The following is a 108617-nucleotide window of genomic DNA, read 5'->3' as shown; positions in this document are numbered from 1 at the left end:
TCCACTTCAGAGACGTCACCTTTTCCAAAATCGAAGGAGAACTTGTCCTTTCGGTCCCGGCTGGAGTCAAACTTGGAGCCATCCAGAAGCCATCCGGTGTAGTGGACGGTCACTTTGTCCCCTATCATGGGACATTCGGTGCCTATCCCTTCTTTCTTGACCACCTGCCAAGGGAGAGAAGGAAGCTTGAGGGCCCGTCCGAAAGCCCCACTCTACCGGTGGCCAAAACCAAAGCCAAGCCAGGCAGCAGCTCCCTTTTTATGGTGTCAGGAGAGAATCTGGCGCTCCCTGCTTAGTGGCCTTAGGTCGCAAAGCGAAAACTGGCTGGTCCGGGGGCCACTTTCCTTCTGCCCAGGAAAAGAGAAAAGGACAAGGTGAGGACTGAGAGGCCTGGCCCCCCCTCACTGCCATAAAGCCCCCCCACAATTGCCCCCCCACCCCCATATTCCTCCCATTGTCCCTAATAGCACTCCCACCCCTAATAGCCCCCTAATTGCACCCCAATAGTCTTCCCATTCTCCCTAATAGCCCCCCACCCCTAATAGCCCCCTCATTGCACCCCAATACCCCTCCAAGCATCCCTAATAGCCCCCCACCCCAATAGCCCCTCATTGCACCCCAATACCCATCAACCCTAATAGTCCCCTCATTGCACCCCAATATCCAACGCAACCGGCCCAATTCGGCCTTGGCGTTTAAAGTGGGAGGGCGGGGTGAGGCCTGAAGGCTCCCGGCCGCCCCGGAATTCAGATCGGCCGCTTCCAACGCTGTCGCCCGCCAGGCGTGCAAGGGAGTGGCCCCCTCGGGCGAGAATCCCGGGGCAGACGCGCCTTCTCGGGGCTTCGTGAGGAAGGCAGCGGGCGAGCCCGGCCTTCGGCGGGAGCGGGGGGAAGAGGCTTGGGCCAGGCGGGCCCCGCAGGCGCCTCCGCCCACCTTGAGGACGCCGCCGTCGCCCTTGGCGGTGATGTCGAGGCCCTCCGCGGCCACTGCGGCCGCCGCCTCCGCCGCGCTCATCTCCTCAGCTCCGCGCTCCTCCGCCGTCATGGCGCCGCCGCCGCCGCTCTGAGGGAAGCTCGTCCGCGCGCGCGGGACCAGCAGGCGGCGCGTCAAGGGGGCGGGGACGGGGCGAAAGCTGCGCACGCAGCAGGGAGAGTGAAAAAGAGGAGAGCGAGAGAGAGAGAGCGGCCCCCGGGAAACCAGGCGCCTCCCGAGTAGGCGGGGGCGGGGGGGGAGGGAAAAGGGGAAGCAAAAGCTGCGCGCGCAGCAAGGAGAGTGAGTGAGAGGAGAGCGTCCCCCCCCCAGCCTGTCACGGATGGCCCAGGCGGGCGGGCGGCCGATCCGGCGGACTTCGCGAAGCTTCTAGGCTCGAGCGCCGCACAGCGGTCAGGCCGAAAAGGAAGGCGGATGGGCGCACGCGCTGCCTGGTTGGCGAGCCGGCGCTTGCTGGCCACGCCGGAAGCAGCCGGCGGTTGGGCGAGTGGGACGGCGGTGGGGGAGAGAAGCCGCGCGATGGCGCCGCCCTGCGTTCGGATTCAGCAAAAAAAAGGGGGGCGTGGTTGCATCTCTTGGGAGGAAGGCTCAGGGCCGGCGCTGAGGAAAGAGACTCACAACGTTGTTTGGAGAGAAAGGGATCTCGAGAGTGGGCGCAATAGCCCCCCCCCCTTTTTTTTTTTTTGCATTTGAGAACAAACATGACAACGATTTCATATCGATACTATTAACATTCTTATATGGCTTCATATAAATAGAAATTATAAGGTGACCAACTTTTTTACAGTTAAAAGGACACAAATAAGTGGAAGGAAAAAAAACAAAGCCTCTTGTTCGCGGCACACTCAAAACAATCCTATGGAGCGCATATGTCTCATAATCATCGTTATGTCAAAAACAAATACGTCACGTCACACACATCGGATCGGCATCGATCAAATACGAAGATTTACAGATTAGTCTTCAAATATCAAAAAGGGGGACATTTAGGAGGACACTTTTTGAGGGAGAACAGAACTTACAAAAGGAGGACTGTCCTCCCTAAAGGAGGACGGTTGGTCACCTTACAAATTATCAATCTTTTAAATTATTTTTAATTATATCAATACAAATTATCAATCTTTTGAATTATTCAACATTCATGTGCTGCGCATTTCCCACAGCTTTGGTGTTTTGTTTTTATTCTCTTGTGATCCCTTCCTCTCCAAACTCACTGCCCTTTGGGCAAGGGAGGGGATGGGTCAGATCCATTGCTGAGCAGCTCTATGACAGAAAGAGGAGCTATCCAGGATGGTGCATACATGCATTGGTTATGATGCACGCAATGCTCATAAGCTACATCTTCATCATTGTTGTAAGACCAGAGCTGTGGCGACAGCAGTCTTCCACTCAGTGGTAGGATTCAAATATTGTTGCCACTGGTTCCATGGCCATGGCTTGCAGGGCGTGATAAATGCGCACTTTGCGTAGGCACAGAGGCATTGTAACTCCCTCCTGCAAGCCTGCGCATGATTTCGGTCACTTCAACAGCTGCCGCACGGCACTCTTCTGTGCTGCGCAAAGCAGCTGGGCTCAAATTCAGCAGATAAAAGCGAGTATGGGAGCCCGGGCAGGTGGGTGGGCCCAACAGCAGAGCAGCGGAGAAAACCAGTTTGGTCGCTGCTCATCGCTTTTACCAGCTCACCAGAACCGGGCCAAACCAGTCAAATACCACCACTGTTTCCACTATTTGAAGGCATTCTAACTCGCCTCCTGCAAGCCTGCATGATCCCGCTCGCTTCAGCAGCTGCCACAAAGAAGAGGGAGTCAAATCTATTCTCCAAAGCACCAGAAGGCATGACAAGCAGCAATGGATGGAAACTAAGCATGGAAAGAAGCAACCTAGAATTACAGTAGAACCACAAGTTGCGATCGTAATCTGTTCCAGGACTACGGTCACAACCCGATTTGGTCATGGCCGGAAGCACAACCATCTGTGCATGTACCTACAGTTCTGCGCATGCACGGAAGGGGAAATCATTGCAGCAAGGAAAATCGCCACGGTTGTACTGATCGCCACCCAAGGATCTGTTTGCCGCCAGAAGCAACAATTTTCCCAAATCTTTGGTCGTCACCAGATTTGGTCACGAACAGGAGCATTCATAACCCAAGTTCTACTGTAAAAAGAAATTTCCTGATATTAATCAGTAGAATGACTTGCCTCCCAAAGCTGTGGATGCGCCAACACTGGAAGTGTTTAAGAAGAGATCGGACAATCATTTGTCTGACGTCGTATAGGGTCTCCCTGCTTGTACAGGGGTTGGACTAGAAGACTTCCCAGGTCCCTTCCAAATCTATTACTTTATTATTTTGTTAAACTATAAATCTGTAAACAAAGACTACTGCAGTGTAATGGGTTCTGGCCTATAGTCCCCAGCCAGTTATTCAGTTGCTGTTTAATTCCTGTTAGGTTGGAGTTTTCTCAAGGATATATAAGAAACCAAAGGGCAATTGTTTTGATAATGTACTAAAATAAAAAAGAGTCAAAACTACTTCATGTTCTTTTATTTCACAAATGTTTAAAAAATGAGCCACGACTACTAAATCTGACACATTCTAATAAATGACCACAATCTATAAGGAGGAAAAACAAAACCCTCTCCATACAAAAAACGTTAAAAACCCAACAAACCTTGGAAATGTTTACAAGTACCAAAATTGGTCTGTAAAGATGGACCGTCTGTAGAAATCCTCTATGGTCACCACATGAATTAATAATAATAATGGCTTTTCCTAAAGTCGGACGAGAGTTTGACTCGACTGAGAAGATCACAGCCTATTGGCCCCCCTCATTGGGTCGGTAATGAATAACAATGGACACCAACAAAAATTCTTCTGCATATTTGTAAGAGTCCATAGGTGTCTTCCTTTAACGGAACATCGCGCCTTGACCTTGTGTCTAATCCAAAGTGGCCAGCGGCCTTGCTCTAAAATAGACGCACAAACCGCAACTTGCTTCAGTAACATGCATTGCCTAATCTAGCACAGCTAAGAAGGGGATGGAGAGCGGGAAGGTGCAAAAAGAGACCCTCTATTGCAAGCAAAGGTCCGAGCAGCGCTGCTGCTCACCGAGCATGGGGAGGATCATGCTTTCAAGATGGCGAACACAACCAAGGTGATTCATTCCAAGCAAACACATCACACTATGACACTTATTTCCTTAAGACAAACAATTTTGTTCTTGCATCGCAATGAATGAAACGTGAGCTAAGGAACACAGGATGTAGAGGAGGACTAAGAGCGTTCATTCTTCGTTGCCGACTTCCGTCTACGCTTATCCAAGACTAGTGATGTTGGAACGGCCGCCTGGTGGTGCCACGATACGGTGTCCGGTACGGCGAGGATTGTGGTCATCTACTTGAGCCCCTGTAAGAGAGCATTTCAGAAGCATTAGATTTAATCCTCACAATACATGAGAATCCTTCCTTTCTGAGCAAAAAGCACCCCAAACCTTAGTGTGGCGTTGGGCCTGCCAACAGGAGCTTCTGTGTGGCTTAGAACTGAGCTGCTCAAAAGTGAAGAGAGATGGCGGGGTGCCCACCATAATTTTTAAACTAATCAGGCTTCTGCAGGCAGACAGCACTGTCCAAACTATGTCAGATTATTTGCTCCTCGTTTTTGCTGCTGCAGGCAGTTGCTATACCACCAAGGTGAAGAACCATTAATACAAATTAAACATCAATTATTTTAAAATGTAGGGACGCGGTGGCTCAGTAGCTAAGATGCTGAGCTTGTCAATCAGAAAGGTCAGCAGTTCGGCGGTTTGAAACCTTAGCGCCACATAATGGAGTGAGCTCCCATTACTTGTCCCCAAGGGGGAATCCAGCAAAAATGAGAATCTCAGGCCACTGTTTGGGGTGGAAACTTCAAATGGGCTTTGCAAGTCTGAACTACCACGCACCCCAAGGCCACCCTGGCTGTCTAAATAGCAGCATCCTAGCTCCCCTTCCTGCCAAACTGGCACTCACAAAGAGGGCCAGCCAGGCATCCTCATTCCTAGAACCTCTGTCAAAAGACACTCCTCCCCCGCTCCAAAGAACACTTCCTCGCTCCAAACGGGGTGACAACTCCATCCTAAATATCTCATGCCGGGGGGGGGGCAATCTTTTCCGCCAGCATTCTGTTTCGAAAAGATTTCAGAATCACCTGATAAACTGAAATTAGACTGGTGGAGGTTTCTGATTGGTGGAGGCTGGTTTTTGGCAGGCGACGTTTTAGTTGAGGGGGCAGGAGTTGCATATTTTGCAGGAGTTGCTAAAACTTCGTAGACCGGCCCATCGTACATTCCTCGAGAAACACCCTGTAATTCTGTTACCTGCGGGGTGCAGAAAGAAACACACGTCCATGCAGTGCAAGGCAGTGAGCCGCGTGCAGATCTGTACTAAAACAACCCCTTCACAAACGCATGAACCAACATAAGGAGAACAAACCCATCAGGATTAGATTCGGCAGTCCACCTGCATTTAAAAGACCCAGGTCACTTTTTTGAAGACAGCAAAGTCCACGTTTTGCATAGAGAGGACCACTGGTTTGAAAGTGGGGTCAAAGCGGTCATCTACATCAAAATCGAACAGCCCTCTCTCAACTAGAAGGGGAAGGTATATGACATTATCTATCTCCATGCTACAACACAGTTCCTATCAGCAGTTGCAAGAAGGCTCCACCCCCATTTGCACCACTCAGGTGACCCTGCTGACACAGATAAACCTCCAAGTGGCCTCGATGACTCTCCAAAAGGATGCAAATGACCAGCTGTCTGCAAGGAATATAAATCCTTCCCTTCCTCACCATCCAGTCAGAGTTGAAGTAGCTTCTTGGGTGAGAAATAAAATGTCTTCAAAGAAAAACAAGAAAGTCCATTTGCCTCTTGGAAAAGCACCATGACCTGGAGGACTGAGAATCTCCATAGACAAGACAAACATGTATTCATTCTCAGTGAACGGGTGTTTACTTCTGTCTCTCCAACTACACAGCTGTTTTGACTTCTTGCTCACCTGTAGGTGATCCTAAGTAAGTGAGCCGCAGTGTTCTGGACCTAATGCCACTTCAAAAGCAAGACCATTGCTGACTTGTTGTTACCCGGATTGTGTCCAAGGATAATCTCTTAAGAAGGGAGTATTGTATTCCCTCCTGTAATCAATCAGCTGGCGTCACTGCCTGCTGCTTTCCCAGGAAGGCTTAACCAACCCCAAGGGGCATGGATCCAGGGCACAGGTGGCAGAACTCACAGCCCCCAGGGGGCTTCCTCAGGAGTAACCAGCTCCAACTCTTTCCAGGTAACAGAGCCTAGATGTCCCTCCATGATTTCCATAGACCTGCCCAGCCAGCGTCCAACAACTTTCTCCAACAAAGGCCAAGAAAATTTCTCACGCTAGCCCACCAAGGATTCCCTCCCTGCCCAGAAGGAATCTGGCCACCCGGCCCACCCTCAAAAGCAATAACAGCAGAGAACTAAGCCCTCTTAGCCACTCTTCTCATCGCAAGGTAAATCTTAACAAAGGCTCTCACCTGTGCTCAGTAAACTTAACTCTTTATATGTCTTTGGGGTATACCAGTGATTGGCATGAGTGGTGTAGTGGCCTAGAGGTGGAATTCTCACCTCACAATCAGAAGGCTGTGAGTTCGATCCTAGATAGAGGCAGATTTTTTCTCTCTTTGGGTACATTGAGATTATATCTGCTGAAGTTATAACTCTGCATTGGCGATAGGAAGGGCATCCGGCAAGTAAATACTCAGCTCTATTCAGTTGCCCAGACTCCACCTCACAAGAGATTATGGGGTCATTAAAAGATGATGATGATGATGATATGCCAGTGGTTTACATTCGGATGCTCAACTACTGACTCACATTTACAACAGTTGCGGTGTTCCGGGGTCATGTGAGCCCCTTTTGTGACCAGTGGGTGGAAAGCAGATTCACTTAACAACCGACTCCCTAACTTAACAACTGCAGTGATTCACTTAACAAACGTGGCAAGAAAAGTCATGGGGCAAAACTCTCTTTACAAATTTCTCCCTTAGCAAGATAAATTTTACATTCAATTGAGGTCGCATGTTGAGGACTACTTATAATTAATGAAAGCAAGCTGTGTACCGAAGGGTAGTATTGAAAGATTACGAGGAAGTGAGTAAACATACCTTATTCCTAGTTTTGATCCGTTGATAAAGATACTCTGGAAAGGCGTTTCGCGGGATGAAAGACCCCGATCCTTTCCTCATCGACAAATTCCCATCCTCAAACACAATCTTCCCTCGGCTAATAACTATGTAGGGAGCCCCACGGCATTCCATGCCTTCAAAAATGTTATATTCCACAGCCTGAAACAATGACCACAATATATTGCTACTAATGTACATATAGGCATGCTTTTGATTGCATTAATTCAATTGCAGAAATATGCCTGCATGGGGTTTTAATAACCACTGGGTCAAACTGCCAAATGTTTTGATTTCTGTTTCTGATTCCATTGAACGCTTCTAGATGCTGCCTTGATTTATGCTTCTCTTTATTTGGTTGGCTGTCTGTATTCTTCAGGAGGGCTTAATTCCCTTCATTAATTAATTCTACCTGATTTCATTCGGACTGGTTATTTTAATCAACAAAAAAAACTCTCTCTTGTCTGTCTATTTTCCATAGATTGTTTATCTCATCAAGAATGGCAGACAATGTCTAATAAAATACAGTAAAAATGCTACTACAGGAAAAATGCTACCAACAGTTTGGTGTTAACAGCTAGGCACTGTATATTTTAAAAAGCAATAATTCTTTTACTTGCTTTTTATTCTATCCAGCCAGTCTTGGGTGACTCCCTTGTGCATTTTTCTTCCATCATAGACTCAAATCTGCTTCTGACATGATATAAAAAGCCATCACATTTTCCCACCTCACTTTTTGAATGGATTTTCAATCAACTTGCATCACAAAATCTAACTCTTGCATTCAGGGGTGGGATTCAGCCAGTATGGACCAGTTCGGGCGAACTGATAGTTCACCGGGCTGCAGTAAATGGTCAGTTTTCTTGCTATTTTCAAATGTAACACATGCGCGCGCTGCGTACACTCACCAAACCAGTTGTTGCACCAGTTGAATCCCACCACTGTTTATATTCTTGCAAACAGTTAAAGTCACACTTATTACTTTCCAGGTTTATTTCAGTTTAAGTCCAATAAAGGCTTTATTGTTTCATATTCTTCACAGCATAGAAAACAGGAGATTTGAGACTTAATGTTGTGGATAAGTGTGTATTTCACTCCTTTCTAATCATGTAACACATTTGTTTAAACAAAAATCACAGACTGGGAAGGAACAAAACAATCTGTGATGACCCAAAGGGGCCTGGCACAAAGGCAACACAGTCAGATAAGCAATAAGTCCCTTTATTATCTCCAACTTTGCCCCCAATGTCCAGATTAACTTTGGGCTGGAGAAAAACTCTCCCAGGAACAGTCTTTGACTGTAGAAAATTAAATACAAAACAACGTACACACAAACTGTAACTTAAACTCCAAACAAACCAAACTGAAGTAATTAGCTTGGCAGGAGCAGGAGAAGGACTTTCAGACTTGAAAGCATGGCAAAACTCACACAGTTGGGAAGACACCAGGAACACAGATAAGCCACAATGATATAAGATAAAGTCATGTTTGTTCCCAACAGCTTGCTGCACGCAGCTTGCCTTTTTTATACACTATGTTCCCAGATGCAGCTAATGAAGGGAATCAGAGCCCTTTCCTCCCCTGTAAGCCACACAACTCACGTTGCTCCCTTCTCTGTGCCTCCCTGCATGCCCTAGGATGAAGAGGGGGTGAGCCTGGCTCTTCCTCTGAACTCCATCTCCCTTGTTCTACCTCTTCCCTGCTCTGCCCAGATGGACTTTGCTCTTCCCCAGTTTCTTCCACAGCCAACGGAGCCACACTCTCTCTCCCTGTCAGCGGTTCGGCTTCCTCCTCCTAGTCAGATTCCAACAGGGGCATGACATAATCCTTTGTAAATTAAATAAAGCTGTCTTAATATTCCACTTCCATAACTCTTGTTGAACATTTTACTGGGGGTGGTGGTGGTGGGGGGATATAAGATTTCATCAAAAATCAAAATTTTAAAAGCTAAAGCTTTTTACTTTTTCCTCCAGAAATTGTAATTGTGCCAACACTGGGAGTTTTTAAGAAGAGGTTACAACAACCATTTGTCTGGAAGGGTACAAGGCTTCCTGCCTGAGCAGGGGGTTGGACTAGAAGACCTCCAAGGTCCCTTCCAACCTCCATTATTCTGTTAATTCTGTTAATTGAAATGTTCTGCCTTACCGATTTATGGCTTTTTGCTGTGATTGTCTTCTCCTTGTCGGGATCCCATATAACAAGGTCAGCATCGGAACCAATTTCAATCCTGCCTTTTCGCGGATACAGATTGAAGATTTTGGCAGCGTTACTGCTGGTAATGGCCACAAACTGGTTTTCATCCATTTTACCTGTAGACTAATCAGAAATCAAAGCTATAGTAACAGAGGTGTATTTTTCTACAGATTAGACGGAGCATATTAATAAGGGGGAAATGCTACACCGTGACATTTGAAAATGTATGGGATTCCTCAGTAGATATGAGATGACATCTTATTAAACAAAATTTAATATTTTGGGGGGATCTAAAGCAGGGGGGGCTTAATTTGGGGGCCCTCAGGCATTCGGAAGAGCCCCTTGCTGAGATTCTGTGCAGTTCAAACAACCCCCAAATCCTACTCCTGGCTGGCCCTGCCCACACCGCTCCACCCCTCACAGGAGTCCCTATGTGACCCGTTTTGGATGCACGGTGCACACAGCAGTTTGAAGAGGGCAAAAAATAGGCCTCCAAGAAGTTCGAGAAGACCGGAAATGGGCTCATTTCCAGCTTCCAGAGAGCCTCTGGAGCCCGAGGAGGCCATTTTTGCCCTCCCAGAGGTGTGAAAAACAGGCTTGCTGGAAGTTCTGGAAGGCTGGAAATGGGCCCATTTCCGTCTTCCAGATGAGCCTCCAGAGTCCAGGGAATCCATTTTCGCCCTCTTGGAGACTCAAGGAAAGCCTCTGGAGCCCAGGTACAGCAAAACCGCCCCCCGCCCCCGCCATGGTGCAGGAGGCCGACTAGGCCCACCCAGCAACCGGGCAGGGAACTCTTTGCTAAAATTTTTGAAGCCCGCCCCGGTCTAAAGGCCCCCACTCTATTTGTAGAGAAGGAAAGGAATGATATTGTTGGAGACACAATTAGAATAACCCTTCATTAACACGTTTCCTTTTACAATATCCTAAAGTTATGGTGTTTTGGAAAAAGAAATCCAAATAGTCCTCGACTTACAACAACGTGTTTAGAGGCTGTTCAAACTTACAGGGGAAAGGAGGATACAGGGAAGGGGGGATGACAGGAACTAGAAGTGCCAACAAGAGACAACAGCTGAATGATCCCAAGGACACCGGCGTGGGAACGGAATGTGAATGCCCATCAAAGAAGTGCCAAATTTTAGAACTGTTACAAAAAGAACTAATTTGAACTTTATTGGACACTAGCAAGAAGGCCTGGGAGAAGGGGAAAAATACCAACTTTATGCGGGAATTTTCATATCTACGCTGTAACTGCTTGGCTTTAGTAAAAGTATACCTTTCACCGCAAATGGAATCCAGGGTCTTCCTTTCCTCAATGTCCCAAGCTGGGACAGGACTGACATTGCACCTTTCTTTTGTTCCACTTTTAGTTTCTCCCCTCCCCTTCCATTTTTCCTTTATATATTCCACTCACAACACATTTATTCCAGACCACCGTCATTCTTTCTTCAATTCCATTAACCCCTTCAGGGATGAGAGTGAAGTTTTCCTTGCCAAGAGCTTTTTGGGCTGTGCTGTAAGTACAGTGGCCGCTTCCAGTGACCTGTAGGTCTCCACTGAAAGAAAGGACACAGACACAACAACAGTGAATAAGACATTCAGGCTCAATGGAGGGATTGCTTTCAATGGGAGAGGCAGAAGACCCTCTACCATTCCAGACAAGTGGCTATCCAGTCGCTTCTTAAAAGCTTCCAGCGATGGAGCCCCTAACTGTTCTAACAGAAGTTTCTCCTTACTTCTCGGATGCGTCTCTCCTGGATTAAATTACATCCATTGTTTCTTGTCCAGCCTTCTTTTGGAAAATAGGTTGGCTTCCTCTTCTTTAGTATGCCATAAGCACACACACACACACACAAAGGTTGCCTGGGACTTCCGTCTCTTCCTGCTTAACTGTTCTGACCTAGGCTTCCCCCCAAAGCACTAAGCAGACTCTTTGTCCCGGCAAAACCCCTTTTATTAAACGAAGGTGAATTTCTTGCATTCACTTTCAGCCAAAGGCCTGGCCAACAGTCTTTCAAGGGTGTCATTAGGAGCACAGACCTTATCTAGCTTGGAGAGCTGCCAAGTAATATTTCCAAACACAGTGCTGACAAGGAAGGACTCAGCTCATAGAGTCTCTGAGATGCACAGACAGAGCTTCACACTACAAACGAATAATTTCTTCCAAAATCCCCCTCCCCTTTTGCTCTTTTAATCCCTTTGGGAGGCGCCATTCACCATCCACCTGTGGCTTTACTCCCACATCGACCCTTAGTCATAATTGTTCTTTTCTTTTGGCAGCTTGCGCATGTGCAGGCTGGGAACAGTCTCCAGCTACTCCTCTGCCTCACTGCTGTCCAACTCTGAAGTCAGCTCATGACTGCCAGGCTACCCTGGCCCTATCTCTCCCTCTGATGCAGAGCCCTCATCCAAGCCTTCCTCAACCTCCAGGACTGGCCCAGGTTCCTCCCCAACATCGTCGCTGTCTGACTCTGCTGCCAGCTCCACTAGCCACCAGCGGGCCAGAACAGTACCCATGACACCCAGAGTACCCAGAGTCACGACAGCTACCGTACTGCCTCTCAAAGTGAGTTACACATCACTTTGCAACAGTAAACCTAGTTCCCAACTGCTCTTTTAATATTTCCATAACATCTCCAGCATGATGGTTGATACCTGTAGTTTGCCAGCATCTGGATTTTTCTTACCAGGCTAAAAGTGAGGTCAGATGATCAGGCGTGGTAGGATCCAGACTCAAGGGTGGTGAGGTCACAAATGCTGCAGCCTTCGCCCAATTCTTGTTCCAGTAATGAGTGCCATCGGTCCCCAGGCTGGCTGTGATCGGTTCCCCCAGTACTAGAGCACCTTGAGTAGAGAAAACACAGACCCCAGTTATGTCCTCAAGCAAGGCATCCCAACTGCCTTCTGCATACCTACAGAGCTATAATTCCCGACTACAAAATTAGGAGACAAGGAAGGCTAGTCAAATTGTTCCATTTGAATTTTGCATCCCTCATCAATATATGTAACTGCATGCATACATACATACATACATACATACATACATACATACATATTAACTATAACTATATATCTATAACTGTCTGGTTTGGTTCTGCAACCCAACAAGACAGTCATAGACTTCAGAGAGTAATCAGGATTGTAGAAAAAACAATGGCTACCAACCTGCCATCCATGGAGTAACCTGGCTTACTGGACTGCTGGCCCTGGTTACTGTTTGGCATAACCTGGCTTATTGGACTGGTGTTGTTCTTCTTTGGTTAAATCTGGCTTATTGGACTGCTGGCATTGGTTACTGTGTGGCTAACCTGGCTTATTGTATGTTGACCCTGGTTACTGTTTGGCTAAACCTTGCTTACTGGACTGCTGGCCCTGGTTCCTGTTTGGCTAAACCTGGCTTACTGAATTGCTGGCCCTGGTTAATGTGTGGCTAACCTGGCTTATTGGACTGCTAGCCTTGGTTACTGTGTGGCTAACCTGGCTTATTGTATGTTGACCCTGGTTACTGTTTGGCTAAACCTTGCTTACTGGACTGCTGGCCCTGGTTCCTGTTTGGCTAAACCTGGCTGATTGGACTGCTGGCCCTGGTTCCTGTTTGGCTAAACCTGGCTTACTGAATTGCTGGCCCTGGTTAATGTGTGGCTAACCTGGCTTATTGGACTGCTGGCCTTGGTTACTGTGTGGCTAACCTGACTTATCGGACTGCTGGCCCTGGTTCCAGTTTGGCTAAACCTGGCTTATGGGACTGCTGGCCCTGGTTCCTGTTTGGCTAAACCTGGCTTACTGGTTCCTATTTGGCTAAACCTGGCTTATGGGACTGCTGGCCCTGGTTCCTGTTTGGCTAAACCTGGCTTACTGGTTCCTATTTGGCTAAACCTGGCTTACTGGACTACCAGAGGCTGTTGAAAGTGCATGTGAGAGCTTCACTCCAGGATTTGTAGTAAACGTGGGGACGCTTGCGGGCAAAGTTGGAGCAATAAAGGGGGGAGTTAGACCTGCTCTCTGGCTGTGTTCCTTTCGTGCCACACCCCTTTGGGTCATCACCCCCATATGCATTCGTCCAGAAGGGCTGAACCCCGTACCTTTTTTCCTAGCCAACGATATTACATCAGCCGCACTCTTACTCATCACTTTAGTGATATAGACAGGGCAGTTGATCCGACTAGCTATAGTGATAGCCCGGAATACGGCTTCTGCTTCCAGCTGAACAGTGAAAACAAAAGAAGACCAAGTATTAACACCTTTCACATTTATTCATTATCATTGTTTATTGTTAACATCTCTGTAGTGACCTATCTCAGATAACGACTCGGGAGTTTAACGGAGTCTTTCTCTCCAGCTCTATTAACAAGCCCAAAACTTTTATTTTCAGTGCTGGACTCTTTTACCTTCACTGTAGTTTTTCATAGAAATAACCGACTCGGAAGGGACCTTGGAGGTCATCTAGTCCAACCCTCCTGCTCAAGCAGGAGATCCTATGGTACCTTTTCAGACAACTGGGTGCCCAGTCTCTTCTTAAAAGCCTCCAGGGTTGAAAGCATTTTAACCTTGTACCCCCTTTTTTCTCTTTTTCCCTTTTTCTTTTTCTTTTTTTCTTTATCTTTCTTTCAAAATTCTTCCCTTTTCTTCTTCTCCTCTTCCCTTTCCTTTCCTTTGCTTATTTGTATTGTTGTATGTATGTATTGTTGGTTGGTTATAATTGTAAAAATAAATAAACTTTATTTTTAAAAAAGCCTCCAGGGTTGAAGCACCCACAACTTATGGAGGCAACTTCTGTTCCACCAATTAATTGTTCTCACTCTCCAGAAATTTCTGATAGTTCTAGGTTGGTTCTCTCCTTGATTAGTTTCCATCCATGATGGTGCAACCTAGGAGAAGAAATTCATCAGGACAAGATTCAGCAGCCCATCTGTATTTAAAAGACAAAGGCCCCCCTTTTTGAAGACAGCAAAGTCCACATTTTGGACATAGGGGACGTCTGGTTTGAAAAAGGGGGTCAAAGAGGCCCTCTGTGTCAAAATTAGGTTAGGGTTAGGGTCAGCCCTCTCTCGACAGAGTGGGAGCGATATATCATCCAGTCTCCTACACAGCGTCCTTTCAGCAGTTCCAAGAAGGCTCCACACCCATTTGCACTACTCAGACGATGCTTAGGACACAGACAAACCTCCAAGTGGCCTCAACAACTCTCTAAAAGGATGCAAATGACCAGCTGTCTGCAAGGAACATAAATTCTTCCCTTTCCCCTCCATCCAATCAGAACTGAAGAAGCTTCTGGGAGGAGAAGGGAAATGTCTTCAAAGAAAAAAAACCCAGAAATTCCAATTGCCTCTTTAAAGAAAGAAAGAAAGAAAGCACCTTTGGGTTCCTTTTATGTTTCAGCTATTTCTGGAAGAAATCCTTTGGAAAACAACGCAAGAATCCTCACCTCTTCAGGTCGGCTCAAAGCATGGCCTTCTGGTCCTGTTATTCCCATTGCCAGCACCCGTTTTTGCTCCTGAAACAAAAGGGGCCAAGGTCATTCCTTGGGGAGCAAGGGGGAGGAGCTTGAGATCCCCAAATCACAGGAAGTAGGTGGAGGCTTCCTGGGCAAATCAGAACATACCGTTTCCACTTGTGAATGGAAGTTTCTCACCTGAGCTATCAAATCCCCGTTTTCTGCATGCACCATGATAACAGCTCCGAGACTTTTCAGGAAGGTAAATGCTTCATAGAGCTGTGTGTAATTGACAAAGAGAAGGAGAGGAGGAGGAGAGGAGGAGGAGGAGAGGAGGAGGAGGAGAAGAACAAGAAGAGGAGAAGGAGAAGAAGGTGGAGGAGAAGAGGAGGAAGAAGAGGAAGAAGTGGAAAAGGAGGAGGAGGAAGAGAGAAGAAGAGGAGGAGGAGAATAAGAGGTGGAGAGGAGAGGAGGAGGAGGAGAGAAGAAGAGGAGAAGAAGAAAAGAAAGAGGAAGAAAAGAAGGAGAAGAGGAGAGGAGGAGGTGGAGGAGAAGACCAGTTGGTAGAGGGAGGAGGAGGAGGAGGAGGAGGAGGGAGAAGAGGAGAAGGAAGAGGAAGAAGAAGAGAAGGAGAAAAGAGAGAGGAGATGAAGAGGTGGAGGAGAGGAGAAGAGAAGAGCAGAAGAGGAGGAGGAGGAGGAGGAAGAAGAGGAGAAAGAGAAGGAGAAGAAGAGGAGAGAAGGAGAAGGAGGAGGAGAGGAGGAGGAGGAGAGGAGGAGGAGGAGGAGAAGAGGAGAGAGAAGGGAAGAAGAAGAGGAGGTGGAGGAGAAGAGCAAGGAGGAGGAGGATGAGGAGGAGAAGAAGGAGAAGAAGGAGAAGAAGAGGAGGAGGAGGAGAAAGGAGAGAGAGGAGAGAAGGAGGAGAAGGAGAGGAGGAAAGAGAAGGAGAAGCAGAAGAGGAGGTCGAGAAGAAGAGGAGGAGGAGGAGGAGGAGGAGGAGGAGGAGAAGGAGAAGAAGAGTGATTTTACATGCTTATTGTTCTCTCAGCTTAAAATAACATGAGATTTCCCCCACCCCCACAAAAAAGGCAAACTTCATCATGCACAGTATATCCGTTATATCCTTACTGGCAAAATGGATCACATTCCTTCAATAACACAAACCATTTAGAAAGGGGTTTTTCCCAGGGGTGGGATTCAACCGGTGTTGAACCGGTGTTCAGTGAGAGTGCGTCTTAGCTTTAAAAAATTAGCTTAATCCATCTTAGCTTAAAAAAAAAATCAGACGGATATGAGATTTCAAATCTTGTAAGAGGGGAAAAAATGGCACATACCTGGGAATCAGTCATTTGGTAGAGATCTTTGTAGCCCATGTAGACTTGGAAAGAATTGATACCTATTGAGATTTTTAAAAAGTGAATGTCAACTCAAAACATTTTGTATACATGTTTTATAGTTGACAACAGAAAGAAGGAGGGGGAGTTTCAAAGAGCAGGTGGCAGTGTGGAATCGAAAGTACATCCCACTCATATTTTCTTCAAAGACTGAATAGATGACTGAAGCTTCTGCCATGCAAAAATCTAACTGAAGAGCATGATTGATGACTCTTGACTATGGACGTGTTTCGTTGGATGATACACCCAGAGAGGTGGGGGGGGGAACAGGATCAAGGGTGACTGTGAATTACGTATCTTAAGAGTTGGCTACACCTAGGTAAATGCCGGACGTAGAATGTTACCTTCAAATCTTTGTTAGTTTTGGGAGTGTGGCTCGAGGCTCATGATTTAATTGGAGTAACTGCTAGAATCCTGACAATGAATTTATTCACACACAATTCAGACCGTTCTCAACTTACGACCACCGTAGAGCCCCCAAATCTCGGTTGCTAAGTGAAACATTTCTAAAAGAGAGTTTGGTCCCCTTCTGACTACCTTTCTTGCCAATAATTGTTAAATGAATCGCTGCAGTTGTTCAGTTAGTGACACGGTCATTAAGTGGCTTCCCTGTGGACTTTGCTGTATAAATGAGAACCGATCGCCAAGAGTTCTGAATTTTGATCACGTGGCTAACGGGGAGGCTGCCATGTTGTAAATGTGAAAAATGGCCATAAGTCCTTTTTTGCAGCGCTGTTGTAACTTTGAACAGTCACTAAACAAACTGTTATAAGTCAAGGACCAGCTACACAAGGGGATTAGAACTAACTGGTGCCATAAACACAGATTTCAACCAACAATACACGGAGAGCCTGTTTTATTTTGGGATTTATAAACTATGAATTCTCTTCCTACCTACGTAACAGGGATAAGCTAATCTTCTGTTTTGGCCTAGAGGTAGAGCTGTCGCCTCACAATCAGGAGACTGTGAGTTCAATCCTACGTAGAGGCAGATATTTCTCTCTCTGGGCAGAATGAGAATATATCTACCAAACAAAACTTCCTACTGGTGACAGGAAGGGCATCCGGCCAGTAAACACTTAGCTCCATTCAGCTGCCCAAGACTCCACCCCACAAGGGATTATGGTATTGTTAAAAGATGATAATGATGATTCTCCAGGTATTTGAGTTCGATCCTAGGTAGAGGCAGATATTTCTTTCTCTGGGCACACACTGAGAATATATCTGCCGAACAAAACTCCATACTGGTGACAGGAAGGGCATCTGGCCAGTAAACACTCAGCTCCGTTCAGTTGTCCAGACTCCACACCGCAAGGGATTATGGGGTCGTTAAAAGAGGACGGATGATATGTCCAAACGCTGAAGGGTGTAGTGAGCACACTCACAAAATGCTCTCCCCCAAAAGCTCTTACTACAAACCTTTGCTTTGCACCAGATTTTCGAGATCTTCCTGGATCCCATCATACCAGTCGGTGATGTCCACATGCAGAGAATAATCACAACAGGATTTGCTCTCCGCTGACTCTTTCCACTTTCCAAACGCCGTTAATAAATTGGAGCCGGGCTCTGGAAGGATGTGATCAACTGTGAGAGAAAGAGAAAGAGAGAGGGAGAGAGAAGGAGGGAGAGAGGCAGAGAAAGAGAGGGGGAGAGAGAAAGGGGGAGGGAGAAAGAGAAAGAGAAAGAGAGAGAAAGAGAGAGGGAGAGAGAGAGAGGCATGAGCTAGTCGGCCTCCTGCACCACAGCAGGGGGGAGCATTTTTCACTGTCCCTGGGCTCTGGGGGCTTTCCTTGAGCCTCTAGGAGGGTGAAAGCAGCCTCCCCTGGGCTCCAGAGGCCCTCCGGATGCTGGAAACAGGCCCATTTCTGGCCTTCCAGAACCTCCAGGAGGCCCATTTTTGGCCCTCCGTCAGCTTCTGCGCAGGCCCCGTACTTTACCTGGCATCCAAAACAGGCCACATGGGGACCCCTGGGAGGGGCAGGACAGGGTGGGCAGGGCCAGCCAGGAGTGGGATTTACCAGTTCACCAAACTGTGCAGAATCCTGGACTCTTAAGGCTTTTTTCGAACCTCCGAGAGGGCAAAAATGGCCTCCCCCAAGCTCCGGAGACCCTCTGGAGGCCGGAAACGGTCCCGTTTCCAACTTTCTGGGCCTCCGGGATGCCTGTTTTTTGCCCCCCCGAAGCCTCCGCATGGCCCTGCACTTACCTGCATCCAAAACGGGCCACGTGGGGACTCCTGGGAGGGGCATGGCAGGACGGGTGGGGCCAGCCAGGGATCAGATTTACCAGTTCGCCAAATTACTCAGAAGCTTAGTTAGAGGATCGCCCGAACCTGTATAAACCCATAGCAGCTCAGCCCTGCCCAGGACCTCAAACCCATGTATTTCCTGTTCATCAGTAAACCATCTTTCCAATCAGCCTCCGTGTTTCCAGTGTATTTCTCCCCGCTTGGAACTGAACCCAGACGGATATTTCTTCCAACAAATGGAGGGAAAACCAACAACAACGACAACCAGAAAGTCTTTTGGAAAAGCACCAGGGGTGGGATTCAATTTTTTTAACAACCGGTTCTGTGGGCGTGGCTTAGGTGGTGGGCGTGGCTTGGTGGTCATGTGACTGGGTGGACATGGCTTGGTGGTATGTGATTGGCTGGGTGTGGCCAATTCAATATCACTCACATCGAGGCACGCATCTCCTCGCCTGGCCTCTCATGACTGTGGGGATGCTGCAACAGTCGTAAGTGTGAAAAATGGTCATAAGTCACTTTTTCAGGGCCATTGTAACTTTGAATGGTCCCTCCACGCAAGCAAAGTACCAGCAAAGGAAGGGAAAAAAAACTCCAGAGAAGTTCCAGAGACAGGAAGTCTAGTCCTGCCAAGAGTATAATAAGAATTAATGGAGAGGCAGTTTCTATAAGCAACACCAGAATGTTTCCTTCCTTCCTTCCTTACAGGATTAGGCCAGTAATTTCTTCTAACAACCGGTTCCCCTGTGTAGAATGTTAACAACTGGTTCTACCGAATAGGTGCAAACTGGTAGAATCCCACCCCTGAAAAGCACTTTTGGGACAACCATGAGCTGGAGGACAGAGAATCTCCACAAACATCCCTGGGAGAGGTTGAATCTCAGCTGCTTCAACACTTACTGACGGTGGTCGTGCCTCCGGCCAATGCAGCCTTTGTTCCTTGGTAAAAGTCATCAGCTACCACTAAGCCTTGAACAGATTTCTGGAGGTAAGTGTTGCTGTCGATGCCGCCTGGAAGGATCATGTAGTCGGTTGCGTCGATGGTCTTCGGGCTTCCAGGAACAATCAGGTTCTCCCCAATTTGTCTAGCAGGAAGAAAGCATGACTGCTTACTCTTTTATGGATGGAGGCCCTGAAACATCTCAAATATACATTTTTTTCCTTTAAAGCAGAGGTCTCCAAACTTGGCAACTTTAAGACTTGTGGGCTTCAATTCCCAGAATTCCTCCTCCAGTCATGTTAGCTCAGGAATTCTGGGAGTTGAAGTCCACAAGTCTTAAACTGACCAAGTTTGAAGGCAAGTGGATTGAAGTTTGAAGGCAAGTTTGAAGGCAAGTGGGTCAGCCCTAAAAATCACCAAATACTTAAAAGCCAGGAAACACCAACAGAAAAACTGAGGAAATCCCTACAGAAGAAGATATAATTTAAAAAAAAAAAAATTGGACTGTGCAGAGGTGGATAGATTAACAATGAAGATAAAAGAACAAAAAAGACACAGAAGATTTTCGAACTTGCAACTTATTTTCTTAATGGTTAGACAACAGAGGTAGAAATTAGCAACTTACGATGTTTGCGAATAGACCCAGACAGTACTTTAAGCACTTATTTTATGTCAAGAGAAAACCAATTAAAAATATTTTTTTTTTAAATCACCAAGGGACAGATTTCCCAAAACAGCTCGCTATGTTTTTTAGAGTGAAAATTTTGCTAGGAAGCACTGAAACCCTCTGTCAGCTGTTCGTCCAATATTGAGGGGGTGAACGATAAGATACCAACTCACTTGTGGAGCTTCAGTGAAGTTTTTTATTCGTCTCCCACACCACAACAACAGGTAACAGCGATCAAATTATGTTTAAAGTCAGCTCTGTGTTTCATTACAACCCAGAGCTGTATTTATACATGTTATACCTTGGATAATAACATAATTACTATAACCACCTTCCGGCCACCTTCACTGCCTAACATCCGACATCCTTAAATTAAAGAAACACGGTAACTGCACCTTTCCCCTGCTCGATGAGTCCATGCACCCCCATTTGCCCCGCGCCATTATTACAACATCACCCCCTTGACATCCAGCCATGAATCACCATTATTGCACCACTCCTTGTCAGGAAGTCAGTGTCAGTCATTGGAGGAATTTTCATCGTAATGCCAACATGGTAAGACAATCAATGTAAGGTAAGTAAAAGACGATGGTCGTATCGCATCTTGGCTGTCTTGGCTCCAGTCTGTTCTTTATTGGAGTCGTGACACCCTCCTCACCCCACAGCAGCCTCAAGAAGCCACCTGAGCACTGTTTCAATTAAATAAATGAACCACAGGTAGTCCTGAACTTACAACAGTTCATTTCGTGAGCATTCAAACTGATGGTGGGCACTGAAACAAAGCGACGTATGATCAGTGTCAGGGTTCCGATGGACACCCTCATTCATTCATGAGCCTCGAGCCAAGTTTGAAAGAAATCCAATTATTCATGAGGAGCAACATGTTGGCGCTTTCCCCAAGTGCAGTCGGCTGTGCCCAACGTCAGAGGTGGTATTCAAATAAAGTTTGCCACCGGTTCGGTGGCCGTGATTTGGTGGCCGCGCTTTGCGTGCATGTACACACTTTGCGTGCACGCATGCACCAAACACGCACTTTGCGCAGGCACAGAGGTATTCTAACTTGCCTCCTGCAAGCCTGCACGATGGTGGATACTGCAGCAGCTGCCGCGCGACGCTATTCTGTGCCACACAAAGCAGCTGCACTTTGAATTCTGGCCATAAAAGTGAGTACAGGAGCCTGGGTGGGCAGGTGGGCCAACCACAGAGCAGCGAAGAGAACTGGTTCGGTCTCCGCTGCTCATCGTTGCTATCAGCTCTCCAGAACTGGGCAGAACCAGTCGAATACCACCACTGCCCTATGTCATTTACTACCCACCTATGACCCTGTTTCCCCCCCTCCTCCCAGGGTGCATCATAAATCACATTCTCCAACAGAGCACTTTCCCGGGCTGTAGAAAACATGCCTCTCCGGCTGGCTCTGGTAACCTGGGACACAATCTGGAGAAAGGCATGCGTGGAATGTGCTTCTGGTCATAGCAACCGAACTGCTCCATCAGATCTCTCCCCCCACTCCTTCTTATGGCAACTCGAGAGCAAGCCAGGAATGCTTTACGAGTTGACAATCAGTTTATCACACGTCCTACTGTTGCACCAACTTCATGGCCACGTGAACACAATTCAGACGCTAGGCAACTGATTCATATTTATGATGGTTGCAGCATCCTGAGGTCAGGGGATCTTGTTTTGTGACCTTTGGACAAGCAAAGTCAATGGGGGAAGCCAGATTCACTTAACAATGCCTGAAGTTACTAACTTAACAACTGCAGCAAGGAAGGTTGTAACATGAGGAACCTAGAGATGATGGACAGGTCCTTGGGCATACTCCAAGGCTCGTACGTTTGAAAAATGGTCTTTAGTTACTTTTTTCAGTGCCTGTGATGACTCAGGACATGACACAAAGGCAACGCAGTCAGATAAGCAATAATAAGAGTCCCTTTATTATCTCCAACTTTGCCCCCAATGTCCAGGTGCCTTTGGCTGGAGAAAAACTCTCCCAGAAACAGCTTTTAACTGTAGACAATTCAGTCCAAAACAAGGTACACACAAACTGTAACTAAAAATCCAAACAAACCAAGCGGAAGTAATTAACTTGACAGAGCAGGAGAAGGAATTTCAGACTTGAAAGCATGGCAAAACTCACACAGTTGAGAAGACGCCAGGAACACAGATTAGCCACGATGCTACAAGATAAATTCACGATGCGCTCCCAACAACTTGCTGCACTCAGCTTCCCTTTTTAAACACTGTGTTCCCAGCTGCAGCTAATGAAGGGAATCAGGGCCCTTTCCTCCCCTGTAAGCCACGCAACTCACATTGCTCCCTTCATTCCTCTCTGCGTGCCCTAGGATGAAGAGAGGGTGGGCCTGGGTCTTCCTCTGAATTCCGTCTCCCTTGCTCTACCCCTTTCCTGCTCTGCCCAGCTGGACTTTGCCCTTCCCCAGTTTCTTCCACAGCCAACAGAGCCACTCTCCCACTCCCTGTCAGCTGTTTGGCTTCCCCCTCCAAGTCAGATTCTGGCAGGGGCATGACAGTGCCGTTGTAACTTTGAACTGTCACTAAATTAACTGTTGTAAGTCGAGGATAATCGTTTAACCTTATCACTGTCTGCTTTTTACCTCCCTGTGTGTCATGTTTTAAATTTGAGTTGATTAGCAAACCAAGTTAGTCAAATCATCCTAAAAGAAGGTGCATCTTGTGTACCAATTAAATGTGCAAATAAATTTCAGGGTTTCAACACTAACTTGATAACTCCATCCTCCACATACATGTCGGCGTAGAAGGAGTGGTCATCGTTGATGATTCGCCCGTTCTTAATGAATAAACCATCACCCTGAGTGGACACAAAACAGAAACAGTGAGGACAACATTCAAATAATTCGATCGTACTGTCTTGTGACATGACTTCAGTATTTAAAAGAAGGGGTGACTTCTTGCCTCATCTTTTGAGAGGTCTTCTCCCTGGACAAACCACCATTCAGGGCTTACAGGATTGTGGGTTTACAGAATTGTGGCTTTTTTCAGTATTGTGGAGCAGAATTCCACCTTCCAAGCATATCACACACCTATTAGATACGGCTCCTATAGTGAAACACCTCCGTTTCTGAATTGCAAGAAGACACGAGATATATAATAACTTCAGAGCTTGACACTCTGGGTCAGTTGGCAACTCGTGGACTTCAATTTCCAGAATTCCCCAGCCAGCCATTCTGGGAGTTGAAGTCCACAGGTCTGGGAGTTGAAGTCCACAGATCTGGTGGGAGGATTCTGGCAGTTACCCCCAATTAAATCATGAGTCTCAAGCCAAACTTCCAATTCTTTAAAAGGATTTATTGACAGTTAATATGCCAGCAATGCCTGGGTGTAGCTGACTCTGAGGCACATAATTCATTGTCACCCTTGACCCTGGTTTTCCCCCACCCCCTGGGTGTATCATAATTCATATTCTCCAATGGGACACATACATAGCCAAGAGTCATCAATCATGCTCTCCGGTTAGAATTTTGCATGGCAGAAACTTCAGTCAGCTAGTTACTATCTTTGAAAACTATTTGTGGAATGCAAGCTGCCAACTGCTCCCCCCACCTCTCTTTCTGTTGGCAACACTAAAAAGACCTTAGAAATATTTTATGAGTTGACATCTGGGAGTTGAAGTCCATAATTCTGGGAGTTGAAGTCCACGGTCAGTTATTCAAATCTGATAAATTCAGAATTTCCAAATAGTGAGGTAGCCCTTTAGGTATTGCTCCACGGGCTCCAATTACAATGGGGATAACAGACGATTTCATTTTCCAAAGTCGCTCAACTTCAATTTGTAAGTCCCAATACTTTGTGATTTATCTTGCTGTGTGTCTTCAATTCATGCATCACCAGGTATTGCAATGTCAATGAACCAAACTATTGTTATGTCAGGTGTGTTATGGGCCAAGTGCCTATTATTATTATTATTATTATTATTATTATTATTATTATTATTATTATTATTATTATTATTAACAACTTTTATTCATTAAACATGAATCAGTCAACTGAACATTTATTTGTATCACAAATATCATTGACTGACTCTGATGGTTGATTTTGTTGTTATTATTGTTATTATTAATATGCTCATCTCACCATTTCATGTGACTCTTCAGGGTTTCAACGCTAACTTTATAAGTCCATCCTCCACATACATGTCGGTGTACAAGGAGTGGTCAGATCTGGTGGCAGATCTCTTCCAAGTCTCAACAATTATTTTGCTTTATGATCTGAACAATGAATAATGAAAAGAAGCCATGGCTTGTTCTGATCTCGTTTTGGGAATGTAATCTTGGACTGTGGTTGCTTTTTTTTTTCCAAATTGGGTCTAGTGATGGATCCCATAATGGTTGAAACTAGCCATTCTCCCTTTCTCTCTCTCTCTCTCTCTCTCTCACACACACACACACACACACCACCACCACCACCACCACCACCACACACCATTGTAAAAGATCCTGGCAAGGGTTTTGCCCCTTGCTCCATCTTGTCGAGACCTCCTCCTCCTCCTCCTCCTCCTCCTCCTCCTCCTCCTCCTCCTCCTCCTCCTCCTCCTCCTCCCTTCCATCCAGGCTTCTATAAGCTCTTCGTTCAGCAAATTGTGGTAGTTTGCAAAAACAGCAAAATTCTCTTTTTTTACCAGCCCTCCAATCAAGGCGGGTTAGAAACACGCTTAAAAGCAAAAAAAAAAAAAAAACTATTTAAAAAGATCAACATCAAAAGGCCCGCAGCCTTTTCTCAGTTTCTCATCCGGCGCGCTGGGCAGCTTTTCTACATTTTGAGAAATAGGAATCAATTGATCTGGTTCAATTCCTTGGTGGGTTTCAAAATAAAGGAGAATAGATGGATAGATAGGTAGGTAGGTAGGTAGAGATAGAGAGAGAGAGAGAGAGGGATGGATGGGTAGGTAGGTAGGTAGATAGGTAGATAGGTAGAGATAGAGGTAGAGATGGATGGATGGGTAGATAGGAAGAGCTAGAGATGGATGGGTAGATAGAGATAGAAATAGAGATAAGAGGTAGAGATAGAGATGATGGATGGGTAGGTAGATAGAGATAGAGATGGATGGATGGGTAGGTAGGTAGAGAGATGGATGGATGGATAGGTAGGTAGGTAGGTAGAGATAGAGGTAGTGATGGATGGATGGATGGGTGGGTAGGTTGAGATAGAGATAGAGATGGATAGGTAGGTAGAGATAGAAATAGAAATGAAAGTAGAGGTAGAGATAAAGGTAGAGGTAGAGATAAAGGTAGAGGTAGAGATAAAGATAGATGGATGGATAGATAGAGGTAGAGATGGATGGATGGGTAGGTAGGTAGAGAGAGATGGAAACGGATGGATAGATAGGTAGATAGAGGGATAGGTAGATAGAGACAGATATGGATGGGTCGATAGGTAGGTAGATAGAGATGGATAGATAGAGATGGATGGATGGATAGGTAGGTAGAGATAGACACAAAGGTAGAGGTAGAGATATTTGCCGCTCAGGGTTGACACGCGGGGTCCTTGATGCTCTCTGAGCTTTTGGGGGGTTTTCATGGAAGCCTGGTCCTCTATTCCGCGTCTGACCCGGGAAGAAGGCGAGGAGCTCGGACCCAGCCTTCCTTCCTTTCCAGGCTTCCCATCCCTGCCGTGCGGACCCGAGACCTTCCCTTCCCACCGCTTCTCCCGGCCGCGCCCGCCCGTCCCTCTTTCCCCCGGCGGCGGAGCGAAGCAGCCAGGCAGGCAGACAAAGCCTCCGCCAGAGACCTCCCCCCCTCCACCTTTCCCCCTCTCCCTCCCAGCCCACCCGACTCCACCCCACATCGCTTACCTGCCGGGGATGCCCCTCGGGGTCCGGGACGCGAGCCATGCCGCGGGGTCTGGGCGGCGGGCTCCCCTTCCCAACGACGGCGGGAGGGGCTGGCTGGGTGGGGGGGGGGGAGACTGGCGACCCCGCCCTGCGCAGCCCAGGAAGCGGAAAAGGCCCCCCTCCCCTTTCCTCCGCCATCCGCAGGTTCTCCGTTATAGGTCTGCAACCCACCCACCCACCCCCGCACCAGGGGGTCTCTCTCTCTCTCCCTCCCCTTCCCGCCCTCCCCCACGACCCCTCCCCGGGGCGGTGCACCTGCGAAGGAAGAGCCCCCACCCTGCAAGGGGCTTGCCCGGCGACCCCCTTAGCCCCCATGCCCAAATAACACTTCGGTGGGACCCGACGGGTTGGGGCTGACCCCCCCACACACACACACATTCCGAGCCCCCCTCGAAATGCAACCAGCCTCTCCGCCTCGTTTCTTAGCATTCCCGCAAAGGGCTGGTTTGGGAGGGGGGGCGAAGTGTTAGAGGGGACCCTGATTTCTTGATCTGTTCTGGTTGGGGAGGCCACCTTAATCTGAACCGCCTTTCGTGGGGCGAACGAACACATTTGTATTTCTACCTAGATATGAGAGGGTCCCTGCTGCTCGCTGAGCTGGGTGGTTTTTCTTGCAGACGTTTCATGGCCCAGCTAGGTAACAGCATCAGTGCTAGAAGGGGAGGGGGTTTGCAGAGAGGAGGAGGAGGAGGAGGAGGAGGAGGAGGAGGAGGAGGAGGAGGAGGAGGAGGAGGAGGAGGAGGAGGAGGAGGAAGGAGAGGAAGGAGGAGGAGGAGGAGGACGGAGGGAGGGAGGGAGGAAGGAAGGAGGGAAGGAAGGAGGAGGGAGGGAGGAGGAGGGAGGGAAGAAAGAAGGAAGGAAGGAAGGAAGGAAGGAAGGAGAAAGGAGGAGGGAGGGAGGGGGAGGGAAGGAAGGAAGGAAGGAAGGAAAGAAGGAAGGAAGGAGGAGGAGGGAGGAAGGAGGAGAGAGAGAGGAAGGAGGAGGGAGGGAGGGAAGAAGGAAGGAATGAAGGAGGAGGGAGGAAGGAGGAGGGAGGGAGGGAAGAAGGAAGGAAGGAAGGAAGGAGGAGGAGGGAGGAGGGAGGAAGGAGGAGGGAGGGAGGGAGGGAAGAAGGAAGGAAGGAAGGAAGGAAGGAAGGAAGGAAGGAAGGAAGGAAGGAAGGAAGAAGGAGGGAGGAAGGAGGAGGGAGGGAGGGAAGAAGGAAGGAAGGAAGGAAGGAAGGAAGGAAGGAAGGAAGGAAGGAAGGAAGGAAGGAAAGAAAGAAGGAAGGAAGGAGGAGGAGGGAGGAAGGAGGAGGGAGGAAGGAGGAGGGAGGGAGGGAAGAAGGAAGGAAGGAGGAGGGAGGAAGGAGGAGGAGGGAGGGAGGGAAGAAGGAAGGAAGGAAGGAAGGAGGAGGAGGGAGGAGGAGGAGGGAGGGAGGGAGGAAGGAAGGAAGGAAGGAAGGAAGGAAGGAAGGAAGGAAGGAAGGAAGGAAGGAAGGAAGACAACTGTGAGGTACTTGGTGCTTTCTGAGCTTGGTAGTTTTCTTGCAGACATTTCATGACCCAACTAGGCAACATCATCAGTGCTAGGAGGAAGTGGATTTGCAGGGGAGGGGGAGGAGGAGGAGTGTAGGATGCATGGTGCTTTCTGAGCTTGCTTGTTTTCTTGCAGACCTTTCAGCTAGGTAACAGCATCGGTGCTCCTAAGGAGTGAGGTCTGCTGTCAGTGTATATTCTGGTCTCTTGCCTGGGGGTAGGTGGGGGTGCTCTTAGAGATTTTTTTTGCTTGGGATGAATCTCTAAGAAGACCACCTACCCAGACAGGCAAATCCCCAGAATTTAAGCTGACAGCAAACATCACTCCTTACTACCAGCAGCACTGATGATGTTACCTAGAGAGCACCACGGACCTCACAGTCTTTCTCCTCCTCCTCCTCCTCCTCCTCCTCCTCCTCCTCCTCCTCCCCCTCCTCCTCCCCCTCCTCCCCCTCCTTAATCCCCATTCCCCTCTAGCACTGATGATGTTCCCTAGTTGGGTCATGAAATGTCTGCAAAAACTTACCAAGTTCAGAGAGCACCAAGGATCCCTTGTATCAACCGTTAGCTACAAATATTCTCCTTTATTGCTGCCTAGGTATGTATACAATCACTTATTTATTTATTTGGAAAGTGTATACTGCCTCCTAGTCACCCGTAGTGACTCAAGGCGGCCTACATGGATATAAAAACGCCATATAAAAGCAAGAAAAATAATAAAAAGAAAAATAATAAAATAATAACGTCCCATCCCAGAGTTCCTCCTCCTGGGGTAAGTAAGATTGTGCAAAGCACAGGAAAACGTAGAAAGAAGCAAAGACCCAAAGGAATTACAAGCGGAAAATAAGTGGCTTTTTAACGCAGAGCTTTCCTAACCGAAACAGCTGCAGATCAAACTCATTCCCAAGATGAAAATAGTTTTCGCAGTCAGATGGGAGAACAACAACAACAACAAAAGCTCACATCCACGGGTCAAAAAGAGTACTGGACAATCTTGTCTCAAGCCTGCACAAAGGACAAGCACCACGGCCTTCTGGAATCAGTTTTGTAAAGACTCAGCAAATCACCACACCCTGCTAAAATTTCTTGCACGTGTTGCTTCTGTGACTTGCACGCAAAACTTGCAGGTATATGATTGACTATTAAGCAGGGTTTTAAACGGTTTTAAAGCATTAGTGCTTTCAGTTGGAGAGTAACACAATTGTGCTTGAACCAGTGCCTTCAATAAAGGAGAATATTTGTAGCTCAGGGTTGAATTGTGGAGTCCTGGGGGCTCTCTGAGCTTGGTGGGGGGTTTTTTACAGATGTTTCATGACCCAATTAGGGAACATCATCAGTGCTAGGAGGAAGTGTGCTTGGCAGAGAGGAGGAGGAGGAAGAAGAGGAGGAGGAAGAAGAGGAGGAGGAAGAAGAGGAGAATTGTGGGGTCCTTGGTGCTCTCTGAGCTGGGTGGTTTTCTTGCAGACCTCTCATGACCCAATTAGGGAACATCATCAGTGCTAGAAGGAAGTGTGCTTGGCAGAGAGGAAGAGGAGGAGGAAGAAGAGGAGGAGGAAGAAGAGGAGGAGGAAGAAGAGGAGAATTGTGGGGTCCTTGGTGCTCTCTGAGCTGGGTGGTTTTCTTGCAGACCTCTCATGACCCAATTAGGGAACATCATCAGTGCTAGAAGGAAGTGTGCTTGGCAGAGAGGAGGAGGAGGAAGAAGAGGAGGAGGAAGAAGAGGAGGAGGAAGAAGAGGAGAATTGTGGGGTCCTTGGTGCTCTCTGAGCTGGGTGGTTTTCTTGCAGACCTCTCATGACCCAATTAGGGAACATCATCAGTGCTAGAAGGAAGTGTGGTTGGCAGAGAGGAAGAGGAGGAGGAAGAAGAGGAGGAGGAGAAGGAAGAGGAGGAAGAGGAAGGAAGGATCACTGGGTGGTTTTCTTGCAGACTTCTCATGACCCAACTAGGGAACCTCATCAGTGCTAGAAGAGAATGGTATTTGTGGAGTAGAAGAGGAAGAGAAGCAGGAAGAGGAGGAAAGGGGAGGATAATGACAGAAGGTTCCTTGGAGCTCTCTGAGTTTGCTCATCTTCTTGAAGACCTTTCATGACCCAACTAGGGAACATCATCAGTGCTAGAAGGAAGTGAGGTTGGCAGAGGGGAGGAGGAGGAAGAAGAGGAGGAGGAGGAGGAAAGGGGGGAGGGGCATGTCAGAAGAAGCGAAGCCTCCCTCCCCACAGTGGGCACGCGATAAAGCACCAAAAAATATTGGAGTAGGATCCCTATTTTAAATGCAGAAAATTTTGAAAATGGAGATAAAGATGAAATTGGATGAAGTTTTTTCTTTCCTTTTGGGCCTAATGGAAAAAGATCTGGTGAAAAAAAAATGGAACTTTGTTATTATATATGTTGATGAAAGCAAGACTGTTTGCATACACAAAAATGGAAGGACCCTTCAATTCCTACCATGGAAGAATGGTTGCAGAAGGTGATGGAATTGGCTGAAAAGGGCAAAACTGACTACTTTGATTAAAGAAAAGAATATCTGTGCTTTTATTTATTGAACCTTGTGATTGAAGCAGACAAGAATGAAACTTGGATTTTGGGTTTTACCAATTAGATTGACAGATCTTTATAGAAATGGCTTTTTTCATATCTCCTCCCACTTGTGACTGTATGACTGTAACTTTGTTGCTTGCATCCTTACGATTTTTATTGATTGGTTCCTAGTATGATTTGATTGTTTATTGTACCCTATGACTATTTTCTATTTACTATATACCCGATGACTATATAACCCTATGACTCTTATTAAGTGTTGTACCTGATGATTCTGGACTCTTGATGAATGTCTCTTTTCTTTTATGAACCCTGAGAGCATTTGCACCAAAGACAAATTCCTTGTGTGTCCAATCACACTTGGCCAAGAAAGAATTCTATTCTGTTCTGTTCTATTCCTTATTCCCTATTTCTATTTCTATTTCTACCGTGTTTCTCCAACAATACGACCTCCCCCAATAGGAAGACCCAGCATGTTTTCTAGGCATAAAATGAAATTAAGCCCTTCCCCCAAATTTAGGCCTATTTTAAAACATGGAAAATGGGGGGAAGGACGGGGGGACTTGCCGTTAGGAGCGCCCCACGGGCAGCAATTCCTCGCTACCAGCTGCTCCTAATGGGCGATCATGGCAGAGCGTGGAGAGCTCCCTTCTCCTGCCAAGCACCTTTGCGGCAGATTCAAGACCTTCAGCGCCCGCCACTGTTCATTTCCCTTCTGCCCATGCCGCCACCGCGTTTGGAGCTGCCGCTTCCGCGTTTGGAACCCCACCGCTGTTTGGAACACTGTCGCTGTTTGGAGTTGCCATGTCCGCATTTGGAGCTGCCGCCATGTTTGGAGCTGCCGCTTCCGCGTTTGGAGCACTGCCGCTGTTTGGAGCGCCACCGCCATTTGGAGCGCCACCACCACTCCAAACATGGCGGCAGCTCCAAATGCAGAAGTGGCAGCTCCAAACATGATGGTGGTGCTCCAAATGGCGGCGGCACTCCAAACACCGAAGCGGCAGCTCCAAATGTGGCGGCGGAATGGGCAGAAGGGAAAGCAACAGCGGCGGGTGCCAAAGGTCTTGGGTCTGCAGCAATGGTGTTTGGTGGGAGTAGAGAGCTCTCTGCACTTCGCCATGATCACCCATTAGGAGCGGCTGGTGGTGAGGCTGCCCGCGGGGCGCTTTAGATGAGGATGCAAGGGAGGGAATTAAGTCACCCCCAAAAAGACGGCCTAGCCATTTTTTGGGGGCTCAAAAAAAATATAAGACCCGGCCTTATTTTATGAGAAACACGGTATTTCTATTATTTCTATTTCTATTCTTATAGTACCCTATGACTATTATTAAGAGTTGTACCCGATTATTCTTGACTCTTGACGAATGTATCTTTTCATTTATGTACAATGGGACCATTTGCATCAAGACAAATTCCTTGTGTGTCCAATCACACTTGGCCAATAAAAAAGAATTCTATTCTATTCTATTCTATTCTATTCTATTCTATTCTATTCTATTCCATTCCATTCCATTCTAGTTTTATTCCTATTCCTATTCCTATTTCTATTCCATTCTTGTTTTTTTCCTATTCTATTCTATATCATTATGACACAACAGAAAGTTGTGATTTGATGTTAATGCCCCATTTTACTGCAACAGAGAGAGTCGGAAGTCCATTTTTCTCTTGCTTTCCCTACCCTTCCTGGCTTCTCTTCCTCCTTTTCCCTCCCCCCCCACCCCCCCATTTACTTTCATTGTATTTCATCTTATAACCTCAATAAAAACGTTAAACCCAAAGAAGAGGCCGGGAGAGTTTCTGCCCAGCCTCACCTCAAAACCAGGGCGGATTTATTTGCCTATCCCCCTGCCATCTGGCCAGCTCCGAATCCCCTCCCCACCCCCACCCCCACCCCGCACCCCTCCAGGATTACACGGGCTGCGTTTGAGACCCTCGCGGGAGCTGGGGGGAGGTGGAGGGTGGAAGGTGCGGTGGGGGGAGGGAAGAACTGGGAGGGGCGTGGAGAGAGGGAGATCCCCGGCTAAGGTGGGGGGGGGAATGGCCACCCAGGTCTGCCCGGGACCTTCCTCTCCCGCCCCCCCAAACCCCAGGCCCAGAGACCCACACACACACACACGCCCCCCACCCCAGACTTTTACCTTGCCTTCCTCGGGGCCCCGCCAGGGCTCGTGGGCCAGCGGGGGCCGGAGCTCGAGGCAAAGGAGCCGCCGGCCGTCGGTCTCCCCACCGGGCGAGCCGAAGCCGGAGCCGGAGCCGCACACCTCGCTACCGCCGCCGTCGTCGTCGCCGCCGGCTCGGTCCAGCTGCTCGGAGCGGCTGCCGCTGCGCGGGGTGCGGCCTCCCCCCTTCTGGCCCACGCTGTAGGCCTCGAAGTCGATGGTCTTGTTCTCGAAGGCGCCCTCCACGGCCGCGAACATCCCGCCGTACTTCTGCCGAGGCGTCTGGGCCGCCGTGCCGGGCCGGGCCAGGTAGACCGGCAGGTCCTCGTCGGCCTCCCCCTCGCCGCTCCGGACGCCCTGCCGACGCCGCCCGGCCATCCTCGCCCTCCGCCCCCGCCCGGCCGCTCCGGGGACCGGGACCATGCAAATGCGCCCGCGGGGTGGGGGGGGAGGGCGGGAGGAGGGGACGAGCGCAGCCGCGGCGGGGGCTGCTAGCTGGCTGTGGTGGGGGGCGCTCGGGGGCTGGCTGGAGGCTGGCTGGGGGGCGGGTAGCTGACTGGGGGCTGGGCTGTGCGGGGAGGCTAGCTGACTGGGGGCGACCTGGGGGGCTATGGGGCTGGCTGCCTGGGTATTGGGGGCTGGGGGCTCGGCGGCTGGCTGAGGGGGCTAGATAGCTGACGGCTGGGGGTGAGGGCTGGGGTGCTGAGGGCTGGCTGCCTGGGTATTGGGGGTGCGGCTCGGAAGCTGGATGGGGGCTAGATAGTCGAGGGCTGGGGGCGGCCTGGAAGGGCTGAGAGGCTGGCTGGGGGCTGCCTGAGAGGGGCTAGAGAGCTGGGGGCTGGGGGTGGGGATCTGGATGCCTGGGTATTGGGAGGCTGGGGCCTCGGGGGCTGGCTGGAGACTGGCTGGCTGGGAGGCTAGATGGCTGGGGGCGGGCTGGGGGTCTGGGGAGCTGGCTGCCTGAGTGCCTGGGTATTAAGGGCCTGGGGGCTGGCTCGGTGGGTGGGAGGACTGGCTGGGGCCCGGATTTGGGGGGCAGCCGGCTGGCTGGCTGGGGCACTGGGAGGCAGGTGGGCTGGCTAGCTTGGGCGGGGGGAGGTTCGGGGGCTGCGGGCTACGAGGTTAGCTGGCTGCCTTCGGGGCCTTTCCAGCCGCCTCCTTCGGAGGATGGAGGCGCGCTCCGGGCCGAGTCAGGAACCAGCGAGGCCGAAAGAAAGGAAGCCGCGCTCGGGTGCAGGGAGGCGGCCGGCCTGTCTTCAGGAAGCGGCGACTGCCGGCCTCGGCAGCCGAGCGGAGGCCGGTCCTTTCTCGGGCCAAGCGGAACGGGCGAGTCCCGGCTCTGGAGCTCCGGGCGCTGGCGAGCGGGAGGCCTCTCTCCGGCTGAAACGACCGCAGGGAAGCCCATCCGAGGCGGCTGGGGGGCAACGGGGCGGCGAGGGCCGGGGGCGACCCCCACCCTATCCAGTCCTTCCCGCCTCTCGACCTTTAACTCTTGGAGCGGGGGGCTGGGGGTCCAGATGTTACTGCGAGGAGGTGGGGCTGGCCAGGAAGGTGGCCGCTGGGAGGGGGCGGCCCGGGAAGACCCTCGCGTGGGACAATCGAAGTTCCGGAGCCGCCCGCGGCGGAGGGGCTCAGCCCGTCTGGGTGGCCCTGTCTGATCTCCTGCTACCCCCACCCCCACCCGGCCAAGTAAAAGCAGCGGGAGGTGGGCAGCTCCGGTAACTTCTTCCCGTGGAAAAGCCTCCCCCGGCCAAGGAGAGGCGGCTCGGTCCCGGCAGCCGCTGGGCTGGACTAGGCTGGGCTGCTCGCGGGGGTGGGGAGGGGGAGACAGTCGTGGAAGTCCGGGGTGCCCTGCTTGCTGTCCCCCCTCCCCAGATCCGCGCAAGGGCGCCCAAAGGAGAGAGAGCCGGCGAGGCGTTGCTCCTTCTGCCTTTGGTTTCCCGGCCACGCCGGCTGCTTTCTTCTTAATGCAGTTGCTGCTGCTGCTGCTGCTGCCGCCGCCGCTGTAGGCGTGGAAAAAGGACGCGTGGCTCCTATTGTTTAATCCGGCACGCACACACACACATACACACGAGCGCGCGCGCGCGCACACACACACACACACGGAGCGCCCTTTGGAGCTGGGTTCAAATCCAGCCGAGACACCGAGCGCCAAGGAAGCGGTACCCAGAGCCGTTCTCCGGCCAAGGGAGCTGTCCTTCAGCACCAACGGGGCTCTCCGGAGCTGCCGGCGCTCAGCTCCGCAAGAGACCCTGCCTTGGCTCAGGGTAGGGGCGGCGGGAGACTTCCCCCTGCCCTGGGCTCGGACCACCACGTACGGGTGGTCCTCGACTTACAACAGTTCGCTGAGTGACCGAAGTTGCGATGGCACTGAAGAAAAAAAGAGTTTAGGAGGACCGTGTTTCCCAGTTACAAACTTGGTGGCAACTGCACACTCCTGTGATCCTAATTCAGACATTTGGCAACTGGTTTCACATTTATGACGGTTGCAGTGTTCACTTATGACCGTTGGGTTATCCCTGTGGTCCCGTGATTCCTCCACCATCAAAACTGAAGCCTGTATTTTATCCCCTGCCAATCTCCTAAGCTGTATTTTATCCCCTGCCAATCTCCTAATCTGTATTTTGATATGAATGAACGGATATGAATCTATGGCATACAAAACGTATTTGTCAGTCATTCATCAATTGAAGACAAATTATAACTATTTCCCTTTTTTCTTTCTCTTTCTTTCTTTCTTTCTTTCTTTCTTTCTTTCTTTCTTTTTCCTTCTTCCTTCCTTCCTTCTTTTTTTGACCACTCTATGCAAAGGACACTTCTTAACCATGAAGAAAAGTATACCATTTATCTAAACAATTTCCAATAATATTATAAAACACAAAGAATGACTTGAATTTAAAAATGGCTAGTTACTTTCCCACAGCCTCCTTCCATCTCAACCTTTCTGTCTTTGGAAATATATTGTTCTTTGGTGCTTGCATACTAACAAAAGTGCCTTTTGTTTCTTGAAGAAGCACGGTCTTGCAACCATGTTTACAAATAAAAGTATCAGCTGCAACACAAAAAACACCCAGAAGGCAATTTTTGGAACACGCTATTACTATTTCCGAAAATTACTATTCTTCCCTGTGTAGAATTCTTTTGTCTGTGAATCAAAATATTCAAGCAAACAGAATTTGTGTGCCAAGATGGCTGAGATCTGACAGATAATATTTATCTTTTAACACCAGAGTGTGTTAAAAATAATATCATCTACATCACCCATATGTTGATTCAATGCTCCTATATTTTCAGGGAGTATCTTAACTTGTATATCAAGACTGTTAGTGGAGCTCAAAAAATAATATTTTAGAGTTTATTAGATTCCAGTACACTTATATAGAAAAAGACAGTCAAAGACAGCGTTTTATTGAAAATGTGGTAAGGATAATGCTTGTTTAAGTACATGGTATGTTTCTACATTCTCCTATTCAGAAGGGGTCCCCAACTTTTTGGGCTGCAGACCAAAACTGGGCTGTGGCCTGCCAGGAACTGGACTGCACAAGTGAGCAAAGCCCTATTCATGCACACATAGTATTCAGGCAGTATGTGCTACCACACACACACACACACACACACACACACAGAGAGAGAGAGAGAGAGAGAGAGAGAGAGAGAGAGTCCACAGAAAAACTGCCCTCCAGAGAACCAGTCCCCAGCCCCCAAATGTTGGGAAGGTTGCTGCCATACAGCCAATATTCAACTTATGTCCATAATGGAACCTACCCATTATGATCCATAAGCACTGGTGGGATTCGGGTGAACCGGTAGTATAAAAAATGCTACCGTTCGGCCAAACCAGTAGTAAAAAAACAGCGACTGGTTCAGTTGAACCAGTATTTCTTTTTTCTCTTTTCTTTCCTCCCAACGATCAGCTGTTCCAACAATCAGCTATGCTGGGATCCCCCTCATTGTCTTACTGGTTTGCCCAGGAGGCTGAACCTGTAGTAAAATACTAGCTATCAGTTCAGCCAAACCAGTATTTCTTTTTTCTCTTTTCTTTCCTCCCAACAATCAGCTGTTCTGATGATCAGCTGTGCTGGGATCCCCCTCACTATCGTACTGCTTCACCCAGGAGGCTGAACCAGTAGTAAAAAAAACTAGCTACTGGTTTGGCTGAACCAGTATTTTTTTTCTCCTCCCGATGATCAGCTGTTCTGATAATCAGCTATGCCGGGATCCCCTTCGGTGTCTTAGTGCTTTACTCAGGAGGCTTCGCTGAGGCCCAGGAGGCAAAAGGGGGCATATGGATATGTCTGTGTGCTGCACGGCCTCCCCCCCACCCCTGTGCTCTGTTTTTTGCCTCCTGGGCCACAGCGAAGCCTCATGGGAGCAAAAACTGGCTCCCGGGAGGCTTCCCTGAAGCCCAGGAGGCCAAAAAATGGAGTGTGGGGGGAGGGGCTGGTGCCAGAAAGAAGCCATGCCCACCCAGTCACATGGCCATGGCCATCCAGCCATGCCTACCTATCCATGCCTACAGAACCGGTAGTAATAATATTTGTATCCCACCCCCGGTCATAAGTCATGACAGTCGTAACGCAGCTCAGGCAGGATGGTGGGGAACGTAAAGATTGATACTCCCTGCAGACAGCTGGTCATTTGTATCCTTTTTAGAGAGAGAAACAAAACAACCACTGCATCAACAGATGGCAAAACCTAGGAGAAGAAATTCATCAGGACAAGATTCAGCAGCCCATCTGTATTTAAAAGACAAAGGCCCCCCTTTTTGAAGACAGCAAAGTCCACATTTTGGACATAGAGGACGTCTGGTTTGAAAAAGGGGGTCAAAAAGTCCCTCTGTGTCAAAATTAGGTTAGGGTTAGGGTCAGGCCTCTCTCAACAGAGTGGGAGGGATATATCATCCCGTCTCCTACACACCGTCCTTTCAGCAGTTCCAAGAAGGCTCCACACCCATTTGCACTACTCAGACGATGCTTAGGACACAGACAGACAAACCTCCAAGTGGCCTCAACAACTCTCTGAAAGGATGCAAATGACCAGCTGTCTGCAAGGAATATAAATCCTTCCCTTTCCCCTCCATCCAATCAGAACTGAAGAAGCTTCTTGGAGGAGAAGCGAAATGTCTTCAAAGAACAACCAGGAAGTCCAGTTGCTTCTTGGAAAAAGCATCCTGAGGACATAGACAAAGCTCCAAGGGGCCTTAATGACTCTAAAAGGATGCAAATGACCAGCTGTCTGCAAGGAATATAAATTCTTCCCTTTCCCCTCCATCCAATCAGAACTGAAGAAGCTTCTGGGAGGAGAAGGGAAATGTCTTCAAAGAAAACCAAGAAAGTCCAGTGGCCTCTTGGGAAAAAAAGCACCTTTGGGACAACTATAACTTGGATGACTGAGAATCTCCATAGACATGTTCAGATAATCCTTTAAATCCAGTTCTAAGAGTTGGAATTCCAGCATCTTCCATTTTTATCACTCTGCACTTTGTTTTTCAGCTGGTTTTCTTCTCTCCTTAGTCTACAAATTGAAATTAGATAAAATAAATGCCACTCAATTGCCAACAGATTAAAAGCATAAGTATTTAATGCATAAAGACAAATAATGAAAAATGAAAAACCTCAGGAAATGGGGTATACAATGAAGCTCCAACCCTGAGAATTGGAGTGATGAAATTATCTGATATGAAACTGAAGAGAAGAAATGCTGGAAGAAATATTTTAGAGACCACTAGTGGGAAAGGTACTATTGTGCCTACAGCTTCCATGTGCTAGACAGGTAGAAGACAGGTGTCCTAAGTTAGAAACCAGAGATGTCCAATTTTGGCAACTATAAGACCTGTAGACTTCAACTCCCAACATGGCTGGCTGGGGAATTCTGTGAATTGAAGTCCACAAGTTGCCAAGATTGGGCACCCCATTACTGAAAGTCAACTCTTCATCTGTTGAAAAATAGAACAAAAAGATAGATAACAGGTAACAGATATTCAGCGTTTGAAGGGACCTTGTAGGTCATCTAGTCCAACCCCTCACCCAAGCAGGAGACCCTACACCATTTCTGACAGATGGAAGTCCAAACTCTTCTTGAAAGTCTCAAGTGAAGATGCTCCAACTACTTCCAAAGGCAACTTCTGTTCCATGGGTTGATTGTTCTCACTGTCAGAAAGTTTCTCCTTATTTCCAGGCTGAATCTCTCCTTTTTCAGTTTCCATCCATTATTGCTTGTCTGGCCTTCAGGTGCCTTGGAAAATAGCTTGATCCCTTCCTCCTCTCTGGGGCAGCCCCTCAAATATTGGAAGACTGCTATCCTGTCTCCCCTGGTCCTTCTCTTCACTAGACTAGCCAGGCCTAGTTCCTGCAACCGTTCTTTGTATGTTTTAGTCTCCAGTCCCCTCATCATCCTGGTTGCTGTTAGATCTTTTTAAAAGAAGAAGAAGCAAACTTAAAGGAAGCTGCAAAAGAAGGTTCTGGAAGGCCCAGGGCCTAATGTTGTCCCCAGCCAACCACTGACTATATTTCCAGAGAAAAGGGAAGTCCAAATAACAGTAAGCAGAGGGTCTTTGAGTCAAGGAAAATAGCTACACTATTTCTGTTGAATTAAATGCATATTCCAGCCAGAAGGAATATTCAATTGATTCTTTCCTCCCCCGTATTACGCTAAGCTAGGTCAGTAGTTTTAAATTTTCCTGAGTTGGTGAATTGTTTATAATTTCATTTGCATGTTTTAAGACTTTACTCCTATTTTTTTTTTCATTATTATTATTTTAAAATCTTTAGAATTGGAAGTTTTCTATGGAATATTCTGAAGAGCTGCAATATTCTGGGGGAGGAAAGCTTGTGTCAGACCAGCACCATCTTGTGGTGGGCTCAGAGTATTACATTGATCTCTCCATTTTCTTTTTTTCAAGTTAAGTAGCATTTTTTATCGTCGGCATTTTTACATATTTTGTAAAATGGTGTAATATTTTGCAAGGAGGCAAATTCTGCTATATAATATGAGGGCAGGAATGAAAATAAAGCAAGATACACCCATTTGAAGATTCAGGAATAAAAGTAAATCACGTCTATTTGTTGAGCATAACTGGATAAGACCTGCATAACTGGATAGAAGCATTCCTGTCAAACAGACAACTAATGGTCAAAATTGGGAGCGTCCTATCAAATTCTGTACCTGTCAACAGTGGTGGGATCCAAGGCGGTGTTCTAGGACCAACTCTCTTCATACTCTACATAACTGACCTCTGTGATCATATTAAGAGCAACTGCATTCTCTTCGCTGATGATGTAAAGCTATTCAACACAACAGACAATACTGCTACCCTTCAAAAAGACCTCGACTATGTATCAGAATGGTCAAACAAATGGCAACTTCAAATCTCAACAAATAAATGCTCTGTCCTACATATTGGTTAAAAAAAATCAGAAAATAAAATACAGGCTGAATAGTCAAGACCTTGTTGATGATCCAAACTCTGTCAAGGACCTTGGAGTTCTCATCTCTAATGATCTAAGTGCTAGAGCCCACTGTAACTACATAGCCAAAAAGGTGTTAAGAGTTGTTAAAATAATCCTACGTAGCTTTTTCTCTGGTAATATCACACTACTAACTAGAGCATACAAAACATTTGCTAGACCAATACTCGAATACAACTCATCAGTCTGGAACCCACATTACGTATCTGATATTAACACAGTTGAGAAAGTCGAGAACTATTTCACAAGAAGAGTTCTCCACTCCTCCACTTGTTGCAGAATACCTTATGCCACCAGACTTGAAATTCTAGAGTCTAGGCCTAGAAAACCTTGAATTATGCAAACCGCAAAAACTTTAACCTTAGACTGTCTACTATTGACTTCATCCCTTTTCTAAGAGGTCTGTAGGGGGCATGCATAAGCTCACCAACGTGCCTACTGTCCCTGTCCTATTGTTTCTTTTATTTTTCCTATATGTATCCATGTCATAACTATGTTTTTCCTTATACCTATTATCTTGTAAGCAATTGACAAACCAAATAAAATAAAAATAAAATAAAAAATTAGAACAGTGGTCGCCAACCAGTGGGCTGGGAACCACTGGTGGTGTGCGATAAAATTTTGGTGGTCCACAGAGAAATGGCAATTAATCCAGGCTGTGTGGAAACACAAGGCTGCGCCGCCCATATGCCCCACGGGAACACAAGGCTTGCGTCGCTTGCATTGTGAACAACACGAGGTAGTGAGGAGAGGGGGGGAAGGACGGAGGGGGGGAATTTGCCCCACTCACCCCACGCTCCTAGCCTGGCCACTGGGATGCTTCTTTCTGCTTCTTTCTTCTTCTGCTTTTGGCTGCATGCAAGGAAAGCAGCAAAAGTCTTTCTTTCTCTCCCCCAAACTCCGCCAGAAATTAGTCTTTGGGACCCTGCAAGGCCTCCCGCTCCAAGAGGCTGCACCGACACGACAAGTCTCATGAAGACTCAGTTCTGGTGGAGTTTGGGAGAGAGAAAGAAAGACTTCTGCTGCTTATGCTGCTTTCCTTGCCTGAAGCCAAAAGTCTCTCTCTCTCCCTCTGAGAACAGAGCTGGAGACGGTATCCTGCTATCCCAAATAAAGAAGGATCGATCGATAAGAAAACAGGGTGGGGAATTTTCCTGCAGACTTTTTTTCCTACAGCCACCATCAGTCGAAATTCATATTAGTGGTCCACGGGATTTAAAATTATGAGTTTAGTGGTCCCTGAGGTCCAAAAGGTTGGTGACCCCGGCTTACAAAAATGTTCGCATGTTTCAGATACATGGTTTAAACCAGGGGTGTTCAACCTTGGCAACTTTAAGACTTGTGGACTTCAACTCCCAGAATTCCTCAGCCAGCAAAGTCCACAAGTCTTAAAGTTGCCAAGGTTGGACACACCTGGTTTAAACCTAAGTCCATTTTTTAAAATTCAACTAGCAGAGGAATTAATCAAAAGGCTGGGCTGAGACCATTGTTATGCATAATTAACTTATCAGCATAATTCTGAAATGAATAAATCAATAATTAAAAGCCCCTAAAACTCTGTATATAATACAGGCAGTCTTTGATTTACAACAGTTCATTTAGAGACCATTCAATGTGGTAGCCTAGAGGTGGAGCTCTTGCCTCACAATCAGGAGGCTGTGAGTTCAATCCTAGGTAGAAGCAGATACTTCTCTCTCCGGACACGATGAGAAAAAAAATCTGATGGAAAAAACTCCGCACTGGCAACAGGAAAGGCATCCGGCCATTAAAACTCTCTGCTAACTACATTCAGTTGCCCAGACTCCACCCTGCCTGGGATTATGGGGTCGATAAAAGAAGATGATGATAATGATTGGATTTAAAATGGCAGATATTTCTCTCTCCAAGCATAATGAGAATATATCTGCCAAACAAAACTCCGCACTGGCAACAGGAAAGGCATCCGGCCATTAAAACTCTCTGCTAACTACATTCAGTTGCCCAGACTCCACCCTGCCTGGGATTATGGGGTCGATAAAAGAAGATGATGATAATGATTGGATTTAAAACGGCAGATATTTCTCTCTCCAAGCATAATGAGAATATATCTGCCAAACAAAACTCCGCACTGGCAACAGGAAGGGCATCCGGTCAGTAAAACACTCAGCTCCAGGCCTTGACTCCACCCCACAAAGGATAACGGGGTCGTTAAAAGAGGATGATTTAGTTGACCGTTCAAAGTTGCCCAGCCCTGAAAAGAACGACTTACGATGGTTTTTCACCCTTATGACCTTTGTAGCATCCCTCTTATCACGTGATCAAAATTTGGGTACTTGGCCACCGAACTCCTACTTATAACCATCGCCGTTCCTTTCAAGGTCACGGGGTCCCCTTTTGCAAACTTTTGACGAGCAAAAAATCAAGAGGGGAGCCAGATTCGCTTAAGAACTATGTCACTAACTTGTCCACCCGGGGTGATTCACTTCACAAGAAGGGTCGTAAAATGGGGCCAAACTGGCTGAACCAATGTCTTGCTTTACAACAGAAATTTGGGGCGCAGTTGGGGCTGTTAAGTTTTGAGGATTTCCCTGTAATGTAGTAGCACTGACCTCTGCAAGCTTTCTCCAGGAGTTGCTGGAATTTTGTCCTTCTTCTTCTTCTTCTTCTTCTTCTTCTTCTTCTTCTTCTTCTTCTTCTTCTTCTTCTTCTTCTTCTTCTTCTTCTTCTTCTTCTTCTTCTTCTTCTTCTTCTTCTTCTTCTTCTTCCTCCTCCTCCTCCTCCTCCTCCTCCTCCTCCTCCTCCTCCCCCCCTTCCTCTTCTTCCTCTTCTTCTTCTATATATGTTTTTATGGTTAGTAAGCTTTCTGAGCTGAGAAAGTTAGCATCAGATCCAAAATATATCCCCACAACAGGCATCTGAAATAAGAACAAATTCGCTGGTTAGAAAGATCTGGACAGCTCTTCTTCCCACCACGAAACCACTTCCGTTCAAAGCAAGATGGAGGTAGACACACACACACACCCAAGAATCGCCCCTAACAAAAACATGGTCTCCATATAAAATTTAATAAATAAATTAGAAGAGTTAGAACAATTCACCAGTGGAACAACTGGCCTCCAGAAGTTGTGAATGCTCCAACACTGGAAGTTTTTAAAAAGATGTTGGATAACCATTTGTTTGAAATGGGGTAGGGTTTCCTGCCGAGGAAGGGGTTAGACTAGAAGATCTCCACGGTCCCTTCCAACTCTGTTATTCTATTCTATTCTATTCTATTCTATTCTGTTCTGTTCTGTTCTGTTCTGTTCTATTCCATTCCATTCCATATTCTATTCTGTTCATTCCGTATTCTATTCTATTCTATTCTATTCTATTCTATTCTATTCTATTCTATTCCATTCCATTCCATATTCTATTCCATAGTCTATTCTATTCTATTCTATTCTATTCTATTCTATTCTATTCTATTCCATTCCATTCCATTCCATTCCATATTCTATTCTATTCTATTCTATTCTATTCTATTCTATTCTATTCTATTCTATTCCATTCCATTCCATTCCATATTCTATTCCATATTCTATTCCATATTCTATTCCATAGTGTATTCTATTCTATTCTATTTATTCTGATAGTCTATTCTATTATTTTCTATTCTATTCTATTCTATTCCATTCCATATTCTATTCCATAGTGTATTCTATTCTATTCTATTCTCTTCCATATTCTCTTCTCTTCTCTTCATTCCAATAGCACTTAGATAATATTTGAAACAGACAACTCCTTAATACCCTCAACTATAAGACAGAGGAGGGCATACAGCATAATCAAATTTTCAAGATTCTGTTATGATTGAGTGTTTGATTATGTGTATCAAGTTGATTTCAATTCCTAGCTAACATATATATGTTTGGTAGGGGGCCAGACTAGAAGACCTCCAAGGTCCCTTCCAGCTCTGATTTGATTGGTTGATTTTTCTCCTTGGCAATCTGTCCCCGTTTCTTTAGGTTTACAGTCATTGCCACTGTAACTGAGTCTATCCATTTTCCCATTGGACGTTTCTGTGTTGTGTCCAAATTCTGTCTTTGTACTTTGAGATTTTTTTCCTCCTGTATGGCAATGAGGACGTCCTGAAAGGTTTCATCTGGAGATAAAATGTACTCAGAAATAGTCTTTAAAAAAAGCAATAAAGTCCGAACATAATGAGCAGATAGAGGTGAAATAAAAACCCAAAACAAACTACAGTGAAGGAATTTCCACAATGGACCAGGATAAGTAATTACCAACTTCAAGGAGATAACAAGGCAGAGTCTGTCGGAAGGACACCAACCAAGATACCTTCAGCCCAGAATAAAACACGCTTTCCTTCTGGCAATGCTATGTTTTAACCGTCTCTCTTGTATACTATTCTCCCCAGCTGCGACCAATGAGGGAATCATGGCTGCTACCTCTCTCGTAAGCCAAGTTGTTTCCTTTTCCGTTCCTCCCTGCGTGTCCTAGGTTGAAGAGGGGGTGGGCCTGGTTCTTCCTCTGACTACCCAGCTGGCCTCTGCTCTTCTCCAGCCTCCTCCACAACCTCTGGAGCCACAACTCCACTCCCTGTCAGCTGTTCCTCCTCTCCCTTAGAGTCTGACTCTAACAAGGGCATGACACTAACATTATCAGTAGCATATAAAGAAAACTTATACAAAATGTCCTACAGATGGCATCTACCCCAGGCCAGATTGGCAAAGATGTTCCCAACTAGGAGTCCAAACTGTTGTGTAAATGTAAAAAAATAAACAGGGCACCTTTTTCCACATGTGGTGGACATGTTCGGAAGCCAAAAGTTATTGGAGTAGAATTCATAAGTGGATAGAGGAAATAACGAAACAAAAAATTGAATTCAGGCTGGAACTGTTTCTATTAGGAATATTAAGGGGAGATCATACTAAGACAGATGTATATATTATTTTACAGATAATAACAGCGGCCAGGATTGTGTATGCACAGTACTGGAAACGGGAAAATATACCATCTGAGGGGACAGTGATAAGAAAGATTCTGGATTGCATGGAGACAGGCTGACCTTAAAGTTAGAAATGAAATGGAGTATTATTTAGTCTGGGACGCCTGGTATATCTGGTTAGACAATAGACATAAAAATAACATAATAATTGATATATGAATTTGAATGTTGACGATGCTGTAACATTGTTGGAAATGTAAATATGTTTTTAAATTGTTGGAAAATGCTTAATAAAATTTATTTTAAAAAAGGAAAAAAAGCATCTCAAGATTATATTACGCTGGTTTTTAAGGCATAAATCAGCAGGTGACAGACAATACCTGTTTAGATTTTCAAGTTCCTTCCTCAGATTTTTCCCTCGTTGCTTTTCTCCTATTTCATGACTGGGAATTGGGAGCAATATTGATAATATGACACACACACCCCTATATTTCACTGTCTTGTCGCTTCTAAGATGGTTATTAACCATCTTCTAAAGATGGTTATTCTAGGAACTGTTATTTGACTCGTTTAATGCATAAGGGCACGGAATCACCCTATGATGACCCTGGGTGAGATACAAAATAAACACAATCACAAAAACAGATGAAGCCCCTTTTGTTCCTTCACTTTGCTTCAAAGCTCCAAATATCTTTGACGGGAGAAAAAAAAACTCCCCCACAAGCAGTTACGAAAAGAAGGAAATGCCGTTTAAACTAAAAATGCTTATAAATTATAAAGAGTAAAAACAACACAAATCACACTGAAGCAATTAAGGGAACCAGGCAAGATAAGGGCTTGAAGACGTCCACAAATATCGGAACACCCACTGGGAAGGACTCCAAACTCAGAGAGGAACAACAGACTAGAGACATTTCCACGCTTTGTTTCCAGCACTGGCCCATACGCATGTCCGTCCTTTTAACCAGTTCTCACAGTGGCAGCCCATGAAGAGGCCCTTTCCATCCCCATAGACCATGCCATTCCTGTCTTTCCCTTATCCTCTCCTCCCTGTATGCCCTAGGTTGAAAAAGGGATGGGCCTGGGTCTTCCTCTGACTGCCCAGCCGGCCTCTGCCCTTCCCCAGCCTCCTTCACAACCTCCGGAGCCACACTTCCACTCCCTGTCGGCTGTTCCTCCTCTCCCTCAGAGTCAGTCTCCAACAGGGGCATGACACACCCATTGCTTCTCATTAATAAGCCAAAGGGAGACCAAGAAGGGCAAATCTTGCATTAAAAGAATAGGAACTGACAGCAAACTTAAAAACGTAAGCTTACCTTCATGTTTATAAGTCATTTCTTGGCATCCAGAAAAATAAAGGCACACCAGGGCGCACAGAGAGACAAACAAAGAAAAATATAAGGTGAGAATTAAGAATTCCATCTCGATGGAGCAGTTGTTGATCACGCCCTGTTTATTATCACTGTAATTTTTTTTCCTAAACGACAAACCCCACAAGGTCATCGGATGCAACCATTTCCACAGTCAAACACATTGCCAGGGGGGTTATTATTCCTGTTTAAATTGAACCTCGTTAAGGTTTCAAAGTTCTGCAAAGTACTGTTCTTAAGCTGAAGGACGTCAAAATCGTATAAGGTACTTCGTGCAATGAAGTTGTGGGAGCTGCATCACCGGAAGCTTTCAATGAGAGAGAATGGTGTAGGGTCTCCTGGCTTGCGTGCAGGTTGGACAAGATGACCTACAGGATCCCTTCCAGCTCTGTGATTCTGTTCTCTGTTAGGTTCTATGTCACATAAGAAAAACTCAATGCTTCTTCACAGCTCCTTCGTGCCCCAGAGCACGGCTTTTGAGCTAAGGAAGAAGAGAATGTCCCACGAGAACTAACTTAGCAACAGTTACTTAGTGCTTTTGCAGAGGAAGCAATCGTAGCTTCTTCTCTTTTCCCCTCTGGCACAGACCCATGGTTTGGTTTCAGGAGTGTGAGCCACCACCTGCACACAGCCGAAGCACTAGAAAGGGTGACAGCAATTCTCAAAATATCTGTGGTGTCCCAGAAGTGTGATGACCCAAAGAGGTATGGCACAAAGGCAACACAGATAATCAATAGAAGTCCCTTTATTAGCTCCAATTTTGGCCCCAATGACCTGGTTACCTTTTGGGCTGGAGGAAAACTCTCCCAGGAACAGCCTTTGGCTGCAGAGAATCAAGTCCAAAATGTGGTCAACAAAAACTGTAACTATAAGTCCAATCAAGGCAAAATGAGGTCATTGGTCCAGCAGGGCAGGAGAAGGAATTCCAGACATAAAGGAACGGCAGTAATTCAACACAGTTGGAAAGATTCCAGGAACACAGATAACCAGTCAACACAAGATAAATTCACATTTGTTCCCAGAAGATGCTGCACTCAGCTTGCATCTCTTTTAAACTCTCATTCCCAGCTGTGGCCAATGAAGGGAATCAGGACCCTTTCCTTCCCCATAAGCCATGCAACCCATGTTGCTCCCTTCTCTGTACCTCCCTGCGTGCCCTAGGATGAAGAGGGGTTGGGCCTGGATCTTTCTCTGAACTCCCTCTCCCTTGTTCTACCTCACCCTGCTCTGCCTAGCCGGACTTTGCCCTTCCCCAGTTTCCTCCACAGGCAACAGAACCACACTCCCACTCCCTGTAAGCTGTTTGTTTATCCTCCTCGGATTCGGACTCTGACAGGGACATGACAAAAAGGATGTGGGAGAGAGGGAGCCTCTCAGCAGGTGACAGTCGATTGCATCCTTTCCCACTGTCTTCCCCATTGATATTTGGGGAAGCCAGCAGACAAGATGGCAAATGGCGATTCTGCGATCCAGGGAACTTGGAAACTTGGAAACCAGATGTAAGTGGGAACAAGCACCCAGATTGCAATCATGTGAAGGCAAGGGAGATGGTGCAACTTTTTGGGACACCTGTACATACTTTAGGGTCGGTAAAGCACTCTTTCTGAAGTGGTTAAAATTTAAACTGTCATTAAATGAATGGTTGTAAGACAAGTACTCCCTTATTTGGGTGAAATGCTGTAAACGTAAACGATTTCGGAAAATCATTTACATCCGAATTAAACAATTTCTAAAAGATGAATTTCCATCCCAACCTGTATTTTTAATTAAATATTTGTGATATGTAGAATTATACCTGTGAAAATATAAAAGCAATGGTAACGCCATTTTGAACCTCTGTGTTAACCTAAGATAATTTACTGGAATATTATGTAAGAATTCTCTATTGTTTTATATAAAGTTTACATATTTGGCAGGTTAAGCTGTCCAGTGACATGTTAATGATGGAGATTCCTGGAAATGGAAATGGGTAAACAGGACGAGGAAACAGACGGTATGCTACAGCTTGAGACTTTCAAGAAGAGATTGGACTGCCATTTGTCAGAAATGGTGTAGGGTCTCCTGTTTGGGCGGGGGGTTGGACTAGATGACCTACAAGGTCCCTTCCAACTCTATCTGTTATCGGTTAACAGGGGTGTTGCGTAGCTGGATACGTAGCTTGGATAGATTGTGAACCCGGAAAGGGGCAGAGTCTGTATATTTGAGCCTGTATATAAACCCCAGCTTTCCAGGGAAACAAGTCTTCTGCCCATGAGCAGAATTCCCTTTTGCAAAAGCTTCATAATAAAGCTCTTACATATTGTTCATGTGTCTCCAGTGTCTACCTGAATGGTTGATTTTTATCACAATATTACTATTTAATATTACTAATATTATTGTGATGACCCAGGGTGTACCACAAACATAACAAAATCCAAAATGTAAATAAATGTCCTTTAATGCCTCCAACTTGGCCCCACTGTTCAATAATTCTCAGTTGGAGATAAAACGTATTCAAATATAGTCTTCAAAAGAAAGCAATACTGTCCAAACTTAATGAGCAGATAGAGGTGAAATAAAAAACTACAACAAACTACAATGAAGGAATTTCCACAACAGACCAGGATACCAACTGCAAGGAGATAACAAGGCACAGTCTGTTGGAAGGACGCCAACCAAGATAACTTCAGCCCAAAATAAAACACGCTTTGCTTCTGGCAATGCCGTGTCTTAACTGTCTCTCTTATATACTATTCTCCTCAGCTGCAACCAATGAGGGGGATCATGGCCGCTTCCTCTCTCATAAGCCATGTTGTTCCCTTCTCCGTTCCTCCCTGCGTGTCCTAGGATGAAGAGGGAATGGGCCTGGTTCTTCCTCTGACTGCCCAACCACTCTCTGCCCTTCCCCAGCTTCCTCCACAACCTCCAGAGCCACACCTCCATGCCCTGTCGGCTGTTCCTCCTCTCCCTCAGTCTGACTCTACCAAGCTCATGACAATTATAATAAACTCTTATATTACCCCAAAATATATCAACTATGGCTATATTTTTTTACACTACCTACTGGGAAGTCTGCACAATTCCCTCCACAGAGGAACAGCTACTCCCAGTTGTGGGAGTACAATCCAGTGTCGAGAGTAACGCTAACTCGGGCCATAAAACCGATACAAATGTGAACAAAAATTGTATTGCATGGGCTTGTACTAGATTTAAAATGTGTTTCTTTTGACACAGAAGCATAATAATCTCGCTCTAAAGGATCAGTTTGTGAGAAGGCTCCCGGTTTGCTGCCCGGTTGCTGGGTGGGCATGGCCTATCAGAACTTCCGACAGAGCCATTTTTCACCTTCCTCAGGCTCCAGAGGCTTCCCTTGGGCCTCTGGGAGGGCAAAAATGGCCTCCCCCAGGGTACAGGGGCCCTCCAGAAGCCAGAAACAGGCCCATTTACGGACTTCCGGAAGGCCCATTTTCCCCCACCCTTCCAGAGCCTCCGCATCGAGCCTGCACTTACCTGCATCCAAAACAGGCCGCGCAGAGACTCCTGGAAGCGGAGGGGCAAGGGTGGGCAGGGCCAGCCAGTTGGTTCAACTACCGTTTCGGCGAACCAGATGTAAATTGAATCCCACCCCGTTCCCCCCTTCCCCCCAACTAGAGAATGAAATATTTTGGGGACTATTGAGAGGCAGAATTATATTTCCCCTAAAGAGAAGAGGAGAAACGTGTTCTTAAAAGGCAGGAAGCAGCCCCAGTCTTCCTGCTACAGGAAAACAGTCTCGAGCAGAAACATGACATCTTTAGGAATGGAGCTGCCCCAAATCTCTGGCAGACAGTGGGGCAAAGGGATGTGATTCCCATGGCCTCAAGCATCCCCAGCTGCAATGGTGCACTTGATTCAGTGGGATGCTCCTATTATTACGAGGCACTCAACAGGAATCCCATCTTCCCCTCTTTTTTTTTTTTAGGCAGGCATAAAGAGTGGCGCGGTGGCCTAGAGGTGGTGCTCTGGCCTCACAATCCAGAGGCTGTGAGTTCGATCCTCGGTAGAGGCAGATATTTCTCTCTCTGGGCACACTGAGAATATATCTGCTGGGGAAAAACTCCACATTGGTGACAGGAAGGGCATCTGGCCAGTAGCTCCATTCAGTTGCCCAGATTCCACCCTGCAAGGGAGAATGGGGTTCTTAAAAGAAGATGATACATGCATACACGCACGCACAATAACACACCCTCCATTAAATTTGCTCTTAGTGCGTTATGGCTGAAGAAAAGTACTACTGGTATCTGGAGCGTCTGGCATAAAGTATGCCCATCTATCTATATAGATAAAAGGGAACTACCGCTCATGCATCATCACAAAATCTCCAGAACTGTAAAGCCTACAACTTGAAATTTGGCACGTAGATTCCTCTTGGCTTCTAGGGGCTCATTAAGAAAGGATTTTTCCAAATGACCCTCAGAGCATTATTAGTATTTCCTGTTCTGTCTCACCTTTCTTCTTTCCCAAAAGATGAAAGAGTACAAACTCACACAAACACAGGCAGGCAGGCAGGCTGGCTCGGATTTCACAGAGTTAATTCTTTGGAACTGATAACGTCCTTGGCATTCCAACACGCTCTGCCTGCCAAGTCCAAACTGATAACAAGTAAAAGGCTACTTACAGAAAATTACAAGGCAGACCACAAAAACCATTCCCAAAGAAAACCTGAAGTAAAATCAAACTTTGTCCCGTACAAAGTTCCAGCCGACAACACACCCACTTTTATCCCCTGTGGGGTGTGGCTCAATAACTCAGCTCACTCTCTGACCCTCCCACGCCTCCTACGTCGCTGCTCACGTTTCTCCCTACGACGCTGCCTAGGACCAAGCCAACATTCTTCCTCTTGACTCCCTGTCAGGGGCTGCTCCGATATGCCTTCCTCCTGATTAATCTCAGGTTGTTCCTCTCGGTTGTCTGATGAAACCTGAGGCATTATCAGGGAGGAAGGCATTGCCAGAGAGGAAGGTCCTGGGGAGGAAGGCATTCCCTGTTCCTCCTCCTCATCTTCCAAGTCCTCTTCCTCTAGCAGCACAGGCTCGGGAATCGGAGCCACAACAATTTCCTATATTATTCTTATTATTAACACGCTCTGATGCTAAGGAGTTCCACTCCCCCTCCCACCTGAAAAGAAATCTCTTTGAAATGCAGAACACAAGCAGAGGAGAGGAGTTTCAGTTTTACAGCACCAAGCAGCTTTAGTATCGAACAGTTGAGCTAAGTCACTAACAGCATCCATCGGTATTCATCTAGCTAGCGTCCTGTCAGTGTGTGAGAGAGTTGAGGGCTGTTTGGAAACTGAAATGGTATTTGAGCAAGGAGGAGACAGCAAGGAGCCTGGGCGTGGCTTAGCTCAACTGTTCTGTCCTAAAGCTGCTTGGTGCTGTGGAACTGAAACTGAAACTCCTCTCCTCTGCTTGTGTTTTGCCTTTAGAACAGATTTCTTTTTAGGTTGGGAGGGGAGTAGCATGGGAGTGTGTTAATTGCTGTATAATAAATACTAATCAAATAAAAATGCTCTGATGGTAATTTCGAAAAACCCTTTCTAAGTGAGCACCTAGAAGTTTGTAGGCTTTATGGTTCTAGAGATTTTGTGATGATACGCAAGTGGTATTTCGCTTTGAGAGAGAGACAGAGACAGAAACAGAGAGAAAGAGAGAGAGAAAGAGATAAATATAGATAGAGAGAAAGAGAGAGAGAGAGAGAGAGAAACAGAGAAAGAGAGAGAGAAAGAGAGAGAGAAATATAGATATATAGTTAGAGAGAGAGAGAGACAGAAACAGAGAGAAAGAGAGAGAGAAAGCGATAAATATAGAGATAGAGAGAGTGTTAAGTTTGAGCAATGAGAGGCTGAACCAGAGCATGAGTGCAACAGTTCTTTATTTTACAAATAAAGGGCTGACCGTGCTTGCCAAGCCTGGAACTGGCTCGCAGCAATCAGCAGCCAGTTGGACCCCGCAGCCTGCTTTTATAGCTGGCTGCTGGGGAGAACTGACCAATGGGAATGGGGGAATAACGCCCACACAAAGTGAGTGGACCTGAGTGAGAACTCCTTGAGTCCTCAGGACATAACACCCCTTCCCCCAGATGCGAACACGCATAGTCCTTGAGGTAGATGGGGGTTTGTGTTGGCGCCCGGAGCGGCGCAACTCGGGAACATTGTCTGACTGTTCGGTATCAGTCTGTGACGGTTGAGCTGGCATAGTGTCGCCAACACTCTCTCTGGACTGGCATCCTCGGAAACCACCGGGTTGGTTTCTGGAGTCAAACTCTCGTGGGTTGGATCCGGTTGATCAACTCTCTGGGCGCTGTTGTCCGAGTTTGGGCTGACCGGAACGACGCTGGCGCAGACTGGTCACTGGGTGCGGTGTGGCTGGGTGGCGGATGGGACGGTTCCCCTCGACTGGAGACTCTGGATTCTTGTTTGCGAGGTTGCTGAGGCGCCTTCTGAGTTGGTCTATGTGTCTCCTCCAGACGCGACCATCCTCCAGCCTGACTCTATATGATCTCGGCCCGGTGACGGCGATGACCTCGCCGGAATCCAAAGTGGGTCCCCAGCGAAATTCCTTGCGAATATCGGCTCCTGTAACATAAAATGTCTAACCCCAAAGTGGAAGCGAGGGGAGAGTCAGGGCAGTATTGTGGGTGCAGTCTATCTAATACAGTCCTCAGGCGCCGCCCATCAGAAGTTCCGCTGGGGACTTATTGGTGACTGCACAGGGGTTGAGTGCTGGCTCATCAGGAACCGTGAGAGTTTGTGGTGCCAGTCATCTCTGCCAAACCTAGCGAGGGCCTCTTTGGTGGTCCTGACGGCCCTTTCAGCCAACCCATTACTCGCAGGGTGAAATGGGGCTGTGAAAATGTGGCGAATGCCTAGGTTGGCTGCAAAACGGCTGAATTCTACTGATGCGAACTGTGGGCCATTATCGGAGACCAAGGAGTCGGGTAGTCCATGGGTAACGAACAGGCGCGTTAACACGTTGGTGATTGCTAGTGTGGTGGTCGTGGATAGCTGCGCCACGTCTATCCACTTGGAATAAGCGTCCACGACCACTAGGAACATCTTTCCATGCACGGGCCGGCCAGATCGATATGGATTCTAGACCAAGGGGCGCTGGCGCTCTCCCATCTGGTAGGGGTGGCGATGGGGGAGCAGGACGGGATTCCTGGCAAATGCTGCAGGAACTTACCCAATTGACAATGTCCTCGTCTAGACCCGGCCACCACACGTAGCTGCGTGCCAACGCCTTCATTCTCACAATGCCGGGTGTCCCTCGTGCAACGCTTCCAGGACTCGGGCACGCAGCGAGGTCGGGATGACCACCGAGTGCCCCACAGTAGACAACCCTGCAAACTGGACAGCTCCTGCATGCGAGTCTTAAAGGGTGCGAATTTGTTATCAACATTGCCTCCCGGCCACCCCCTCCTCACCCAGTCGAGCACCTGGGCGAGCGTTTGGTCTGCCTTGGTTTTGGCGGCGATGTCAAGGGCGGTGATGGGCAGGTCCAACTGGGTGATTTCAAAATGGCATTGACAGGAGCTGGGTCACAGCCGGAGCGGGTAAGGGGCAGCGACTGAGTGCGCCAGCGTGGGATAGAGTTTTGCCCGGGCGGTGGATAAGTTTGTATGAGTAGGCCGCTAGGAAAAGCGTCCACCTTGTCATCCGAGGGGAGAGGACTTGAGGTGTCTGTTTGTCGCCGGCCAGTAGGCCCAGGAGGGGCTTATGGTCGGTGACCAGTTCAAGAAGTGGCCAAAAAGGAATTCGTGAAACTTTTTCACGGCTGCAACAGCTGCTAGGGCTTCCTTGTCTATTTGGCTGTAATTTCGCTCCGTGGCCGAGAGCGTCCTGGAGAAAAAGGCGATGGGGGCCTCGGCGCCATTGGCGAGTCGGTGACTAAGGACCGCCCCAATTCCAAAAGGGGATGCGTCTGCTGCCAGTACTAAAGGAAGGTTGGGGTCGAATTGGATGAGCACTGCCTCTGACGTAAGTAGTGATTTGACGGCGTTAAACGCCTGGTCTTCTTTGTGCCCCCAGTGCCACGGTGACTTTTTGTCTAGTAATCTGTGTAGGGGTTCGGCTACTGAGGCTTTATGGGGCAAAAAGGATGCATAAAAGTTTAGGAGTCCCAAGAAAGCTTGTAGCTCCGTTTTGGAGGTCGGTGTGGGAGCTTCGTGGATCGCCCTGACCTTGGACTCCAGGGGGTGAATGCCAGAGGCGTCAATTTTATAACCCAGAAAGTCCACCTGTCTAGTGGCAATGGCGCATTTTTCTTTTTTTAACTTGAGGCCATGCTGTCTGAACCTCTCTAACACTGCTCGCACTCTCTGGAAGAGTTGGGGTCTGTCCCTGGCCGAGACCAAGATGTCGTCGAAGTAGGGTACTACACCAGGAGGCCCTGTAAAATCCGCTCCATGAGGGATTGAAAAATACCCGGGGCAACACTTACGCCAAATTGGAGACGCTTGCATCGGAAGGCACCCCTGTGAGTGACGATGGTCTGAAGTTCCGCTTGTTTGGTTATCAACAGGGAACTGTTGATATGCTTGAGACATGTCCAATTTAGCAAAAATACTGCCCGGTTCGAATGTGTGCAATAAGTGCTGAATGACGGGCACGGGTAGGCGCTAACTTGTAAATATTTATTGATTGTTGTCTTGTAGTCCGAGCAAATTCTCAGGCTACCATCTTTTTGAGGGTGTGACAATGGGCGTCTCCCACTTGGCGAAATCTGTTGGCTCAATGACCCCTTGTTTTAGTAGCTTATCCAATTCAGCGTCTAGTTTTGGTCGAATAGCAAATGGAACTCTACGTGGTTTTAATCTGATTGGGACTGCCTGGGGGTCAACGGTGAACGAGATGGGGTTCCATTATAACACCCCAGCTCCTCGCTGAACACATCTGCGTAGTCAGCGAATAAGGAGTCAGTGTCTGAGGTTGAGACAGCATGGACTCCTGTTAACCCTAGGCCGAGGTGGGGAAACCAATCGAGCCCCAATAAGGTGGGTAGATTGCCGTTAACTACCACTAGAGGTAGGTGGCCTTTAAAAGCTCTAAAACTGACAAAGAACTTGCCTCTGCCGATCACGGGAATGGCCTTCCCCTGGTAGTCCTTCAGACCGAACTGGCATCTCTGAAGCCGGGTAGTAGATAGGCTGGGGTGGAGTCTCTTGAGGGTGTTCCACGAGATTATTGAGAGCGCTGACCCTGTGTCAACCTCCATGTGGCACGGTTTACCTTCTAGGGAAACGGAGAGAGAAATTTTACTAACAGAGTGGCAAGTACGCCTGGCAAGGCGGTGCGTGCGACAGTTTAATACTTGCCTCTGTGGTCCCGAGTGCGAGGACGGGGTCTTTGTGCAGCGCTTTGGGGGCTTGGCAGACTCTCGCAATGTGCCCCTCTTATGGCAGTTGTTGCAAACGGCTCCTTTAAACTTGCAGGTGGCCCTTTGATGTGATCCCCACAGGCTAGGCACAGGGTGATGTGCTTGGGTGGACCGGTGTATTCTTGTTTGGCCCCCTACCTGCGACCGTCTGTCATTGGTGAGGCGATGGACATCGTTCTCATCGTTGTGGCCTTCCTCCGCTTCCACCTCTTCGGAATGGACTGGGAACGCTGCTAGTTTGGCGCTTGGGCCCTGAATTTCGGTGGCTGAGTTCGTTGCTAGCTCGGCTGCTAGGGCCTCCTCTACGCTTGCGCGAGGTTGAGGTCTTTTTAGCTAGCAGTCGCTCTGTAGGTTGAGATCCTTGACCCCACAAACCAATTGATCGAGGAGCATGTCCTCCAGGTATGTTCCAAACCCGCAGTGCAGGGCTGCTGTTCTGAGGGCGGCCATATATTGGTTGATGGTCTCCTTACTTGATTGCTTCCTCATTCGAACGTGAACCTCCTGGCGATTTGTGAAGGCCTGGGAGCGTAGTGGTTTGTGAGGATCTCAAGCAACTCGGACCACGGAACGTTTTTAATTCTCTCGGCGCCACGAGTGCTGCAGCGGTATCGTAAACGGTGGCTCCGCAGTAGATTAGGAAATAGGATTTTTCCGATGCTCTCCGCATCCGACAGGCCGACCGCATCGATGTAATGATTGAAACGATTCTTATACGATTCCCACTTCTCTTCGTCTGGTTTAAACGCCGGAAATACTGGATTGGAACTCATGGTGCTGGAACGGCTGGGCTACCTGCGGAGAAATCTCTGGGACTACGAACGCTCGTGAGTTACTAGTGATATCAGCTCTGGAGAGGTTTTTTGCTACCCTCTCTTTCTCTCTCTCTGGGTTACCACGTTGGCTGCTAGCCGTTGGAGGTGTCTTGATTCGCGCCAAAAAAGTGGGCGTTAGTGACTCTCTACAGCGCTGTGCTGTGATTCCTACTGGCTCGAAATTCAAATGACACCCGTTTGAATTTCGCGCCAAATGCAGAGCGGCTGCGGCTTGCAGCGCTTCACTTTCCCCGTAGCGAGGCTAACAAGCGGCTACAGACGCTTCTAACTATTTGACTCAGACCGCTTTCTCTGGCTGCGGATCTGCGTTTGCTCTTTTGATCGCTCGTTTCGCTAGCTGACCGCTCTCTCTGGCTGCGGATCAGCGTTTCCTTGTTGCCAGCCGATCGCTCTCTCTGGGCTGTAGATCGGTGGCTAGTGACTCAGCGGTTGCAAGGTGCTTCTGGTAGCCATCCCATCCTCGTCGCCAGTGTTAAGTTTGAGCAATGAGAGGCTGAACCAGAGCATGAGTGCAACAGTTCTTTATTTTACAAATAAAGGGCTGACCGTGCTTGCAAGCCTGGAACTGGCTCGCAGCAATCAGCAGCCAGTTGGACCCCGCAGCCTGCTTTTATAGCTGGCTGCTGGGGAGAACTGACCAATGGGAATGGGGGAATAACGCCCACACAAAGTGAGTGGACCTGAGTGAGAACTCCTTGAGTCCTCAGGACATAACAGAGAGAGAGAGAGAAACAGAGAGAAAGAGATAAATATATATATAGAGAGAGAGATAGTTAGAGAGAGAGAGAAAGAGAGAGATAAATATAGATATATAGTTAGAGAGAGAGAGACAGAAACAGAGAGAAAGAGAGAGAGAAAGCGATAAATATAGAGATAGAGAGAGAGAGAGAGAAACAGAGAGAAAGAGATAAATATATATATAGAGAGAGAGAGAGAGTTAGAGAGAGAGAGAGAAACAGAGAGAAAGAGAGAGAGAAAACGATAAATAGATAGATATAGATAGTTAGAGAGAGAGAGAGAGAGATCACATTTTTATTTAAAGACACACACACACACCAGTGTTGGAGAATTTCACCGCTCTGTAAAAAAAGAAAAGAAAAAAGGAATAAATGTCCCAGGAAGGATGAGAAGATGAAGAGAAGAAGATGAGAGGCGGCTTCGGACCCGGCAGCCCTCCATCCTCCCCTCCACCCTCCTCTCCCCTCTCTAATTGGGCTTCGAGGCTCCGCCGTCTCTCCGCCCCCCAGTCCCGCCCGGGCGAGGGCAGAGCTACCCAAGCGCCGGCTCCTCCTCCCCGGGGATCCCGCTCGCCCGCCCGCCCGCCTTCCCGTCGGCGCAGGGCAGGCGAGAAGGGCCCAGGATCGCGGCCAAGGGCGAGCCGGGAAGCCGCAGCAGCCGCAGCAGCAAGCAAGCCAGGCAGGGAAGGTAGGTGGGTGGGCTGGCGGGCGGGGGTTTCTCTCCGGCTCCCTCTTCCTGGAATGCGCGTCCCCGCCGAGCTAGGGCGCGCGCCGCGGGTTCCCGAGTCTTGGCTTGCCTGCCGGCCGGGAACTGGGAAAGGTGGGTCGCGGGGTGGGTTTTTTTGGGGGTGGGGGTGGCCAGGGACACTCGCGAGGCTTTGATTCCCCCCCCCTTGCAGGGGAAGGTCTAAGCGGGGGTTGGCCAGGTGGAGAGAGGGCTGGGCTCTGGGTTCTCCGGGGCGTCTTAGCTACATATAGATTAATCGAGTTGGAAGGGACCTTGGAGGTCATCTAGTCCAACCCCCCACCCCACACCATTCCTGACTCATGGCAGTCAAGTCTTTTCTTGAGAAGCCTCCAGGGATGGTAAATTAATTGACAGATTAACAGAGCTGGAAAGGGACCTTGGAGGTCATCTAGTCCAACCCCCCCGCCCAAACAGGAGACCCTACACCATTTCTGACAAATGGCCAGGTGGGGTGAGGCATTACAAGCTGCAGGTGCTCTAATTTCTCCCTCCCCCCACCCCCAATGCCCACCCTGGAAAGGCAGAGAAAGCCCCCTCCTCCCCCACAACCCCCTCCCCTCCCTGTCCAGCTCTCCGGTAGCATCGCTCAGCTGGCAAAACGGTTGCAGACGCCATTGCAATGGGGGGGGAGAGAATATAGTGGGGTGGGGGAAACAAGGTGTTTTTTAAAAAAAAGATGACCAGGAAATTGAGCCAATCCCTCCGGCCTCATGACTGGACAGGACTGGACTCAGCAGCTGCCATTGATGATGCCTCTGGGGAGGGAGGGAGGGAGGGAGGGAGGGAGGGAGGGAGGATGGCGCTCAGCTCCACTTAGGAAGAAGGAGCGGAGGGTGGAGGGGGCAGGGAGGGGGCGGAAGGAGCGGGGGGGCAGCCAGTCCCAGCACATCCTTAAAAGGGGCCAGCGACTGAGGGAGTTAGGCCCTCCCAAGTAAACCTCCTGGAGAGGTTTGGCCAAGCCAGGATCAAGAGTGGGGGGGGGCGGTAGGGAGAGAGAGAGAGAAAGAGAGACAGAGAGGGAGGGAGAATAGATTGATGGAGATGGAGATATAGATAGATAAATAGATAATAGATCGATGGAGATGTAGGTAGGTAGAGAGAGAGAGAGAGAATAGGTAGGTAGGTAGATATAGATACATAGAATAGATAGACAGAAAAGGTAGAATAGATAGGTAAGTAGGTAGATAGATACAGAGACAAGATAGAAAGATAGATAGATAGATAGATAGATAGATAGATAGATAGATAGATAGATAGATAGATATAAAAGATATAGATAGATAGGTAGATAGATAGATAGATAGATAGATAGATAGATAGATAGATAGATAGATAGATAGATAGATAGATAGATAGATAGATAGATAGATAGATAGATAGATAGATAGATAGATAGAAAGAAAGAAAAATAGATAGGTAGGTAGATAGATAGATAGATAGATAGATAGATAGATAGATAGATAGGTTCTCCTCAACCCCCATGAACACCCAGCAGCCCACACCTGGTTGTAACCCCTCGTTTAATTTCATCTCCGTCAACATGTTGTTTTGGAGATGATTTGTAAGTGATAGAACTGAGAGGTGGAGATAAACACTTCAGATAAAAGTTTACTGCTGGTCAAATATTTAAACTCTTGACCTTGTTGCCAAAGAAATATAGATTGTTTAATGTTGTGAAATGACAACAGCATATGACATTAAAATAGTTTTAGAGTTCACAAGTTGGTCTAAGAGGCGAGCAGGCGGCAGCTAAGCTCCCTCATTATTGTCTATATTGGGATTTCTCTCCTGGAAAGTTTTCAAGGACGACAAATGGCTGCGCATTCTGGTCTCCCTTTTTAAGTGTGTGAGACGTATCTTAGGATCACAAATCAAGTCTCTTCTTCGGTAGGTGTTCACGTTGCCTCGCTACTCGATGCCATCCAAGGGAAATGGTTTTTTCTTAAAAGACTCCTTTTCCAAGGAGGGTGTCACCGGAAGGCCTTTGGCACTGCAGGATGAGCAAATTGATACTTGGGCCCAGCTGTCTGCTTTGCCCTCTTGGTGACCCACCGGATTCTAGAACTTGCGGTGGGGGGGGGGAGATCGCAGGACTGTGAGTAAAACTGGGATATCTCTCTCTCTCTCTCTCTCCCTCCCTCCCCCTCTCTCGTCTCAGTCTCTCTCTCTCTCCCTCTCTCTGTGTCTTTTTCTCTCTGTCTCACTGCCCCTCTCTATCTCTCTCTGTTTCTCTTTCTCTCTCTCTCCCTCTCTCTCCTCTGTCTCTCCCCACCTCTCTCTTTCTCTCTCTCATCTCTCTGTCTCCCTCTGTGTGTGTGTGTGTCTGTCTGTCTGTCTGTCTCTGTGTGTCTCCCCTCTGTCTCTGCCTCTCTCTCTTTCTTCCCCCCTTCTCTGTCTCTGTCTCTCCTCTGTCTTTCCCCACCTCTCTCTTTCTCTCTCTCATCTCTCTGTCTCCCTCTCTCTGTGTGTGTGTGTGTCTCTGTCTTTGTGTGTCTCCCCTCTGTCTCTCTGTCTCTCTCTCTCCTGGCTTTTGTAGAAACCCACGATGGATGCCGCCGGTTTTGAGGAACTGTTGGCCAGAGCAAAAGCTGGAGAACCGAAGTCGCAGACAGAGGTTATATCGCGCATGCTTTCTTGCTGTCTTTACCTTTTCTTCGTTAAACATTTTAAGGAAATAATAGAGACGAGGAGGAGGCATCGCAAAGGAACACAAGAGTTAAATAATAAGTAAACAGGGGCTCTAGATACAGAAGTTTTCCTAGACATTGCAGGTACTTCCTCAACTTACCACCACAATTGAGCCCCACATGTCTGTCGTTAAGCAAGACATTTATTAAGGGAGTTTTGCCCCCTTTTTATGACCTTTCTTGCCCAAGCCGTTAAGTGAATCGCCACAATCATTAGATTAGTAACACGGTTGTTAAGTGAATCTGGCTTCCCCTATTGATTTTGCTTGTCGGAAGGTCTCATCAGGGGTTCATGTGACCTTGGGACACTGCGACCGTCGTAAGTATGAACCAGTGGCCAAGCGTCTGGATTATGATCAGGTGATCATGCGGATGCTGCAACGGTCGTAAGAGTGAAAAACGATCATAAATCACTTTTCTTCAGTGCTGCTGTACTTTTGAAAAGTTGCTAAGTGAAGAGTAAAATAATATATATATAATGTATTATATTATACAGTATATGATATAATAAGTAATATATAATATATGTCATCTAAATATTATATATATATTTATTTATATTATATAATATAAATATACTATATATACTATATATTATATATTATGCATTACACATTACATATTATATATTACATGTTACACATTACATACTATGATAGATATATATTATATAATGTGTGATATATAATAGGTATAATGTAAATATATATTATATATTTATAATATATAATACATGAATATTGTATAATATAATATACAGTATATTGTATATATAATATATAATATTCATATACTGTATATAATATATTATGTACACATTACATATTATATATTATACATTATATGTTACGCATTACATACTACAGTAGATATACATTATTTAATATGTCTTATATAATATATCATATAATATGTATAATATAATATAATATATATATTTATACTATATATGATACGTTATGCATTACACCTTATATATTATACACTATACGTTGCACGTTACATATTATGGTAGATGTTATATATAATATGATATATATAATATATTCATATAGATTTATACTATATATTATATATTTTGCATTAAACCTTATATATTATACATTATGCATTACACATTACATATTACATACTATAAATTATATATTATAACAAGCGCTCTAGAAGGCCATGAAGATTACCGTCTTCCTAGATATTACAGGTTGCCCTCAGCTTATGACCACAGTTGAGCCCAAAATATCCGTTGCTGAGCAAGACATTTGTTGAGTGAGTTTAGCCCCGTTTTATGACCTGGATGTTAAGTGAATCCCTGCAGTTCATTAAGTAAGGAACGCATTTTCCCGACTGAAATGAGGGTTAAAAATCTCCCGTTTTTCGCAGGTGGGGAAGCATTACCTGACGCTGGCCGGAGAGCAGGATGAGGAGCTGAACAGCTGCAGCGCCGTGGAGTGGCTGATCCTGGCGGCCAAACAGGGGCAGAAGGAAGCCCTCCAGATCCTGCGAACCTGTTTGGCAGAAGGAAAAGGTAGGAGCACGTTTTCACGCTCACCGGCAGTCCTCGACTTACAGCTGTTTGTTCGCCGACCGTTCAGAGTTGAAAACGAGGACTCGTATCTGTTTTCCAACCTTTGACTCTTTCCCGTGATCGTGCGACCAAAATTCAGACGCTCAGCAATTGGTTCCTATTAATGACCGTTGAGGCGCCCTTTAGGCCACAGGGATCACTTCCAACGGTCAACGTTAACGAGGAGCCACCTCCACTTCACAGCCGTGGTACTGTCTTAGCGACTGCAGCATTTCACTTAATAGCTGCGGCAGGAAAGGTTGTAAAATGGGGCAAAATCCACTTAAAAAGCGCCTCACTTAGTAAGAAGAAAATCTGGGGCTCAGTTTTGGTCCTAAGTCGAGGATTGCCTGTACTTCCAGCCAGTGATCAAAACTACCGGTTTGCATGAAACGGTCCGAACAGGCAGGAGCCCATCACTGCCCTTAGATTTTGAAGCCACGATGTTGTTCTTCTGCCTGGACCTCGTCAACTTTCAATCTTTCCTTGGAGGATTAAGTGAAGTAGGTCATATTTTTCCAGGTGTCGCATCCCATGCCCGAAATATTCTGCTTTTTAATGGTTTTGATGATTTCCCTTGGCTTTCCCAGGCAGCTTATTGTGATGACCCGGGGCATGGCACAAAGGCAACACAGTCAGAAAATCAGTAAGAGTCCCTTTATTAGCTCCAACTTCACCACAATGTCCTGGTTACCTTCTGGCTGGAGAAAAACTCTCCCAGGAACAGCCTTTGGCTGCAGAGAATCAAGTCCAAAACATGGTCAACACAAACTGTAACTTAAAGTCCAAACAAGCCAAACTGAAGTAATTAGTTTGGCAGGGCAGGAGCACGAATTTCAGACTTGAAGGCACGGTAAAACTCACATGGTTGGGAAGATGCCAGGAACACAGATAAGCCACGACAACACAGGATAAAGTCACGTTTGTTCCCAGCAGTCTCCCGGACGCAGCCTGCCTTTCTTATACACTTCCCTTATGTCTTCCCAGCTGTGGCTATGGAAGGGAATCAGGGCCCTTTCCTCCCCCGTAAGCCACGCAATCCACGTTGCTCTCTTCTCCTTTCCTCTCTATGTGCCCTAGGATGAAGACGGGGTGGTCCTGGGTGTTCCTTTGAACTCCCTCTCCCTTGTTCTACTTTTCCCTGCTCTGCCCAGCTGGACTTTGCCCTTCCCCAGCCTCCTCCACAGCCAACGGAGCCACACTTCCATTCCCTGTCAGCTGTTTGGCTTCTTCCTTGGATTCAGACTCCGACGGGCGCGTGACACTTATCCGCTCCTCATTTCTGATTTTTTTATACTCAACTCATACATAACACCTCCTGTAAATCCACATTTCAAATGCTTCCAGTCTCTTCAAGTGGCTTTCTGTCCGAAAATCCCAACTCTTCACTCTGTAGAGCAGGACAGAAACCTCCATAGAGAGGTTTTGCAACCGGGGGTGGGGAGTCAAATCTAACCTTTGCAATTCCACACACACACACCCTTCTTCTTCTTCTTCTTCAGGCATCACTTCAGAAAATGTGCAAGAGGTGAAGAAATTATTACATGAGACTAATTTGGAAAGAGCAGTGAGGAAAGCAGCTTTGGTCATCTACTCGAAATTAAACCCGAAAAAGAAAAAGGAACTGGCTGTTTCAGAACTGTTAGAAAATGTTGGCGAAGTGGACAGCGAGGGTCTGTATCGTTCATTTGCACGTTAAAGCTGTGTGCTAAACCAGAGTTGCTTGGGATAGCAAGATGGGTGGTTTATAAATTTAATAAATAACTTAGGGGTATTCCTCGACTTACAACAGTTTTGTTGTGGCCCTCCAGCGGAGCTGGCAGCAGACTCAAGACAGTGAGGAGGTTGGGGAGGAACATGGGCCAGTCCTGGAGTCTGGGGAAGGCTCTGACAAGGGCTCTGCGTCGGAGGCAGAGATGGGGCCAGGGCCGTCCGACAGTTATCAGCTGCCTTCGGAGTCGGAGTTCAGTGGGAAAGAAGAACAGCTGGAGCCTGTTCCCAGTGTGCACATGCACAGAGCTGCCAGGAGAAAGGAACAGTTAAGGAACAAGGGAGTAAAGGGGGAAGGTTACTGCAAAATCCCCATTTCTGCTCCACCCCACTAACCAGCTTTCCAGCTCTGTTCTCCTGTGCAGGGCAACCAAAGAAGACCCAGCCAATCAGCCGGGGCTCAGGAGGCAGAGGAGAGATGGGGGCGGGGCCAGTCAGAAGTGGTATTTGCTGGTTCTCCAAACTACTCAAAATTTCCGCTACCGGTTCGCTAGAACCTGTCCGAACCGGCTGAATACCACCTCTGGTTTTAACCCTTTGTGTCCCGCTTCCCATTAAAACTCTTCACACCGACCTGTGTTTCCGTGAAAACAGGCCAAGGAGAACAGCGTTCGGGGCCGCTTCCAAAGACCGTCCAGAAGCAAAGAAGGATGCTGGAGAGATTGGTTAGCAGCGAAGGTAGGGAAAGGCTGCCTGGGTGGGACTCTCTCCTCTTTAGACCCTTCTCCGGCCTTCTGCTCAGGAGGAACCATAGAGATTTTTTTTCCTCTTGAATGCTTTTTAGCTAAGAACTATATCGCCTTGGATGACTTCGTTGAAATAACCAAGAAGTATGCCAAGGGTATCATCCCATCAAGCATGATCCCTCAGGATGACGATGACGATGAGCTGACAGGAAAGAGCCCCGAAGAGCTTCCGTTCCGACAAAAGGTGAAGAGCTGGAGGGCTTCGAAGCCATACTGGTCCCCGCCCCCTGCCCCCTTTGGTCAGGGAGGGTGGAGGACGCAGAGAGGACCCTGAAAGGGTTCCCGGAGAACAGCCCACAAAGGAGGGAGAACCTGGCAAGCGTGGACCAGGTGGGAGAAAGAGCCCCTTTCATTGGAGAGTCTCCAGAAGGCCCAGTTTCAGGTCGTAGGTCGTGGGGGCGCTGGGATCACCCAGCCTCAGGTGCAGAGCCAAAAGGTGGGTCTTACCAAGGCTTCCCACCCTCCTTCCCAACCATATTTAGGGGGGTGAAAAAGGGAAGAGCGTGCTTTGTTGAAATTCAGCCCGTTGGTCACCGAGTTGTGGTTAAGTATGGTCTTCAGCTCCTGGGCAGCGCCCTCAAGAGATCTGTGTACCGCTTCAGACGCGCTTCCCAACCTTGATTGGGCAACAGATTAGAGTGGGTGGGCCTTGGCTGCAGCCCACCCACTCTTTGCAGATTTAGCTACCCTTTTCCAATCTCTCGTGGCCTGCCACTGGACTAAACAGGTGCCGTTGGGCCTCTTCTGTCCCCTGGGAAGATCCCTGTGCGGTCACTCCCAGCACGTTGTTTTGTCTGATGGGACAAAGCCTGGGCCTTGGGACGTGTTGTTTCGGAGCTTAGTTTGTTTCCTATCCTAGCCAGCTTGCCAGTCTTGTCCAGAAAGACAACTCGAGGTTCATTTGAGCCTCTCTGCTGCTTGGGATGACCCATGCATGGGCTCTCTTCAGTGGTGGGATCCAACTGCTGTAACAACCGGTTCAGGGAGCGCGCACGCAATGCGTTTGAAAATAGCAAGCAGCCCCAGCAATCCGCGCTGCTGCGCCGATCTGCTGGGCTTCAAACAAAGGAAATATAGGACAGAATAGCACAGAGGCGGGTGGATGGGGTCAAACCATCGCCGGAACTACCAGTTTGCCTTAACTGTTCCGTACCGGATGAATCTCACCCCTGCCTCTCTTTCCAGATCATCAAGTATCCCCTCCACGCCATCATGGAAATGAAAGAGCACCTGATCGAGGTGGCCTCCAAAGCTGGCATGCACTGGTTGTCCACCATCATCCCAACCCACCAGATCAATGCCCTGATCTTCTTCTTCATCCTCAGCAACCTGACCATCGACTTCTTCGCCTTCTTCATCCCCCTCGTGATTTTCTACCTCTCTTTCATTTCCATGGTGATTTGCACCCTGAAAGTCTTTCAGGACAGCAAAGCTTGGGAGAACTTCCGCACCCTCACGGACATCCTCCTCCGTTTCGAGCCCAATCTGGACGTCGATGAGGCAGAAGGGAATTTCACCTGGAATCACCTGGAGCCTTATCTCCATTTCCTGCTCTCGGTCCTCTTCGTCCTTTTTTCCTTCCCGATAGCCAGCAAGGAATGGATGCCCTGCTCCGAGCTGGCCACCGTTTCCGTTTTCTTCATGGTGACAAGTTACATGAGCTTGTGCACCAGTGCGGAGCCCTACACGCAAAGGGCCCTGATGACCGAGGTGACGGCGGGGGCCCTCTGCCTACTGCAAGGGGCCCCCGAGCACTGGGGTTACGTGAAGCTCCTGGGTAAAACATTTTACAGTCTTCCCCTCGGCAGCGTCCTGGTGCTGAACCTCAGCCTCCCTTGCCTCTTGTTCCTCTACTTGTTCTACCTTTTTTATCGCATGGCACAACTGAAGAAATTTAAAGGCACCTATTGCTACTTGGTTCCTTACTTGGTCTGCTTCATGTGGTGTGAACTCTCTGTCGTGATTCTGCAGGAATCGACCGGGCTTGGTCTCCTTCGGGCTTCCGTGGGCTACTTTTTATTCCTCTTTGCCCTTCCGGTGTTAATGTTGGGCGTCGCCCTGATGTGCCTTTTCCACTTCCTACGATGGCTGATAACGCTGGAGCTGACCAAGGTCCTGGTCACTCTCCTCCTTTGCGCGGTTCCTTTGCTCTTCCACTTTTGCACGCGGGCCAGAGTCTCCATCGTCGAGATGGTGACGTCCCTAACCAAGAGTTCAATTGTGAAACTTATTCTGGTGTGGCTTTCCGCCATTGTCCTCTTCTGCTGGTTTTATGTCTATCGCTCAGAAGGGATGAAAGTGTACAACTCGACGTTGACGTGGAATCAGTACGGGTTTCTCTGCGGGCCCCGGGCTTGGAAGGAAACCAACATGGCGCGAACTCAAATTTTATGCAGTCATCTGGAAGGCCACCGAGTCACCTGGACCGGGCGATTCAAGTACGTCCGAGTGACCAGCATTGAGAACAGTGCCGAGTCCGCCATAAATATGCTTCCCTTTTTCCTTGGGGACTGGCTGAGATGTTTGTATGGAGAAACGTATCCCGCTTGCGACCCCAGAAACGCCACCTTGGAGGAGGAGGAGCTCTGTCGCTTGAAGTACTTGGCCAAACACGACTGTCACATCAAGAGGTTCGACCGGTATAAATTTGAAATAACCGTAGGCATGCCCCTTGGTGGCGAGAATGGCAACCGGGGCCCCGAGGTGGACGACGTCACCAAGGACATTGTGTTGAAGGCCAGCAATGAGTTCAAGCAGGTGCTGCTGAACCTGAGGCAGGGCAGCTTGGTTGAGTTCAGCACCATCCTGGAAGGCCGCCTGGGGAGCAAGTGGCCGGTCTTTGAGCTGAAGGCTCTTTCCTGCTTGAACTGCCTGTCGAAACTCTCCCCGGCCGGCCGGCACGTTAAAGTGGAGCACGACTGGCGGAACACAGTTCAGAAAGCCGTAAGATTTGCCTTCAATTTTTTATTCTCCCCTTTCCTGTCCGTTGCCTCTTAAGCTCTGGTTGTTAATGCCCGCTCTTGGTTGTCGCAATCAGATTGAACGGCCTTTAGCGCGGTACGTTATCCTGCAGTCCTAATAATTTTTCTGCCTCGCACAGCGGACTCTACATTTAGAAGGATGACGAGCGGCTTACTGATTGAAAGCCTAAGGAAGGATATTCTAAAGGACTAACCTATCTAACCAAAGATGCTAAACCCACAACTTTGCCTTCTATTTATTCTCAAAAATTGACAGTGTTCCACAGGTGAAATACTCAGCTGGAACACTCACACTGATGTTAAAACGAGGGTGCGTGATGAAACCTGGGCACAAATGTTCCAATTTACGACTTGTGCCAGGCGCCACGAAACCATGAGCTTCTGTTCTCCCTTCGCTCCTAAGCCCACGAACTGTGGAGGAAATAAATTCTCTGCCAATAATTACATCCTGCGAACAGAATCGAGTTAATTCAACGGTACAATTGGGTGTGTTTTTTTTTTTTTTCCTGAGGAAGGGGCCTTCGTCCCGTCCTCGTTTTTTTTTTTTTTTTCTTCCAGAAAGGAGGAGGAAAGGAAATGGTTTAAGTGATAAGCACGATTGCTTAACTCTGGAAATGGTAATGAACATCTGGAGATGAATTTGTCCTTTTTGATCACAAGCATAAAATAATGATTTAAAAATATGACACACACTTATTGTCGTCTCTTTTTTTGTACCCTTCATATGCATGTAGTATGTTAACATACCAGATTCTGCATCATGCATGGAGTAGCCACTGGAGGTTTTGAAGCACGCCTCACCTTACTCTGAGGTCAAGTCAAGTTGTCCTCAGTTCTGGGTTAATGGCTCTACCTCACCCGCTCCTTCTGAGTCTTTTATCAGCCTGGTTTGAATAGAGAGCCTTGCCCAATTATTCACCATTATTCCTAATCATTAGGGTTTCTCTGAGATTGGGAGGAGAGCAAATCCAAGAAATTTGCAGAAGCCCACCGACATCCAAGCCCGCCGATATCCCAAGCCGCCTCTCCGCTCTTTGAATTGAGGATACCAATTCTGAAATGTGTTTGAATATTAGTAGCTCGGGTTGGTGATTAGGCTGTCGGTTTGAGCTCTGAGCTTGGTGATTTGGCTGCAAACGTTTCGTCCCCTTTCGAGGAGACGTCCTCAGGGCACTTTGAATTGTCCTTGGCGACGAACCCAATTCAAAGCGCACTGACGACGTCTCCTCAAACGGACAAAATGTTTGCAGCCAAATCGCCAAGCTCGGAGCTCACGCCGACAGCTTAAATGCCAATTATATTTTAAGAGTTTAGTTTCCCTCTTTTAAAGATTTTTCTCAAGGCCGGCTGGGTCAGCAGGATGAAGCTGGGTGCCATATATTTACCCCAGCATCACGTTGGGGTTATGACATCGGATCACAAGGACCATATCGAACAACTTTCCTCTGGATTGATTGGCTTTCCCGCCACCCTGTGACTACCCAAGAGTCTTTCAGAAACCGGAATAAAATGATGAGTAATGAAACAGACACCTGGTCATAAGGAGAATTTATTTTTGAGACGACTGTATGGTGGTTGCAATGAATTAAAATATAGAATGGTCATCAAAAGACTGGGTGGTGAGTCACGGAATAATTAATCCACATACATCTTATTGCTGCAGACATTTATTGGGGAGTAAGCTCCGTTGATTTGCAGGGTGTGTACTTCCCAATAAAGGCCTTTCTCTCATCAAGCAAGTAGCAGTATTGGTCCAAAGACATGTCTCCCTCCAAAGGAACCCTAATGCACTTCCGTGTTCATTTTGTCTTGAAAGATATACAGATTGTTTGTGGCCGCAATAGCAATGATATTCTCCGTGGGGTGCCAGGCAGTGTGCAAAATTTTTTTGGTGAAGTCCAGGCTATCGGCGCTGATATCATCTTTCCGCCTCTTGCCCCCGGCACACACACGGCGAGGTTTCAGGACCGCCCGAGGCTTGCTGTTCTCGCGGGAGGCCTCCAACGTCACGTCGCGCTTCGTGTTTCGGTCGAACATTCGGAAAAAGTTGTTGTAGGCCCCGGTCATGATGACGCTGCAGGAGAAGGAGAGCAGAGAGATTAGTTAGCTGGCCAGGAAGGAGAGGAAATTCCCTGCGCTGCAGCCCTCGGCCCCACATTGGGAGGCTGCCAGCATGGTTTGTGCAGCTTCAGTTGGTGACATCTGCAGGCGGAAAACACCGACTCCGAAAGGCCATCATGAAGAAGAGAGAGGACCGCTGTATAAAGACGTTCTCTTGTGCACAGCCTTCCTGGGAAGCCACTGTGAAAGGGAAGGATAAAGACCCCTCCCAGTGGTGGCCTGCAAAAAATTTTAATACCCGGTTCTGGCTGGGTAGGCATGGCTGGTTGGTCATGTGACTGGGATGGTGATGTCACTCATCACACCCAGCCCCGCCTCTCAGCCACTCGGATTCAGCCAGCTGGGGCTAATCCCACCACTGGCTGGTCCCGTCCCCACTCATTTTTTGGCCTGTTTTGGGGATATTTTCAGGCCAGTTTTGGGCCTTTGGGCTGTTATTCAGGATGTTTTGGGAGACATTTTCAGACCATTTGGGGGCCATTTTGGGGCCTTTGGGCCAAAAACAGCCTGAAAACTTCCCAAAAAACAGTCCATTTTGGGGCATTTTTCAGACAATTTTTGACCTGAAAACAGCCTAAAAACGGCCCAAAAACCAGGCCAAAAATGGGCAGGGGCAGAGCCAGCCAGTGGTAGGATTTGCCGGCTCGCAGAACTGGACCTAATCTTAACTATCAGTCCGCCAGAACCAGTGCGAACCACCAGCAGCCTACCGCAGTCTGACCCCCAGACATAGCAGATGATTCATTGCCTTCAAATCATCGCCAGGCCTGGGAGAATTGGTTTCCATCCAGCTTTTCCTCATTTTCCTTCTTCTTCCAAGACCTTTTTTTGGGGGGAGAGGGGGGGGCTGTGGAGGTAACCCTGCATACACCCTCAGCAAAGAGGTCGGGAGCTGCCTGGTTCCTACTGGCCACCTTTGAAAAGCTGCTGGACCTTTTGTTACTGGGTGGCCAAAGACAGCTGGCTAGGGCAGAGGAGTTACTGACAGTCACCCCAAGACATTAAATGGGGTGTCTGTGGAGGCATTACAGAGCCATGGTGGTGCAGTGGTGAGAATGCAGTATTGCAGGCTGACTCTGCCAACTGCCAGAAATCGGATTCTGACCCATTCAAGGTTGACTCAGTCTGCCATCCTTCCGAGGTTGGTAAAACGAGGATCTAGATTGTTGATGGCAAGAGGCTGACTCTGTAAACTGCTTAGAGAGAGCTGGAAAGCGATATATAACTCTTAAGTGCTATTGGTAGTCCTTCCTCCCTCCTTCCTCCCATGGTTAGAATGCAGTATTGCAGTCTAATTCTGCCCACAGCTAGCAATTCGATCCTGGCTGGCTCAAGGTAGATACAGCCTTCTGTCCTTCCCAGGTCAGTCAAATAAGGACCCAGATTGTTGGGAGCAAGAGGCTGACTCTGTAAACCACTTAGAGCTGGAAAGCAGTATATAAGTGTTATTGTTAGTCCTTCCTTCCTTCCTTCCTTCCTTCCTTCCTTCCTTCCTTCCTTCCTTCCTTCTCTACAACGATGGTATTTAATTTCGTTGTACGAGGTGCAATGACAATAAAATAAAATAAACTTCCATGGTGTGCAGTGGTTAGAAAGCAGTCTGCCGACTGCCAGCAGTTCGATCCTGACCAGCTCAAGGTTGACTCAGCCTTCTGTCCTTCCAAGGTCGGTCAAATGAAAACCCAGATTGTTGGGGGCAAGAGGCTGACTGTAAACTGCTTAAAGGGGACCGGAAAGCACTGTGAAGCGGTATATAAGTCAAAGTGCTATTGCTAGCCCTCCCTCCTTCCCTTTCTCCCTCCTTCCCTCCCTTCCTTCCTGCCCCTTGCCTATAATATTGCAGGCAAACTCTGCTGACTGCCAGCAGTTCGATCCTGACCAGCTCAAAGTTGACTCAGCCTTCCCTCCTTCCGAGGTCGGTAAAAGGAGGACCCAGTTGGTTGGGGGCAAGAGGCTGACTCTGTAAACTGCTTAGACCCAGGTGTAAATCACTACAAAGCGGTATAGACGTCTTAAGTGCTATTGCTATTACCTGTCGGACCCATTCCATGCACATTCAAATTTGTCGAAGATGCAGTCATTTTCATAGAGTGAACACAACTTGCTTCTAAGGTAATCATGAACCTGTTTGGGGCAGAAAAAGAGGCATGTCATTCTTCAAGGTCAGACTATTTAACGGTAGCTCTTGTAGCCTTATCTTCTTTTAATGACCCCATAATCCCTTGTGGGGTGGAGTCTGGGCAACTGAATGGAGTTAGCAAAGGGTTTACTGGCCGGATGCTCTTCCTGTCACCAATGCAGAGTTTTGTTCGGCAGATATATTCTCCGAGCACCCAGAGAGAGAAATATCTGCCTCTACCTTGGATCGAACTCAATTCTGGGAGTTGAAGTCCACAAGTCTTTAAGTTGCCAAGTTTGGGGACCCCTGTTGTAGAGTTTGATTCAAGATCCCATTCATTAGCTCAATTAACCCTTTGCATAACTTGGCTGGGTCTTCTCATTCATCACCCTGAGTCGGAAAAATTACGGCCACGCTCACATAAAAAAGAAGGAAAGACCTAACAAAACAAAAAACAAGTTTCTGGTCCATTTTCTTTTTCTAGCAGGGAGAAGTACAGGACATCCTCGACTTACGACCTCAATTGAGCCCAACCTCCCTCTTGTGAAGAGAGACGTTGGTTCATTGATTTTTTTTCGTCCCATTTCACGACCTTCCTTGCCTCGGTGGTTAAGTGAGCAGCTGCAGTTGATCAGTTAGTAACTTGGTTGTTAAGTGGCTCCCCCATGGACTTTGTTTGTGAGAAGGTCGCCAAAGGGGATCAGGGGACACAGCGACGGTCGTAAGTATGAGCCAGTCAACAAGTGTCCGAATTTGTCATCACGGAGATGCTGCAAAGGTCATAACAGTGAAAAACGGTCAGAAGTCATTTTTTTCCACTGCCCTTGTAATTTTGAATTGGTCACTAATGAACTATTGTAAATGAACGACTACCTGTACATAGTTTTAAAGAGGGAAACGTGATTAAGGAGAGAGGGAAGGAAAAAGAGAGAGGGGGGAGAGAGAGGGAGGGAGGGAGAGGAAGAGAAGGAGGGAGAGGAGAGGGAAGGGAGGAGGAAGAGGGAGAGAGGGAAGGAGAGGGAGGGAGAGGGAGGGAGAGGAGAGGGAAGAAGGGAGAGGGACGGAAGGAGGGAGAAAGAGGAGAGGGAGGGAGAGCGGGAAGGAAGCAGGGAGAGGGAAGGAGGAAGACAGGGAGATGGAGAAAGGGAGGGAGGGAAGGAGGATGGGGGAGAGAAAGGGAGGAAGAGAGGGAGAAGGAGAAAGAGGGAGAGAGAGGGAAGGAGGAAAAGAGAGGGATGGAAGGAGAAGGAGGGTGGGAGAGAAAGGGGGGGGGGACCATTGGTTTCCTCTTGCTTCAGTTCATTGTTTGGGGAGCCTCCGGGATAGGTGGGCTTTGGCGAAAACAAAGCCGCCCCCACCCCAATCCCTCTGGGACAGAACATTTCTTATGTGGCCACACCTCTCTGACACAGTGGTGCCGACAGACCTAGCCAGTCACATCACTTTCATGGCACGGTTCCTAAAAAGACACGGGGAAAATACCTGATATATTTCTATAGGCTTTGTTTCCATATTCAGATCCCAAACTTTGACAGTGAGGTAATCCCTTGCTAGCAAGTAGCGCCCACTGTGGCTGAACTTGACATCTGACACCGAAGAAATAATTTCAGAGAAAAAGGAACGGCTGCTGGGATCTTCTGGTTCTTCAAAAACTGGGGAAGGAAGGGAAGGAGGGAGGGAGGAGAGAAGAGAAAGGGAGGGAAGGGAAGGGAAGGGAAGGGAAGGGAAGGGAAGGGAGGAAGGAAGGAAGGAAGGAAGGAAGGAAGGAAGGAAGGAAGGAAGGAAGGAAGGAAGGAAGGAAAGAAAGAAAATAAATTTAGGAGTAGTACAGTACGTCACATTTCTACACAGCTGCTTTTTCTACGACATTTAACGCCTCACATTTTGTGATGTATTTTGCCTGTTTCCACTTGTCATGCTCATACAAGGGAGCCTCTCCTCCAATTCATCCTTTCCAGGTCTTGTGGTGTGGAGTTCACCTCTTGTCCAAAATGTCTCAGCTCAAAAATGGGTCCTGAGATAAAACCAGAGAGGCCATTCCTCTCTGGTTTTATTCTACATCAGGTCTGTCAATTATGTGTGCTGGCACCCATAATGCATTGCGTGTGCGACCCTCCCGCCCCCCCCTGCACATGTGTGCATGAAACACCCCCCGTGTGTGCCGTGCACCTCTGCACATGCGCACGTTATAACCAGGGTGTATAATACGATGTATATTTTAAAAGGACTTGATATAGACAGTACGCCGCCATTGCAAAACTGGAAATGTGATGTACAATAAAGGAAAAAGTACAATAAAAATACTTAAAAATAATAATAATTGCAAATCTGGCCATCCCCCCGCCCCCCCTTGCAGCTGAGAAGGGACAGACTCCGCTACCCTCGTCCTTCTCAAGCCACAGGAAGACATTTTTTTTTTGCCCTCCTGAGCCTCCGCACGCACCCTGCACTTAACGGCATCCAAAACAGGGGGATGTGGGCACTCCTGGGAGGGGCGGGGTGGGTAGGGCCAGACAGAAGTGGGATTTGGGGGTTCTCCAAACCACACAGAATCTTAGCGGGGGGCTCTCTTGAACCTCTGCAAACCCCAGCGTCCCACCCCTGCCAAGAACCCTTTGGATGTCTGCTCCCCCCCCGCCCCAACAAAATGTCTCGTCATGCCCTGCTGCCCCACTGAGAGAAGGCGCCTCCGTAACCTACTCTTGAAATGCTTGTCGCAGAGCGCCGAGGCCCTCATGTCACACAGCCGGAGGGACCCCTTGCTGCTGCTGTAGACAAAGAGGTTGCAATGGTGGGGATGGAACTCCGAGGCAGTGATGACTTCGGTCAGGTCTTCCATGTTGTCGGGTTTTATGTCCACAATGTCTGCGTAGGGAAGGCCGGTTAAGGAAAATAATTGCTTATGCGCCTGCAACCAAGAACCTCTCGTGACCACTCTCAAGCAGACCCTTCATTGCTTGGTGTCTGTATTACAAGAATCTTGCCAGGATGATTGCGTCCTCTTGGGAATGGTCGGATAAGGCTTCAGGGATTCTGGAGAGATCGATGCCGCTCCCTGCAACGCAAGGACTCCAAGCTCAGCCGTCTCTTCACGCCGTCACTCCAGCCTAGCTGGCTATTCCACCACAATCATAACCCTCCGTTGTCTAGAGCGGAGGTGGGGAACTGTGGCCCCTTCATGACTTGTGGACTTCAATTCCCAGAATTCCTGAGCCAGCCATGAATTGTTATAATACAGATCAATTTAAAAATTGGAATATCTCATATAAAATGATGGTATAATAGTTTAGTCAAATAAATGATTAATAATGATAATAATGTAACATATATTAGACTGATAATATGAGAATTTATACAAACTTAAGTGAGGACTCCGAAGAGGATGCACAAAAGATTTGTAACCAACCGACATACTGTATGTATGTAACTGGAAGATGGTTTTAGGTTTTGTTTGTGTATGTTTGTCTAAAAATAAAAATAAAAAAAGAAATGCTGGCTCAGGAATTCTGGGAGTTGAAGTCCAAAAGTCATAAACAGGCCATTGTTCATCACCCCATTGACTCAAGAATTCTGGGACTTGTTCCACACCCCTGATGGCTCAGGAATTCTGGGAGTTGAAGTCCACAAGTCATAAAGAGGCCATACATAGTTCCCCACCCTTGATGGCTCGAGAATTCTGGGAGTTGAAGTCCACAAGTCATAAAGAGGCCATACATAGTTCCCCACCCTTGATGGCTCGAGAATTCTGGGAGTTGAAGTCCACAAGTCATAAAGGGGCCACACATAGTTCCTTACCCTTGATGGCTCAGGAATTCTGGGAGTTGAAGTCCACAAGTCATAAAGGGGCCATACATAGTTCCCCACCCTTGATGGCTCAGGAATTCTGGGAGTTGAAGTCCACCAGTCATAAAGGGGCCACACATAGTTCCTCACCCTTGATGGCTCGGGAATTCTGGGAGTTGAAGTCCACAAGTCATAAAGAGGCCATACATAGTTCCTCACCCTTGATGGCTCGGGAATTCTGGGAGTTGAAGTCCACAAGTCATAAAGGGGCCACACATAGTTCCTCACCCTTGATGGCTCGGGAATTCTGGGAGTTGAAGTCCACCAGTCATAAAGGGGCCACACATAGTTCCTCACCCTTGATGGCTCGGGAATTCTGGGAGTTGAAGTCCACAAGTCATAAAACGACTCTCGTTCCCCGCTCCTGTTCTGCAACCATTCATTTTTCTAGCAATGATTTTATACGTGGGACATGGAGCGGAAAGTTATGGCATGTTCCTCTCTCTCTTTGTGTGTCTGGGGGAAAATAGAGAAGCTCGTCCCTAGGGAAGGGACAATCAAGTGTTCCAGGGAAAGGGATACCCTCCATGAGAGAGACAAAGGGATCTGAAAGGAGAGCAGACAAGGCAGAGGAACAAGGAATGGCCAAGGGAAGTTTTTTGTAATCTTGGAGTGCGTGAGAAAAAAAGAGGCCATAGTATTCTGGGAGAGTAGGCCTAGCACTTAGACTTATATACAGCTTCTCAGTGCTTTACAGGCCTCTCTAAGCAGTTTGCAGAGTCAGCCTCTCACCGCCAAGAATCTGGGGCCTCGTTTTCCTGACCTCGGAAGGAGGGAAGGCCAAGGCAACCTTTGAGCTGGTCAGGATCAAACTGCCAAATTGCAGGCAGCCGGCGGTCAGCAGAAGTAGCCTACAATACTGCACTCTAACCCAGTGGTGGGATTCAACCGGTGTAACAATTGGCTTGGTGAGGGTATGCAGCATTTGAAAATCACTCATTTTCGGCTCTAAAATATCACTTCTACTGCAGCCCCAGTAGAATAAAACAGCTGAGGTGCAGCCAACCACTGTGCCGCGCGAATCAGCTGGGCTGCAAAACATGGAAATATAGGACAGGCTATGGCAGGGGCAGGCGGGCAGGGCCAACTGGTGGCCAGAGGTAAGGGTTCAGTCCAAACCAGTAGCAGCCCACCCCTGCTCTAACCACTGCACCACCGCGGCACTTAGTAGGACTGTTTATACGCATAACGGAGACGTGGGGAATCCGTTGCATGGGACGCAGGTGTTGGTTTGCATCTCAGGGGCCCGAAATCTATGGGTGATCCCGCCTCTCACAGGGGAGAGTGGGAAGCGGCGCCAAGGATACTGAAGCTTCGGTCGGTGATAGCTAAGTGCCAAAGGTTAATCCTGAGATCGTCGGCCGACATATAAGTCTCACAATCGCTGTTGACCGAAATGGAATTCACGTGATAGGTGTGGCCATTTGCAAAAACTTTCCTGGGGCTGACTTCAACCATCAAGTCAGTGGGCTTCAGCACAGGCACCTGCGGAAATAAACAGAACAGGTTTCTTCTTCAAGGGCTTGGGAATGGGAGCGTACCCAGGGGGTGGGCCGCTCCCGGTTCTCACTGGTTCAGCCGAACCGGATGTTAATTTTACATCTGATTCTTTGAACCAGTAGTTCCAATGACCGGCTGGCCCCGTCCACCCCACCCCTCCCCCTCCAAGGAGTCCCCAAGTGGTCTGTTTTGGATCCCAGGTAAGTGCAGGGCCCATGCAGAGGCTCGTGGAGGGCACAAAAATGGGCGCCCCCCCCCCGCAGGCTCTGCGAAGGCCGGAAATGGGCTCAGAGAGATCCTCCGAAGCCCAGGGGAGGCTGTTTTTGCCCTCCTGGAGGGTCGAGGGATGCCTCTAGAGCCAGGGGAGGGCAAAAATGCCCCCCCCCCAGGTGGAGGTGGCTGACTGGGCCACACCCACTATGGCCACACCCACCCAGGAACTGGGCAGAGAACCGGTTGCTCAATGTTTTGAAGGCCACCCCTGAGACTACCGTACAGGTAGCCCTCGAGTTACAACACTTCACTTAGTGACCATTCGAAGTTAAAATGGCGCTAGAAAAAAAGTGACTTACCGCCGTTTTTCACCCTCACAACCTTTGCTGCCTCCCTAGGGGCACATGATCCAGGCGCTTGGCAACTGACTCCTCTATCGAGGGCAGCGGGGGAGGGAAGCCAGATTCGCTGAACAACCATGTGACTCATTGAACCACCCCTGGGATTCCCTTAACAAAGAGGGCAGGGAGAGTCATAAAAGGGATGAAGCTCACTTAACGGATTTCTCACTTAGCAACATAAATTCTGGGCTCACTTGCCGTTGCAAAGTCGAGGACGTCCTGTGCAACGTTTTGCAAAAACCTACCTCTATGTCTCAAAAAACAAACAAACCTGGGATCGTAAGTCTGAACAATGGCCTTAACCCATTGTTTTTCAATGCCATTGTAAGTTCAAACGGTCACTAAATGAACTGTCGTAAGTCGAGGGCTATCTGTATTCCTCACAAAGTGGCCCTGGATGCATCTATAGGGTCTTGGTGCAGGATTTGAGATGCTTTGCCTCCGCGAGGGCCGAGGGTGTGGAAGCTAAATCAGATAAAACAAGGAGAACTTTGTTCTAAGAGGCACGTGAAAATACAAGTTGGGTGTGCCACGGTTTTTATGGTTCCAAAAAAAGGAGATAAGTGTGAAATACATTTGCATCGATCTGAGGGCATTTTGTGAGAGTGTCTTCCTGTCCCACAATAAATAATCTGTTGCGGGCTACAGATGCAAACAGTTTAACAACCGGTTCTGTGAGCGCATGCAGCATTCCAAAAACACCAATTGGAACCTCTACAGGGCGGCCCCGGTAAGTAAAACAGCTGAGGCATGGTAAACCACTGTGCTGTGTGAATCAGCTGAGCTGAAAAAGATGGAAATATAGAACAGGATAGGGTGGAGGTGGCTGGGTGGGGCCAGCTGATCATCGGAACAACCAGTTCATTAGAACCAGTCCAAACTAGTAGCAGCCCACCACTGGGCTACTCAAGATGGACAGATTTTTGCTAAATTTGGTGCTGCCAACTTTTCCAGGGCATAGAATTTGCACTTCGCTTTCACTTCCGTTCGGTTTTGGATCGGATCAATAATCAGAAGCAGGAGTTAAGCTCCCATTCCCAGGTCCCGGTATAGAGATACATCCATGCAATAAAAATAATAAGTAAACACGTGAATAAACGTGAATATTTATTCACTGAAGGGAGTGAATAAATATATCCAAATCTTTCTCGGATGCCATGGCATTTCAGCTAAAGGCAGGGGTGGGATTCAACTGGTGTAACAACTGGTTCGGTGAGCGCACGCTTCACCTGCGCACGCAGAATTTGCGACTCACCTTCTGCTGTAAGCCCTGTGTGTAAAACAGTTGATGCACAGCAATCTGCTGTGCCAGGCGAATCAGCTGAGGTGGAAAACCCGTAAACAAAGCACAGACCAGAGCCCAGGCAGGCAGATGGGCTCAACAGCTAATCGTCGGAACGAACCGATTCGCTCAAAGCTGATCATCGGAGCTACCGTTTCACCCGAACCAGCCTGAACCAGTAGAATCCCACCCCTGGCTAAAGGGCTCCCCTGAATTGAAACCGTGCAAGGGGTGTTTTAAATTGGAGAAAGAATTACAATCTAAACACGGAAAAAACAAAAATATTCCAAGCACCCACCTGAAGTGAGGTCACCATAGATAATTCCTTGAGCTTTCCTTCCTCATCTTTTAAATTATATCCCTCGGGTTTCTTATCTCGCTCGGTAATCTTCCACAATTTAATAGTTTTATCTTCAAAGAAACCAAAAAGCCATCATAGTTATGAAAAGAAACACATTCATCTTTTGGTGTCATCCCTTTTGTTTTTAAATACAATATAGGTATTTTTCTCAACTTGCAACAGTTGATTTATGGACCCAAAGTTACAATGGCACTGAATAAAAAGGTGAAACTCCACCTTCTCCTCTATTTTATGACCGTGTTTCACACCTATGACTGATGCAATATCTCCATGGTCAAGGGATCAAAATCTGGACGCTCATATTTATGACAATTGCACTGTCCCGGGGTTATACGATCACCTTTTGCACAGACAAAGACATTGCAGGAAGCCAGATTCTCTTAACAACTGGGTTACTTACATAAAAATGGCAGCGATTCACTTAATGTCACTGGTGAGAAAGGTCATAAAATGGGGGCAAAACTCACCTACCAACTGTCTCACTTAGCAACAGAAACGTTGGGCTGAATTGCAGTCGTAAGCTGAGACTATACATACTTATAAAAGTTATTTTTTATCGTACAAATGAATGGCTTGTGTGAATAAATGTCCTTTAATGCCTCCAACTTGGCCCCACTGTTCAATAATTCTCAGTTGGAGATAAAACGTATTCAAAGATAGTCTTCAAAAGAAAGCAATACTGTCCAAAATTAATGAGCAGATAGAGGTGAAATAAAAAACCACAACAAACTACAATGAAGGAATTTCCACAACAGACCAGGATGCAAGGAGATAACAAGGCACAGTCTGTTGGAAGGACGCCAACCAAGATGACTTCAGCCCAAAACAACACACGCTTTGCTTCTGGCAACGCTGTGTTTTAACTGTCTCTCTTATATACTATTCTCCTCAGCTGCAACCAATGAGGGGGATCATGGCCGCTTCCTCTCTCATAAGCCATGTTATTCCTTTCTCCATTCCTCCCCACATGTCCTAGGATGAAGAGGGGATGGGCCTGGTTCTTCCTCTGATTGCCCAGCTGGCCTCTGCCCTTCACCATCCTCCTCCACAACCTCCAGAGCCACACCTCCACTCCCTGTTGGTTGTTCCTCCTCTCCCTCAGAGTCTGACTCTAACAAGGTCATGACAGTTTGTTTATTTATCACCTGCTTTAAATAGATATTTTTTTAAAAAAGAAACCATTAGAACCAAGTTTCTGGCATAGACGTTCATTAGCTATGGCTAGAAATAAATCTATGGGAAATGTATGGGAATACTGGAGGATTTGGGAGTTTTCAAAACACTTCTCATTTTATTTTTCATCCCCAAGTACCCTGTTTCCCTGAAAATATGACCTACTCTGAAAGTAAGTCCTAGCTTGACTTTTACACCTGCGCTCAATATAAGCTGTACCCACAAAATTATCCCTAATTAAGATCCCGCCCACTCCAGAGTGCACAGGTAAACATTAATCTAGGGTGGAGATTGCGGGGGTGAAGCTGCCGTACTCCATCAAGAATGCAAAGGACTTTAGGCAGAAAATTTGAGGATTTGGTGTCCTGGATACTCTATCCTGTTGGGGTGGGGGCTTCTATTCCTGTAGCTCACCTGGGGAGGGAACATTTTCTGCCCCATGGGGCATATTTTGTGGGTCAGCAAAGCTCATGGGAATTCAAGATTGTCACACCTGATATCTACCCACCAGACTATTAACAGGGTTGATCCTACAGTTTTTTACCGTTCGTTGAGAGAAGAGCGTGGGCTGCGTTCTGCTGCGGCAACCATTTTATCTTGTTTATTTTTTCCTCTATTTCCAAACTCTTCAAATAGTCAAATTCAGGTTCATGGCTCTGGAAGGTGCTGTAAACATTGTACTCGCCTTGGCAATAAGGTGGATTTTTGTTCTGCAAACAAGAAAACACGACAATCAGGATTTATCTCTGCCTTCCAGCTGGACCGACTGCCAGGACAGGCAGCCAGCCTTTGGGGGACAAGAAGAACATCTTATAAATAAAATGCATATAAAAGGTTTTATAGGTGGCTGTTGTGGTTAGCCGGCAGCAGGTGCAGACAACTGAGGAAAGCAAGGACTCAGATGACCGGGCCAGAACCATTAGGGAGTGGACTGCTGCCTTCACAGATTGTTGGGGCTGGCAGCAGTGATGAGGAGGTTCCCGAGGAGCCTGTGCTAAGTGCGCATGCGCGCAGGGCTGCTCGCAGGAAAGAACAGCTGCAGCAGCATGGGTGACTCGAGAGTAAGGCTGCAATGTAATGGCCCCTCCTTCAAGAAGATAAAAGCCAGCTGTGAAGCAAACGTTCTTTGCAGGAAGCAAAGACATTTTGAAACTCAGCCTCGTGGACATTGCAGTATCTTAATTGGTATTTGAATATTCTTGTGTTGTAAAATATTTCTAGATAACCTTATCTGTTGTCCTTGGCAGCCTTGCACAGTTTTGGCGAGGCTTGCGCTTATCAAAGTTAATTAGTTTGCAGCAGCCTTTTAACCGGGGATTCGTAAGAATCATTAAAAGGTTTCTGTTCCCTTTGGTTTGTGTTTGTTTTATTGGAAAAGGGTTTGGGTCAGAACAGGTGGCATTTATCACCTGCTAAGTTAGCTAAAATGTTTAAAAATGTGTCTAGCAAATGTTGGAAATGTAATCAAAAGATGGGCACATTTCATCATATGTGGTGGAGTTGTGCTAAAAAAAATGGGGCAAAAATACACAGATGGCTAGAAAAGATAATAGGGAATGAATGAAAGAAAACTATAAAGTTTAATAATTTAAGGTCTGATATAATCAGCAAAAAACTAAATAAGATTTTGATCTTTGAAAGTTATAAATTGACTAAGTGTCCAGATAAAATTGAAATATTGAAACTTACAGTAAGATTTTGAAATTAATTATAAGGTGCAAACAATTTCTTATATATATAAATATAAATATATCCTGTTTTGATTTTTATAAGACATAGTATAATTTTATGATTTTCAGAAACTGTACACTAGGTGAGATTAAATGTTTTAGATTGAGAATTTCCTACAAGATGCTTATAACAATAAAAATTATGCAGATTTTAACCCTGAACTGTTTTTATCAGGGATGATATCAGAAAATATTGGCAAGAAAAGTATGCCTTTAGTATTACGTATCTTAACAGCAACGAGGATTATCTTTGCACAATATTGGAAAAATGAAAAATCACTGCAAGATGAAAAGATAATTAAGATATTATATTGTGCAGAAATGGATAGACTTACATTGAAAATCAAACAGAAAGAAGAAAACAGAATATTAACGAACACGGAACTTATATTACCAGTGGTTGGAAAAAAGGGGTAGAGAGTAAGAATGGAATCTGTATTGTTAAGCAAATTAAATACCCAGACAACACAATGTTTATTAAGCACTAAGAAATGTAATTGATAGAAAATTAATAAATTTTATTTTTTTAAAAAAGAACAGACTTGGCGATTATGCCCACCCCAATGCCAGACTCTTGAGGGGACTCCCACTTTGCTCTGCACCAGTAAACTACCCTGTTTCCCCGTAAATATGACCTACCCTGAAAGTAAGTCAAACTTGATTTTTACACATGTGCCCAATATAAGCCCTACCTCCAAAATAAGCCCTAATTAAGATCCCGCCCACTCCAGAGTGGATAAGTAAAAATTAAGCTTGCTGCCTTACTACTTACCTTTGGATAGTTGTAGCCAGGCCTTGCACACCCCGACACCTGGCTTGTTGGCCCGTTTCTTCTGCAGCCAGCAAGGCTTTCCTGAAGGCCTCTGTAGCTGATAACAAAGCTCTGGATCGGTCCAGACTCTGTTACTGGCTGCAGAGCCCTTCAGGAAAGCCTTGCTGGCCATAGAAGAAGTTCCTGAAGGCTTCTGACAGTGAAAAGGAAGCCAGGGGCGACATGCACAAGTGAGGTTAGTCCGTGGATGATGTCCCCCCAAAATAAGACCTGGTGCCTTTTTTGGTGGCAAAAAAAAATATATATAAAACAGGGTCTTATTTTCGGGGAAACATGGTAACACTAGGGCAATTTTCAGGGCTGCCCCCTACTCTTGTCCCATGCATCTTCTAGTGAAGATGAGGTGCCCAGACCGATTGACTGAGCAGCAGACTTTCCCACTAAGGTTGGGTTAGCGTGGGAGATGCTGCCAGAAAACCTTTCAGAATTTAGATTATATCCAACAGCAAACTGCTCAGTGAGGGACGCAAAGGTTTTCCTGGAAAAAAAAAATACATGACCAGGTTTGGGAATCGATTCTCAAACAGCGAATGGCAACTAGGAAAGAAACCTGCTCGGCAGTGGTGGTATGCTACCGGTTAAGCCCGGTTAGGCCAAACCGGTAGTAAAAATGCTTACTTGTTTGGCCGACGATCAGCTAAGAGGATAAAGAAGAGAAACGTGTGGGATTGGCCCTCCAACCTGACCCTGTGCTTTTCTCTTCTTTATCCTCTCAGCTGATCGGTGTGGCAGGCCTCAGCTGGTGTGGAGAAAGCTGCGTGCATGTGTTAGGTGCGCGCACATTAAGTACACGTGCATTAGGTGCACACACATTAGGTGCACAGGTGTTAGTGTGCACCTAACCAGTAGTGGAACAGGTAAGATCCCACTGCTGCTGCTCAGGGGGAAAAGTGGAATTAAAACGTCCCCAAACTGGTGAACATAACTGTTCAAACACAACCCATGCTTTTATTTCTACCTCCGCAGATCTATTAAAAACAGACGTCTCCCTTCATTGATCGCAGAAGACACAGTACATTCTGGATCGGTGTGTGTGTGTGTGTGTGTGTGTGTGTGTGTGTGTGTGTGTGTGTAGTGGGGTGGGGATGTCGAGAGGCAGCCTATCAAGGAAGAATATTAAGGGGAGATACTCATCTGTTCAGGCCAAGCCTAAGAAATGGGGGAGCACAAGGGGGCCGGAAGGAAAGGCCGACAGATGGTATCTCTATTTATGACTGTGCGTGGAAGAAATTGTCCAAGCCAACATGCACGTCTGAGAATTCCCGTTGTATATCTTGTTAGCATGAAGGTCCCCCCCTCCCAGTGATCACGCACCGAGCACTGCAATGCAGTTTTTCGGCTCTCCCTCACACTGTCGAACGTGTAACTTCCGGTTGGTACGAGCACAGAGACCAACTCGTGTTACCTGGAGGATTCCTCCGCATGATCCTGCTCTTTCAGTTGATCCCGCACCTTCCTCTACCTCTCCTCTAAGTGCCATTGGCCCGGCCCCAGATGTTTTGATTCACAAATGAATTCCCTTATGTATTCTCCTAGTTGGTAGGCCGTCGATACAGGGACCTGGCGATACAGTTTGACAGACGAATGGCCAAATCTGTGGTTTGCACTTCTGTCATTTGGATTTCTTGTGACTGACTGGTTTGGCGCAGCAACCACCAAACAGGACAGGGATGGACTTCAATGGATAGTTAGGACAGCAGGAAAAAAAAACAGATGAACAGAGGTCGAAGGGACCTTGGAGGTCATCTAGTCCAACACTTCGCCCAAGCAGGAGAGCCTGCACCACTTCTGACAGAGGGCAGTCCAGTCTCTTCTTGAAAGTCTCAAGGGATGAAGTTTCCACGACTTCTGAGGGCAACTTCTCTTCTATTGAATATAGGATAACAGAGTTGGAGGGGACCTTGGAGGTCATCTGGTCCAACCCCCCCACCCAAGCAGGAGATCCTACGCTATTTCTGACAAATGGCAGCCCAATCTCTTCTTGAAAGTCTCAAATGATGACCAGTGGTGGGATTCAAATATTGTTGCCACCGGTTCAGTGGGCGTGGCTTGGTGGTCACGCTTTGTGCACATGCACACACTTTGCATGCATGCACACACCAAACGCACACTTTGCACAGGCGCAGAGGCATTCTAATTCGCCTCCTGCAAGCCTGCACGATCCCGGTCGCTTCAGCAACTGCCGTGCAGCGCTATTCTGTGCCGCGCAAAGCAGCTGCGCTTCAAATTCAGAGGATAAAGGTGAGCATGGGAGCCCAGGTGGGCAGGTGGGCCCAACAGCAGAGTGGTGGAGAGAACCGGTTAGGTCTCCGCTGCTCATCACTCCTACCAGCTCACCAGAACCGGGCCGAACCGGTCGAATACCACCACTGGTGATGACACTCCCACAACTTCTGAAGGCAACTTCTGTTCCACTGAATGTAGGATAACAGAGTAGGGATCTTGGAGGTCATCTAGTCCAACCCCCGCCCAAGCAGGAGATTCTACACCATTTCTGACAAATGGCAGTCCAATCTCTTCTTGAAAGTCTCAAGTGATGAAGCGGCCACAACTTCCGAAGGCAACTTCTGATCCATTGGTTGATTGTTCTCACTGTCACAAAGTTTCTCCTTATTTCCAGGTTGAATCTCTCCTTGATCAGTTTCCATCCATTATTCCTTATCTGGCCTTCAGGTGCTTTGGAAAATAGCTTGATCTCCTTCCTCCTCTCTGTGGCAGCCCCTCAAATATTGGCAGGCTACTATCCTGTCTCCCCTGGTCCTTCTCTTCACTAGACCAGCCAGGCCCAGTTCCTGCAACTGTTTATTGTATGTTTCAGCCTCCAGTCCCCTAATCATCCTGGTTGCTCTTCTTTGCACTCTTTCTAGAGTCTGAACATCTTTTTTATAGCATGGTGACCAAGACTGGATGCAGTACTCAAGGTGTGGTCTTGCTAAGGTTTTAGTGAGTGGTATTAGTACCTCCCTTGATCTTGATTGTATCCCTCTGTTAATGCAACTTAGGATTGCATTGGCTTTTTTGGCTGCTGCAGCACACTCACACACACTCGCAACCAGCCTGCTTTCCACTGAGGACCTGTATATTGGGCGGGTCAGAAAGAGGACAGAGAAAATATCTAGAGACACCTCACATCCTGGACATCAACAGTTTCAACCAGGGGTGGGATTCAAATTTCTTAACAACCAGTTCTGTGGGTGTGGCCTCATTTGTGGGTGTGGTCATGTGACTGGGTGGGTGTGGCTTGTATGTAAATATTATAAATATTTATGTAAATATTGAATTTTTTATTTTAAAAAAGAGCAACTTTTACCCAAAAGCAGGCAAAGCAGGCATGCAGATTGAGTTGCTCACAGAATCACAGATTCACTCAGAGATCTACCTTTCTGCAATCTGCTACCTGAATCTGCACTGAAAAATAGAAGCTTCAGTCCTAAGGAAGGTTCAGCTCTGCTTTTAGATTTGCTAGAAAGCAAGAAATCCACTGATTTCCTGCTTTCTAGCTAATCTAAATCTCCCAGTACAGCAGAACAGCTGATGGTCAGAGGAAAGAAAAGGAAAAATAGCAACTTACCAAAGGCAGGCAAGTTGGATGGTGCGCGTGCCAGGTAAGGAGTGAGTGGAAGAAGAGGGGAAGGGCCAGCCAGTGGCGTGATTTGCCGGTTCTCCAAACTGGGCAGAATCATAACAACCAGTTCTATAGAACTGGTCCGACCAGGTAGAATCCCACCTCTGGTTTCAACTTCTCCCTTCTGGATGCTGCTACAGGGCATTGCAGACCAAAAAACTAGACACAAATATATGTCTCCCCCCCACCCACCCCCGTTGCCATCCCTCTGCTAAACTTCTAATTCCCACTGCACGGTCTTAGGCCTAAAGATATTTACCCAGGTAGTAGTATTGTATTGCTATTGTCCTCCTCATCTTCTCATCTTTCTCGACTTGTCATCTTTCCTACTATTTTCACCTATGAGTATCTTATGATTTATCACTTGTTGCTTGTATCTGACGATTAATGATTGTAACTATGACTTATGATCTATCATGTATTGTCTTGTTGTTTGTGTGTACACTGTGAGCTTATGCACTGGAGACAAATTCTTTGTGTGTCCAATCACAGTTGGCCAATAAAGAATTGAATTCTCTTCTCTTCTCTTCTCTTCTCTTCTCTTCTCTTCTCTTCTCTTCTCTCCTCTCCTCTCCTCTCCTCTCCTCCCCTCCCCTCCCCTCCCCTGTTCTATTCTACATTCCATTATTCTTCCTCTTCTCTCCTCTTCTCTCCTGTCTCCTCTACTCTTCTACTCTACTCTACTCTACTCTACTCTACTCTACTCTACTCTACTCTACTCTACTCTAATCTAATCTAATCTAATCTAACCTACTATCTTTCAGGAAACCATCACTCAGCCTTGCTGTTCTTCTGCCCAATAGAGTAAGATAAAATCCATGCTGAAAAACCAGATAGATGGTTGAATGAAGAGCCCCTCCTGCTGGGACCAAACCCTTTGCTCGGTGTGTCCCTTCAGGCTCCTCTGTAAGTGGAAGGAAGCAGCCACATTGAAACATTATCTGCAAGACACCAAGAGGTCATTGGAGGTCCAAAGTGTCTCCAGGCTACCAGCTTCTATGTTGCTCCAGAACACCAAGGTCTTGTAAAGAAGAATATGTGTAGTTCCATTGATATGAGCGGTCCTGGGTGCTCTCTGAGCTTGGTGAGTCTCTTGCAGATGTTTCATGACCCAAAGTAGGTAACAGCATCAGTGCTAGAAGGGGGCTGGATTCACAGAAAGGAGGAGGAAGAAGAGGAGGACAACAACAACAATGACAATGACAATGACTGTGAAGTCCTGGGTGCTCTCTGAGCTTGGTCGTTTTCTTGCAGAGGTTTCATGACCCAACTAGAGAACAGCATCAGAGCTAGAAGGACGTGGGATTTGCAGAGAGGAGGAGGAGGAGGAGAACTGTGGGGTCCTTGGTGCTCTCAGAGCTTGGTTGTTTTCTTGCAGATGTTTCATTACCAAACTAGATAACAACATCAGTGCTAGAAGAGAGTGGAGTTTGTGGAGGAGCTGCCAAGCTGAGAGAGTGCTCCTCCTTCTCCTCCTCCTCCTCTTCCTTCAGCATCCATAAATCATTAAATGTTGCATTGTGCCTGCTTGTAAAGGAGGGGGGAGGAGGAGAGGAGGAGGGGGGAAGGAAGAGAAGGAGGAGGAAGAGAAGAAGAAGGAAGAGGAGGATGAGGAGAGGAAGGAAGAGGAGGAGGAGGAACGATGATGACTGTGGAGTCCTTGGTGCTCTCTGAGCTTGGTGGCTTTCTTGCAGACGTTTCATGACCCAACTAGATAACAGCATCAGTGCTAGAAGGAAGTGAAATTTGCAGGGCAGAGGAGAAGGAGGAGGACTATGGGGTCCTTGGTGCTCTTTGAGCTTGGTGGGTCTCTTGTGGATGCTTCATGGCCCAAACTAGGTGACAACATCAGTAGCAACCAAGCTCCGAGAGCACTAAGGACCCCACAGTCCTCCTCCTCCTCCTCGTCCTCCTCCTCGTCCTTGTCCTCCTCCTCCTCCTCCTCCTCCTCCCCCTCCCTGCAAAGACCCCTTCCTTCTAGCACTGATGATGTTGGCTAACCTCGCCAAGAGGCTTGGCTTCAAATCTGCATTAATGGATCAGAACCGGGTCCCTTGACTCCCCACTTGGTGTATTCTGCGCTGACTCGGTTTCTTTGGAGAGCCCTTCCTAAAATTACTCCCTCCGCCTTTCTTTAGAGGTTATTCATAGGCTCCCCTGGCAACTCATTCTTCTCCTGCCTTCTGTGCCGGGGGGGGGCGGGCGCCCGTTCCTCCAACTTGGGAGGGTTGCATAAGCTCTTCTTACAAATGCAATCCCTTCGCGGGAGGATCTGATGCCCTTCCCGCTGCCCCAGCTAGCTTCTCCCTCGGTGAAAAAGGCGGCATAGCCCAACCACTCCCAAACAATTCTTTTGCAAGCTTTTCAAATGAAGCCAACAAGGGAGGGCTTTCTCTGCCTGGTATTGGTAGCAAACACGACAAAATAATCCAATGTGAAAGTTTACTTTACTTTATTGTCATTTGCACCACATACAACGAAATCCAACACCGTCTTCAGTGCACATCGTGACCATGAAAATAAACACAAACACACATCCTTCACACGCCACACATTGAATTGAAAAACCCCCAACATCGCACCAACACTGCACCGTATAGTAGAATTCAAAAGAGCTACTGCCCTGGGATAGAAGCTGTTTTTCAGCTTATTTGTCCTTGTTTTTATTATTATTCTGTACCGGCTGCCAGATGGTCATAGTTCAGATCTTTGAGGATGTTTTGAACTTTCTTAAGGCAGCGGGAGCTCTAAAGCTCTTCCAAAGAGGGGAGAGGGCAACCAGTGATCTTCTGGGCAATGACGTTAACCCTCTGGAGCACTTTCCTATCTGCCACCGTGCAATTGGCAAACCCTACAGAGGTGCAGTAAATTAAGATACTCTCTCTGGTGCAGTGGTAGAAAGTCACCAGCAGTTTTTCATCCAGTTGTTGTTTCCTGAGAAGCCTCAGGTAGTATAATCTCTGCTGGGCCCTTTGACTAGGGCTGCAATGTGAGCACCCCAGGTCAGGTCCTCTTTTAGGGTAACACCCAGAAGCTTAAAACTGGCCACTTGCTCCCCTCAGTCTCCACTGATAAGCAAGGGCTGGATGTCTGATCTGTTCCTCCTATATAGTCCACTATTAGCTCCTTGGTCTTATTGGTGTTGAGGACCAAGTTATTGTCTCCACACCATGAAAGCAACCATTGGTCCACCTCATCTTAGTAGGCAGACTTATCCTCCCCGGAGATGAGTCCCACCACTGTTGTATCATCTGCAAATTTAGTAATAGTATTACTAGCGTGAGTGGGAATGCAGTCATGCACATAAAGAGTATAGAGTAAGGGACTCAACACGCAACCCTGTGGTGTACCAGTGTTAAGAATAAGGGCTGAACTCAAAGCAAAACTGAAAGCAAAACTCCCACAAAAAAAGAACAAGAAATCAAACACTTGGGGATAGAAGGCGCATGGAAAGGTTTTGGGGTACCTGGAATTTGGTAACAGAGAGGAGAGCTACTCGCAGTACAACACTTCAAGAAACAGAGGTTTTCTGACAATAACTGGAGATGTTTAAAGGGGGAGAGAAAAACATACCTCAGGCTCCCTCTGGAATATAACAACTCGTCCACCTTTGTCTCCTGTGGCTAATAATTCCCCCGTCTGGTTGAATTCAATAGTTGAAATAATATCAGCTACAGGAGGGAAAAGAAATAAGAGCACATTATATTGATGCTGCCTCCAGTGTCAATCAGAAATATTGTGTGCATTTGATAAGGCAATGGTCAGATAGCGATAGCAACAGCACCTAGACTTCTATACCGCTTCACAGGGCTTTAGAGGCCTCTCTTAGGTGGTTTACAGAGTCAGCCTATTTGCCCCCAACAATCTGGGTGCTCATTTTACCAACCCTGGAAGGACAGAAGGCTGAGTCAACCTTGAACGGGTCAGGATCGAACTGCTGGCAGTTGGCAGAGTCAACCTGCAATACTGCATTCTAACCAACAGTGTGCTACCACTGCTTAAGATACTCCACAAAAGCAGAATGTTGTGTGACTGGCTTCCCTTCTTCTCTTCTTTTCTGGAGTAAATACAGGGAGGGCAGTGGTGGGTCCTTCTCCCAGGAGGAAGAACCACATCCCTGCAGGGGGGTGGGGGGGCAAGAGGGCCAGCATTTGGAAAGCACTGGCTCCATCCAGCACTCCTAAAGTACTCTTGCTGTTGATGCCAGCCAGCTCAGCCCAAAACCCGGCTGAGGCCCTGAGACTCGACTCCATAAGACGGAGAGGCATTGCGACGATGGACATGTTCAAAACAAGTGCAGGTCTGCATCTGATACTCCATCCGCTACCAGGATGAGTTTGACCCAGGGGTGGGCTGCTACCGATTCACACTGGTTTGGGCGAACCAGTTGTTAATTTTACATCTGGTTCGCCAAACCAGTAGTTGCAATGACTGGCTGGCCCCACCTGCCCCTGCCTCTTCCAAAAGTCCCCACACCAGCCAGGTTTGGATCCCAGGTAAGTGCAGGGCCTGTGTGAAGCCTTGGGAAGGGAGAAAAACAAGCCTCACAGAGGCTCTGGAAGCCGGAAATGGACTCGTTTCAGGCCTCCGGAGAGCCTCGGGAGCCTGGGGAGGCTGTTTTCATCCTCCTGAAGGCTTGAGGAAAGCCTCCGGAGCCCAGGGAGGGTGAAAACACTCCCCATCACCATAGTGCAGGAGGCTGACTAGGCCACACCCATCATGGCCACACCCACTCAGCAACCAGGGAGAGAACTGGTTGCTAAATTTTTTGAAGCCCACCCCTGGTTTGACCTCTTCCTGGGAGGGAGACTTCCAGATGAAAGAATCCGTGAAGGGGCGCAGATGAAGCTTATCTTGAAGGTGTATTGGAGTCCCCAGGTGTCTTACCTGGATGCCTCCAATACCCCTTCTTGGGGACAGTTGAGGAACTGACCCTTGGCTTAGACCACAAGAATTCTGTCCCAAGTAGGGTTACATCTCTCACGAACACAGCTCTTCTCAGAATACTTGGCTAGAGAAGCCTGGTGCTTGCTTCAGCAGAAATTTCACACTCTTACGACGAATTCAATAATAAAAAAAATAAATTAAAAAAGAGAGCTATACAGGTAGACCTCAACCTTCAACTGCAACAGAGCCCGAAAGTTTCTGCGGTTATGTGAGACGTGCGTTAAGTGAATTTTGCCCCCGTTTTGCAACTTTTCTTTCCCCAATTGTTATGTGAATCACTGCGGTGGTGACCCGGTCGTTAAAGCTGGGTCCCTCCCCCATTTACTTTGCTTTGTCAGAAGGTCGCAAAAGGAGATCACGTGACCATCCCAGTTCACTGCGTCGGTCATAAATGTGAGTCATTTTGATTATGACGCCTTTAAAATAATCGGACCCAGGCTACATGCTGTTTGATTGAAACTGAATTTTTACATGTTATACAGGGGTGGGATTCTATCCTGTCAGTCTGGTTCTATAGAAACGGTTGTTATGATTCTGCCCAGTTCGGAGAACCATCAAATTGCACCACTGACTGGCCCCTCCCTTCCCTGCCCACTCACTCCTTACCTGGCATGCGTACCATCCAACTTGCCTGCTAAGTTGCTGTTTTTCCTTTGTTCTTTCCCCTGACAATCAGTCATTCTGCTGTGCCAGGAGATTTAGATTAGCTAGAAAGCAAGCAATCGTTGGATTTCTTGCCTTCTAGCTAATCTAAAAGCAGACCTGAACCTTCCTTAGGACTGAAGCTTCTATTTTTCACTGCAGACTCAGGTAGCAGATTGCAGAAATGTAGATCTCTGAGTGAATCTGTGATTCCATGAGCAACTCAATCTGCCTGCCTGTTCTGCCTGATTTTGGGTAAAAGTTGCTCATTTTTTAATAAAAAAAATTTCAATATTTACATAATATTTATAATATTTACACAAAAGCCATGCCCAGCCAGTCACACGACCACCAAGCCACACCCACAAATGAGGCCACACAGACAGAACCGGTTGTTAAGAAATTTGAATCCCACCCTTGATGTTATATCAATAAAACAAATAAAAAATGTAATAAATGTGAGTCAATTGTGAAGCACCTGGGTGTAAATCATGTGACCATGGGGATGCACCAATGGTCGTAAGTATGAAAACTGGTCATAAGTCCCTTTTTTTCAGTGCCGTTGCCATTTCAAATGGTCACCAAATTAAAAGTTGTAACTCAAGGACTACCTGTAATTACAGGAATTGATCATCAATTCCCATCCTTATTGGTAACCTTTCCTATACTTCGGTGGTGGCTAACCTTTTTGGGCTCCTGTGCCAAAAATTGTGTGCGTGCTTGCATGCTCGTGCGTGCTTGCCAGCACCCAGAAGGCAATGCCGTGCCACCCATGCCCCCTACACATGCATGCGGAATCCCCACCCACCTACCCCCTTACCTGCGCTGCACCTCACAGCTGATTTCTGGCTAGTCTGAGGCCTGTTTTGGCCTCCCAAAGGCTTGAGAAAGGCTTCTGCAGGCTTTGCTGGCTGAAACCTAGCCCCATTTCATCACTTCCGGTATTTTTGGAAAAACAGGAAGTGATGAAACAGGGCTAGTTTTCAGCCTGCGAAGCCTGCAGAAGCCTGCAGAAGCCTCCCTCAAGCCTTTGGGAGGCTGAGAAAGGCCTCAAACTGGCCGAAAATCAGCTGTGAGGCAGGCACATGCACAGTGAGATAAGTTTGCCTGCAGCTCGCATGCCGGCACAAATGGCTCTGCGTGCCACCTGTGGCACACGTGCCATAGGTTCATCACGGCTATACTTGATAGTTTTAGTCCTGCGCCCTTTCATGCATCTTCGTATCCCACCCTCCCTGGCTTTTGTTCCATTCAGACATGCATGTCCCAAAGGTGCTTTTTCAGGAGGCGACTGGACTTTGGCTCATCTTGTGAGATGTGAAGTGTATAACTCACCTCCTGTCCTCCTGCGTACTCGCAGTGCTACGGAGGCCTTTACAAAGCCAACTTTCAAGAAATTTGAAGTGTAAAAATCACCCTCAGGGGCATACAAATATGAGAGCTGGAAGGGACCTTGGAGATCTTCTAGTCCAACCCCTTGCTCAATGTTCTGACCCAGCTCCTCAAACACGTCAAACCCTCTGAAGTGAACTTAAAGATTCCTTTAATTAGGAGGGCCGGCAACCCCGGCAAAAAGTTTCTCTCTCACCACAGGCTAACTAGTCTGGCCGGCCGGAAGATGAATAGTTGTCTGCCACATCTATTCATCTCTTCCCCCTGCCTTTTATCCCCAGAGCCAGGGTGGGGCTTCACTAGCAGTGGTGGCTCTTCTGTCCCAAGGACCGGCCCATAGATTTCCACTGCTCTCCTCTCCTCTGCCTTCTGCGTATCCACGCATCAGGCACTGGACCCAGCTGTTCCTCCTCTTCCTCATCAGCCACCTCCAGATTTTGGGGCTCTTGACTCTCCATCAAGTGACTGATGGATGACCCAGGCTCCATCTCTCTCTCTCTCTCTCTCTCTCTCTTCCAGCTCTACTCCCTCTTCCCGCTTGGAGCTCTTAGGTTGCCTTACTGCTGACCCTGACTCCCAGGACTCTTCCTCCTCTGATTTGGCTTCTGGAAATTTCTCCTTAGTTCCAGGTTACTTCTCTCCTTGATGAGTTTCCATCTGTTGCTTCTTGTCCTTCTTCTCTGTGGCAGCCCCTCAAATATTGGAGCCTTGCCAGCATGTCACCCCTAGTCTTTCTTTTCATGAAACTGGACATATCCTGTTAAGGTAATGAAGATTTAATAGCTGACCAGCTGCTGTAAGGCTGTAAGCCAAGATGATGAACTGAGGATGAGTCAGCTGGGTACTACCACTTTAAGAAGCTGTCTATATAAGGGAGGCCATGTGAGGGTCTCTCTCTCTCTCCTCGTGTTCTATCTCCATTGTAGTTCTCCACGTTGACTTGAATTGCCTGGTATTTGCCTAACATGTGTATGTATATGTCTTGTATATAAACCACTGTTAAAGGACAAAGCCTCTGTGGCCTGTGCTCTGCTCCTGGGTTGTCTCACAATACCCAATTCCAGCAATCACTCTTGGTATGTTTCAGCCTCCAGTCCCTTAATCCTCTTTCCTGAGATCCCTCCGCCCAGAGTCTGGACTCCTTCCCACTCACCTCCAGAAGTGCTCTCTTCATCGGGGGGTGGAGACTCATTGGCATGGCAGTGGAAGGAAGCTTGCATGGCTGCCACCGCCCATGCTATGCCACTCCTGTGGAGAAAGAGAGGACCTCAATTTCCAGGGCTCCAAATCAGGAACTTTCATGGTACAGGCACATCAAATGGCGCAACATCCCTCCAAACCAGGGGTGTGATTCAACCGGTGTAACAAGCGGTTTGGTGAGCGTGCGCTTTGCGCATGTGCACAGAGGCTTTACTACTGACCTTTTCCTGCAATCCTGCAATCTCCCTGTGTGTTAAACAGCGGATGTGCAGCAATCTGCTGTGCCGCACGAAGCAGCTGAGCTTAAAAACAAGGAAATAAAGGTCAGAATAGACCCAGTTTGCTCTGATGATCAGCTGTTGGACAGGTGGGTCCAACAGCTGATTGTCGGAGCAAACTGGTTCGCTCACAGATGATCCTCAGAGCTACCGGTTCGGCCAAACCGGGCCAAACCGGGCCAAACTGGTAGAATCCCACCCCTGCCTCCAACCTAGGAAATGCCGATTACCTTTCTTGGTAGAAAGGATGAGGAAAAGCTACTTCACCTACATGGTTCCAGGTAGCAGGACCGGATGACCATATCTCTGGGTCCACTGTGTAGTGTTGGAGAAAGGGAGGAAAAGAGGGAAGGAGAACCATTTTCTACCCTGGATTTGTTTCCATGATGTGAGCCTCAATGATTCTCAGAAGGAGTGGCAATGACCAGAGTGGCAAGGAAGAGAAATCCTTCCATTCCTCACCGTTCATTCAGAACTGAAGAAGCTTCTTGAATGAGAAGCAAAAACATCTTCAAGGAAAAAGCAAAGTCCAGTTGCCTTTTGAAATATGCAATTTGAACATATGCAATTTCTGATGGTTTTCACCTCTAGTTTCATGCTTCTTACCGCAAGGAAACGAGTAAGTACTTTATGATCATGGTAACAATAATTCAGAAATAAAACTATTGAACACTTTTCAGCAAAGGTTGAAAGAGAGCTGGGATTCTATGAGTGTTATGCTTCGGGTTTTTATTCATTCACCCTCCAGAAATTCATCAGGATTTTAAATCATCGTAATATTATTAATATGAGTCAGAAAATTAGAAATGTTATCCTCTGCCAGTCCTGTTACAAAGGAATCTATGCCAAATGTATGTCCCCCTTTTAGAGTTATCCACTGAAACCTTTAAACGAGTATGAAGTATATTTGATATTCCAACAAATGGAATAATCTGAAAAAAATTATCGATGTAATGTCCACACGTGTTGGTACAAATTAGTCATTATCAATAGAGAACAAAAATACCGTTGGTATGTAACAGTAATATACATCCTCTTCCACCCACTCTGGTGTCCAAAATATCTTTCATTGTCCAATAAACCCAGCCAATAATTCCAACATTATTAAACAATCCTAGGCTGCATTAACAGAGGGATAGAATCAAGATTGCGTGAATTATTAACACCACTTTATAAGGCCTTGGTAAATGCCACACTTGGGATACTGCATCTAGTTTTGGTTGCCATGATATAAAAAAGATGTTGAGACTCTAGAAAGAGTGCAGAGAAGAGCAACAAAGAGGATTAGGGGACTGGAGGCTAAAACATATAAATAATGGTTGCTGGAATTGGGTATGTCTAGTTTAATGAAGAGAAGGACCAGGGGAGACAGCATGGCAGAGTCTTCCAATATCTCAGGGGAGTCTGCCCCAAAGAAGAGGGAGTCAAGCTATTCTCCAAAGCCCCTGAATGCAGGACAAGAAGCAATAAGATAGAAACTCATCAAGGAGAGAAGCAACCTAGAACTAAGGAGAAATTTCCTAACAGTTAGAACAATTCATCAGTGGAACAACTTGCCTCCAGAAGCTGTCGATGCTCCAACACTGGAGGTTTTTAAGAAGAGAATGGACAATTGTTTGTCTGAAATGGCATAAGGTTTCATGCCTGAGCATAGGGGGTTGGACTAGAAGATCTTCAAGGTCCCTCCCAACTGTGTTAAATAGAAAAGAAAAAAAAACGAGGACATCATATAATGCTGATGTAGCACTCTAATTGGTGAGGAGAAAATTTCATCTGTGTAATAACCCTAATTAGGAGTATCGTATTTTAATCCAATAACAAAATTTAATAGAGAAAATGATTTTCTGTATTTATTTGCTTGCTTACTAGCTCTATACCCATGCTTCACTACGAAACTATGTGATCGGGTTTAGTTTTGGGGGAGGAAAATAAGGGAGGGGGGGAATTCTGCCTCTGCCTACCAGCATCCATCGGTATTTATCTGGCTAGTGTCCTGTCGGTGTGTGAAAGAGTTGAGGGCTGTTTGGAAACTGAAGCAGTATTAGCTGTGTGAGCAAGGAGACAGCAAGGAGCCTGGGCATGGCTTAGCTCAACTGTTCTATACTAAAGCTGCTCAGTGCTGTGAAACTAAAATTGAAACTGAAACTCCTCTCCTCTGCTTGTGTTTTGCATTTGGAAGAGATTTTGTTTCAGGTGGGGAGGGCGAGTAGAACTCCTTAGCATCAGCCTGTTAATAATAATAATATACGAAATACTCTAAATGCTCTGATGGTCATTTCAAAAAATCCTTTCTTAGTGAACACCTAGAAGCGAAGAGGAACATACGTGCCAAATTTCAAGCTTGTAGGTTTTACGGTTCTGGAGATTTTGTGATGATGAGTGAGTGGTATTTCATATATATTTGCTTGCTTTTTCCCGGTCATGGCATTGATGTTTCATCTTTTCCAAACCTTTGGTTTAACAGAACCCATATTTGTATATCTTTATTTCCTTGGTAAACCTCTGGACTATAGCAAAACAGGAACTATTAATGCCTTGGTATTAAAGGTGGCTTTTAGTTTTTCCAGCCCTAGTAAGAAAGAAGAAGGAGAAGGAGAGGAGGAGGAGGAGGTGGAGGAAGAAGGAGGAGGAGGAGGCTGTGGAATAAATTCCAGTCTTGATGAGCCTCCAAAAACAACTGAAAATTGAGGATCTAAACCTACTCAAGAAATGCATTAGCCTAAGTGAGGATGAGTGACTTTCACTAAGTAGCCAGTCTGAACCATTAATGATGTGAGATCTCTGACGATAAGTCCTGAACATGGATGCCCCTTTAGCTGAGCATCAAGCAATACTTTAATCAATCAGAACAGGCTGGAAAGGACATTAGAGGTCTTCTAGTCCAACCCCCTGCTCATTTTAGACAACGTCTCTTCTTAAAGCATCCAGGGATGGGAGCACCCACGACTTGTGAAGGCAACTTCTTGTTCCACTGGTTAATTGTCCTCCCTGCTAGATAGTTTCTCCTTAACTCCAGGTTGCTTCTCTCCTTGATGAGTTTCCATCCATTGCTTCTTGTCTTGCCTTCTGATGCTTTGGAAAATAAGTTGACCCTCCCCCTCTTCAAGGTTAAATCGGTTGCACCTAAAGGGATTATATCGGAAGAAAGGTCACATTTTCCAAAAGAATTTCATCCCTTGGAAAAAAAAATAACAACCTAAGATTTAATCAAAACTGGCTGCCAATTCAATCAACTTGATCTCTCCTTGAACTGGGTTGAACAACTGAGCATTATATTCATGTTGTCCCTGGGAATTAATGAGAAACTTCTTTCCTAATTAACCCCCCCTAATTTCTAAACTTCTAAATTTACAATCTAATTAAGAGAGAGGAAAGTTTCCTGCGGAGCTAATAAAAGCGAATGCAGAGGAGTGATTTCACTGCAGAAGCAACTCTTATGAAGTTATGTTGAACGTCTGTATGGAAAACCTACTGAGTGGCCAGAACACAGCAAGCCTTGTCAAAGGAACAAGATGGCTATTCATAATGCATCAAAAGAAAGGAGTCTAAACAAGATTAGATTATTTATTTCCCATATGGCGAGGGAATCAGTCACACAGTTTATTTATAGTATTTTAGGTTTTGGATATCTAGGTTTGCATGTCTAGAACCAGTTCCAAAAATTCAGTCTTTACCATATCAAAGACTTCTTTGTTGTTTGCAGAAAATTAGCGCCCGCCCCTCTCCTAGAAGAATGAAATTATTTTGAGAAATATTTAAAAAGGGTAGAAGATTCTATTTCCCTGGATGAGAAAGGGAGAAACATGTTTCTGGGAAGCAGCCCCCACCTTTCGGAATAGCCCCCGCCCCTCAGCAGATATTTTTTTGCATATTAAGAAAGACGGGGCCAGCCTATCTATAAAACAAAAGAGCTTCAGCTTCAGGAGGATGGGATGAAGACATGATTCTCCAGGATATAGTAGGATTAAACCCACTAGCATAGTGGTTGCCAACCGAGGGCCGGGGACCACTGGTGGTCTGTGAGAAAATGTGGGAGTCCACAGAGAAATGTCACCCCATAAAGCAATTAATCCAGGCTGCGCGGAAACACAAGGCTGTGCCGCCCACGTGGCCCGCGGGAACACAAGGCTTGCATTGCTTGCATTGCAAACAACACGAGGTAGTGAGGGGAGCGGGGGAAGGGGAAGGGGGGGGAACTTGCCCCACTCGCCCCATGTGACTCGCCTGGCCACCGGGCTGCTTCTTTCCACTTCTTTCTTCTTCTGCTTTTGGCTGCACGCAAGGAAAGCAGCAAAAGTCTTTCTTTCTCTCCCTCAAACTCCACCAGAAATGAGTCTTTGGGACCCTGCAAGGCCTCCTGCTCCAAGAGGCTGCGCTGGCAACGACTCATTTCCGGCAGACTTCTGCTGCTTTCCTTGCATGAAGCCAAAAGTCTCTCTCTCTCTCTCTCTCTCTCTCTCTCTTCCTCTGAGAATGGAGCTGGGGACAGTATCCTGCGATCCCAAACAAAGAATGATCGATTGGTAGGAAAACAGGGTAGGGAATTTTCCTGCAGACATTTGGGGGGATTTCCCCAGGGTCTCTGGTCTGCAGGATTTAAAATTAGGAGTTTGGTGGTCCCTGGGATCCAAAAGTTTGGAGACCCCTGCACTAATACAGGGCTGTCAAAAGTTTGGAGACCCCTGCACTAACACAGGGCTGTCAAATTCCCAGCCCATGGGCTTGATAAGTCATGTGCTGGCCACGCCCATGCCCAGTTTAGCGAAGGGGGGGAAATCCCAATACGTCACGTGACACCACCGTGACATGAGTTTGACATCCCTGCACTAGCAACAGAGCTCACTACACTACATTGCACAAGCTCCAAAGGACATTGCATCAGAGTCCAAATTTCAACCAAACCTGGGAGCTCGGACAGACATGACCCCATGGGAATCTGACAACCGCCAATAGAATACATGTTCTTGCACAGGAACAGGAAGTTCAAGTGCAAAGCCCAAGAGAAAATATAAATACTCCTCACTCTCAATTCCATGTAGTCAGCTACCCAGAAACAAATGTGGTTCTGCTTCATCATTAAAACATCTTTCCAATCAGCCTCCATGTTTCCAGTGTCTTTCTCCCGACTTGGAGCTGAACCCAGATGGATATTTCTTCCAACCCATTTTTGAAGAAGGGGCATCAAAACACGTTGATTTCGGTCAACGGCGAGTTGATTCTAATGTCACATGATTTGCACGTATATTGGCAAATCACAAAATTAACTGGATGCTTGGTGAATATTTTGCACACAACATAACAAAACATAAGCTATGTGTAGAGTAACAGTCATGTGTCATGCCCCTGTCGGAGTCTGAGGAGGAAGATGAACAGCTGAAAGGGAGAGGGAGCGCAGCTCCGTTCGCTGTGGAGGAAACTGGGGAAGGGCAAAGTCTGGCTGGGCAGAGCAAGGGAGAGGTAGAGTTCAGAGGAAGACCCAGACCCACCCCCTCTTCATCCTAGGGCACACAGGGAGGAATGGAGAAGGGAGCAACGTGGGTTGCATGGCTTATGGGGGAGAAAAGGGCCCTGATTCCCTTCATTAGCCACACCTGGGAATGAGAGTTTAAAAGAGATGCATGCTGGCGTCTGCTGGGAACAAGTTTATCTTGTGTTGACTTGGGTTACCTGCGTTCCTAGCATCCTCCCAACCGTGTTGAATTACTGCCATTCCTTCACATCTGGAATTCTTGCTCCTGTCCTGCCAAACTAATTATCTCATTTTGCCTTGATTGGACTTAGAGTTACACTTTTTGCTGACCACATTTTGGACTTGATTTGCTGCAGCCAAAGGCTGTTCTTGGGAGAGTTTTTCTCCAGCCAGAAGGTAACCACGACATTGGAGGCAAGGAGCTAATAAAGGGACTCCTATTGATAATCCTGACTATGTTGCCTTTGTGCCACACCCCTTTGGGTCATCACAGTCATGTGTCACTGTAGAGAAAATTTGGTTGAGTGACCAGGAAATGAATTTAAATATGGAGTTATCAACAGCTATTTTTGCCAACTAAGCTGCAATCTGTTTTTTTTTAAATTTTGTTATATCTTACGTTACCTAATATTTTTCATTTTCCTCCTCTGTTTATCACCTTAGGATTTGCAACCAGCATTTGCCTTCAATGTTTGTACTCCCCAAATAATAAAAAACGTATTTTTGAACCGCAAGGAAATGCTGTGTTTAATTATTTATGCCTTACTATTATGATTCCAGATTAATATTGAGAGTTTCAAGAACCATTGACGTCACAAGCTTCAGAGAAACTCAACTAAGTACATGGCCAGTTCTAGATTCTGCCTGAAAGTAACCCCTCTTGAGGAATTTGAAAAACTCCAAATGCACTATTTAAAAAAAAACCCCAAAATTGTAATAGAACAGAATTCCATAGAAAACCGTGATCGAAAACACCATCAGGGCACACCAACGTGCCTCAGCCGACATTTGCCAGACCTCCCTGAAAGATAACAAGGAAGATCGAGAAAAATCAGATTTCAAAAGGAGATCATTCCAGGGGCACGATCGATCCATTGCAGAGAAGGAATTCTTCCAGCGTCCCAATGGGAATTTACAAAAAAAAAAAAAAAAAGAATATGGAGTATGTCCATTCTGTTGGGATGGGCAGAAATCACCAGAGGCAAGATAAGCTGCATATAATCTGGTTGTCATGCCTTATCGGGCTTTTTAGGTGATAATCTAGTGGCTCAGTGGCTAAGACGCTGAGCTTGTCAGTCAGAAAGGTCAGAAGTTCAGCAGTGCGAATCCCTAGCGCCGCATCATGGAGTGAGCTCCTGTTGCTCATCCCATCTTCTGCTAACCTAGCAGTTTGAAAGCATGTAAAAAATGCAAGTAGAAAAATAGGGACTACTTTGGTGGGAAGGTAACAGCGTTCCGTGCGTCTTCGGCGTTGAATAATGCCAGCCACATCACGGAAATGTCTTCGGACAGTGCTGGCTCTTCGGCTTTGTGACAGAGATGAGCACCGCCCCCCTAGAGCCAGAAATGACTAGCATGTAGGTGTGAGGGGACCTTGACATGCTTTTTGAACTGCTAGGTTGGCACAAGCTGGGACAAGTAACAGGAGCTCACTCCATTACGCAGCGCTAGGGATTCGAACCTCCGAACTGCCGACCTTTCTGGTCAACAAGCTCAGCATCTTAGCCACTGAGCCACTGCATCCCTTCATATGGAGTCAGTAGATCCCATCAGACTGGAGCAGGGGTGCTAATATTCTGGAAAACAGGAATAAAATTCAGAATGATCTTAATAAGATCCAGAGAAATGACTAAAACTGACAAAATGATGGGTATAACCAAGACTAGGACAAAACTCTCCTACAAGAAACATGTAGAGACAGAAGTACAAAATTACAAGGAGGGAAGGGACCTTTGTCTTCTAATCCAATCTTCTGCTAGGGCAGAAATCTCCAAGCTATCCCAGCCAAAGAGTTCTCTAACCTTTTCTTGAAAGCATCCAGTGATGAAGCATCCACAACTTCAGGAGGCAGGTTGTTTGAGTGCTTCATCACTCTCCCAGTCAAGATGTTCCTCCTTATTTCAAATTTGGATCTGCCTCCGATAAGCTCTCAGCTGCTGGTGGAATGGGACAGCTCGCTGCAGCCAACTCACCTCAAGACAACTTGACATGGCCAACTCATCAGGGAACAACTCATTGCAGGACAATTCAACAATTCCATTTAATTATTTAAAATAATTTTTAAAAATATTTTAATTTTTGTCATTCATTTTTCATGGTGTCCCTCCTTTGGTTTCCTTTCTTTAAAGATTCTATTCCACCAATTCTTCAACATTAGTGTAACTATTGTTGTGCGGCAAGTTGTCCAGCAGTGAGATGTTCCGCAATGAGTGGCTATGGTAAGCTGGCCTCAGCAAGTTGGCTATAGTGAGTTGGCCATGGTGAGTTGACCATGATGAATTGCCCGTGGTGACTTGGCCAAAGCGAGTTGGTGATGGTGAGTTGACCAAGGTGAGTTGGCCATGGCAAATTGGTCAAGATGAGTTGGCCATGGCAAATTGGCCATGGTGAATTGGTCATGGCAAGTTGGCCATGGTGAGTTTGTCAAGGTGGGTTGGCCATGGTGAGTTGATCATAGTGAGTTGGCCATGGCAAGTTGGCTATTGTGAATTGGTCATGGTGAATTGCCCATGGTGGGTTGACTATGAAGAGTTGGCCATGGTGAGTTGGTATAGGCTCCTTGCTGGTTTTCATCCCATCCTTTGGAGAATCAACCCACACCCTCTTTCCTGGCTAGCCCTTAAAGTATTGGAAAGCTGCTATCATGTCTCCACCTTCCTTTCCTTAAGTCTTTAAAGGTAGCGCTTGACCTGTGACTGATCCTTTCACAACCATTTGAAATTATGATCATTTTTTTAAAAAAAAACAACTTCTGGTCAGTCTTCAAAGTTATGCCTACTGCACCTCTCACCTGCGGCACTTTGGTCACCTGTGAGCCATTCAATAATCAGCTTGTATTTACAGCATTTCAATTGCAGCATTTCAATTGCAGCATTCCAATTGTAGTCAAGTCACTACAATTTGTGACTATTTTGCGATCGTCCAACAGAAAACAGCAAAACCAACCGTTGGATATGCCATACTTGCTTTAACAACTATGTGGTTCACTTAAAGACCATGGTGACTCGTTTCATGGCACATTTCACACACGTGCTCAAAGCCTCACACACCTGGCATAGTCTTTTTGTCAACTCATAATACATTTTGTATACACAATAGAAAGAAGTTTCAAAGAGCAGGCAGCAGTGTGGATTTAAAAGTAGATTCCATTCATATTTTCTTCAAAGACTGATTAGATGACTGAAGCTTCTGCCAACAAAAATCTAATTGGAGAGCATGATTGATGACTTTTGGCTATAGACGTTTTTCATTGGATGATACACCCAGAGGGGTAGGGGGAAAGCAGGACAAGGCTTACAGTGAATTATGTATCTCAGAGTCGGCTACGCCTAGGTTAGTGCCGGACATAGAATGGTAGCTTCAAATAAATCCTCTTTAGTTTTGGGAGTGCGGCTCGAGGCTCATGATTTAATTGGAGTAACTGCCAGAACCCTGGCACTTTTCACATTTCAATAGAGGTAGTCCTCGACTTACAATAGTTTATTTAGTGACCGTTCAGAGTTACAATGACACTGCAAAAAAGGGACTTTTGACCATTTTCCACACTTATGACCATTACGGCATCCCTGTGGCCACGTGATTTCCATTTGGATGCTTGAAAACTAGACTCACATCTACAACGGTCGCAGGGTCCTTGGGTCACGTGATCCCATCTGATGAGCAAGGTCAAAAGGGAAGCCAGATTCACTTAACAACCAGGTTACTCATTGGTGGGATTCAGCCGGTTCGCACCGTGTGTCAACTCATAAAATATTTCTATGGTCTTTTTAGAGTTGCCAACAGAAAGGGAGCGGGGAGCAGTGCAGCAGCTTGCAAAACCAAAAGTGCATTCCACAAATGTTTTCAAAAATAGTAACTAGGTGGCCGAAGTTTCTGCCATGCAAAATTCTAACTGGAGAGCATGATTGATGACTCTGGGCTATGGAGGTGTCCCATTGGAGAATATGAATTACGATACACCTGGGTGGTGGTGGAGGGAAAACCAGGGTCAAGGGTGACAATGAATGATGTGTCTCAGAGTCGGCTACACCCAGGCAGTGCCGGAACGTTTACTCCTTCTAAATCTTCTTTTAAGTTTTGGAAATTCAGCTAGAGACTCGTGATTTAAATGGGAGGTAACTGCCAGAGCCCTGACACGATGGTTCAATTATTTGAATCCCTCCACTGGGGTTACTCCCTTATCCACTGCAGTGGTTCACTCAACCACGGCAGCCAGAAAAGTCATAAAATGGGGCAAAACTCGCTTCACACTTGTCTCGCTTAAACCGCAGAAGTGCTGGGATCCGCTGTGGTTGTACGTCAAGGGCTACCTGTACACTCAAAAAGGAACCCATCTCAGTTCTTTGCAGCCATCCTGAATCCCGTTCCGGCTGTGAAACACAACCGCGCACATGATCTGATTTTTTTTTTAAACCCAAGGACAACAGCAGAACTCACTGCAAAGCCCAGCTGGACATGCTGAAGTTAGCTTTCTAACCAGTGGCCATTTTTCTAGAGCCCTGATGGTGAACCTATGGCAGTGGATGGTGAACCAGAGCCCTCTCAGTGGGCACACACACTGTTACCAGCTACTCTTCTGGTTTCTGGCATGCGCCAGCCAGCTAGTCTTGTTTTCAGGCCATTTTTTCAGGCTGTTATTTGGCTGTTTCCAGCCTGAAAACAGCCCCCAAATGGCCCCAAAACAGGCATGCACATCCCAGTCAGATGGTCTTCAGTTTTCCAATGCTCCAGCACACACACATGCACATATATGCATGCATGTTCCAGTTTGGGCTCTCGGTACCAAAAAGATTCACTATCACTGTTCTAGAGGTTCCCTCTGCTTTTTCAAATCATCCTTTTCTCTCTTTCTTTTCTTTTCTTTTTCTTTTTGCTGTTGTTGTGGTGGTGATGGTTGTGATTAATTGCGATCTAAATATGAGAAACTGCTGACTACAGTGGCACAGCACAGTCCCGCCCCACTACCCTGGAAAAAAAACCAAAATTCTACCCTAATGGAAATAACAGGCGAGATTTTAATCTTGCTGCTACCCACGTATTTATGTAGTCCTGCCTTTACAATTGCTCGCAGAAGTACTAATAAGAGCACCGACGTTCCATCTAGAGTTAACTGTGCCGAAGAGAATTTGAATAGGAGAGAGAGAGAGAGAGAGAGAGAGAGAGAGAGAGACCAAAAAATGTACGGATGGGAGAAACTGCGAAGGAAGCTCTCGAAGTAAAATGATTCCGTTACAAAACAAAATCCAAAAGCACGATAACGCCTCATGCAATAAACCCCAGGTGCCCAGCACCTGTTCTGGTTTCTTAGCGCAGTCAACCTTCAACCGACAAGGTTGACCACGGGAAATCAAACCAGGAAGGGTACCAGAGGGCTGGCATAGGGTTGGAGATCCCGTTAGGAGCCTGATTCATGACGGGCTGCTTCTGAGAAGGTTCCAGAAGGTGTGGATCCAGAGGCCCAGTAAACTCTGGGATCTGGAGCAGGGAGGGGACACAGTATTCCTCCCCCATCTCATCTCAGGGGGGAGGAGGAGCTGCCGCAGATCGCAGCCAAACTCAGTTTGGAGGGGGGGGCGGGTTGCAAAGACTTTCAGGAGCTTTGCAAAGGCTGGTCCTCCATATTCTACGCGCTGGTCAGTTCATCCGTCAGAGTCACGGCGAAGAGCTAGGCTGGCCAGTGTAAAACACTTTCTCTTAAAAACCCATTTTCAATTGCGGTAGCTCCAAGTCGGCCACCCCGTGGCAGTGAACTTGGGGAAGGGGTGGTGGTGCAGAGGCGAGTTAAGAGAGGCGCAGGATTGCACCAAGCCGGGCTCCCCTTCTCCGTGCCTCTTTTGTCAGGGAGACCAATAGTAAAGGCTGGGCATGTTTTACAAGCTCGGGTTGCCGTGGGAAGGAGATGTTGCTTGGAAAGTGAGTCATCATGGCAGCGTGAAAGCTTAGCAAAAAAAAAAAAAAAACCACCCCAAAGGGAATAAATATACAGGCCGGTCAGTTAGCTTATTATTAGAGGAGGGGGGAAGGGAATTGCTCCCATGTGTAGGATCAACTATCCTCACCCTCATTCCAGGGCTCACCGGATCCAGCTGCAGATGGATCCTTGGCGAGCCTGCAAAACCCGTCCCTGCCTTCCAGCTACATCTCCAAGACGGCAGCCGTCCCTGATGCTTCCTTCCCCCCCCGCCAGCCCGCTTTTTAAAAATAGCTATCCCACAGACAGCACGACCTAAAAGGGCAGAGGGCTGGACTACAAGACCTCCAGGGTCCCTCCCAGCTCTGTTCTATTCTAAAGCAAAAATGGGTGAAACGTTCCCCCGCAGAAGAACCCGGAAGGAGCAGAAGGAAAGCAGAAACAACACACCACGTCCAAACTTTGTCGGGGGGTCCCCCCCCAAAAAACTCCTTTGGGAGGAGCAAATGAACCCCCATTTTAGGGAACCCCATGAATCTTCAGGTGTGCCTGTGAGGTGGGGGAGGGGGGATAGACCTTCTGGGGCCCTAGGCAGGGAGGCCATCAAAGGCTAGGGTTGTGCTGCATAACATTTGGGAGAGGGGAGGGCAGAGACAGGCTGACAAACATCCCCCCCCTCCCAAACACCCCCCACACACACTCACACACAATTCCCAGGCTGCCTCCCAACCCTTGGATAAAGATGCTGCCACGACTAACACAGGCACACCTGGCTGGGCTGAGCTGGCCTTACCTGGGCAACCTGCTCCACCCCACCCCAGGGATGCAAGAGCTTCTCCTCTTTGCCACTCACCCCCCCCCACTTCATCCCCAGGGAGGGGGGGCATCCAGATGACCAGCAACCTTTCCCAGGGCAGGGAAGTGGCCCCTACCCCCCCCCCCAATCCTGCAGGGGTGCAGCTTTCGATACCCCCACTCAACTCCCAATCCCCCCACTCCAGCGGGAGGTGGCCGTGCCCCATTTCTACCCTCCCTCCCTTTTTCCCTGCAGGCGAGAGAGACGGGGGGGGGAGAGTGAGAGTGGGCGCATCCTTAGCCAAATGCGCCTTTTGGACCGCTGCGCTTGGCAAAGGAAAGGGGATGGGGAGGAGGAGCGGGGGGGAGAGGGAGATCGGCGGCGAGGGTTACCTTCAGTCACATAGTTGTGATCCCGGAGAAAGCCCTGGTTGATCTTCGTGGGGGGGTCCGTCTCCTCGCCCATTGACCGCACCGCCGGATTACTCAGCAGCCGCAGCGGACGGGCTGACCCAGCAGAGCAGGGCGGAGGGCGGCGCGGGGAGCGGCTGCCATCGCTCAGCCCAACCGGGCAGCCCTGCCCTTGGCGGAGGAGCAGGAGGAAGAGGAGGAGGAGGAGGAGGAAGAGGACGGGCCCCGCTTCATGGAGCCGCAAGCCGAGAATGCAGCAGCACCCAGGGATGCTCCAGCCTTAGCAACGGCGCCCGCTGGCTCCGGAGAGCCCCGCTGGAGCGGAGGCGGCGTCAGGCGGACCCCCGCAAGAGGCGGTGGCAGGGGGTGGGTAGGGGCGGTGGGGACGGCCAGTCGTGTGTCCCCCGGCCCCTCCGCCTTTTCGGATCAGGCAGGCCCCTCCCCGCCGGACCAGCTAGCCAACCAGCCCAGGTGTGGTTATGGAAAGCGAAGGAAGGAAGGAAGGAAGGAAGGGAGGGAAGGAAAGAAGGAAGGAGGGAGGGAGGGAGGAAGGAAGGAAGGAAGGAAGGAGGGGAGGGAAGGAAGGAAGGAAGGAAGGAAGGAGGAAGGAGGGAGGGAGGGGAAGGAAGGAAGGAGGGAGGGAGGGAGGGAGGAAGGAAGGAAGGAAGGAAGGAAGGAGGAAGGAAGGAAGGAAGGAAAAAAGAAAAAAGAAAGGAGAGAGGGAGGGAGGGGGCCTTTGGGGTGGATGGGCCAGCAGGCGAGGAAGGGGGTGCTGGGAGAAAGAG

The 108617-nt window shown here is 47.4% G+C and overlaps 5 protein-coding genes across 11 annotated transcripts in view; 1 reads left to right on the top strand and 4 right to left on the bottom strand.

The window, feature by feature from the left end:
- Positions 1–1083, bottom strand: part of FKBP4 (FKBP prolyl isomerase 4) — a 14493-nt gene extending 13410 nt beyond the window's left edge. The window contains exons 1-2 of the mRNA XM_026699784.2: positions 934–1083; positions 20–164 (exon numbers count right to left, since the gene is read on the bottom strand). Of these exons, the coding sequence (XP_026555569.1) occupies positions 20–164; positions 934–1044 (256 nt within the window). The 5' untranslated portion in view covers positions 1045–1083. The remainder of the gene's footprint in view (positions 1–19; positions 165–933) is intronic.
- A 2435-nt stretch (positions 1084–3518) lies between these two features.
- CRMP1 (collapsin response mediator protein 1) lies at positions 3519–32551 on the bottom strand. Of its 3 annotated transcripts, none has more exons than XM_087936553.1 (14): positions 25888–26014; positions 22796–22884; positions 19348–19532; positions 17622–17786; positions 16143–16204; positions 15008–15088; positions 14801–14869; positions 13458–13578; positions 12063–12219; positions 10790–10931; positions 9331–9501; positions 7168–7347; positions 5176–5344; positions 3519–4395 (listed from the first exon to the last, which is right to left on the bottom strand). In XM_087936553.1, exons 1-14 carry the CDS (start codon positions 25924–25926, stop codon positions 4304–4306), a joined length of 1722 nt encoding a protein of 573 aa, XP_087792679.1. In that variant the 5' UTR covers positions 25927–26014; the 3' UTR covers positions 3519–4303. The 3 variants fall into 3 exon arrangements, with proteins under 3 accessions (XP_087792679.1, XP_087792678.1, XP_087792680.1); XM_087936552.1 differs by lacking the exon at positions 25888–26014 and adding an exon at positions 32123–32551 and having other exon boundaries at positions 4208–4395; XM_087936554.1 differs by lacking the exons at positions 22796–22884; positions 25888–26014 and adding an exon at positions 24206–24266 and having other exon boundaries at positions 4208–4395.
- A 9838-nt stretch (positions 32552–42389) lies between these two features.
- LOC148125473 (uncharacterized) lies at positions 42390–46129 on the bottom strand. The gene is made up of 2 exons (XM_087936557.1): positions 45850–46129; positions 42390–42503 (listed from the first exon to the last, which is right to left on the bottom strand). The coding sequence occupies exons 1-2, from the start codon at positions 46034–46036 to the stop codon at positions 42472–42474; spliced, it is 219 nt and encodes a 72-aa protein (XP_087792683.1). The 5' UTR covers positions 46037–46129; the 3' UTR covers positions 42390–42471.
- Positions 46130–57422: 11293 nt separating this feature from the next.
- On the top strand, positions 57423–68050 carry WFS1 (wolframin ER transmembrane glycoprotein). 4 transcript variants are annotated; one of them, XM_087936547.1, is made up of 7 exons: positions 57423–57559; positions 60156–60233; positions 61687–61831; positions 63373–63543; positions 64235–64318; positions 64425–64570; positions 65572–68050. In XM_087936547.1, exons 2-7 carry the CDS (start codon positions 60165–60167, stop codon positions 67381–67383), a joined length of 2427 nt encoding a protein of 808 aa, XP_087792673.1. In that variant the 5' UTR covers positions 57423–57559; positions 60156–60164; the 3' UTR covers positions 67384–68050. The 4 variants fall into 4 exon arrangements, with proteins under 4 accessions (XP_087792673.1, XP_087792675.1, XP_087792676.1 ...); XM_087936549.1 differs by lacking the exon at positions 57423–57559 and adding an exon at positions 57595–57691; XM_087936550.1 differs by lacking the exon at positions 57423–57559 and adding an exon at positions 59441–59506.
- Positions 68051–68898: 848 nt separating this feature from the next.
- On the bottom strand, positions 68899–108154 carry PPP2R2C (protein phosphatase 2 regulatory subunit Bgamma). 2 transcript variants are annotated; one of them, XM_087936556.1, is made up of 10 exons: positions 107815–108154; positions 94702–94796; positions 90141–90238; positions 80925–81090; positions 79145–79257; positions 76758–76935; positions 74308–74472; positions 73090–73259; positions 71521–71612; positions 68899–69441 (listed from the first exon to the last, which is right to left on the bottom strand). In XM_087936556.1, the coding sequence occupies exons 2-10, from the start codon at positions 94766–94768 to the stop codon at positions 69150–69152; spliced, it is 1341 nt and encodes a 446-aa protein (XP_087792682.1). In that variant the 5' UTR covers positions 94769–94796; positions 107815–108154; the 3' UTR covers positions 68899–69149. The 2 variants fall into 2 exon arrangements, with proteins under 2 accessions (XP_087792682.1, XP_087792681.1); XM_087936555.1 differs by lacking the exon at positions 94702–94796.
- Between the last annotated feature and the right edge of the window lie 463 nt (positions 108155–108617).

Source organism: Pseudonaja textilis, chromosome 6 (assembly GCF_049901715.1).
Source record: "Pseudonaja textilis isolate UNSWEBS1 chromosome 6, rPseTex1.2, whole genome shotgun sequence".
Taxonomy (NCBI): domain Eukaryota; kingdom Metazoa; phylum Chordata; class Lepidosauria; order Squamata; family Elapidae; genus Pseudonaja; species Pseudonaja textilis.
The sequence above is the reverse complement of the archived record's forward strand: the minus strand, read 5'-3'. Positions and strand labels throughout refer to the sequence as shown.

What these genes read in the sequence shown, in the direction of transcription:
- CRMP1 (XM_087936552.1), bottom strand. Translation starts at nt 32,521, where the DNA reads ATGGCCGGGCGGCGTCGGCAGGGCGTCCGGAGCGGCGAGGGGGAGGCC. An exon ending in GGATCAAAACTAGGAATAAG is followed by an intron (nt 5,345 to 7,167) that starts GTATGTTTACTC and finishes TGCACCCCGCAG; the next exon opens with GTAACAGAATTACAGGGTGT. An exon ending in GTCTAATTTCAGTTTATCAG is followed by an intron (nt 4,396 to 5,175) that starts GTGATTCTGAAA and finishes GCTCTCTTACAG; the next exon opens with GGGCTCAAGTAGATGACCAC.
- WFS1 (XM_087936547.1), top strand. Translation starts at nt 60,165, where the DNA reads ATGGATGCCGCCGGTTTTGAGGAACTGTTGGCCAGAGCAAAAGCTGGA. An exon ending in CTGTTTGGCAGAAGGAAAAG is followed by an intron (nt 61,832 to 63,372) that starts GTAGGAGCACGT and finishes CTTCTTCTTCAG; the next exon opens with GCATCACTTCAGAAAATGTG. An exon ending in AGCTTCCGTTCCGACAAAAG is followed by an intron (nt 64,571 to 65,571) that starts GTGAAGAGCTGG and finishes CTCTCTTTCCAG; the next exon opens with ATCATCAAGTATCCCCTCCA.
- LOC148125473 (XM_087936557.1), bottom strand. Translation starts at nt 46,036, where the DNA reads ATGACCTTGTGGGGTTTGTCGTTTAGGAAAAAAAATTACAGTGATAAT. An exon ending in AATGACTTATAAACATGAAG is followed by an intron (nt 42,504 to 45,849) that starts GTAAGCTTACGT and finishes TTCTTATTTCAG; the next exon opens with ATGCCTGTTGTGGGGATATA.
- PPP2R2C (XM_087936555.1), bottom strand. Translation starts at nt 107,887, where the DNA reads ATGGGCGAGGAGACGGACCCCCCCACGAAGATCAACCAGGGCTTTCTC. An exon ending in CGCTCTTCTCTCAACGAACG is followed by an intron (nt 79,258 to 80,924) that starts GTAAAAAACTGT and finishes GTTTCTTTGAAG; the next exon opens with ATAAAACTATTAAATTGTGG. An exon ending in AGCCTATAGAAATATATCAG is followed by an intron (nt 71,613 to 73,089) that starts GTATTTTCCCCG and finishes TGCCCCAAACAG; the next exon opens with GTTCATGATTACCTTAGAAG.